The 141624-nt window shown below is 36.3% G+C and overlaps 13 protein-coding genes and 1 long non-coding RNA gene across 22 annotated transcripts; 6 read left to right on the forward strand and 8 right to left on the reverse strand.

The window, feature by feature from the left end:
• The first annotated feature begins 217 nt into the window (after positions 1-217).
• On the forward strand, positions 218-3119 carry LOC143445181 (uncharacterized). Its single transcript, XM_076944094.1, has 2 exons — positions 218-429; positions 962-3119. The coding sequence occupies exons 1-2, from the start codon at positions 364-366 to the stop codon at positions 2087-2089; spliced, it is 1194 nt and encodes a 397-aa protein (XP_076800209.1). The 5' UTR covers positions 218-363; the 3' UTR covers positions 2090-3119.
• A 20245-nt stretch (positions 3120-23364) lies between these two features.
• LOC143445646 (tRNA (32-2'-O)-methyltransferase regulator THADA-like) lies at positions 23365-42956 on the reverse strand. 4 transcript variants are annotated; one of them, XM_076944896.1, is made up of 39 exons: positions 42800-42956; positions 42468-42583; positions 41846-41964; positions 41564-41748; positions 41192-41440; positions 40926-41017; positions 40497-40768; positions 40353-40418; positions 40093-40259; positions 39702-39857; positions 38772-38938; positions 38442-38627; positions 38196-38279; positions 37675-37830; positions 37521-37598; positions 37313-37436; positions 37015-37157; positions 36731-36876; positions 36512-36649; positions 36131-36309; positions 35583-35734; positions 35233-35342; positions 34993-35125; positions 34728-34856; positions 34179-34278; positions 33977-34094; positions 33806-33897; positions 33511-33637; positions 33155-33311; positions 32735-32847; positions 32481-32563; positions 31804-31960; positions 31453-31574; positions 31249-31334; positions 30943-31098; positions 29973-30132; positions 24808-24933; positions 24008-24144; positions 23365-23662 (listed from the first exon to the last, which is right to left on the reverse strand). In XM_076944896.1, the coding sequence occupies exons 1-39, from the start codon at positions 42864-42866 to the stop codon at positions 23537-23539; spliced, it is 5274 nt and encodes a 1757-aa protein (XP_076801011.1). In that variant the 5' UTR covers positions 42867-42956; the 3' UTR covers positions 23365-23536. The 4 variants fall into 4 exon arrangements, with proteins under 4 accessions (XP_076801011.1, XP_076801010.1, XP_076801012.1 ...); XM_076944895.1 differs by having other exon boundaries at positions 37506-37598; XM_076944897.1 differs by having other exon boundaries at positions 37506-37598; positions 42468-42663; positions 42800-42933.
• Positions 42936-46562, reverse strand: LOC143445647 (uncharacterized). The gene is made up of 2 exons (XM_076944899.1): positions 46384-46562; positions 42936-44113 (listed from the first exon to the last, which is right to left on the reverse strand). The coding sequence occupies exons 1-2, from the start codon at positions 46470-46472 to the stop codon at positions 43420-43422; spliced, it is 783 nt and encodes a 260-aa protein (XP_076801014.1). The 5' UTR covers positions 46473-46562; the 3' UTR covers positions 42936-43419.
• Positions 46563-50907: 4345 nt separating this feature from the next.
• On the forward strand, positions 50908-72536 carry LOC143447128 (histone-lysine N-methyltransferase 2A-like). 2 transcript variants are annotated; one of them, XM_076947069.1, is made up of 49 exons: positions 50908-51143; positions 52291-52430; positions 52632-52759; positions 52957-53051; positions 53148-53375; positions 53461-53607; positions 53696-53805; positions 54039-54213; positions 54395-54506; positions 54816-54958; positions 55200-55355; positions 55528-55701; positions 55876-56031; positions 56802-56844; positions 56988-57050; positions 57157-57260; positions 57464-57637; positions 57791-57899; positions 58003-58116; positions 58648-58812; positions 58980-59244; positions 59364-59479; positions 59603-59777; positions 59863-60002; positions 60362-60495; positions 60635-60751; positions 60926-61167; positions 61312-61416; positions 61495-61662; positions 61728-61816; positions 61955-62090; positions 62256-62409; positions 62972-63252; positions 63452-63677; positions 63826-63963; positions 64100-64258; positions 64417-64613; positions 64687-64838; positions 64944-67457; positions 67630-68933; positions 69008-69217; positions 69432-69558; positions 69683-69789; positions 70301-70469; positions 70823-71037; positions 71113-71270; positions 71375-71540; positions 71695-71875; positions 71963-72536. In XM_076947069.1, exons 1-49 carry the CDS (start codon positions 50964-50966, stop codon positions 72106-72108), a joined length of 11007 nt encoding a protein of 3668 aa, XP_076803184.1. In that variant the 5' UTR covers positions 50908-50963; the 3' UTR covers positions 72109-72536. The 2 variants fall into 2 exon arrangements, with proteins under 2 accessions (XP_076803184.1, XP_076803185.1); XM_076947070.1 differs by having other exon boundaries at positions 53160-53375.
• A 110-nt stretch (positions 72537-72646) lies between these two features.
• LOC143447130 (microfibril-associated glycoprotein 4-like) lies at positions 72647-75685 on the reverse strand. Of its 2 annotated transcripts, XM_076947073.1 has the most exons (7): positions 75603-75685; positions 75147-75319; positions 74365-74507; positions 73531-73627; positions 73366-73462; positions 73241-73305; positions 72647-73060 (listed from the first exon to the last, which is right to left on the reverse strand). In XM_076947073.1, exons 2-7 carry the CDS (start codon positions 75316-75318, stop codon positions 72810-72812), a joined length of 825 nt encoding a protein of 274 aa, XP_076803188.1. In that variant the 5' UTR covers position 75319; positions 75603-75685; the 3' UTR covers positions 72647-72809. The 2 variants fall into 2 exon arrangements, with proteins under 2 accessions (XP_076803188.1, XP_076803187.1); XM_076947072.1 differs by lacking the exon at positions 75603-75685 and having other exon boundaries at positions 75147-75509.
• Positions 75686-76122: 437 nt separating this feature from the next.
• LOC143447132 (uncharacterized) lies at positions 76123-85345 on the forward strand. The gene is made up of 3 exons (XR_013114031.1): positions 76123-76365; positions 82731-82913; positions 83026-85345. It is a non-coding gene; the product is annotated as an uncharacterized LOC143447132 (long non-coding RNA).
• Positions 78082-80814, reverse strand: LOC143447205 (F-box only protein 39-like). Its single transcript, XM_076947183.1, has 4 exons — positions 79545-80814; positions 79119-79224; positions 78675-78838; positions 78082-78559 (listed from the first exon to the last, which is right to left on the reverse strand). The coding sequence occupies exons 1-4, from the start codon at positions 80586-80588 to the stop codon at positions 78428-78430; spliced, it is 1446 nt and encodes a 481-aa protein (XP_076803298.1). The 5' UTR covers positions 80589-80814; the 3' UTR covers positions 78082-78427.
• On the reverse strand, positions 82228-95546 carry LOC143447129 (uncharacterized). The gene is made up of 34 exons (XM_076947071.1): positions 95523-95546; positions 95268-95408; positions 94984-95144; positions 94578-94642; positions 94348-94447; positions 93929-94087; positions 91825-91952; positions 91110-91183; positions 90992-91027; positions 90511-90671; positions 90171-90235; positions 89247-89343; positions 88907-89065; positions 88686-88816; positions 88474-88547; positions 87574-87636; positions 87335-87459; positions 87022-87117; positions 86805-86928; positions 86619-86660; positions 86127-86168; positions 85882-86042; positions 85692-85750; positions 85333-85435; positions 84937-85092; positions 84555-84682; positions 84227-84300; positions 83957-84016; positions 83688-83812; positions 83499-83588; positions 83280-83403; positions 83007-83145; positions 82714-82850; positions 82228-82581 (listed from the first exon to the last, which is right to left on the reverse strand). The coding sequence occupies exons 2-34, from the start codon at positions 95326-95328 to the stop codon at positions 82472-82474; spliced, it is 3429 nt and encodes a 1142-aa protein (XP_076803186.1). The 5' UTR covers positions 95329-95408; positions 95523-95546; the 3' UTR covers positions 82228-82471.
• Positions 95547-104425: 8879 nt separating this feature from the next.
• LOC143445909 (uncharacterized) lies at positions 104426-108501 on the forward strand. 2 transcript variants are annotated; one of them, XM_076945303.1, is made up of 6 exons: positions 104426-104776; positions 106280-106567; positions 106687-106826; positions 106956-107154; positions 107480-107579; positions 107694-108501. In XM_076945303.1, the coding sequence occupies exons 1-6, from the start codon at positions 104710-104712 to the stop codon at positions 107815-107817; spliced, it is 918 nt and encodes a 305-aa protein (XP_076801418.1). In that variant the 5' UTR covers positions 104426-104709; the 3' UTR covers positions 107818-108501. The 2 variants fall into 2 exon arrangements, with proteins under 2 accessions (XP_076801418.1, XP_076801419.1); XM_076945304.1 differs by having other exon boundaries at positions 104430-105435.
• Positions 108502-109251: 750 nt separating this feature from the next.
• Positions 109252-111949, reverse strand: LOC143446654 (uncharacterized). The gene is made up of 5 exons (XM_076946396.1): positions 111161-111949; positions 110917-111053; positions 110596-110770; positions 109970-110069; positions 109252-109793 (listed from the first exon to the last, which is right to left on the reverse strand). The coding sequence occupies exons 1-5, from the start codon at positions 111414-111416 to the stop codon at positions 109676-109678; spliced, it is 786 nt and encodes a 261-aa protein (XP_076802511.1). The 5' UTR covers positions 111417-111949; the 3' UTR covers positions 109252-109675.
• A 3588-nt stretch (positions 111950-115537) lies between these two features.
• On the forward strand, positions 115538-125285 carry LOC143445474 (rabphilin-3A-like). Its single transcript, XM_076944594.1, has 16 exons — positions 115538-115746; positions 115950-116087; positions 116216-116348; positions 116499-116671; positions 117324-117487; positions 117569-117643; positions 117793-117909; positions 118964-119128; positions 119932-120060; positions 120299-120378; positions 120461-120535; positions 123067-123200; positions 123456-123558; positions 123835-123992; positions 124645-124844; positions 125035-125285. The coding sequence occupies exons 1-16, from the start codon at positions 115670-115672 to the stop codon at positions 125226-125228; spliced, it is 2115 nt and encodes a 704-aa protein (XP_076800709.1). The 5' UTR covers positions 115538-115669; the 3' UTR covers positions 125229-125285.
• An 877-nt stretch (positions 125286-126162) lies between these two features.
• Positions 126163-132076, reverse strand: LOC143445475 (adhesion G protein-coupled receptor B2-like). 2 transcript variants are annotated; one of them, XM_076944595.1, is made up of 2 exons: positions 130800-132076; positions 126163-128205 (listed from the first exon to the last, which is right to left on the reverse strand). In XM_076944595.1, the coding sequence occupies exons 1-2, from the start codon at positions 130894-130896 to the stop codon at positions 126308-126310; spliced, it is 1995 nt and encodes a 664-aa protein (XP_076800710.1). In that variant the 5' UTR covers positions 130897-132076; the 3' UTR covers positions 126163-126307. The 2 variants fall into 2 exon arrangements, with proteins under 2 accessions (XP_076800710.1, XP_076800711.1); XM_076944596.1 differs by lacking the exon at positions 130800-132076 and adding an exon at positions 128337-130781.
• A 1679-nt stretch (positions 132077-133755) lies between these two features.
• On the forward strand, positions 133756-136458 carry LOC143445892 (RIIa domain-containing protein 1-like). The gene is made up of 3 exons (XM_076945277.1): positions 133756-134279; positions 135358-135434; positions 136107-136458. The coding sequence occupies exons 1-3, from the start codon at positions 134172-134174 to the stop codon at positions 136219-136221; spliced, it is 300 nt and encodes a 99-aa protein (XP_076801392.1). The 5' UTR covers positions 133756-134171; the 3' UTR covers positions 136222-136458.
• Positions 135710-139326, reverse strand: LOC143445891 (uncharacterized). Of its 2 annotated transcripts, none has more exons than XM_076945275.1 (4): positions 139186-139326; positions 138420-138849; positions 137476-137660; positions 135710-136676 (listed from the first exon to the last, which is right to left on the reverse strand). In XM_076945275.1, the coding sequence occupies exons 2-4, from the start codon at positions 138840-138842 to the stop codon at positions 136283-136285; spliced, it is 1002 nt and encodes a 333-aa protein (XP_076801390.1). In that variant the 5' UTR covers positions 138843-138849; positions 139186-139326; the 3' UTR covers positions 135710-136282. The 2 variants fall into 2 exon arrangements, with proteins under 2 accessions (XP_076801390.1, XP_076801391.1); XM_076945276.1 differs by having other exon boundaries at positions 138420-138845; positions 139186-139324.
• Between the last annotated feature and the right edge of the window lie 2298 nt (positions 139327-141624).

Raw genomic sequence — 141624 nt, forward strand, 5'->3', positions numbered from 1 at the left:
TATCACCATCTCTTAGGAAAAAAAAAACTTTTATTTAACTAAGTTTCCAAGACCCAGACCTACATTTAATCTTCGTTGAAGTAAACAAAGCTATTCTGTTTTTCGTTTGACATGATCGTCTGCTCTCTCGCTAGTTCTTTTTTCTCAAGCGTATTTTTGAAAAAAGCGATTTGGCTGACTCTCGCATTCGCATCAGATATAAAGCTTGACGCTTGCAGACCATGCAGTCAGAAATCTGTTGATACAAAGAAATTGATTCACTTTCTAACGACAGTGTGTTTCACTAAGATATTGGTGAAAATTTGATTGGCATCGGTACGATAATACTGAGGAATCCAGTACTTGCGAAAGATATTGGAAGTCATGTCGTCTACAATGGTGTCAAACTACTTGGAATTTAGTGAACGATTTTCACACAGAGATATAACCGTAAGTTTCATGTTATTGCTTTGTGTAATATACTTGGTGTCGCGGTTATGGCCAGTGCGATATCGCGTAATTACTTTATTACTTCAGTGTAATGGTTCGTCGCTTGATGTTTCTGACCACTGTTGATTTCATGAGACCAACTTTGCATTTACAAATTTTTTGAATTAAAGTTCCAAAATTAAATTAGCGTATTAGTTTTATGCACACCTCAATATCAGTCTTATAGCAGAGCGTTGGTTAAGTGTGTTGCGTTTGTTAATGTACAGGTAAAAATGCGCAGATTAACTAAGGCTACACTTACTAGTCAAAGTATGTCTGCATTGAATAAAACAGTCTTGTGTTAAATTGCGCAGTGTTCAGTCATATGTTTGACCACTTTGTTGCGTCATAAAGCGCAGTGTGTCAAGCTAGTTGATTTCTAGAATTGTTATTGTGATTCATAAACATTGTTTGTCCAAAGTAATAAGCATGATGAGGATCTATGTCTGCCAATAAGTTAATACCTATTGTTAATAAATCTTTTGCTTTGCAGAATCCAACTTATCAAAGCTTCGTTGACATGGTGGCGCCCAAAATATCAACATTCGATAGCGATCTGCCGACATCGGGTGCCTTCTCTCCCGCAAACCTGATCCAAAGACCCCCGGTCTCCCGCCGGCATTCTTCATCTGTATTTAACACTGCTGTGTCTTCCAAGCCAATTCCCCAACCGCATACTACTTTTTCTGACAGCAACGGCTTCTTAAGCAAGGCTCTCGCGGGTACACTAGAAGCTGTTGCAGAAGAACGTTTTCGAAGCAGGGCCTTCAGCGAAGGTTCTTCTATGTCAAGTAGCGATTCACTGCATGAACAACAGCAGCCTCAGTCAGCAACCAGTCGGTATAAGACGGAACTATGCAGGCCTTTCGAAGAAAATGGTAAATGCAAGTATGGTGACAAATGCCAGTTTGCACATGGTAAGCACGAGCTGCGGCACATGGTGAGGCACCCTAAGTACAAAACCGAACTCTGTCGCACTTATCACACTAGCGGGCTTTGTCCATATGGTCCCCGATGTCATTTCATCCATAATCAAGATGAGCCAAATGTGGGAGTACAGCGACAAAACTCAATCAATGCCATTGGGGTCCAAAACAACGTTCCTGCATCGCTTTCTATCACGAATCAAAGTCAGCTCACTCATGCTGTGAATAGGCCAAACAACTTGCAGTTGATGTCTCGTCAACGGCCGGTTAATCGTCTTAGCAGCTTTTCTTCGCCCCCAAATCTCAACAGTCCACTGGAAGCTCAGTCTCCGTTCTTTGGGGTTAACGAACCACCTGTTCTTTCCCCCATTTCTCCAATAACAAGCACAAATGGACACTTTTTTGGCCAGGGCAAGATGCCAGTTTCGCCCATTGAAATGCCTCGAACCAATAGTTTTAGCATTCCAGATCAACGTCAAGCCACGCCACCGCTTTCGCAGTTCGACGTTTTTCCGCACATTGGTGGCGCATTGGACTTCCCGGCGACTGACGACGGGGTGTTTGAGCCCATGACTCCCCCGACCCCACCAGACTCGGATCGCGAATCGGCTACCGGCACACCGCCCGGAATTATGTCGGCAAGTCCGTGTCCGCAGCGGCTCCCAATTTTCAGGTGTCTGTCCCAATCGGAGTAAAAGGTGTATGACGGAGTATTCGTTTGTTTAACAGAGCAAAGAACTATGTATTATTTAATATCAGTGGAACTTGAAAGGGCTGAGCTAATTTTAAACTGTAAATTGTATTTATGTAAAACGAAAGGATAGAGCGCATTGCCTTGATGGTAGAAAACGCCAGCCTTCAAATAGCTAGTAAGTGCCTTTTAATTGTATTATGTCAGTTTATACATAAAGCTAGCTTAGCTCTCGTCGTAAAATTGCTGATGGTTTAAATTACATTGCCTCAAAATATTTGTAATCATGATTTAAAAAATGCATACTGTAACTTTACTTTGTTAGTATAGTGACATTTGTGGTACAATTTGTAACCAGTCTGTGTGCTAAAGTACTGTTTCCAATATTCGTTAACTTATTCCGGATTACGTCACACGTAGCCGTGTGTTATTACTTATTAGCTAGCACATCTTTACTTTCATTTTCGTTTTTCCCATTTCTCCAACGAGCTTATTTGTGCGTGAAAGCTATTGTTAGCATTGTTTATTACCCAACAAATCATGCTAAGTTCGCAGTCACCACGAAACGAAGCGACATTTCGTTCTTTGGTTCGATATTATATCGTTCATTTGCTTTGTTAACCACGCCATCTTAATCACTGCTAGAGCCCCACCCCTACTGTACGTCGCCTTTGCTGCTTTCTATTTTTATTATTCAATTTTAAATTATTGTTAACGACTGTTATGTGCACGCTGGGTTTTGTGTCCTCATACACAAGGCACCCGGCAGATATTCGCTCTGTGTTGCAACGTATATTGTTTAGGGGCGGGGCAATAATGTTTAGGTAAACCAGGTGTCACTTGTTACTTTACTTTTCTTTGACTGGCTCGGTTGTAACCACGGCCATGCCTTTCTCAGGCATATTTTACAATAATTTATTCTTTGTTTATTCTATTTTTATTTGTGACGAAACCTTGCATTTTATCTTTACCGTTTTTTTTTGCTTTTTAATATTCTTATTACTATTCATAAAATATAAACAAAGCGACAACAATGCTGTATGTTTCTCTGTTGCTTGGAAGTTACGAGCCGGTGTCAATCGCTACAAAATACGCGAAAAAATTATAAATAAAGAATATTACAACGAAACTAAAGTGCAGCAACGTGGAAAGCTTTCTTAAACAGCCGTGCAGTTTACGCAACGCCAGCATCTTACAAACCTTCATAATATGACGCGTCCATGAATGAAGTCAGCCGTTTGTTAATAAAGCTAGGTGATTAATCGCATCATAAGCGAGGTGTAGGATTGTACAGTTCTGCCTTTGCTAACTCAGGTCGTGCTTTAAAAAGCAGCATCCTCAAATCATTAACGTATGACAGGTAACATGCCCATCGGCACAGTTATCTGCTTTGACAGCGGCGCCACACATCGCTACACTGAAAGCCTCTCCTTGTGAAAGGGTTTCAAGCTTTATTAAATATTTGCTATGGCGTGTGTGTCTTCGACCAACCATGGTTGAGAAAAAGCGCTTTTTTGTTTGAATTCAACCATGCACCATGATAACATCGTTGTCCGCCATTGGCCGGAGCCAAAGTACACCACTAAGCTGACTTTCGTAATTTAATATGATTGCGATAAAGCCGTATTCGATAAATTTCGAAAAATTTCCTATAGGGCAAACCGCGTGCACCGCGTTTTCGAACTGTGCTTACAGAAAGCTGAAGATCTCGTAAAACAATCTATGCCGCAAACCAAACCGCCTAAATTGATCAAAAATTATACACTGCTCATTATCTTTACGGATGTAAGACAGGTGAAAATGATATGATGGATTTAAATTCGTTGTACGCGGGTACGTCACTTACGCACCTAGAGGCTGTGGTGCCTAGAAAACAAAATTTTTAGGATTAAAGATGATCACAAACTCATTCGTCAATCGTGGTACTAAAGGCTAATCTCAATAGCAAATACGATTGTGAATCAACCCATAACAACAGCCTTTGACAGCGGCGCATCGCAGCAATTGTTTGTTACGCTTAAACTTAGCCAGAGGGCGAATTGCAAACGTCTTACTCGCGTACCAGTTGTTTTTGTGTGAATGACACCTGCTATAGCACATAGTCAACTGCCGCCCGCGTTTTTAAACGCTCATCACCACGTGTTGTGTGTATTATTTCAATCGTGTGACTTCGTAGTTTGAAGTAGTGCATTATTATGTCATGTGACTTCATGCTAAGAAACAGTATTTTCCATGGCTGTTTATTCACTGCCTTTTTACAACACCATTCGTTTGCATATGAAAAAAGAATGCGTTTATATTTATATTTTTTACACCGTGAGTAGATATCTGTAGTAATATTGTATGATATAATTCCAAGCGATTGCTGGTCACGTGGTGCAGAGGTGTTGCGTTGTTGCTTCCATTTTGCTGTCTATATTTATCGAGGACTCCACACATTTATTTAAAATCGACTGTGAATTTTACGTTGTATCTACAACTAAACGACTTGGCCAGTTGCGGGTCTTGTTTTCATATTGTGGACGTATTTGAGCAGTTTGCAACCAAAAACTACCAATGAATGTATCAATGGTACGAAAAACCTCTTCACTTGAAATGTGTAGGTTGTGACGCATTGAAAATGCAATCGCAGCAAAATTTCCTGGCAGTGACACAAGCTTTCCTGCGAAGTCTGGCTGCGTTCATTATGGCGTTTCCTACTTGTTGTCCCTCAAAGACCGTTACAGTAAAATGAATTTGGAAACTGTAATACTATAACCTGTAACCAGGATCCTTTGCTATGCCTATTGAACTGTTCCAAAGTAATTGCATTGCGCCACAAGCTTACAACTTTACTTTGGGTGGGCCATAGAAATTAGGCAAACTTTGTCAGTCCTGTGATACCGATGGCTAATATGTGAACGTCAAACGTAATAAGTCCCGTTAAATATCAACTTCAGCAAAAGCAATATCAAGCTGACGAACAATCAGATGACCTAGAGCAAGCTTGATCAATTCGGAACGCCAAGGAAAAGGGAAAGTCTGCACAGCAATATTCTAGTTGTACAGGAAACAATATGGGTAAAACGTGACCTTATTTGCCCCACCCATTTGGTTCTGGGTTAAAATATCGCGTTAAGGGCATCCGGCTGTCGCGTAAAAGCGTCATTAGTGCGATTGCATTGTCGTGGTAACTTCAAAAAGAAACACTACGTTGAAATTTATAGCTCATAATTACACGATTAGGCAACCGTATTGTCACATTTTGCGAGTTTAACGAGTCATCTCATAGCTTTCAACATAATTTTCTCGACATATAATTCTCCTTCCTTATTTCGTAATTTTGTGATGATTTATTTTAACTGTATTTATTGAAAGCTCTCGCATACAAACCACTGTATTGTTATTGAGCTATCATGAACTTGATTTCCAATTGTTTTGGTAAGTGCGAGCGCCAGTAATCAAATACCGAAAAATTTGTTAGTTATAACATGTAAGCGTATTTATTGCTCAGCAGGAGAGTAATAACTCTTTTTTACAAAGTGACTATTTTGAAAAACATGGTGCATTTACTATTCGTTTCTTCTTACGCTTTTGCACATTGCTTGGCTGTTGTCACCGCAGCAGCTTTAACGCTGTTAATTTATTAATACGACTGCCTACTTGCTGTTTTTTTTGTTGTGCTGTACTTTTTTGTTTCACACGCACTGCTATTTCGTCTTTACCGTGGGTTTGTTATTTTTTGTTTGAAATGCACTCTACACTTTTTATTTATTGTGTTCCTTTATAAGTTGTAACAAACAAAGAAAAAACTTCAATAAACACAAAAGTAGTTACTCATTGTGAGCAAAGTAATTAGGTAGTCACTGGCGACCAGTGCTGGTTTCTAGTCACATTAACGCTGCTAAATGTTTTTGGGAAGCACTTGCTGGAAGGACCTAGAGTCCTAGACATATGCGTGGGTAATGCGAAGATCAACCACAGAACCCGAGTTATAAACACGATAGCCACATTTCCCGTTCATACACGAAAATCATACGTTCTAATTTGACCATGTGGTTATAGTCCTGCTTAACATATGTCGTTTGCGTGAAAGGTTGTGCATGCAATTACAAGGTCAGAGATAAGCACTATGGGAATAAATTAAAAAATATCCCCAACTGTTCGTCCGTCCAACAGAGTAGCAAGGCGGGAACGTAACAACAAACACCCCGCTTCATCACGCCACATGGTTTTAAAGTGCAAGGACCAAACTGAGAGAACATGTGCGCGTGTATGGGCGTACGCTGTTGTGCATGTTGTCGAATGCTGATCACGTGTGTTCGGGCGCGTTTCCTGCCCTCTGACAAACATGCCCATTCTCCGCCACTTGCCGAATGAGAATGTAGTAAACAAGCAAGTCGGCCGCTTGCGAAGTGGATTAAATTACGTTTTGTATTCACTGCTTAACGTTTGCGGAAGCCCAACTGCTCAGTATAAGTGATAGACGGGTGTTGCATATCTAACCAAAGCCTATAATTACAGTTCAATCTCTGCTGTGGAACTTTAGGACTGCATTGTATAACTTGACAAACCAACATGAGGCGGAAATGAATAAAAACATAGCATTAATACAAAGGCAATGATAGTTTAAACCTTGTCCCTAAAATATACCGATGCACAATCACTTTACTACTCGTGTCGACTTGATCTGTGTCAATGACTCCAGTCACATTTTCAAATGAGTTGACTTGATTCGAGTCACGTTATGATAAATGTGTCAACAAAAATGAAGCTTTAGGAGTTTAGGTAATAGAAGCAGACATATTCTTAAAATATTGTACTTCTATGAAAAAATATCATCCATCTAAATTTCAAACAACCATAACGCATACAACATAACCGACTTAACGTAACGGTATTGTAACGTTATAAAAGTTTAACGCATTATTTTGATTTCTCTTGAGTTGCGACTTAACTTTACTCGACTCGGTTCAAATAAATATTTACCTAAAAAATTGCTGATAACTGTCGTGAGACGCAAAGCAGTAAGACTCCATTACTTTAATTAACATCGTGCCAATGACATGCAACCCGACCAAATATTGTAGGTCGCTGCAATATGGCTTAGCAGTAACAGATCAAACAAGCAAAGGAAATTGCCAGTGAGCTCGCACGTGTAACTTGAATGGCAAACAAGTGGTTTAACACTGACATATATCTTAAGATAAGTTGTAAAAATTTTCAGAGTTTGACCATTGTTTTATCCGTTTAGTGTTATTTGAAATAAAACAAAATGGTAAAAATAACACAAGGATATAATTCTTGCTAACAGTTTCAATGTTTTTGGGTAACGATTGGAGTTTAAGCATATACAGTAGTACTGAATTACAGTATATTGAAAACAGTGCCAGAAATAATAATTAGGGACTATATTATTACAAAGTGTAGGTTATTCCGGCGTTAGAATTGAGATAAAGACCCCAAGTTTTATGCACATGCACATGTTCTAAAGTTAACCTGCGCCACTGTTGTAATAAAAAGATGCAGCCCGAAATGCATTGATTTGATTGGATATAGCGCGGCCACCGCCCACGTTAGTGTGACGCTCCAGTTAATTTATTTCGTATGTGTGAAGAAGATGTATGATAAATAGTATTTGAACAAAGACACGGACGACATTACCTGAATGGATTACATTCTGAGTTGCTATTTACCAGGCGAACTTTCCTTGGCAACAAATCTCCTTTCTGGAATAGGTACGGATTAAATAAATACAAGACGTTATTATGCGACAAAAAGCAAACAAAGTTGGCTTGTCTCTTTTCTATAATTTCGACATTGTGCGGCTCTTTGAGAAATCCGATTTCAGGCGTAAGTTTAACTTTTTAGAAAATCAAACTCAGCATGCTATAGTATTACCTGGTGAAAAAAGTCAATTAGCCTCAAAATGCAATTCAACCGTGCAAAAATTGACTGGCGTGTTCTCCGGTAAGCATATACCTTTGGTTCATGTGCACCATGTAAAAAATGGCTCTTATGTTTAATAGCAGTTTTACATTACGGTACCAATCACGAGCATCGATGGGAATAATTTCTTCGCCTAACCGCGTGTGTGTTTAGTTCGGTCTAGAATACCAAGTCAAACAAAGAAATTCTGGTGAAGATCATTAAAAAGTGACCGGGAAAACTAAAATACTTTCTGGTGCGCCTATAGCTTCTTTCTTTTAAAAGGCAAGTTATTTGCTCTGAAATCTTCCCAAGATAAGCTAAGATAAAGCAGAGTGCGCGTGTGACGTCATGTGGTTTAAGTAACCTCCGCCAGGCGGTTAAAAGCCTTTTTCAAGCACAAACCTCAGAAGAAAAAAGATATAATAAAGGCATGTTGGTATTAAGGTTTAAACCAGAGCCAATGAACCATATTCGGAGTTCAGCAAAACCCTAATCCATTTGTGTAGAAGCAATCAGTTATTACTTTGTCTATCTCTACAGCTAATTTGTCATCTTGTTTATTATGCAAGCGTTAAAATCACGAAATGTATAGTAAAAATAACCGCTTGGTGAACAGGCAACGAACGAATTGGACATTAAGGACAAAAATTCAACATTAAGTGCCGGATGACCTAACCGTATAATGTTCGCCATCGCTTGCTTTGGCCTGATGTGAGTTGGAAGCGCGAAAATCAGCGCAATAACCTTTCCAAAAAACTTTTTTAGCTTTCAACAACTGCGAAGAAAACCAAGTGCTTCCAGCGCTACCAAAGGAAATTAATTAAATTAGCTAAGCTTGCAGTTACAAGTGCCGCGCAAAGAACAACTCCACCGAAACCTCAAGTGCACTGAAGCCCTCGGGCTGAAGCCGCAGAAGACATGGTCACGTGACGCGCACAAAGCTCGCACAAAGTTAAAATTTCAAAATGCGTTTGCTCTGAAGAAGTCATTCATTACACTACAACACCGGCTGTCACGTGATACCGGGAAACAGTTGGTGAATCAAGGAGTCCTGTGACAATTACAATTTCAATCACGCGACTTGATCGCATTACTCAATCGCAGCGCAACAATTGGCGTAAATATTTGTAAATTTACTCATGATTCAATACAGGTCTGACTGTTTACAATGATATGTCAAAGTTACCACAACATGGCGTAATTAGTACTTTATATAATAAGCCGCATCTCAGAGACAAGAATTTCAAAGAACATCTGGTATCTGGGCAAAACGAAATTTACTGTCGTACCGGCTGATTAAATACGGCAAACCCATGTCGGGTATCACGTCGTCTTCGTTCCTAAACGTTTCTCTTTGTCGTGAAACAACGCTCAAATGGTTATAAACACATTGTCGAACAAACCCATTTGTTTTACTAGAGAGCACTCGTCGTGCACGGAAAAGTGTTGTACATGGCGGTCCATCACATTATGAAGCATCTCAATTTCAGCCATTATGTATATATACATTATGCAACTTTAAAAGTGTTACAATAACAATGGCTCTCAACATACACTTGACAATGACGTCGATTACCAATGCAGTCACTCATCCCTTTGTCTCAAGGATGTTTAATGGCGTTTATTGACGTAACTAATATTGTGTTTATTAGAACGCAAAACAAACTTCATCGAGCGCATCTCGACTGCCGGCGTTGCCACGAAAATTCTGTAGACTTACGCAGGCAGACTCTATGGTTTTCGTATGAAAGACTGACAAATTACTAATAAGGCAGGAGGCGTTTTGGTAAGTGCTGATTCGTAACCTGCTAGCTGATGTCAATGTCGAAAAACGAGACATTGATTAATACCGCTAAGACAAATCTGGCCACAAATAACAGCAAAAGGCGCTTTTCTATAGTACTTTTCTTGGAAGCGTGTGTGAAAAATTTCTTTGAAACGCAAAATGACGTTTTCTTAATCTCAAAAGATCAACAACGCTCGAAATAAACACGAACGATTAATTTTCTATAGCCTGGCCCGCAGCGCGACCAGCGACGAACGTTATTATCAATTGGCCCGCTTTCGCGTATAAACTTGGTTGAAAACAATTTTTCTTGACATAATTATCCAGCTCTGTGGTCGCACGACACAAGAGATTAACGTAACCAATCACGACATTGTTAAAGTCATTGTACACAAATTTTTGTACAACAAATAGCAGAAAAATAGCTTAACATTTTGTAAAGCTTATAAATACAGTAGTTTAATTATTACTCCTTTCGCTGAAATACCACCGGAAGACCTTGAAAAGATTTATATATACTACCGGTATTTTACATTTCGATGGTTGCAAGCACTTTGTGCACTCGTTTGATTTTCCAGGATTTGCCCAGAAGCTCCCAAATGTGTTTGGAACCCTTGGCAGCAAGCGACAAAAGTCAAGCATTTCTAAGAACATTGCTACAATAAAATCATTTGACCAAACACAAAAAATAGAACAGAAAGAGGACACCAAGCACCAGTCTGTTCTTTCATACAGCACAAACACGCCAAACTGTGTTGCGTTGTGAAACGCGTCGCTGCTTCCTTTAGCAGTGTGTACTTACTTAACCCGCAATTTTCCGCACTCGCAATGGCAACCGTCATTGCAACGCGTTGCAACCTGTTTTCTCACAACAATTAGGTAATTGACGTTATTACCCCTTTCCCCTGATTTAGAACACGTTGTTAGAGGATTGCCGACGTTACGTATATGGGTCATTAGCGTTTTGTTGGTCAAATAGGTGTTACGATTGATATCTGTTGCACTCGGTCATATATAGAAAGATTAAAACCCAGAACACAAAGGTGTTCGTTTTTCTTTTGGCATGTATTTGCAATTGCAGGCCACTGCGTAAGAGTTTCATTCTTTCAAACGTAACTTTCACTTCCGTCTTCCTGTGACGTGACTCATGTAAGATTAACGGTGTACTTTACAAGCCAGCTTATCAGCTACAACAAGAACTCGGATCAAATATGGGTTTATTAGCCTCGGACATAATTTCGGCTTAACTTTTGCCTGTTACTGGCCGAATGGATTTTTTTCAGCTTTAGCGTTCACGACTCAAATCCAGTATATATAATTTGGGTTAGTGGAATTAATGTTTCCAGAGAATGCCAACAAGAACTAATATGGTCACAGCTAAATTCTTCATTTGCACGAAAATACGAATATAACAGATCATTAGATTACGCTAAAAGTCACGAATGTTGAGTTATGGTGAAAATTTCTGGCATCTGCGGTGAAAACCCACAAGTTACTAGGTATTTAAATGCAAGTTGTTTGTGTTCAACATATCATGCAAAATAAAAAAAGCCTATATGGAGGTCAGAGTCAATTGGTTGTTTCCAATTGGAATTTTTTTTCCTAATTAGTGTAAGATAACAGCCGTGCAAATGTAGTTTTATAGCACACTTGGCAACAAAATAAATACAGGTCAAGCGATTGAGTCATGTTTATTATAAAGCTACTTCCAGCTATTGAAAACAGATATTTTTACTTTAGGCAAACAAATTATGATTTAACAAAATTAGCCTGCTTTGTTTTTACAGTAAACATCGTTAAACCAATGCTCCACCGCACGTAAACAATAGTTGTAAACAGCCTAAACGCCAAGCCCGTCAGCAAAAGTAATTTCCTTCATTCTTGAAAGCCGCTTCCTTTGTGCTTTGCAAGAAGGTTTAAGATTACGAAATCGGTAACCAACAAGCGCAGCGGGTCACAACCAAACAACATGTGTTTTCTCAATTGACGTGCAATTTTTCGTTGCTATATTAAACTCTGACAGTTATTTTGCAATCACTTTAGAAACCTTGCTTGCTTGGAACTGGTTGTGGCGCGAGGATTGCCAACGCTCGAAGTTCAGAGCAGATTTACAGACATGGTGTCAAACTATACGGATTTGAAAACGACCGATTTCTGCTATTGTTATACAGCTACGTGATACGTTAATGATAAATACACCACTTAAGTGATCATATATCTTGGTTTTGTAGACAAACTAACTCTTGTGAAATGGTTTAGAAAGTTGAACTTAATTTGACGACATCTAGCCGCACATTCTTGGAAACGAATTAATGTCAAGTCTAACGGTGTAACCTAAACTACAAAGCATTTTGGCAATGGTAGCCCATATTGCCAGGTGGTTGAAGTATTGCCCTAATTGGTTTCGCGACTTTGTGCACACTAGTTCTGAAAGTTGTAATATTCCACAAGTACACTTACATAACGCAAAACTGAACTGTGTTTGCATATTCCCTTGGAGAGTTACATTTTTATTACGATATGTGCAACAACTTTTGCTGTTTGAATTTCTATGCAAGGCGTTTGTATGAATTTTCTTATCTTCGTTAATTAGGGCTCATAATTACAGGCTTATGAACCAATTTTATGACGGAATGGTTATACGACTTGTGATGTTCAAATTATGTCTTTGTGCTAAGCAATATCAATCGTGCACAATCATAGAGAAAGCTCAATTTACTGCATCCTTTGTGTAGATGCTGTATATAGTAACCTATATACTTTATGAAATGATGAACCGAACAAAGCATGTCAACGTTTAAAGCAAACTAGACTGAAGTTTTATTATTGCGGCCTAAAAAGGAAACGACTGTAGAAATTATCTTCTACATAATTAAGATTTAAAAAGAATCGTGACGAATTGAAACCGGATGCGGAGTTTTTCATTCTTCTTCCACCGCATTTCACCATTACTGCCAGATGCAAGTCATTCTTACTCGGAACGGAGCAGATAAACATAGCGATTTGGTCATATAAATATTCCAGTAGGTGGATGAGAACTTATTTATAGGTTCATTCCATCAGCATCCTCGATACGCAGTTGCTGAGGACAAATTTAGGCTTTCTGCTCCTTTACAGCAGGGCTACTCAACTGGCGGACCGCGGTCCGAATGCGGACCTTTTCAGTGCTGAATCCGGACTTTATCGGTCTCAGTATTTACGCAAATGAAATTGTTCATCATTAGCTTTATTATTCCTGCTTATTCATTTAATCAGTGAGTATTTAAGTGGTAAATTAATACCCATTCAGAGAATTATTATATTATATACCGTATTTTAATACATTTGTATGACTGTAAGTTATTTCATGAGAGTTATAACGGACCTCAGCAAATTTTGAATTTTTTTAACTGAACCTTTGCTAAGAATAGTTGAGTACCCCTGCTTTACAGGTTTTATGTCACTCGATCATTCGGTTTATTTGCTTCATTGTTATCATCAAGGGTGTTTATATGAAACGTTTTTGGTGTTGGAAATACCTTTAGCGCGTTGTTTAGCTAGTTTCTTCCATTAATTGTTGCAATGCAACGTTGCACAGGTGCTTAAATGAGTCACGTGACTTAGATTTACACGATAGCAATTGTCATGCGACCTGGTCAATCGCATCCACGCAGCTTCACCCTACAAACTTCCCTCCCTATAGTGCAATACGTTGCACTTGGTGTGCGTCAGCCTGGTCAAAGTCTATAACTGAGTGTAAAGAGTTGTTGCTATAAACAAGCCTAAGCCTTTTCTTCTTGAAAGAGGAAGTTTTCAGATAGGGACCAATTAATTATTAATAGCGATACCAAACAATAATTGTGGGTGGAGAAAATATAGACTTGACGACATTTATTATTTACGGTGAAAAGAAAATTGTCTGATAAAAATAACTACAAATGATGCGGTTTGTGAAGAAAACAAATTATAAATAAAGCATCTTGGCACAAAAATATATTTTAAGCTTGTGGGCCGGAGGCAGACAACGAAATAAATGACTATGTTTTGGCGAAAACCCACATCCATTTTACTGAATACTTATAGTCAGTAACAGTACTTGTCTTCGACAAGCAGTATGTTTGCATTATTCAGTCTCCGTTATCAAGTTTTGATTGTACAATAAACTTGGAAGCATTTACCATCTGTTTGGTGTGTTTTTAAAAAGCGCAGTAGAATATCGTGAAATGAATAAAGGCACCTCTTTACTTTTAATACTTCTATGGCTAGTTAATCGTTTTTATCATGGATGCAAAATGTTTTTCTCGCTTTGCAAGTAACACCAGCGCCAACTGCTCATTACAGGTTCTTACCGTTCTTACCGTTCCAAGTTTTGATCCAACTTTCGCAATTGCAAGGTCATCGTTACTAGTTCTTGATGCGGTAAAAACATTGCTCATTCGCCGTTGTAAGCATCCTGCTTTCAGAGAAAAGGTTAACTCATTCTCCTCATGATGTAATGTTGTCTAGTAAATGTGAGAGGCGAAGGAAAAAGAGATGTTTTGTAAATTGAGTGGGACTAACTTGGAAACAAAAAGTAGACTCAAAAAATCACCTTCCTCGTCTACGAAATTCTGTTAGCCAAATAAGTGTTATTTTGTTTTAACGAGCTGGATTTAGACCGCGCCGTGTCTTGCACTGGTAGCACCAATTCAATGACCGTTTGAGAAAGACCTGTATTTGTGGCTTCCCAAACCTTTTATAATTGCTGGCTTGAAAGAAAACCTGAATGTGACCGAAAAAGCAACCCATACATTTCGCGCCCGCGTAAAAGTTTTATGAAACAATTTTTTCTTTTTATAGTCGTTAAAATGCATTCACATGGATATGATGAGCTATGTTGGGTAATTACAGTCTGCCATATAGACACGTGCTTGCGGTAGGAAAAACAACGTTCAGCCTTCCTTCGAAAAGCCTTGCCAACAGATCACAACCCGAAATAAACAGTCAATTAAAACTAATTAATTCTGGAACTTTCTCAAAGGCTTGCCAGAAAATATTCTCGTCAATGGAAAAACCATATTCATTTGTTTGGCGAGTCTCAAAGAAGGATGTTCGATACAAACTAACACCTACGGCTTAAACGCAAAAATTTACTTCATTTAAATTGCATAGATGTATATCCTTTCTTCACAATGGTATCACAAAGAAATCTTCAAAGTTGTTTTTCAGTGTCATTGTAACTAATTTGCTTGTTACAGACAGCTATACTCTCCAATTCTAGGAATTTCGCGATTAATCGTCGGATTTCAGTAAGACAAACAGTATCAGCTATATCATTGAACAAAACACAAATGTTGATCTGAATACGTATATACAGTACCTCAACAAAAAAGAGCTTCAAAATATCATTTGGCTTAAACAAAAAGTTGAAAAACGCCGCAAATAATGCATGTGATTATGATAACGCAAGTCATTTATTGTGTTCCGTTTCAGAAATATGTTTTTAATGTTTTGACCGATATGTTCAAATCAACATATATACGCAAGCCAGGCTATTCTGGTTTAAACAACATAAACTGTTTCAATACAAGTTTTACGAAAGTATGTTCCACGTTTCCAAGTTTTGCATAACCTACAACTACACGCTTTAGCATGCTGATAGCTTTGACTCACCTGCAGCATGGTCCCAAAAACCAGCAAGTTTTGTTATCAAAAAAATGGGGCAATCATTGTAACCCCACCGAGCAACCTTAAAGTTTTGAAGGTTGATAAGCGCAAGTTCGGTGAATGGTATGGAGGTCGAGTCTACTGTCCAGTGGAATACGCAGACTAGTTTTGGAAGTGAAAAAAGTCATCACGACACAATGTAAGAGGCAGCAAGCACGACAGAAGAAATAATTAGAACGAAACTATATCACGCTCAATCTTTTATGTCATAAATCAAAATTTATTTCTGTCATTTTTTGCTTCGAGAAACGTGCACTGCAGCGCGTGCTGCTAGTCAGCTTTTGTGACGTGTTCAATGACGCAGTATAGTTGCAGGTCTAACTTCTGTCGGGTATTATTTAAATATGGTTTAATAAGTTGCATCCCCCAAAAACAATAAGCCCGATGCTGTTTCGTGCCCTGAACGCTACGGCGTTGCTATTATTAGACACAGCACGAAGTCTTACCTCGGGTGTATCAATCACGTAATTAACTATATGAGTAACATTTGAAGATGTAACAGCACGTTTATTTATGTTTGTGTAATTTTCTAGCTTACTACGCTTTTTAACTGGCAAATAGTATAAAAATGTTGACTGAGTCAGATGCGCACAGCTTGGAACCGACTTAGGGGAAATCTTGCTGGCTTTGTGAGCAAACAAGTAAGGTTTTTTGTGTCACTCGCACTGATACCAAAATCCAAAACTCATTAAATTTTCATTAGAGTTAAAGTTTCAGATCACACATAAGTCATATTGGAAAAGTAGTTCAAAGGCTGTTCGCAAATTATTGCAAAAACCGACGCACTGCTAACCTAAATTGTATTAACCTTAACCTTAATTATATTAACCTTAATTATATTAATCTAACCTATACTCCTAAAAAAAGAAGTGAGGTTCACCGTCAAGCAGGTATGGTATCCAAATGTATATAAAAATGGGGACAAAATGACACAAAGCAAGAAAAACTAAGGGATCGCGATCCCTCGTCAAGAAAAAGTGGGGGGACGGGGATCCCCCTCCAATACACCACTGCTGCTATAACGGATCACAACATTTTACGAAGATTAACTTCTGCAAAAACAAGCTTTTCAAAACGGGAAGTGGTAAAGTCTACTAAAACCACAGAACACTTAACAGAATTTTTCAAATTGTTAAGGCTAAAGTGCTACTTCATAACGCATCAAGGCCGAGCTTAATAATAGGTGAAAACATTAAAATCAAAATTGCTGCATAAGCAGTTAAGTATACTCACATAGGCTGTTTTGAATGAAAACAAATTAGATTCAAAGAAAAGCATATTTCGTTATGACCGCCTGTGCTTTTAATCAGAGGATTTAGTGGAACTGAACCAAGTGGAAATTATTAGTCATAGCACATTGTGCATTTGCGCAACTAAACGTCTGGCCTGGCTGGCCATGTTTAGGCATATATTCATTATCAACTACTAATTAATTTCAAAATCTTTGTAGTATTGGCTTATCAGCTTCATTGCAAAGTTGACCCACTGGAATGCGAAACCCAAACGTAAAAGGGTTCAGTTAATCCAGTTAAAACAGCAAGTGTTATACAATGCACAAAAGGTAGCCTGTTTTGAAAGAAAGCGAATTAACATTTTCTCTGATGTGTTATTTTTTCGTGTCTGACCTTTAACCTTTTATGAACTTTGTTGGACCGGACAATATCAGGGACATTATCTGCTAGCTTGGATATACGCTCATTGGACAGGGGCACATTGATAAACAAGGCTTAAAACTGAAATTCAACACGAACAAACCTACAAATGTTGTTCTGATAGAGACTAGATTGTAGATTGTAAAAGTTGTTTCGTTAACGGAAGTTTGATTAACCTGTAAGCTTCATCGAAATTGTGATAAACAAATGAGTCATTCCGGGAAGCACTGCAGTAAAATCCCAGTATCAAGATGATATTCATTCTACTCATTGTATTGCAAGTTCCTGGTAATCACGCTATGACACCATTGCAGTTGATCACGTGACAAAACTTATTCCTCGGCAAACTTCACTTCCATTGTTACCGTGACCAGGTGACCGATGACCTTTTGGCCTGGGGTCACTGGAAAGGGTATATCCGCAACTACAGGAAAAATTTGCAATGGACAAGGCGTATTTCAAAAGGTCCATTGAAACTACCAGATTCCGGCTACACTATACGCATTGCTGCTGACGCGAATGCGTAAAAGGGTTAAAAATATGACGGGTATTTCTCGACAATGTTTATGCGAGAAGAGTTTGGATGCCAAACTTTAAGTTGCCAAACAATGCCAAACTTAAAGTTCGAAATCGATGTGTGACGTTTTGGGATAATTGCATTACACAATCTCTGACATAATGGAATCTTCGCCTCACCTCTAAGGACTCGGAAATTTTGAAATTCGACTTATTTCCAACTGAAGTCGACGCGGGACTGTGAACAGTTTGGGCATACTTACACTTTAGATTTATATAGAATTATGTCACCACATTTGTACCACCACAAACGTCTGTATACAGCGCTAGCAATTTCGGTTCCATATTGCAAGTCATCTATCACATTTGGTTCTGTGCCTATAGCTGTCGCACAATCGTTATTTTTAGCAACAAACTAGCATAATAAATTGTTGCAGTACATACGTGTAGATCTTTATTGATTACGTGCAGAATAGCAACCACGAAAACAGGAAATGTGCGCTGGTAGGTGATGTTCAAATTCTACCAAGCGGCTTATGATAAATAATTTAATTAATCAAATTCATTTAAGTTCTCTGGTTTTTCTTTGTCGGCGCGTTGCAGAGTTTCTCGTTTTTGGCAAGATCTGCTGTAGATTGCGATCACGATGGGAAAAATTCTCTGAAACTTGTGACGTTTGCAAAGATAGGTAAGTCCATGCGGAAACGTGTTATGACGTAACGGAAATCCAAAAATCCCCGTAAAAAGTCACATAGCAGAAGATAAACGTGTATTTTTTAAAGCTATTTATTTGTCGTGTTATGGTGGCATATTTTCAGCGAACGATGCAATCAACGACTTTGCGCGGGACTTGCGTATATTTAGAATGATTGCTCGGAGAGGGAGAAACGCCTGAAGACGTGCAGACAATTATAAGTATTTCTTTAGTGTGACTTTTAATTAAAACCGACGGTATTTGTGGTACTCATGCTGCATATACTTTACCTAGGCACGAAGGCTATGCTTACACGCGAAGAAATTCAAAGAAATAGCTGAATTGGTTTATTTCTGTCATGGAGCTTTTGTCACAGCTTTAGAACCGCACTCGTACGGAGAAAATCGAAAAAAAAAATTAATTGAATACATCAGTGAAGTTGTCAGTTATCGGGGTCTTACTATAATTTCTGTAGGAAACATATAAAAGAAACGTCTATACAGTATAAGCTCACTGGCAACATTATACTTTGATGGGTCAACGGTAGTTCACTTTTACAGTTGTCGTGTTAAATTAAATCGGGCCTTTTTACGTATAATATGTCATCGGTATATAGGCTATTAACCCTAACTTATAGTAGTTTATAATTAAATCTAACTATACTTCTGTTTACCTTTTAACAAACATGGCTTTGGATCTTCAGCAACGTACTCAGTCAATGGAATAATAATTATAATATCTTTGAAAATAAAAATAAGGTTTGTGGGTAAATATTACTTACAAAAAATCGGGTTTACTATGAAATAAAACTTGGTAAAACCTTACGAATACTGCATCAAAAATTTTACGAAAAAACACCAAAAATACACCTTAAATGAAGATTGATGTAATGAGTATTCAAACATATAAAAACGGACGAGTTTAGTTTTAATTAATATTGTTTACGAGTTGCGAAAGTTTCCAACACAATTTAAAAATTTCCATAATACCGAACATCATTACTCAGCGTATCATTATAGCTTTAGGTAATTTTGATTTTGTATTCTTTCAGTATTTTGCAAACTTTTCGTGATTTTTTTTCCACTAAAACTATTTTACCTGTTTCTGATGCAGGTAATAGTTACCTGAGAATAATGACGTAACATTTAAGACTTTTAATTGATTGAATTGTCATGATTACATTTCAACCTCTCCATATATTTAAAGAAAAACACATTTACCTTTTGATCAACAAGCAATCGTTAAATATGGAAGTTAATTCAACAAAAAAAAGATTTAAAAAGAAAAACTATGGGTTTGCGACAGAAATAGCCAATGGATACATTTGTCAGTTCAAAATTTTGAGTATAAACCAAAAAACGTTTTAGGCCGAAAGTATAACGTTGGATGTGGATCTTTTTTGGAAACCAGCACTGTCAACATGTGGTGCTTTATGCCATCAAAACCACTTTATCTCTGTTCGTCCGCTTTTATTGATATCATGTTGACGAAGCAAACATAGGAACCGGCGCCAAGTTATTTTAACATTTTAGAAGCAAACTTGTTCCATGTCCAGGTTTTGGAAAAGCAGTCAACTACCGCATGTGCAGGTGAAGACGACAGAAAAATCCCACGGTAACACACTATACAATTGCACAAACTAACATGAATGAGTAAGAAGTATTGACCATAAGTGTACATATTGCACGGTAATCACCCGAAAGAAGCAGTAATTCGAAGCGGCAAACACCGTTCGATGGCAAGGAGAAAAGTACTATTAAAAGGAGAAAGGTGTCGGGCAAAACCAAGATGTAGACATTGATCTCCGCGTTAAATTGAAACTTCAGCCTACAGTGCCGTGAGAACCAACAACGTGTGCTACTACGTAGTTAAAGTAGGCTGTAAGAGAAAATAAGTTTAATGAAACAACTTAAAGAAATTAAAAGTTTAAAAATATCACCTTTTACGGATTGTTGTTTATCCACCGATTGAAAACATAAGTCTATTAACGTGTTCGCTGTGTCACAAGTAAGATATACCATAAGTCTACATATATTGCAAAACATTGTTATTGAAGAATGTTTGTTTCCATCACGAATTAAAAGTAACCCCAGAAGTGAAACATGGAAAAGATCAAAAATGTACAACAAAGTTGCAGTGTAACATCACTTCAAACAACCTAAAAACAAATTATCTTGAATAAAATAGTTTTTGTTTCATTTTCCGATAAGTGAAACATTGGAAGGAAAGGGATGAATTAGCCTACTCTTTTTAAAGACAGACAAATCCTAGCGATTATAGTCGGAAATAAAAATTACAAAGGTTTTGCGTTTACTTATGTAAGTTTTATATTTTGAAATTCTTCATTCGCACATTATTTTACATAGATTCATTTGATTTAGAAATTTTAATGAAATAAGCCCTCAAATAAACCACTATATAAGTTAGGCTTTTAATAAGCCTTATAGATAATGCAATTACGGCAAGCTATATTAAAAGCTTTGAAGCAATTCAATAATTATGTTGTAATTACTCCAAATAACTGTTAAACGCAAATCATTTGATTTATGACAACAGAATTTACTGAGGCAACCATCATTAGGCTATAAAACATGAATTAGAAAATCTTGATAGGCTATATACATAAATATCCGATCGGTCTATAAGTTACTACAATTCCCGTAATATTTTACAACTTTTTTGCGATTAATTAAAAAAATATTTTGCAAGTTTATTTTAAGCCCAACTGCCATTTCGTCTATCGCCATCGTGACAAAAGTTGTCATAACAAGCAGTCAAGCTAATCGTCTTTTCACGACTTTTATGCAAGCTTAAAGTGGGCTGTGTGGGAGAAAGTCATGATTTTCTACTCGGATTACAAGGTCACAACATGGATTAACGATAGGGCAAAACAAGATAACACCCTATTTTTAAATTCTTGGGAACTATGCTGTCCAGAAAAGCATGCACTCCTACAGCGAAGCAATGTTACATTTTGTCTATGCCTGAGCCAACGGCAGAAGGTAAGCAGCATAGATCGACACTTGTTTATTGCCACACAAACGGCTGACGGCCGTTTTTCCTCAAGCTTCTTCCCAGCTGGTAAATCTATCGATCGTTAGCCGCAAATAAGCATTGAGTTCTGTAACCGTTGACCTGTCTGGGTTCAGAGTAGATCAAATTAAAAATTTGATTTCAGTGGGTTCACTTGGCGTTTCAATTGACTGAGTGACGCCATTTATGACATCACAATATCTTGCTAAGTCGTCGTCTGCAGCCGCTCAAAAGGGAATATGAGAACGTGCTGAAGAAAGAAAACGAAACCGTTCTGCCAAATTAAATGTCGGTGACAGTTTTAGAGCGTCAAAAACGGCCATTAAATACGGAAATTGACTTGGTCATCAATGGACACTTTACAGATTTATCGACACTTTTTGTGTGAGGTTTAAATCGCTACGTTTGCCACAATGATTCCTTGTACATTTATTCAGTCTGCTAACTCTGTATACAAACCTTAAAAATTGCAGCTTTTACATTGTTGTCAACTGTAATATTACGCACATAAGAATTCGGCGTTATTTATATTTTAAATCAACAAACACGTAGTAGATGTTCTTTTAATCATATAAATTGAAAAAAACCCAGCTTCTTTATTAAATGTCAGCTACTGGCCCAAGAACGAAGCAATATAGCAAGGGAAGCAACAGCCCAAACTCAAATTATCTTTCTTTCAAATTAGATAAAGAAAGGCGCAGTCATCTTCATGACAAAGACCTGTTGCAGTAAGGAAACGCCACTCATGCAAGCATTCACCAAAAGCACTGAAGCATGACCGTAATTGATCCCTGATTGGATTAAACTTTTCAAACCGCAGACTGCCGTTGGCTTGGTAACCAATTTAAATTTGTATACCCACATCAACCACCAATATTAGGGGTATTTTGTGTCTAAAGATAATAATTTGACGTCTGAAAACGTTTTGGCTGTAGATTATCCGCATTTCGTGACATTAGCAAGGCCTATTACGTCACCACAACTTGTTCTTTTATATTTTAAGTCTTCTTAAACGTTTAAATTGTTCACGGGAGTCAGTCTTGCGGCTAACTTCGCACGTAACATCCAAATTTAGTTGCTAATAGTAGCAACAAAACAACGATACCTGTAGTAGTACATTAACCCGAAATATTATCGCTACAGATTTGCATCACAAAATTTTCAGAAAGCTATTCAAGGAAAAGACATATTTTAAAGTGTTTCAACCCCAGTTCCGAGAACTGGATACTTTCCTCGAAAAATTACGTTCCATAAACCCATAGGAAAAAGTACGACGAGTAACCTTTTCTATCGCAGCCCAGGTTATTTTAAAGGACTTGTTGTCGGACATTTTGGTTTTATTTTGGCCAACTGATGTTCCAATCATCGACATCAAATTACCTTCACGGCTGTGCTAATGACCTTTCCACAGGTAAGGTAATTAAGATCCGCCTACGCTATTTTTTTTCAAATTTGCGGTTTCAAGGAGGCACACTTCGGCTTTCAAAACGCCTAATTAGAATTTTAGTTGAGGTAAGAAGTTCAAATGATGTAGCCGAATAGCAGGGAGCACGCAACGTTAGTGTCAAACCAAATGCTAAATCAGGAGTCAAGTCATCGTACTGAAAAAGCCGGTAACACACAACGCAATTCTACTGTAAGTCTTTCAAATAACTCGATTTATACAGGAATAGTAAAGTTCAGTACATTTTCCGTATTTCACATTTGATACCTGTTGCCCCTGCAGACAACCACAGGTTGAAACCATCAAAACCAAGGCCGACCTTCGACCAGCAATGATGAAGCGATCTGGCGATAAATGCACTTCACCGTTTTTTTTGTAGAATTGAAAAAATGTCATAAATATAACCATAAACAGTTCACGATTGCACATAAGATTATCTCAAAAAAATCAGAAACAGTTGTTAGCTACAATCACACAGCACTTTATAAGGATGTTGCTGTTTTTCATTCTGTATTTAGTGCCTACGTCGTCAAACATTCTTTAGCCTAAATGAGGAAAATAACATGGTGTTGGTGTTTATTTTCAGCTTGGAATAATCGAATATCAAAGCCCAATTTCGCTCAAAAATGACTTGTCTAAAAGCTGCATCTACCACTTTGGCAAAATTTTGAAATACGGTATTTCTTTAGTTGCAAATGCGAAATCATGTTTGACGCAGACTAGGTTTCGGTCTAAGCAGACATGATACTGCGTCGTGCCTTGGCAATAACTTGTTTCAGCAACGGGTTCTCCACGTAAGTATTCCATGATCCCGATTCAAATAGCTGCGTGGAATTAGAAAGATTGTTGGCCTCTGCCTGTAAGTACATAGACGAATTACAAAAACATCGAAAACAAAGAACTTTTAAGGTGCGGCGGGAACAAATGCCAGCCTGGTTCAAGTAAAACAAACAGCGTTGATGACAACAAACTATGCTACGGGAATGAGTTTTGCTACAAACTGACATTTTGCCGGCTGTGATTTTAGCATGATGTTTGGCATTTACTACCTGGCTGATCTTTAACGGATGGCGTAAACGGCTTCAGACGCATATGCAGTATTAAACGCACTATAGCCTATGATGAATGCCAATGATTTACTGTCTACTAGCAGCATGGCGCCTCAGAGGTTTATGCTCAATGCATGAAAGCACGTGACTTACTGTTTTAAGATCAGAGTGGCTGAAACTTATCACTTGATCCAGTGTTGCTTGACAGCGTTGCGCGTCACAGTCACTGTACATGGTGACATATACATCCAATGCTATTTCCATTGCGAGGCAGTCTACCAGTTGGTGCCCTGTAATGCAAACGTGACTTTTCAGAACCATTTTAAGTCGTAATTCAATATCAATTAAGGTCACCGTCATCTAAAAGTTCAAGTGTTGGGTATTTAAACCTTTTGAAATTAAGAGTATGTGTGTTATTGCAACAAAAATAGCACAACAACACAGTACCGCATTAGGCACTCGATCATTTAACCAAAATTAAAGCAATAAAAACCCCAAAAAATCCGAAAGACAAGTCAAAATATCACTAGTAGTTTGTGACGAAGAAGAAAGGGCTTGCGATAAAGATGGGAAAGGCAAAACCTTCAAATTACATTTAATGGATAAAATTTGCCGTGATATTTATCTTTTTACGAGGAGTTTGGAGCAAAAGCAACGATAAGGTCTTCGTCGCTCACGTTTTACTGCACCGCCGGCGCCAGGGATCTAAATGTTTCGATAATAAATGAAAATGTATGGGACAATAGCAAAATCGGGTTACTTAGGAAAAAAACCTTCGATCCGTGCGATAAATTGAGGTGGAAAATGTTAGGGCGCGTAATAAACTGTAAATGTACGAAAGCCTCCAAGCTGCTGATGCTTGGGACTGCAAACTTTTACGAAAGAACTTAAACGCCGATATTAGGCTTTGCCCTATACCTTCCTACATCTTGTAAGATAAAAGGGTTGGTCACCTGTCATATCTTGACCTTTTGCTCTCGCCACCACGTGGACAATATCGCAAGCAATTTCTCTGACGTCAGCGTTTTCATCATACAGAAGAATGAGAAGAAGTTTCCAGGCTTCGTGACAAACTTCAACTGGAAATAAAATATTGCGCAAGTTATGCGTTTTTCTGAAAGTCGGGGTTAGCGGTACAGGGTATTTAAAGATGGTAACATGAACTTTTGGTTTGGCAACAGAACTGGCCGGTTTCTGGTCCAAAATGTCGAAAGGCAATGTTATATATGAAGATAATCTAATTGTAAAATTCCCTCTCGTCGTGACTGATCAACGTGTCATGTTTTGTCTGCGTCGTGTGCCCTTGTCAAAGCGGAAATAACGCCAATATCCTCAATGGCACTGTTCCAAGCCAATACTAACGACTTCCGGCTCGTATTAATAAACCACAGTAGACAGAAACGTATCTTTGTAATGGGCAACTTAGCAACGAAAGCGGGACAATCCTTTTCAGGAAAGACGTCTTAAAATCCACGCTCGTACGAGTACAAAAACGTTTTAAACGCCAGCGCATCTTTCCAAAAGTTGAACTCGCAAATAAAATCCTGAGACTGCGCGCTCCCCCGAGGTCGTAAAATCGGCTCAAACGAGAAATAAATGGTCCGCTCATCTCATTGAAGTATGAGCTGGTTGAGCGGTATTGTCAGTGTGGTGCAGTTTCTAATCTTGAAATTGGACTCCCGATAGCCATACCATGACAGCGCAATGGCGCTTTTTCGAGTGAGTGACACATCAGCTCCGCTTCCTCAATAAAACCCACGGATAATTGAGTTATGTGAGGCAGGGGAGTTATCTGCACAGACTTCGATAGCCTTGTGCAGGCGGAAATTTGCAGCCAGCGCGACACAATTTCAGCTTCGGCCAGATTGCATTGTTCATCTGCACTTCGATTGCTCGAGAAAAATAACAAAAATGCGGGATTGGAGTTTCCTATATGGGTCGCTATTTCCAAGTCTGAGGCGATTCGATTACAATACGCACCAGAACACTTCACTTTTGAATGAGTTGCTTGTGTAACTATTGTAACCGTCAATGCAGTGGTTGGTTCTAAGCAGGAAGGGCCACATTCCACAGACAATTCAATGCGTGTTGGTGCGTTTTGAAGTGCTGTGACGTTTTTGTCATTCTTTGATGCTTTTCACGAAGTGAAAAATTACCCAACCGGCTTGCCGCTTAAAGAACGCTTTGCTTTCATCAAACGGAAACGACGACCTGTCTTGTTAAAGTAGTTTTTGACTTGATGTTTGCCAAGTTATATTTTAAGAACGAGATTCGGTTCGGAGAGGGTCGTGCCGGCACGAGAATTCCGAACTGGATGACAAGGCCTTCCCACACGCACGCAAACCATCTAGCTATGCCATACAATTCGTTTAATACCGGACAGATGTACAAATCATACGAGTGTGTGTTTTGGCCGGCGAAGAGTTCATCTCGATGACGACACAGATTCTTTCGTGCGAAGGTCACGTGACTTAGTACAACGACGAAAATCATCATTTTCAGTGGTTTAAGATATTTGTTCAATTTCTCCAAGATTTCGAGGGTCGTGAGAAAACGACATCCAATTTATAATCAATAAAAAGAATGACACAGCAAATAAAGGCGTCATCATTGGTGACAGAGCTTTGATACGTCGGGTTTTGCAGCCTCATGTTGATAAAACATTAGCTCTTTATTTTATTTTTAGCCTTTCTTGCTCGGTTGTGAAACCCTTGTTTTAAGTGAAGAAGGAATGATAAATCGTTTACTGAAAAAATGTATTAGGCAAGTGAAAGTTGATAAATTTTTGTGTTATGTATCCAGTTAGCTATAACTGCTTATGTAACGGTGGGCAAAGAAATACAACATGAGTCCTTTATAAAATTACAGATGGTATAAAAATATACTGACAGCAGAATAAATATTTTATACTAATGTCCTGATAGTAATTAAGCAATAAGCATAGATAGATAAATATTTTATTTAACATGCGTGATACACCATCGCCCTTTGATACTGTTTTACCTTAGCCAAAGGTCAGCATTGAATGCTACAACATGTCGTTTCACCCAAAAAACGTGCACACGGCGCAGACTGCTATTGCCCTAAGCTAATGACAGAAAGATTAACTGTAAATTTTGTTCAAGATTCTGTCTTTATACATGAGTCGTGTGGTTTAACGAAAAGTAAAAATGTTGCACAAAACACTTAAAATCCTCAACTTTTTTTCGGAACTGTACCAAGTAGGATGACGGTAATTATATGGGCATAGGGTATAATTTGACACGCTTATGTGACACTGGCACCTGAGTTCCATAAAGTGCCGCAGCATTAAGCCAACAACGCTCAATTTTCCCGGAAAACATGTTGCGCTAATTGTACAGGACTTTGATCCGATCAACATACGACATATCAGATGACAATCAACCGCAGCACAGGTTGAACGCTTGCAGGAGGAAACAAGCCAGCGCATCTTTCTCCGACTACACATATTTGACAAGATATGCAACTCCGATAAATCTGGCGGAATTTGGAATGTTTGTTGTTTTGTAGAAGACCGAGATTGTCGTAACGTTTGGAGACAAATTAGGCATGACCTTTCAGCTTTCTGGTACGTTTGCATAGCACGCATGCCCCGCTAAACTCCAAGTGAACTAAACATGATGGATATTGGATATAGGCTGGCGTTACTAGCAATAGGGTGATGCATAGAGTGACCTTACGCGCGATTTTGTTTACGAGCAAAACCATCTTTAACGGTTGTATTATGTTTATGACATAATTGTGACACAGGCCTAATGATGCAGCTTTAAACGCAAAGTATACAAAAGTGTTTGGAAAAGACGAATTTGAAATCGGCGTGCTGTTTCTGTTGTGAAAGGTGGAAAACGTTGAATAGAGTTGAAAAAAGTTGATTTCATTGTTTCTTGGTATCACGCTTCATTTAGATGACATTTTTTTCTGGGTATTATGCTTCGTTTAGATAACATTTATCACGTAAATTCATTCTCCTTTGCAAAAATGTTAAAGCTACTTCTTCAGTCGGTGACTTTTGTTAAATCGTGCAAGCATTGATTTGTACGCGTTGTGCGCCACCGGGTGGCACTCAAATTCTGCAGAAATAAGTCAGGAAAGCTTTCACCAATTTCGTGAGTAAGTACAAGAGTTTTTTTCAGCAAATGCTAATGTAACGGTATTATACAACAATCATCTAACGAATAATAATTGAATATACCCAACATATCGAAATTAAGTTACGAACTTTGTACTTTTAAGTACATGTTAGTTATGTAACTTTACCGCATGAGTTTTGCTTATAGTTGTTAGGGACACATGCTCAGGCCTAGGTGCGTGCCAAAAAACGCTACATGTTATTAGTAGAAAAATCATTAGGTTTAAGCCGCATTTTGAAAATAATCTCAGGATATCACAAAATTATCGATAAAAAATAGGTCATTCTGCGACGAAAATACAAATTATAGGAACATAATTGACGGATGATCTTACAAACTTTAGCAGGAAAACTGTGATTCTTCGGCAAAAATCTCAAACTTGGTAATTACTGACTGTCAAAATAGTAAAATACTGCTTTTGATTTCGGGAACCACAAGAAATGGGGACGTTGAGGTTTTGTCAAAATGCTTTTTCGTTACCTTTGGACTTTTTTCAACTTATTAGGTCATAATTAACACACGAAAAAGTTAATTTAATATTGCAAGAAGTAACCTTGAATTTTTTAAGCCAGCGATATTTTCCGGTGAGACTATTGCGTTGAACAAAGGAAACTCCTTTCGGTTACATAAGCTAGCATTGCTAGCATTATAACGATTATTATGAGAACCCAAGTATCCTGATCAAAGGAACAAGATCGTAGAGGGAGCTAAACCATAAACGTTGGAATAATACCAGCTGCAGGTAGAATAACAACACCCACGTAACATATTGAGTTTGCTTTAGAACAGATACGTGCATTTGGTCCTTCGATAAAATCATTCAGGCCATTTTGAACTTATTGCTGATTTCCGGTAAAAAAAATATTATGTTATAATTGTTATGGCAGCCAATTATGCTGTTTATGAGTCAAATTTAAACTTATCAGCACTACTACTGCAGTAAAACGTTGCCCATAGATGTACAGTTCGTAACGCACGCACTGACAGCTTCATACGACATCCCATTGTTAACCCACCGTCTACGTGAGCAAAGTAACGCAGTGTGTACGTGTGAACATACAGTCAATAAAATTCTGAACTAATGATGCGTCTGTATAATTATAGCAAACGAATTTGAAATGAGGTAAATATATGCTAAACAAACTTGTAAACATGACATGCACCAATAACAATTCTAAATGGCAAGTTCCAAGGAAATGTTAAATTCATTTTGGGATTTATCTTTCGCCTTCTGTCAATGTTTCAAAACGATTGACGCAACTAGTGGTCACGAATAGAAGAGTTAAACAAGCAAAATAACGTTAAAAAAATCCATTTTACTGAAACAATTAAAATCATTGCAAAGAGTTTTTGGGGAGGAGAATTTACTTAAGTGCTTGAAGCCTATTATGATTGTTTTCAACTTCTCATACACTTGAAATTTGTCGGCCGATAGGAAAGTTTTACCGCCGTTTTTTAGGCAGGGTGGTAAACGCTTTATTGTCGATTTATGGCCATGGGTGCTGATCAATGTACTAAGAAATGCCTAAACTCGCGATACACTTGACCGAGAAAGCGCTAACAAAAGTGCAAGGCAAGGACTTCAGCCATCTCGCAGTCTACAGTTTGCCTTGGAATCAAGGCGCAAGCAACAACGTAGCATGCCTGTGGTTTCCGCTGTGCAAGGGAAATGTTCAAGTGATGGAAGACGACCGCACACGAACCCATTGTTAAGTCACAATAGCATGCGAAATCGAGTGGTACAACCCTGTGCAAAGCTTCCACTTTTTACCCGACCGTGTTTGTCTCGACTAGTACAAGACAGGGAAATAAAGGTAACCTTAAACGTCTGAGCACTCTAGCTCAAACTTCAAGAGATTTGAAACGCAAGTGACGACAGCGCCTAATTAACGGCATAGTTTCAGTGTCCCAGCTACTTCCGGGCGAGTTTTTTCATTAACCCTGACGTCACAGACACACCCACTTACCCAAGTGACTTTTTCCATCTTTCAGCAATAAGCCAGTCACTGTGCGTAGTGCTTTGGCCACGGATACTCTGACGCAGACGTCGTTACGCACAAGTGAAGATGCTTGCGTCAAAAGCTCTAACCAACGTCGGAGCCACTTCAGCATCGGAGCGTCAACGTCCTGGTAAAAATAAGATAATAGCAATGGAAAGGTTAACATCGGGTAAACAACTAGTACAAAAGTAGCGGTAAAAAGTCCAGCACGTAATGGTACGTCAAGAGACGTCTCCAAGCGCTCACATTCCGCCATAAAAAGATAGTAATAGACTGTAGGAGTGTAGGTGTTTTTCGAAGAGAAATTACATTTCAACCCACGACCTTTTAAAAACAAGACCATTTTGGTCAAGCCTTTCTCGGTGTGACGTGAGCTGCGTAAAGTTCAATCCTGTTTGGCGCAAAACGTAGCATTAGTAAAAGCACACTTCCTACCAGGCCGATAATTTGGAGACTTTTAAACAAGTTCTGACCTTTTGCAAATTAAGTTTAGAAAACACAACACGTCCAAAAATGCTCTCTACGTCGCAAGCCATATTTGGATACAAGAAAGCCGAGAAAAAACTTATAATTTAAAAAGTTGCTATTTCACGTTTTTCCTTTTGAGTTTATTTTGCAATTACAGTATTTCATGATTTCGCAATCATCATCATTAATTACGTCAGTTACAGAATGACCAAAGCATCCAAAAATTAAAGGTCACAGACTAACATTTTCCTTAATATGTAGAGCAACAAATCATATATGATTTTCTAATGGCCTGATGACCACCAGAATCAAATCATTACTTGCATGTCCAACAATGTACAGTTGTTTTGTGCCGCTGCTGCCTTATTTAGTTGTTTGATTGCACACGATGTAAATAACTGTAAAATAGTGTCACAGCACCCAGCCCTTTCGTAAAATTTTAACTATAAGGTGAAGATCGAAAACTTACGCAGTCTATCAACCTACGAAGAGAAACAGCTTGACATAGCACCACAGCGCCAAATAGCTTCTGGTTAGTCAAAAGATGATCTTCCGCTAGAAGACGGGACAAGGCCAATACCTGACTTGTCCGACTGGCTGAGACAAGGGTGAGAAGTTTGTATATCTGCAGCAAACAATTGAAAAATAGACTGCAATTTCCCACAAGTTTAACACTAAGGTATATCTCTGAAGTACACGGGCATTTCAAATGAACATAAAAAGACAACTTTACAGTCTAATATCGGACTTTCAGGCATATTCGTTCATGATTCACCTGGGCAAGACATTCATGATTGCTCACTGATTTAGAAAGTTGAACAAGGAAATTTTGAATGTCTTCTGGAATTTTATTTCCAACACCTTACGATAAGGAAAAAAAAATTCTTGAAAACATCAATTACGACAAGTGTTTGGATTACCTTAAATCTGTTATTGAGAGTAGGATGTAATTAAATAAAACCATATTAACTGACCAAACCTTCTAACTTTAAGTGTACAGTTGATATAAGAGGTTTGTATTCCTGCTTTAAAACCTTCAGGGCGGCAAATATGAGGTCTAAGTTATTGGCAGAAATAGAAGTAAGATCAGATGACAGACCCCTAAGAAATACAAGAATAAATAATTAATCATACAAGTTCATACAAAAAATCAAACTTAAACCACAGTATTTTGCTTACATTTAAATAGGCATTTTGTGCTTCCTTCTATGGTTATTTGTCATACTCCAAATTAGTGGCACCATGATCCATTACCAGTAGCTTTCATTTTCACTGACTGAACTAATGGTTGCTAGTTTTGTTAATCATAACGCGACTATTAATAACTTACCATCCATAAGCAGCAGCTAACAACTTTCCTTGGCTGTGATAAAGAAAAGCACAACCTGGCAGTATTGTTGAAGATTTCTGTTTCAAGTTTACTTCTTTAATCAACTTGGTAATCAAGCTTTTTGTAGCAAAGTCGACATTAGCTGTTCCAGGGTGATCTAAGGGCAAACCTTACACATTCATGTTTAAGTTCAGCACAATTTTATCACAATAATAGGCAATGGGTTATATGGATCACTTGTGCATTTATGTGCAACTTGGCTAGGGATGAACAATACAGAATACTTGACTATTCTAGAATAGCTTATTTAAATTTTGGAATTTTAAATCCTATTCTAGAATAGTTTAAAAGCTAAAAAATTCAAGCCCCAACACAAATGCAGTTCTTACACTTATAAAAAGTTTTTAGTGGTTGAACTACGATGACAGTTGTCAAATTGACACGGCGTGGTTTAATTCATGACTACTAACATATGCAGAAGCTGGTTCTGTGGAAATGACGTGAGTGCAATGTACATGTGCCATGAAAACATTTAATAATAAAAGAACAGCAAGGTTCCCAATGATTTGGAAAATATACAAAAATTTGATTCAAGTCTTTTGAAACCTAGTTCTTAAGGATTCGTTATTCTAGAATGTACATCCCTAGCCTTAGCTATAGCAAATAGTAAAACTTACCTTTCATGAAGTTTTTACACAATCCAGTGACCTCCAAACATAAATCGATAAAAGCTGAGCGATTAACAACACAGTAAACACCCCTAAATATCAAATATATGTGATGGTGATGTTTCCCAGATATTTCTATACAGTTAAATACTGTAATATCACTTTAAACTGACCAAAATAAGGAGTTTTATGAAACGTTATTTTTTAAGTACTGTATCAAATCTCTGAAAACTGAAACAAAAACTTTTAAACTTATTGCTAACCTTCTTCGATCATCACACTGATTCAGGGTGTGTGTGAGATAAACAACAGCATCCGTCATGTCTGATGACTCATTTATGTTATTTCGAAACTTCACTCTCAGTAACTTCGTTAACTGCAAAACATCACAATAAATACGTCAATCAAATTAAAAACATGTTAGAAGGAAAAACTACATTGATGCTAAAACCAACTAACTAAATGCAGAAAAAACTTTCCAAATCTGCGGTAACGCAAACAAAAACTTGTAAAATAAAATATTAGCGATAAAAACCAACACTTCAGCATAGAGTGATTATTAGGCAGTACTACTTACATAACCAGTCGAACAGCAAAATACGTAAATAAAAAATACAACTAAATTAAGCTGCTTATACAAATCACCATATGTTTTGACCATTCAAACATAAGTTGATACTCACCAGCAGCAAAATACCATGAGTTTCATTATGAGATGAAGATACGATAAGTGCGTTTGCTAACTGAAGTAGAACTGATGAAGAACAATCCTTTGATACAATGCTCGATAAAGCAGTGGCTGCCATCACGCGGCATTTGAAAATAGAGCTACAAGCGCATCTAAAACAAATGTTTCAACCGGTTGCATGATATACAAATTAATCTTCTTTTGAAAGGCATGCTGTTTATACAGGGCTAAGATTGCAACAATACTTCAGGTACAAATTATGATTAATGACCTAATAAATCCGAATAACAGTTTCAAGATGTTAGTAATGGAGTATGATGTTTCAAATGTAGAAGCGTTACACAGTCTCACTTTATCACTAATGGGACAAAAGCGTTAAGAAGATCGCTTGATGGATCATGGCGAGTCAACGATGGGTAAATTCTAGATAGCAAAAGCAAAACTGGAAAAAGACTTGACTGTTTTTCAATGTTTACATCTGAAACATAGAAATAAGCATGACGTTAACGTTGGCAAACGTACCTCAGCACATTAATGGACTGGTGTAAAGTTAATGCGAGGGGTCAAATAAGATTATGTCTTTATTCTGAGGTATAGTTTCATGTTAAAACACAGCAGTTATTGTTCAAACACTGCTATCTTGTACCTTTAAAGATGGATTTGACATTTCTATGGAGATGTTGTAAGATAAATTCATGCAAATCTGGCATCCGCGTGAAAAATTCATGACTCGATAACCTGTGAGTTTGACCTTAGTTACACACTAAAACTGTACACAGATTTAAATAAACAATGAGATGGATATGAAATAATTCACCTATTCTTTCCAGAAGTTTCAAGGTCTTTCTCTCTTTTAACCCCAAACATTCTGGTAACAAGTGAAGAAAAGAGAAGGGTGGAAGAATTTCGAACAGACCAAACTTGACAATCAAAACCTTTTGGAAACAAGAGACAGATAAATTCCTGTCAGCTTGCATTAGCGGCTTGTAAAACACAAACAAAAAGTAAAGTTTTCTAACCTGTAAGTGAAACCATCAAGCAGCGAGAAATATACGGCAGCATATCTTCACCCAGCGAGGCATCCTTTACCAAACCACGTAGTATGTTTAAGGAATGGACCTGCAATACATGGAAACAAATGAAATTAGTTACACGTCAAAATGGTAGTGAAGCTAGATCAGTGCTCCCCAGCCTGGAGAATTTTTTTGGGGGAATTGCCCAACACCATCCACAACAAAGAACTTACGCAAACAAAATGGCATAAGTGGTGATAGTTAATACCAGTAGCAAGTATTTGAAGACAGGTTAAGCTTTCTTAACATGTAATAAAACTATTTTGAAAAGAAAAACCTTTGAGCAGATGCTTGCCAAATGTTTACAAACCACAAAAAGGTTGGAAAAAATTAAGTTACATTACGTGAATTTACATAATATACATAACTTTCCGCGTTCCCTAAAATAGTAAGTGCAGTGCAAATTACTGCATGCATAATAAACATGCATGCACAAATGTATTACTTTTTATTAAATTGAACGAATCATTATATTAACTTCTGAGTATTCTACACCTGAATTTTAAGGTCAGTTTCCATTGTAATGCTTTTAATGATTTCACAATCAACAATAGAAAGCAATCTGGACATCACAGAATGAAGACAATCACGAGACCTTTTGCCCTTGTCACTTCCTAGCACTGCCTACAAATAAAAGTCCAACATTCAGATAAACCATAAACATTCCAAGCAAGATATTTTTTATAGTATTAAAACTTTTGCAATTCTAATTAGAAGTTGCTTATTAGTTGTCCAGAAAAAGTAAAAAAAATTATAATACCTGTAAGAAGAAAGGTAAGCCAGCACTTCTGCGTGTCGCACACAAAGAATCAGTATTCGCTGGATTGCAAATAGTGTTCATTGCCTCCTCAACCCATCGCTTTGGAATGGTGTTTAACTTTGCGTTGTTGCTTCTTCACACAGAAAATATAATTATTGCATAAATGGAAATAATATACAACAAATAGAATTTCATGAATGCAAAATCAACCGACAGCAGCTGGTTGTTATCTCAATTTACCTCCATAATATCGGGCAGAAGTCTTTTAAAGCAGCGTACGCCACTTCAAACGCTCCTCTATGTCTTGTCTCCATTATTTGCATGCGAAGATGATCACCAATTTGTAACAGCTACAAAATAAAAAATCTATGTTGCTTATCTGCAAAATGACTGCCAACAGCAAAACCTCTATCGTATTTCTATTTATCATCGATTCCGGTGGATCATATTGCAGAAACTGCATCACATAATATTAAGACCTTGCTAAACTTTGCGAACTGTACCCATCCTATGCTTGACATCTGTGTCATTTATAGCCTCTGTGTCACTCTAGTCTCTACCTGCCACAAATGATTTTTTTGAGAGAATACCTGTTTCCATGATAGAACACAATCTTCATCATCGACTGATGAATCAACAAGAGCATGAGAAGCAATGAGTTGCAAAAGAAGAGATGACTCCTTGGCACTTCTCCATGATGCAACTAACACCTTCTGTGCAACAGAACGTTCATCTTCCAAATCTGCAGCAATAACATGATTGTTCAAAGAAATGCCACAAAGCAACATTTGAATGTAGTATTTATCTAAAACATGGAGAATGGAGTGACTGTTTTCCTGATAGATTTTATCATTTGAAAGTAAGAGTTAGGCGGGATATACATAAGAGCTAAGTTGTGGCATGACCCTAGGGTAGTATAATATTAATTTCTTACGAAGTTAATGTGTGACCAAACTATATGTCTAGCATGTATAATTTGTAAAAATTTCAAATGATTAGTGTGGTAAAATAGACATTGCCTATGAGAAATTATAATTATTATTATATTATAATTATTATATAATATAATTATATTATTATTAAAAGTATTCAACAAAATTCTTTCACAATCACCATCCAGCATTCTAAAAAGTTATACCTGTACAAAGCATTCCAATCTCATCACAGATTTTTCTCAGCTCAGCTTCTTCTATTTTTGGAATAAACCCTTCAGGTGAATCATTTCCTACAACTGGAAAAACGGCAGAATAAACTTGGAAACAACAAGAAACAATTTCTTCCTCCAGCTTTCTCCATTCTTGTCGATACTGTGTGTTTCTGAAACAAAAATGATTTTTGATTTCAACTAAACATTTGTAATATGGAAATATTAAAACTGGTGATAGATTACTTGCAGAGATAGGAACAGTGCACAAACATTTGACCATTCAGACAATCAAATAACCAACTAAACAGGTACAAATGATAGAATGTTTATTGTAAACAATATATTAACAGCATTACAATACCAATTCATCACCTCACATCAGCTTCTGGCAGCAAAAGTCTTAAACAATACAAAACTCCATGCATTGGAGTGGTGTAGGCAGACATCACTAGGTTTTCATTAGCACTTTGAACATCTTTGACTAAAAAGGACATGAGATGCCGGCAAGTTCTGCATGAGAGTAAGCTGCAGGGTATTTTTTGGAAAACACCAAAAAACAATTGTATATTTAAGTAGCCTTGATAAAGTTACTTTATTATGCTTAAATCCACGTTGTCACTAAGCCTTGCATTAAATCGAAGGTTGTATGCAGCATTTCTGCTTGCATCAGACTTGTAGCTTCGTCGACACTGATTGTAAGATGAAGTTTGTAGGTTTTCAAAAAATTCACTTCCCAACTGACGAAAAAACGTTGAAGTACAGATTAGTATACTAGTTATAAACATGGAGTGAAGGTATCTTTGTTGGGGTATGTATTTATTGTAGAACAAACTGAACATTATCAGGATTAGTGCTATATGTTGATAAATGCGTACCATTGCCTTAACATGTCCTTTTAAATCTGACAATGTTAATATATTGAGTGCAAGAAGTCTGTTATCTTCAAATGTATCTTGCAGAAGATTCACCAACACTTTAATGTACTCAAGTGTAAAAAGCTCCACCGGTACAGGGGAGCCTGAAAAACAGGAAAATTTTGATAGTCATGAGAAAAATCTAATCTTTATTTTATACACGAGTATGTGTTACGAATAATTAAAACCTAAATTGCAAAATAATGGCTAAAAGGGGTTCAGTGAAGACTGCAGTAATATACAAAACATACAGTCATACCTTCCTTTGTTTTAAATATACTGAGCATAAAGTACAAAATGCTTAAAGATAGACTTCTTCTAGGATAGCTGTTGCCAATGAATAATTGTTTCAGGCAAAACTGAACTAACCACTTCAAGAAGTCCTGCAAAATCACAAGTTATATTAGTTACATGCAAATCAAGTAAAAAAACAGGAAAAACAAAACATATACTTTGTAAAGATTCACTGTTATCTGATTTTGTTCATTTTTCTTCCGAGTTGGTTTTTGTATATATTGAAGGTTTATCAGCAAACGATGAAGAAACTAAATGAAAAATAAATTATAATAAAAAATATTGTATGCAAATGTTTCTTTTTTATTTGTTGTAAATGAAACCAACCTTCTTTATTGTGTTAAGAAACTGTTGGCGGTGTGCTGGACACTGGTTTGTCATATTATATGGGAACGCAAACTTGAGTAACAATAGATCACTTTCTGTGATTAAAACAGATGGTTTCCAGCTGTCACAGATGAGAAAAAATGTATCCAGACGAATCTGCAACAAGACAAAACTTGAGTTGAATTTAAACACATATTTTATGAAAGTTTTACATGTCACACAAGATGGTAGCAATGTACTTAGAGTACCTCAACAATACAAATTTTGTTACCAATTGCTCCTATACTGGGCTTTAATTTATCATTCTAACTAATTAACTAACAAACAGTGCATTATTATAATAATAAAAAGCAAGGTATGAAATCATTGTTCATGACAAATCTGCCTTAAAAGACAGTGAAGTAACCTCGAAGTTATGCTGTAATCACACTGAACGTGATCATAGATCAATCATACTTAGCTGACAAGCGATGTTTAGTACTGCTAAATCATCATCACTAGAGAAAAAAATATAAACAAACCTGATCATTTTGATGAACGAGGGCAAATTTAACTGTTTCTTTATCAATGCTTTTCTGGTCTGGATTTGTTTTATTTAATTCTGCCTAGAAAAGTAACAAAAAAATAATGTGAAGAGTAAACTAATGATGATTCGATGAAGCGATAAAACTGAGAAACATTAATTCAACTGGGCAACACTTTTAACCATTTTTTATCCTCTCTTCTATCTATACGGATTGCTACAGTAGATCAAAGCTCTCACATACATTAATTTGCAAACCAAATTGTTGCGCAGCTCTAAGGAACATGATCAGTACTCTAAGTTTATTGGCTGATGATGAGACCGAGGATATCTTAACGTTGGATACGTTTTCTTGACTGTTATGGAGATAATGGAGGGCAAAAGGCACAGCAGCCTGACCATACAATTTGAGTAGCTTGCTGAAGCAATACTAAAAAAGAAATTTAATTTTGGGTATATGATAAAAGGAAACAAAAAGCAAACAAAATAAAAATAAACCTAAACTGTAGAAAGATAGCAACAGCCTAACAAGAAAAACTACTCTGAGGATCTAATGTCAAACAACCATTCTCACATCAAGTAGGATTCGAGCCTGACTGACGTCACATTCTAGCAACGCTATTAATGCAGGTTTCAACCAAATATGAAGTTGCTCAGTGATGTCAATTGTTTCAGATTGCCTCAGAGCAAGTTGATGATACAAATGTGAAGCATAGGGAGCCAGGGATTGACTAAAACATGCTGCAAAAAATTATTATGTAAAAACCAAGAGACGCCCATCTAGTTCATATTTACTTACAGTTAATCACAGTGATAATTTCTTTTTTCAAACACGCGTGTATGTGTGCTATGCATATAGTGTGCACTACAGTAGACCTTGTAAATAATAGAAAAGTTGGGACTATCGATGTTTATATATCTGTTATACGCGTAATCCATTATGTTGGAGTACAACTCCATGTACATGCATGATGAGCATTATATATGTGATTTTAGTACAGTAGTCTCCATTTATACGATCCACGGATATTGGATTCAGCCGCTTATAGGAGCCAAATCCCGTGGAATGGAATTTCTACATCCTAACATAGTGCAAAATACTTCGCTTAGTGGATCCACTCCCAACGTCTGGCCACATAGTAAAATGTTAAATTGTAGTGAAAAACCTAGTAAAATGCTTTCCCCAAGCTGTTGTAACGTCTCTTTTCACCTTGTACGGGAGCAACTGTCGTAAGACTTTCCCTCCGCAACAAGCAACTCTAGATAGATTTTTTAAATGCTTTTTTGTGTTTTTTGAGCGATTTATGTGTTATTTTCAAAGTTCATATACATTACATGATTAACAACCATGCACACTGAGCTTGTTTGAGTCATATTGAGACCTAAAGTAGATCCGCCCCTTATAGGATCTATTTCTCCTGGAACAGAGGTGGATATTATAAGCGGAGACTACTGTATTGAGTATTACAAGGTAGTTGTAATACTGGGGAGAAGCAAGTCAAACCTTTTAATAACTTTACATGAAGCTGGGGTTCATTTTCATAAAGGTAATGAACAGGAACAAAATCAAGCAAACATTGGAGGGCAACATATAGAGAACGTTTGTGCCAATCCCAATTCAAGATTTTAAATGCTTGGTCAATAGCAAAACCATTATTACCTGAATTAAAAGAAGAGAAGAGACAGTAAAACTATACAGTCAACAATAGGTTTACTACAATATGCAAAATACACATTCAGTATTTGAAAAAGATTGGAAGCAAATGTTTAACATTGCTTCATGCAAGCATTTTTTAGGTGTATTGAATCAGATGTGAGATTATGAAATACTAATTTTTATTTTATAAATTTCACTCAACAGTGTACAAATAAAATATAAGGTTGTTCAGACCTACCGGACGATATGTTTTCAGCCTTTAAAATTTCAACATATATATCTTTTACTTGATGTCGTATCACATCTACAGGATTGTCTAAATTCAAAGCAACATACGCTGCCAGACACTCTGTGGCTTGATGGGTTTCTTTTCGGTAATCTTCTTTATTGAAGTTCGCCAACAACCTGTAAAGCAATTACCTCCAATATCAGCTACCATGAAGAAAAGGGCTTACATTAATAAGGCCTGATGTATAACAATACAAACATGACTCTCACCTTGCAGTTCGTGACCACTGGGCCAAACTTTTTGCCAAAGCAACCTGGCCAGCAACACTTGTAATCCTACAGCAACATGACATTGAACATTAAATATGTTTTGCTTCGAGGGCGAATGAACTGATAAAAACATGGAAGACTGACCTTTTATGTATGGTAAACAGTGCGGTAAATATAAGTGCAAGAATTTCACGATGCAATGAGGTTTGTACAGAAGAGCTATGACTAGTGCTTTTGTCTTCAGTGTTTGATAAATTTTCATCTAAACAGTCAGTATCAACAACCATTTCAATTCTATTGCTCTCATTTACCAGCAAACCACCACAAAGAGAGAGCAGTGCGCCGTCACTAAGAATTATTTTCCATAAGTTTTTATTAGTGGAAGGTTCTGAAAATTCTTCTAGTTGCATCATCACCTTTCAAAAGTAGCTGCTGGTCAGTGAAGTTCATTTTATTCATTCAATGCAACCGACCAAGTCATAGAAAAAGCATTAATATTAGGTTATAAACTATATAAAACACATTAACAGAACAGTTTTTGTGTAAATATGAAGGTGGTGACAGCACAGTTACCTCTTTGTAATATTCAGCACTACCTTTAAGTGCATGAAGCAAGCAAGGTAGAACCAAACTTGTGATATACCAACAATCACCTTCAAGGCTATCTAAAAGATGTAAAACAATTGCAATTAATCAAGCCCAGGAATAAACATTGAAAAGATCTGTGCACAAAACTAGTTTAGAATTAAATTTTGCAAAACAACAATGATGTGATATAATCAGTGAATCAATACAAAATATTTTATCTAAATGCAGCCACCGCTTACCTTTACACTTACCTTGTTGTAAAATTAGAAGACTTTCATCATAGAGGCCTACGATGGTTTCCTTTAAACGAGCATTTACTATTTCATGCTCATAATTAATGCAAAAACTTTGAATAAACTTTTTTCTAAAAATTATCACAATGCACTGCATTGACTCAACAACTGAGGAAGTAATTTTTTCCAGCATTTCAGCAGACACATTCAGCAATTCTTGCAACATTTCTCTATGCATTTTAACATTGTTCAGAACATTTTCAAAAACTGCAAAAAAAGCACAGCACAGTTGAAATTTTAAGTCATTTCTGCAAACAAAGATCTATGTTACCAAACTACATTTGTCTTATGAAGTTAAAAACTGAACTATGTATAACACTTATTGCCTACCTTTTGTTACGGCAGCTGTAATACATGGACCTTGCAATGAAAAGTTGGTCTGACACAACTCGACTGTTTTTATTACGTCACAACTTGAGATGTATAAATAACTCAGGTTAGATGTCATCCAATGTAATCCTTCCTGCAAATGTACTGCCACCAGGCTGGCAGTAAATGTGTCGATCTGTAGGAGACTAAAAATTAATGGTCTGTTAAACGTTTATTAAAATTATAGGTTTATTTTGCTCTAAACTGACAAAAACATTAAAAAAGTTGATTTAAACGTAGTACTTAGCCCATAATTCCTTGCAGGGGTGTTTTGGAGAGCAAAGAAGGAAAGAAAAACAAGAAATTGAAATGATTATCTCCGAACATGTTGTTGCATCAAGTAATTTAAATTCTGCAGTTATCTGGATATCAACAGGTTATTTAAAGCTTTCATATGTATTAACTACAGTAAGATCCGGTTATCCGAAACATTTTGTCCTCAGGTATTGGATAGGTGGGGGATTCCAGGATAACAAAACAGGATAGAGTTAAATAAAATAGATAAACAGTAAGTAGGAATTGCATTACTTGGTAATTTGTGTTGAAAAGTGAAATATTTGGATTAATGAACTCTGGAATAACAGGATCCCACTGTATGCTCTTTCAACACAACTCATATCGAATTTATGTAATTGGTAATTCTTAGGCAAACATTTAAATGGTGTAACTTTCAGCAAAAACAAAGTCAAATAATAGAAAGCATGTTTAGTACTATTTATCATCTTGGCTTTTTTATTCATTTTGAATTGTAACTCCCAGCACTTTCTTTGTAAATCGATTGTATAACATAGCCTATGCACTGCAGCATGTAGTAAAATGCTTATTAAACAATGTTTCGTTAAACAATATTCTTTAGTATCGTCACCTTTTTTAACATTTTCACTTCATCGCCAATATTTTCAAGAGTACCTTCAACCAGAGTAATCAAGGTATCCAAGAATTTATCCACGATATGGAAATTGTCCGGACCTCGAAGTAAATCTGAATGTCAAAGTTCAAGTGCCTGTCTTAGCAAAAGACTTGTTTCGCAAGGGTGGTGGTTTATACACATCACACATGTACTGCATATAGCATAATATATTTTAGTCCATGGTACATTTTTCTCTTGCAAAAGTAGTTAATCGTGCACTTTTCAGCATGACAGTACAAAAAAATTGATGCAAGTTTGAAATTTTATTAATGGTGCAACAAACTTACCAATCCTTTGACATAAAACCTTCGCAACCGGCTCAGTGAACTGAGAAACTTGTAATATTTTTTTCATTGCAAAGCAAACAGAAGAATTTAGAAACAAACAACCACAGAAATCGATAACATATTACCTATTATAGTACTAAAAACAAGCAAAATTACAAAAACACAATAACAACAAATTTTAATGACTTTAACAAAAGAACAACTACATGTAACAAAAACCATGAAGTCTGTGAATGGAACATTAATCCTACCGTCAGGGTGAAACTTCTATTTGGATAAACTTTTACATTCTAAAACATCACAAAATAAACTCCCAATACCATGCATGAAAGAGTACAAAAAGTACAAGGCATGATTAAAACAAGTCAATATTATAGCTTTATTTACATATAAATTTAAATATTAATACAGTTAAATACGCTGTAATTAATCTTGTTAAAACCAAATAAACTGACAGTCAATGAGGAGCTTGTAATTATTATACAAGTGATGATATTATATATTATTATATATATAATGACGAGTGATCTGTAAAAGCATAAATGTCTGTTAAGAGAGAAATTTGTACCTATTGCTAATAACCATCATCCATTATATGCTTAATGTGAGCCAAGGAAACTTTAATCTATTGTACATTGTGGCAACTGCTCAGAAATAATACTGCCTGCTGTGTCCTGACTAGCATTTTCGGCTGACACAAAACCTAAGTCAATGCTGTTGGGCGAAGGAGACCTGCTAAATGAAGACACTTCAACAATCATAGGATCAACAGGAATATCGTTCAGTGCTTGCATTTTAACAGGAGCAAAAGTATGGCAAGTATCTGCATTAGAAACTGTGACATTTGAAGTGCTTTGTCCCTGAGCAATGATATTTTTGCCATAAAGCGTTTGATTAATCTGGTTAATGACGTGCTTTAAAAGGATTGCATTCGGTTCTGGGCTTGGCTGACATTCAAAATCATATTCAGATATTGGTTTACAAACTTCAAAATTTCTTTTGAAATTCCTCTGAACGTCCAAAAGTGATTCAAAATCCTGGTTTGAGCTAGATGTTGACCTTGCATAAGATGAAGGAAGACAACTTTTTTGGTTTATAAATTGTACCTGCTTCTCTGCTATCAGCATTTCGACCACTGACTCTAAATGAAGTACATAGTCTCTTGCTCGCTTCAAAGTGGTTGTTTTGTTGCATCTGACTCCTGAAAATGCATGCTGCAAGATATCTGGCTTCCTTCGAAACTGCTGCATATTTTCTGGATGACCATCTGGTAGCACTGATCGAAGATTTTTGAAACAAGCTGCAATGTTCTGTCTAAAAACAAAACAGGAAAACAATTGATTGAACAGTATAACCAAAAAAGGAATGATTCTCGGAAACTTTCAGCCTTTATAGTTTGCTTATGCGTAGGGACGTGCAAAGTAGAATAATTAATTTGCTATTCTAGAATTTTTTTTTCGAATCTTGTTTCCGAATAGTTCTAAACCATTAACAAATACACTTAATTTTCAGAAATGCCTGGTATGAGAGACTATGAGACGTTATTTTATGAAATTGTCACTGTTAGTTGTCCATTTTGTTGACCAATAATTGCTAATTTGGGCCATTTTAAAGAAATTTACGCTACATGATCAGATTAAATTTATCTAAACAAAACATGTAAGAATGAATGCACGGAGATTTTAAAAAAAATTTTAGGTTTGTGTAACTTAAACAGTTCCTTCTCTCGCTGGCTTAATTAAGTTAAGCAAGCGTAACAAGCGCCCAAGTGAAATCTCTGTGGGGTTCCTTTGCACAAAGTCGCCATTTGCATGCTCATTTTTTTTTACTTTAGTTATTTGGCACCGTTTGCAATAAATAATGTCAACCTTTGGCCTGAAATTACATGGGGTTTTTCAAAACTACACGCGATTAACAGCAATAATAAATTAATTATACAAAAAGTAATAAATTGCGAGCATTAATATTGGAGACTTAATCTTTATTTGCAACGTCTGCTCAACATCGTATACGTTGTTGTTTTATCTCTAGTATCTTTGTCCGCAATCTTATTAGGTGACTTCCAGAAAGGTTGATTTCTAATATCATAACTGCATTCCAATATCGCCTGATGTGATACAAAGACGGCTTTGTAGTATTGGTAATTAGTTTTGCTTTGCTGGCTAAGGCGGAATTTCTTACAAGTTTGTCATATCAATTTGAGTAGTTTTGTAACTGAAAGTCAAGCTGCATTGACTTTTAATTTTTCCTATCGTAACATTGCAGTGAATCATGCATCACTGTGCAAATGCAAAAAAAATAAAGCATTTAGAGATATTGAAATCTTCCTTGATTGCCTTTTTCAACAATGAACTTGTGTTTGCACTCATTACTCTTATCACAAACTTATTGAAACGCATGTACCGTCACACATACACTTGTCGCCTTTTTCCCTTCGCTGCGATTCGATGCATTAATCGCCATCGCGATTAAATACTTTTAAATTAATAATAATTTAAGTGTTTGTGTAGAGAAATAACCATCGCGTTGAGTGAAATCAAGTATGATAATCATCTTTGAAAAGATTACATGAGGTAAATCAAAACCAATGCGGGCAATGATTGTAATTAAATTGGTTCCAAAAATAAGAACCGAATACTTTTGGATTTACCATGGCACTAGTTATTGGAAAACAGCAATTTTGGTTACAACCCTGGCTCCGATTTTCGATGAGAATCGATGAAAAGTTAACAGACCCACAGGATGTTTTGGTAAGGTTTCATGTTAGGATAGATAAATTTATGACAGCGTCTTTTTCATCGGCAGCCATTTAACGAATTTGGAAAAAGCTATCTTGGTAAACGGATAGTCGGTTTTGCAATTGGTATATTCCTACTTCAGTAAATGGCGGCCGGTGAAGTATACACTCTTTTTACCGGCACTGTTTACCACAGTAGGAAAATACAAATACGTTAAAGAGCAACTATGCTAGTCAGTGAATTGAAAGGTATGCTAATTTCAACTTAAAACGACGTATACTTTTTCCAAAGTGTAAAATAACCTAAAATTAATCCTTCTTGACCCAGACTCTCATTTCACTTGATTAAATTACTAAGCTATAGCCAGCAAATTGAGGTGTACACTATTTTTCACATTTCTTCCAAACTTTAACTTAGTTTAAAACTAATCCCTCTCACCTCTCATGACTAAATTAATTTAAAAATAAATTTGAACCAAAAAAAGAAATAAAACAATGGCAAGAATTGAACACGAGGTCTCTAGCATACAATCCCCAACGTCAACCAACTATGCCATCGCAATGCCTTCTTTTCGCTGCATAAAACGAGACTAAAAATCCCATAATAGAAAATCTGCTGGTCACGGAATTGTGATTCTGCAACTTTGGTGACGCCGGTGAAATAGTCACTTCATAAATTTATAGTTACAATTACAAGCTTTAGTCTGGATATAACAGAAGAAAGATTCAATAGGTGGACACTTGGCTAGCCATTGTACGCTTGAGTTGCCGGGTCTGCATACCCGACATCTCGGTGAATCCTGCCATCAATCACAGACCGGTCAACAGAACAATTTCTGAAATTTACCTATGTTTTGCTTGGGAGGCTCTTCTCTTCTGACGACCAATGTTACATTCTGCTGAAGTTGAAACAAAACAAGACTTCCCTTTCAGCATTTTAAATTTTCCTATATAAAAATCAACCTCGTTTTAAACTAGCACAAGCTTACAAAACAGCTTCACAGTTACTTGCAACCAAATTAAACTTTGCACACAACCAAACACAACTAAAAGTTTATCTCATTTACATGTGCTGTAAGGGTATTCCCCAGTAGAAAACCTTTAAGTGTAGCGGTAGAAGAAAAGCCAAATAAATAAAAAAATTGAGCAATTACGAGAGATTTAAAGTCGTGCCTGTCTTGTAATTATATGGATTGCAAAATGCAACATTGTTAAAGCAACATCACAGCAGTTTATCTTTACTTGCAAATTATTCCTAGCCAATTTGCTCACGCGCACATTCACAATCACATGTCCATGTTCATTTGCATTATATCATACCTTAAGACACATCTTTCAAAAATATATTCTAAATACCTACAATCACTATATTTTTAATTTAATTTGTCATCGGCTATTCTGCTCGTATGCAATAAGCTGTCTTATCGAAAACGACCACTTGGGTGCAAAATAATTGCAGCCGTTCAATATTTATTGGCACAACCAGCCGTTCTCAGTTTGCCGCCATTAGACTACCACATGATGAAGAAGATTAAAATTACGTTAGTTTGACTACAAAGTCTAAATTCATAGTGGACAGTATCGTGGTTATTAATTAGTACTCCGACTAAGGCTAGACGGGTATGATAAACATTTTTGCTTGTACGAAACCAAGCGAAAATGGTTAGTTCTCACCAGTCCTATGGGCTAGAGAGTTTGAAATGAAGCAGATTTACACTCATTTCGTTTATCGTCATTTCGCTGCATGGCTAGTGGGCACGAAAAACAGTGAAACTTGTTATGTTATTATGTATACAAAAATTGTAACATACCATACCATGCGCTGTATTGAATGGAAAGAAATTGATAAAGCCTTAAAACGTGCATAAGGCATATCATGACTAGATGCGGTTTTGAATAGACCCTTTTCGAGTTACCGCCGCCATTTTTTGGGTAACCAAATTTTTTTGATTGCCTTTACCATGTTGGTCCAAGACTGCCAGAAAATTAAAAAAGAGTTTGCGTGTTATCTGTGGCCCATGCTGCAGAGAATGGAACGAGCACACCTGAGATTTTTTTTCAAAACCGGTATTGCACACCAGGGCAAACCAGTGTAATCAAAAAAACGAAACACACTGAATTTTTCCCCGATTTGTATCACAAGGGCCGCATTTTGCCTGCACAAGCGCTGGGTCATAAGTTGCAGTGCACACCGGAATTTTGCATCTGCATATCCAAGAACTCGACAAAAACTGCTATACTCTGCAGACGTGTTTGTGGGACGATACGTAGAGACGATCTCATTTTACGCAAGTTTTGTTTTTAACCACTTTGCTCCGCTTGGATTCGACTTGTGTGTCGGAGCCAGTGTATGAAAATGATCCGCCATGGTGAAATGTATTGTTATCGATAGCAAGTTAGGTTTCATGATGTCTATGGAGAAGTAGGCTACTGTATAGAAAACGTTGGATAAGATGTTTATATGCCGATTTTAATCGCATATTTTGAAATAAAATATTTAACAAGCAAGTCTCCCTCCCTACTGTTATTTACCTAAAGTTGCATCGGAATATTATTGAGGCGATCTGAACATGACGTGATGACAATGTTTTCCGTGTCAAAAAAATCCTTATCAGTAACAGAAACAAGCAGAGAAAGCATGCTCGGCTAGTCACCTCGCACGTCTCATTGGTTCTTAATTACTTAATAATGAAATTTAGCGTAGATACAATTTTTTTAGCTTGTTAAAAGTAACAGGCAAGTTCCTGGCATGCCGTTCGTTTTTGTGTATGCTATGCTTTCGCAGACCGAGTCTTATTTAACTTCTTATTCAACAACTTATTTAACTTCACGTGACATATTCCAGTTATGTTTGAACATAGCTTTGCACAATAAAACTAAATTTACTAACGAAAATTGTCCAAAATGTTAATACTAAAAAATATTTGATATGCATGTTAAAAACCCACCAGTCAGAAAATGGCAGAATCAATACGAGTGTGTGTGAAATTGAAAAATTTTGTTATTGGAGACTGGTGGAGATTACGTAGACTGGCTTCATTTGAAAAAAAAACGAGTTGACTAAAAAAAAATTACAATTACTTGTAAAATTATTGGATAAATGGCACAGCCTAAAGATAAAATTCTACACTTGGTGATATTAATTTTGTTGTTGTACGTTAAGTGTAACTTTTTTTAGGTTTGCATTAGCAAAATAGAGTGTTTTTTTCAGACACTGGCTACCTGACCCTACATGATAAAGAAAAAATATTGAAAAAAAGATTGCGTAGTTCTTATTTTACAGCGGTTTGAATCTTATATGCATTGGACTTGTTTCAATATCCCTACTGGAAAACATACCAGTCTTTGGTGAGAAATCGTGCTCGCAAAGCAGCAAATTCTGTTGTGATGGCGTTCTCGTTCTTGCAGTTTCTACACTTTTAAGGTTCAATATGACATCTAAATATGTGGTTAGTGAAGCATGCGATTTAAAACTTGTAAAAGTTTGCGGGGCAGTTCTCATCCTAAAACAGAAAACTTTCCAACCTGGCTGCTAATCTATAATTTCATTTCTCGTCACATGCTTCGATCACTATGTGACGTGGCCTTGTATCGAATAAAAGCAATTGTGCTTAGGGTCATATGTGATGTGATGCAAAATAAAAAAACTGAACATCGTTTTTTCAATATTTTTTTGTAACTATGCTACCTATCTGAGCAAAATTTTTGCAATTCATTGTTTGATTTGAACGCATACAATTTAAAAAGGAATCAGAATTGGCAAAAAAAAATTTAAACAAACATTGCTGGCCGCAAATGAAGAAACTCTAATGTTAGCAAAGAGCGAAGTTATTATGATCGACTTAATGCTTTGCTGCACGGCTAATAACTCACTCATTGATACTTTCTACTTGTTTGTGACTTGCTTGCAAGGAAAAGCTAAAATCATCCCATGTGTGTGTTGTCACACAATACTGCCACGTTGGTTGTAAAAAGGCATTTCCCCCCCATTACCATCACATATTGACTTGCCCTTCAATGACGTGTGACTCATCTTGGGCTGTGGATAATGTAACCCATTTAAATAAAAACGCAAGTGTATTTTAACAACTACTTTTTTCACTGCAAAATACAGTGTACTAAAACTCCGAGAGTATCTGCAGGTCGCACAAAATCTGTCTGTGGGCCACATGTAGCCTGCGTGCCAGTGGACCGGCACAAAAAGAAAATGTAAACACATAAGCGGCACATACTAAAGCACAATTCCTTCATATCTGGATGAATGGATGTGGTGCAGAAAGCACGCTCACCAACATTATTTCAATGGCCATTGCAAATAAAAGACAGTGAAATAGATAAATTGAAAAAATATTCAATAGATAAAGTTAAGTTAAGGCTCTGTTAAGTTTTATGTGTTATACTACTTATCTATAGGTGCCCTGAGGACCTTCGCAAATAATTTGATTGTACATCGTAAATTGTTAGAGCCATGAAACTCCGGGAACTTGTTGGCAGAGGCCAAATTCAAAATTATAACGCATCCGCGTGTCGATGTACCACCAGGTGGCGTATGTTTAAAATGGGGGCCATCATTATAATTATCAAAAAGCAAATTTTCTACCCTGGCTGTCGATGTATAACTTGCTGTCTTCCAATCAGCAGTTACATTGGTATATCGCTCTAAGTGTAACCTACTATACATCGTGCGAAACTTTACAAAGATTCTCCTTATGTAAATGCATGTTGCCGGGCTGAGCAGAAATTTCCCTGGGGATCTTTGCAAATAATTTGATTGTACAAAAACGTAAACCAATAAAGCCATGAAACTACGGGAACTGGTTAACATGAGACGGATGCATGATCAAAAAGCATCACTGTGACGATGTATCCACAAGGTGCCGTTCTAGGTTTCCCTGATGTTTTGGCTACCATCAGGAGTTGTCCGTATAAAATAGGGACAGGTATATAACTAACGGGTTTCAATGGGAAATTTCCCTCCTTACCTGACAACTTTTAATTTGTTGCCTTACAATCAGCGGTTGATTAGTTATATCACCCTAAGCGCCACAACTATACCTCCTGCATATCTTTAGAATGGTATCTTATATTTCAAAGCGTGGCTAGATATTAATTAAACTGGTAAGTACTGCGTAATTAACGCATATAACAAAGTAAACAAACTGACAGAAAAATTTGTAAATTACTGCAAGTTTGCGGTTGCTTTATTTGATTTCCATGAAACCATTCATTTGTCAAGTTTCAACTCAATAAGAAATGGGTTTATCTGCACACTACTAGGAGGATTTTAGGATCCTTCTACAATTATGCAATAGAAGGTATAGGCTATTTTTGCTTAGTAATAATTTAGTTTTATCTTTTCATTTACAGCAGTTTTCATAAAATTCTCAAAATTATAAAATGAAGTTTGCATAAAATAAGCGATTGGAAATGAGTGCAACCGCCAGGGGGGCATTTCCTGGTCGGCCGAAAAAGAAAATCCAGAAACGAAAAGTAAAATTCCAGAGATGTCTGCATAAACATGACCTGGGTGATCTTAAGCATACTTGCTCTTTCATAAAACACAGTTCTCAACATTTCAAGCTAATTTTTAACGAGGAAAATGAACAGGTAATTTTATGCTGTTGTGTTTTTATTCCTTCTTAGCGGATATTGTTAAGCCTGTGGATGTAGATTTTCTAACTCTCATTTTATGTCTCATCTCTAACTCTTGCGGGACATATTTTAGATAAAATTGTTTTAATAAATTTAAACTGTGCTGTGTTGTGTGTTGTGTTGTTCAAAAAAGGGTTAATTTCTTTGCTTATTTCTTTGTTTATTAAAATTACTACACTAGACTTACAAAGACTACCTCATACTGGAATGTGGCAAAAATCACATATCTCTACTTCCCGTTACATAGGTCCAAAGTTAAAAGTGGATTTTTATATTTAAAAACACACATTTCCCTCTTTTTTATGCCAATTTCTCTCTAATTTTTGTTCACAACCTGAATCTTTTAAACTGCTATGGGAATTCCCGGTATAATAAAACCACCAACCATGCTGCCCTCAGACTTGTCTATGCAGGTTTTTTAAAGCCTTACATAAGAGTCAAACAAAATCAGAGAAATCTTATTTTGTCAGGCATACACTTCTTTAATTCACATGTTAAATATTTGTAAAAAAACTGCCAAGGGCATGTCCAACAGGACAGTTATTTCAAAGAAGACTTAGTCAGCATGTTGAACAAGGAATTTGTTTGATATAATAATTACTATTAATTAGTAAAACGGTTTCATTTACATTTCAATTTGTTGCATTGTGATTTCTTGATGTGAGATCTTTTTACGGCCTTTGCATTTAATTATGTTTTTAATGTACATATATGCCTGCCATATTAGCAACCAGGTATTTTTTAACAAAAATCTTGTGACATGGACAAGAACAAGACGGTCGATTGTTGATGATTCGATCGACGCTCAATTCTTCATCCTGATCCAAATTTTGTATGTTGAAGTTTGCACTTATTAGCACTGCTAGAAATTTATACAGGACAACAAAACGCTCAAGACAAGACTTACTGTATTTATTGGGACCTCGCACCCTCAGTTTGCATTCTGTTACGACCTATTCTTTTTGCGTGTCGCTTTTTTGTGACAATACTGATATTTGCATAACAACTAAAGAACATTGAAAGTTCTTGGCTTGGTATGCTTTAGCAAACTCCTCACATTAAAATTTAACAAATTATCCCTTGAATGCGTTGAACTTTGCAGGATATTGACTTTGTTGGATTCAGCTCTGAAGAATGCGGTCTTCGAGCATACAAAAGAATATCGAAGAAAGTCTCCTCTTCATCGAGCAGAGATATCTTGGGGTCGAAAACCCACTATGACAAAGATAAAGTTACCACACGGTAAGGCATGCTTGAAGTAGAAATCTATATTTTAACATCCGGTATGATCATGCCGTTATGATGTGCGTGTTTTCTTCATAGCCAATATGTTATGAAGAAAATATATCATAACCAATTCTTCATAACATTTATTGTAATGTTATGCACTAATAGGTGTCATAAGGTGATTATATTTTTCAAGTCGATTAACTTTCGTTTCAGAGGTTCACATGCTCGAGATGCTTCTTTGAGTCCTTCTGCGAAACAACACAATTGCAGCAGTTCTCCTGGTTCAGTTTTGTCTAATACTTCTCAGTCGTCACAGAGCAGCTCTTTCAACTACTCCAGAGGTTACTATCATTGTTACGTTCTTTTAATATTAGCATGTTGTTGTTTTCTCAAGCATGGTGTTATTATATTTTATACGAAACTTGTTGTATTATGTTTGTAATGTTTCAGTTTAATGAATAAATAATAAGCAGTAAACTTACTAGCAATTGCCAATTGCCATGCTTTGTTTCAAACTAACGATTCAGTCTTTTTGCAGATGCTGACACTAGCAGCTCGTCTGATTCAGCTTTCATCAAATATAAGGATTCTAAATTGGATTTTCATCGTCTTTCTAAAAAAGCCAAAAACAAGGTAAGAAAGAACACCTTGAAGCGGTATTTTGTTGCAACACCTGATTCGTGTCCTGTTAAACTTCCTGCGCCCATAATCATAAGATGACACGAGTAGTTGTATCTTCAGGATACGTATGAGCAATGCAGCGCCGAAGAGCAAGCCAAGCGTAAACACACAAGTGTTGCATCTTTAAAATATGCATCTGAGATTTATCTTGCAAAAAATCAATCTTTGCAAGGCATTCCAAAATCTCCCATCAAACCAGCAACCTTCATCCCTCCACCTCGTAGAAAGCATTTGCATGTATTGCCCACTGGTGAAACTTCTATAAAGATCAGACGGGTAACCAGAATTTCCACTGTGTTTAAAGTTTTTTTATAGAAATATTTTGAAGGGCTATGCTAAATTTTGTCATATTTTGTTAAAGGGAATAAAAAGGAAGGATGAAGGTCAAGATCAAAGAAAAGGTGCCGGTCATCCCGAGGTTCTAGCAAAATCTCTTCTTGCTCGCGCAAACAGACAAAATAGAAAAGCAGAATCAAATAACCAAGAAAAGAAGCATAAAAACAATAAGGTCAAGAAATAAAACATTACCTACCCTTTTATTCTGAATTTTTTCTCTCATACTTTTCATCTTGGAATCAACCTCATACTTTTTATAGGTTAAGGGTTTTACTCTTCCCGCAAAGAGTGTGAGATCTTCACGCATAATAAAAGTCAACAGAAAATACATTGATGGTGACACTTTAGTCTACAAAGAAAGTTCGGATGTGTAAGTACCTGTTTTAAAAATCAGCTTTGTATTCATGTTTTCATATGGCTTTTCATGTGTTTATTACTTGATTATGCCAGAGAGTTATGGATAAAACCTAAGCCTAGAGTTTCCAAAATATAACTTGTTGTCAGTGTTTAAACATGCAATCTTCAAGAGGAATGATTTGAAAAACGTTTACTTAAGCATAACTCGTTAAACGTTAAAAGGAATGAATTCATATTTTTTAACAGTGATGACAAGGCATCAGTCTCATCTCAGAGCACTGATATCTCACAAACAACTGATGCTAGTGTTGGCACAACTCCACCATTGTCAGCAAAATGCTCTGTCTCAATTTCTCGCATTCCGGACTTGCAAAACATTGTTTCATCTCACAAGCACAAAACCAGTGAAAAGAATACAGTGGTAAAAATGACAATCATTTTTTTGCTGCTCACTTACTTTTATATTCAACTCAATTCCAATCACAATGATATTGCTTATTTTGTAATATGCACATTTGCAATCAATTGATTTTGTCCTTGCTTCATGTCATTTGGAGAAACCTCAATTAGTGTTTGATGTTCAAGTTATCTCCTGGTTTTAGGTTTCCAAGGAGAAATCGTACAGGAGGCCGTTGATAAAACAACCGACCTTTTTAAATAACAATAAAGCTTGTGAAGAAGACATCCCGGCCAAGCCAACACGACAACAAAAAGGTGGTATGTGTGGCTGAAAGTTTTCTTGAAATTGTATTCATATGGATTTTACGTACATACTTCATCGAAAAACTTTTTATTTTGTTAACAAGTTGAGATTGGTCTTTTAAGATAATAATGACAACCGTATTACAAGTTAAAAAGGACTGTCACATTATGCCCATGGGTGCAACACAGTACTTACCAAGATGATTACCACATCAAACACTTCAGCATTTCAGTCTAACGTTTTACATGCTTTATAACTATGTAATGTTTCTGATGTCCCATTTTATATTCAATTGACATAACATGTGTTGGTTTCTGCAGGAGCACATGGACGTCGTTTGATAAAGCGGGCAAGGTTCAAGCATCCAACGTCATCCGATGCTCTTGTTCTGGGGAAAGATTATGCAATTACTTCTGAACTGGCTAATCAGAAAAATCTGATTCGTGAGGCGACCTTCACACCGGTAAGTATTACTCAACTTGTCCATTAATATAACCAGTGCTATCTGTGGCTTGTTAATGTACAGACTAATAAAATTTGTTTCCTTGTCATTTATTGACAGTTTATATACCTGGGTCTGGTTTATATTGTATACCTTGAAACAGCATTTTGTATGCATAAATATCACTAGTATTGCCTGTGCAGTATTTATCAAGCAGTTTCTATATTTGGATTTACTGTACAAATGCATTTATGGTATTTAGCCAAGTTCAAAAAAAGGAGGAAAACCATCAAAATGTCACAAACCAGGTTGTAGATCACTTGCACAAGACTTCAATTTATCACCAGAACTGTGGGAAAGTTTGCTGAAGCCACTGACTGAGAAATGGAAAGTGGGAGACATTGAAAAATCAGTTCCAGTAAGTGGCTTCCGCTGAATACTCTTTAAACGTCACAGAATTAGATTAAAACTAGTTTTATGTAACTCTATCGATAACTGTGTTATTGTAAAAATGGTTTCCTTCACTATGAGCAAATTTCTTCATAGACACCTCATACTTGCTCTTAGAATGTGTAAATTTTGTTTTGAAGTCCTGGTCAAATCAAGAAGTTCACAACCTTCTACATGGAGTGCATAATTTTGGTGTGGCCTGGTCCACTGTTGCTCGTCGTTATGAATTCCATGAGCTACATAGGGATTGGCTAAATGTTCGACAAAAGGCGCTTCGATGTAAACAGTTGGGATTATTAAGCCACGGTTACAAAGTATGCACATTCTTTTGTACGATTTAAATTTTACTTGTTTATAGACTTACATTTTTCTAACTGGTAAAATTTTGTCATTTTTAATTTTAATTATAAAAAAGATTCGTAGCAATTTTTTTTTATTTCTTGATTGAATTGTTTTCGAGCATTTACAATTCTTCGTCACTTTTTTAGGTCAAGAGCTCGGTCTTGTTGCAACTGCAACCACAGTTAAGTACAATTTCAAACATAACCGTCTTCACCGCCCAAGAACTCCATGTACGTGGTCTCACCAGCAACATTCCATGTAACTTTGGTGTAACTCAGAAGCGCGGTCGTGGGCAAATGCCGGTAATTTAATTTAACTGAACTTGCATGAAAGTATTGGCAGAGACAAGTGGATTTGTCTGCCAGGAAATCGTTATTGAATACCTTTAATTACCATTAATGTGTTCAAATGGTTAATAACAGCAACAAGCGGTGATTAGATTGAGTCTGCTGACGTTTGTTAATGCGAAGTAACTTTGCCCTATGAAAAACTTTGTGACATTGCAGTTAGTCAAAAGAAAACAAATTGTTAGAGTTAATACAGTAAGGTGTGATTGTGAACTTGTGAAAGGAAAATCATACTGATACGGGATGGTCACAGAAGTATTCTTTTCATAACGCTTTACTCTAAACCAGGCATGCACAACATACGGCCCGCGGGCCGCGAAACCTTTTCGTGCGGCCCACGAGATATTTCGTGACTTCGCTCATTCCGGCATTTTCTCCACGGTTACAGTTACATAATCAACGAATCCGATGCTTTACCGCCGATAAGCGTTAAAAACAAATACATACTGTAGTGCGAGAGGCAACCGTCTCTTGACAGTAACCATCTTCTCAATAATATCTCTTATTCGACGGTTAATCGGTCACATTATATAAAGTAGGCTACACGTTAGTTACAACAATGTTAGCACGCGGCCCGCGAAAATTTTTTTCCCCTAAAACGGCCCGTGTACTGTTTTGAGTTGTGCATGCCTGCTCTAAACTATAACTCTCAAACAGTAGGTTATATAGAAAATTGATTTGTATGCTCTGGTGTGCTTGAGTGATTAAAATTTGATGTTTGACAGGGGAAAGATAAGAAGTTTAACCAAGTTGATCAGACAGCTGCTAGTAAGTTACTTTTAAACCTTTTAAAATCTCTTTTTGCTATATCTTTTGATTTCATGTGTCATAAATTTATAGATTACAGAAAAATTTAACTAGTATGTTTAATTAGACTTTGCTGTAAAATTTGATCGTTTTCGTGTTTGCAGGTTCAAAGAACATTGTTGTTGAACAAGGTGCAAAGAGCAGAATATTTGGCACCCAGCTAACTAGTAGGTTGATGTTGAAGCCTTAACATTCTTAAATGTTTTACCAAATGGATTAAATGTCACATGTACAGTAGTTGTTACTTTTTTGATACAAAACCGTTTTTACTAGTACAACAATGCATTCCCTACCAAAGCATACCTGGCGAAGAATTATATTTGGGTGTACCTGAGGTCAAATTTCAGACGATGTTACAGCCCAGAAATACGAACACAGTGAGTAATGGCGCAAAATCCATGTATTCTCTATGTTTGTATTTCTTTAGGCCTTTTTAGGCTAAGTGACACTTAAATTTAAGTTAATATCAGAAACATGTTACATGTATTATATCGTTAAACGTAAAGCTGGTCAAATTATTTGAAATAAAAGTGAAGCACATAAAGCCAAGCCTTTGATTTGCCTGCTTCTCCTTTTCTAGGTACCTTGGAAACCATGGGAAATTCATAATGTTCTTCACGGCGTCCATTACTTTGGAGTAGGAGCTTGGTCCCAAATTAGCATTATGTATAGATTTCGAATTGGTCACAATAATCTGGCTATAAGAGCAAGGTTTAGGTCTGTCTGTTACAGAGGACTGATAGTTGCCGGTGATGTAAGTGGATCTAGAATAACCCTGCTGTTGTCGTAACTTACCTTTGACAACTTTTGTTATGTCATGTTTTTTTTACATGTTAAATTGCAATGCTGTATATAGCAGTAATATCCAGTGTCGCGCCTTTGTTAAGTTTATTAATTTGGTTTTTAGGTGAGACCTGATGTTTTGCCAAAGCTCTACGTTGTTCTCAGCAATGAAGGCAAGAAATATTTCAGCAAGCACGGAATTCCAGTCAAGCTTTGTTCTCTTTCAGCATGTCGTAAGAACTACCATGTTCCTTTTTGTATTCCTGCTTGCAAAACATTTGCATTTGGCCATTGGTCAGTAACATTTCATGTTCAGTAAGATTTTTCAATCTTTAGAGTTGTCATCATTTGAACATAAAGAAAATTGTGAGCTGTCGAGAACAAAAAAAGGTACACAAAATAAGAAACATAAATACAATGCAAGGCTGAAACAACCGACTTTGGTTGATGGTAAGTATTTTATGTGCGTTTTCACCATTAATTCAGTAGATGGATTGTGAATGTAAAAGTTTTTTAAAATAACTTAAAGTGCTTAATAGGGAATATGGCAAAACAAAAATATATCAGGTTTATATGAACACAATTGTCAAGCACGAAACCATTTTTATCAACCTTTGCATAAACCAAATACAGAGTTGGGCAAATTTCTGTTACATGAATAAAATGCAAAAATGTTACAAAATTTTGATGTAATTTGTCAGGAGCCGTGGTAGTTTCTTTCTTTGTAAATTTAAAATTAGTGCTCCAATTAAACATTAAACCATTCATTTTTTGCTGCAATATGATCGTTTACACTTGGTAATATAGCAGATGTTTTCTCGGCTTACAAGTGCTAGCCAATGAATGTTTGAGTTAATGACATGCATATTGGGAAAAATACTTTTTATGAACGACAATTCAAGTTAATGAGCTTGCACAGATTGCAAATCCATGATACTAGTATAATTCGAGCAATATATTATTGCAAACGTTCTATTGCAGATAGTGAAACTGATGATGGCGGCAAAATAAGTAACGACAGCGAAGATGACGAAATGACCATAAGTCCACCTCGCAGACAAGCTTACCACTTGTTTGGGGCCAACCCTGTGTGGGATGAAGCTGCTCAGATGGATCTAATTGAACTTCATTCTGACTCAGAAACTAGTACGTGTTTTCCTTATGTTTTGTAACCTTTCTCAATTGATAGTGTTGTCAAAAATAGAGGTTACAGCTTAGCCTACCAGCCGATTACTACTTAATGCTCAGTTATTTCTAATTTATGATTGGTGATAGACTTTTATGATAATTATGAAAAAAAATATTATTTTTAGCACCAGTGCTGCAAGCATTAGAAGATGGACTTCGAAGAAATGCAACTTCTCCAGAAAATAAGAATAAGACTACCAAAAAGAAAAGTTCTCCTACGTTACTGTATTCCAAGAATCAAATTTTTTCATCGAAGCCTGGAGATGTGGCTGAAAATGTTACTATAGGGACAAGCAGGAATAATAAGGGGATTTTCTTGACTAAAGAAAAATTTTCACCACCAACAAAAGGCAAAGGAAAAGGACCCAGAATTAAACACGTTTGTCGAAGGTAACATGTCATGCTCTTAATTAAAGCGATCCTCTATGGCGAATATAATGAATAAACGAATGTTTACAAAAGCGCGAATATAAACAAGAATTGTAAAACAAAATGATTATAATTATCAGAGCATCTCTGGTGACTGGCCTTGTAAAAGCAACAAAAGAAGACGCCTTTCCTCATCTCACTGCTTTACCAAAGACTGAAAGAGAAAGGATTGCGGCTGAAGCAGAAAAGTTAAAAGGTATCGTCAGCATTAAAGCAGTATTATTGTTGCACTTGCACTTGCAATCGCACATCATTTCTTATTAACATCTTTTTTGAAAGACTTCATCATTAGACTGCCAACTGTTATCTTTTTCCACAGAAAACATTCCAGAATTTACTTCCTCTGATAGCGAAGTTGAAAAGATATCTGGTAAAGCGATCTGTCACACCGCCAGGAAGGAGAAGACGACTTTAAGAAAGAGATCGGTTAGCAATCGATGTGGAGCCTGCGAAACCTGCACTGCGCCTCCATGCCAAGAATGTGATGTGTGCAGGTACATTTTATACGAGCCGTTGATTTCTCAGTGAACTTAAACTTGCCATTGAATTAGAATTTTGAGCCATTTGTTTTTTTTCAAGGGACTCTAAAAACCTACGTAACATGTCATCTATGAAATCCATGGTGTGTCTTCGGCAGAAGCCTTGTCTCAAACCCATTGTTGCTGAAATCCCTGCTCAGTCGAAAAGAAACAAAAGAACATTGCCTGAGGAACAACCTGGTAACTTTCTGTTTTGACAATATCTGACTTTTTCTTTGTTAAGTATAGTCCCAATAGTGAGCAAATTATCAGTATCAACTGAACGTTGCTGAATACCTTTGCGGTAGAATCCCTTTAAAGAGCTGTCAATCACCTGAAAATGGCATAGAATCTTTGTTCTACTGTGTTGTGTAGCAAAAGTACTAAAGCCTAAAAATTTTTAATTAATTTTTTTAATTTTATTTAAAAAAAATTATACATGCCAATTTTTAATAATGCGTTAAAGTTTGACATGCACCCGTCGTATTGTGTTACTGATTTTACATACCCGATATATCGTCAAAATGATATTTAAAAAATGTCTGGTTCTTTACAATTAGCATCAAGAAAGTCTTCAAGGCTTCAGCAGCAAAAAGCTCCACTCAGGTCTGCTCCAACAAACGATGCAAGCACATCCGGAAGCAATATTCAACTTCCAAACCCCTCCACTCACTCTGAACAGACCATCCTAAACGTGAGTTCTTTTCAAATTCTGCGTCAGCATTCACACAGCTATGGGCTTATTAACCTTACCTTGTTTAGTAGTGTGTTAATGAGAAGTATTATTACCTCTGCATGCAAAACTTATGAGAAAATCATGATACTAATTTTAGAGGGCCTCCTCAACAACAGACAGCACTGCTGTACTCTCACCTTCAAGTCATTATAGCGTCTTTGACAATCTTAATGAAGAGTTTATCAGGGCAACAATAAAAATTGATAACTGGAAGGTAAATTTAATTTCATTCGAAAGTATAATTACATTCCTTTGTTGTAACTTGGACTTGGTTATTAATTATTATTTCCAGTTTCGAATCTTATTTACCTTGTTTTTTTTATGGTCTTTATGTCTTATTGTTATTTGTTCTCATACCACAACCTAGTCATGATTGATTTCTGATTAGGAAACTTACGATCTTGACATGCTGTGGAAATCTGGAGGTCATGCTCTCATTACCTCTAATCCTTCACCTCCTCGTACCGTATGCCTCTTGTGTGGGTCTCGGGGCTTGGCTGAAAAGGACTCACATGCTCTGATTTACTGCGCATCTTGCTGTGAGCCATTTCATCGTTATTGTGCTGACGAGCATTTTGAACGACCCAATATTGCCTTTGCAATGAACAAAGGAACATGGTTGTGCAGAAGGTATGTCAAGCATTTTGTACGTTGTGCCCATTAACGTATATTTTAATGTTGTGCATGTACCTTTTTGTATGTGTTGTTATTGCTACGTTCTATTTTGCATTGGTTTATAAATCAACGGCATCTCAACATTTGTTCATTTGGCAGGTGTCAATATTGTCGTGTTTGTGGCCACTCAAAGAATTTATTAGAATGTCGCCGGTGTTGTCGCACTTATCACAAAGAATGCCTCGGCCCATCTTATCCCACAAAGTATAAACTTTCAATTTAATGACAAAATGTTTTCACGCAAAATATATTACGTTCATTTTCATTGCATCTTTATTCCAGACCATCTTCAAACAAGGTCTGGATTTGCATGCAATGCGTCCGATGCAAGAGTTGTGGGACGTCCAAGCCGGGTTCCCTGCCCGGTTCAGTGTGGACCCACGACTACACGATGTGTGAGCGCTGTGGGGGACTCTATGACAAAGGAAATTTTTGCCCAATTTGTCAAAAGTAAGTTAAGAACGATGTGTTAACCTGTATGTTCATTGCTTAGTATTTTCAAATGTATTTTCCAGATGTTATAATGACGAAGATTACGACACAAGAATGATTCAATGCGCTAAATGCAAACGTTGGATTCACTCTAAATGTGAAAACTTATCAGGTTGATAAAATCTACTTACTCCGGACTATCATTTCTTGTATAAGTTGTTTGTTACATTTTCTATAACTATGGTTGAATGTTAAAAATCACAGCTTCAACATACTGCCTTTTACTAATCGTCTAATGTATTTTTCACAGTGGAAATGTATACCCTTCTATCACATCTGCCCGACAGTGTCCAGTATAAATGTCCAGACTGTGACGGACGGGCAAAACAACTAGAAGAACTGGGAAGAAAAGAGGAATCTGAGAACACTGCTGCTAACACCGCAAGGTAATTTTTAGACAGTTCATAGCTAAAGAATTTATCTTATTTAATGATCTGGCAACATACAGCAAATCTGATAAAGTAAATTATAGATGTGCATGTGCTTAAGAAAGCAGTTGTATATTCCCATGATCATCATTCATAATAATAACTAAGATCTGTTGCATTTAGCAAACCACCAGGTGCTGAGAAAATTCGTGAAATGCTCTCTCATCTTCCTTCGCCTTTTTGGAGAAAAACAATGCAGAAGGATGTTCAATCCGGTTTGGAAGCCGTTGTCATGGCATTATTCCACAACCGTGCCACATATTGTGTTTTAAAGAAAGTAGGTTGAAATTCTATAACAATATGCTGCTTTCATTTTATGATTAGATTCTGTCTCGGATAGGTAAATCCAAATATGGAAGTCATTTGAAGATTTATGTTTATGGCCCTAGGGTTGAATATTTTTAGTCGGTGTTTGTAATGTTAGCCACTTGGCTTGAGCCATTAGCTGGTTGCTTTGGATGCTAAACCTTTATTGCCAGCCACTGCACTTAATTCTCACCAGCCGAAATGACATTACTGGTATAACTAATTTAGTGCATGCCAGACTTTAATACTGGCAGCAGACATAAAGTTAACATAAACCTACTTTCAACTAAAAGTGAACCATTACAGCAACTTTTTGCCATAAATTTCTTTATGCTGTATCACTGTATGCATAAGTTTTCAGCTAATGGTGAGGTCTATTCTTTGTCAATAATTTAAGCTGAAGTTGATAAGACAGATTTTTTCAGCTTTAAATGGCATCCAACACACTTCCACCTTTTCATGTTGAGTGTCATGTTTGATGCTACATACTACAATTAAGACCCTTCGGTTCAGTTTCTGTCTCTTAACACTAGAATGAAGGAAAAACGGAGGCTCTTCATGAAAGTGATGTTGCAATGGATGAAGATGACCAGTCCAAGCCACATGACCTTTTCACGGTTCGATTTGCCGTTCATAACAAGCGCTATCAGTCTGTTAGCTCATTTTGGTCTGACGTACATCGCATCATTAGCTCTGTGCTGGACGTAGCAAATCGAGCTGCCTTGGAAAAGGCTTTCAAAGAAGAAGCAGGAAGTGTCTTTCCGTGGTTCAACTTTGAAACTGGCCGGGTTCGAGATGTCCATGATATACCAGAGTATGTTCAAACCGGTGACATGCCATATCATTTTTATGTTAAATTTTACCTTGGCTGTATCTGTTTCCCTGCAATTTTTTAAGTTGATTTTAAGTATGCAAAGAGTTGAAATTTGCTCGTTGGGCTTAACTCATGTATTTACACACTGAGGATTGGTGCGATAACATAAACTCATAAGACTTCTCGTTGAATTTTTCAGAGATCTGCTTCCAAATGCTACGCTACCTCCTTCATCAGAACATAACTATGCACAGTGGCAAGACAAAGACATTCTTGTTGAGCCTGGAACACCAAATCCCTCTCCAATGAAATCCTTAACATGCAGCACTCCCTCCACCGTTAGCACGTTGGACTCCCCCTTGAAAAGTGCTGAAGATTTGAGGCAGTGTTCATTTTGTGGAAAATATGGAGACCACAAATCAACAGTAAACTATTTCTACAATTTTTTTAACCAGCTTGCAACTATACGACTATGCACAAATTGCGGTTTGATTTTATAGAATTTTCTTCTCAAAATCCTTTGCCTTTTACAAGTTCTGACGCAAAAGTCATCTTAATTCTATTTTTGCACAGGAATGTGGAAGATTATTATTCTGCGGACAGGATGAATGGTGCCATGTAAACTGTGCACTCTGGTCAGCTGAAGTTTACGAACAGCATGACGGATCTCTTGCAAACGTGCATTCAGCAGTTTCAAGAGGAAAAATGCTGGTATTGTATGGATATTTGTTACAAAAGCATATTATTACTTTTAGGTTTATGCTCAAGAGTAGTACTGTGGTTAATACTGTATGACATGTCTTTGACTGTTACAATAAATATCTTTTTTATGCTTATTTTAATAAAGAAATGTGACTTCTGCCGACTTCCTGGAGCTACTGTTGGCTGCAACACCAGAGATTGTCCTAAGAATTATCACTTCATGTGTGCACGCTCGGCTGATTGTTATTTTCAAGATGATAAAAAGGTGTTTTGTGTCAGACACCATAATCACACCAATAAGGAGGTACTGAAAGTTTCGGGAAATTTTAACAGATATGCAATATACACAAGATCTCGAGGCGACTTTGATAAGGAATGCTTAATATTTAAATTGAAAACTAAAGTTAAATTTACAGTTAATTGAACATTTTACAACGCTTTACATTCTCCTATTGTATAAAGATTTTGGGCAACGAAGATTTTGATGTTGAACGTTTGGTTTGTGTTGATAATGACGAGATGAGGCCAAATCGTCGCTGGCAACGTGGGATGCTAATTAGCAATATTACAATTACAATCGGGGCGTTAACTGTTCACCAGCTTGGACGAATCGGGGCTGCTTCGGATTCAAAACATTGCTTAATTCCACGTGGATTTCGGTGCGTGTAGCCAGACATGCATTTTGTTTGCAAGTAATAATATGGTTGCAGTTAATTTAATACAAACATTTAGAATGACGCGAGTGTTTTGGAGTACCACGTCATCATCAAAGAAAACAGTCTACACGATCACTGTCACAGAAAAGAAGCCGTCTATGGAGGGTGATATGACTGACATAATAGACCCACATGACCAAAGCAACATGACTATATCACACAATGATGGTAGTGTAGTTTTCTTCTTTAAACAACTTTTTTAACATACTTGTTGCTTTGTATTCTGTTTAAACTTTGTGATTAGACACACTTGCTGTTAATTTTTAATTGCAGACAATTTTCATACTTTGCCTCAAAAAATGGATGAAAAATCTCACCAAAGTCGAAAGTCATTGCCTTGTCGGAAAAGGTTGATTGAAACACTGGACGACAATGCTACAGTGTCTGTGACACAAGCTGGGCTTGCGACACCTGGCCCACTGGTCTCAGCTGTAACATCAAGACAATCAACAGGCACATACACCTTGATGTCATCTCTCAACACATCCTTACCTCAAGCTGTTACTCCTCTAACCTCTACAACTCTGTCTTTGACTAGCAGCCCACCAAAGTGTGCAGAGGTAGTCACGTCCAATTCTACAAATTCAAATTTTTCACCAACAGTTGCAATAAGAAATAACCCGTTTTTAAACGGTCCCTGTATAACTTCAAATGTCATTATTCCCGTTGCATCTAATGTTGATACAAAATCCACTGATTCAAAACTGATCCAGTCATCCTGGTTTACTCCCTGCGCTCAGTCTAGTAAAATCGGGTTCGGTGCAAAAACCAGCCTGACTGATGTCAAGCCCCCATCTTCTCAGGCGGTTGGCTTGTGCCCAGGAATGTCTGGAACTTTCCTGCAGTTCGGTGGAAAGATGAATGAAAAAGATTTCACTCAACTAACAAGCAATGATGTGGCGCCTGAAGTCTCGCTAAATGTTTCAGGAGAAAAGAAAGAAGTTTGCAGCCCTCAAACGGTGGTCGAAAATGTAAAAGATGGGGTAAAACCAGACACAAAGCAACTTGCAATGAAAGCTAACACTCGTTTCGATAATGAAAAGGTCATTTCTAACGAACTGTCAGCTTTACAACAAGATATGCAGGTTGACGCCATCAAAGCTGCATTACCCACATCAACTGTTTCATTGCTGGTTGAAGCTAAGATGGCTGCTGAGGTTGAAAGACAGGATCTGCCACAAGAGAAGTGTATGAAGCATGTTCCATCACTATGGTGGAAGAAGTCAAATGATCATGAAGTTGGTAAAATCCATTTTATAAAATCCCTCTCTGGTGATGAGAGGGTGACCCCGAAGAGAAGACCAAGGTTGCGATCGGCTGATAATGATCCCACCTTCCAGCTAAAACACTCCGAAGCACCATACTGGAAGAGGAAGAATCAGTTGCTTCCGAGATTTGTGTCCAAACGAAGCCCAGAGACTAAGCATCGAAGCTGCAAAGATCCAGCAATGAATTACAATGAAATTGCAGCCAACAATGATGGAGATTTGGAAAAGAAATTCAACAAGTGTGATCCAAGTGATGGTGGAAGTGAATTAAAATCTCATCCAGCTAACTTCAACATTGAAAACAACCCGACTGACAAGCTTGTGATAAAGCAGATAAGTCCAACCAAGGTGATAACAAGACTGATTGATACAAAATCAGAAAGAATCGAGCCGAATGAGGATAATGTTGAGAACAATTTGAACAGTGTACATGAGTTCAACTCTTCATCCGGCCAATGTTGTGATACCATTGATGATAAATCTAGTAGTAACTTAATGCCTTCTGAAACTGAAGGGTCATCTATGCTGGAGCAAAGTAAGAGGAAAACAAAGGTTAACACAAAAACTGTCAAAAAGAAAGAGAATTCTCCTGACTGTCACTTTGTTGATAATGAACCTTCCATAAATCTTCCATTACAGTCACTGTCATCCACATCTTCATTTGAAAACAATATGGACAGTGATGAGGAGAATGATGGAATATCATCATCACCCAAGCGCAATTTACGCAAGTTCGCTTTAAAGAGTTCTGATGATGATGCAGGTGATTTAGGGACACGAGAAGCAAGACAACGCATCCAATCAGGAAAGAGGCATTCACTGACAAGACAGAGGAGTAAGTCCCAAGATCCCAATTTCACCATGGCGACAAAAACACGGAATTCCACTGATGCGAACATTGTGGCAAGAGGCGACACAGATGGAAAAATGTCCGACAGTTATCCCGGACCACCTTCATCTTCTACGAGAGCAAGACATCGAAGCTTTGGCAGCACATCCTCATCACCACAGGATCAAGTCCCGGCATCCTTTTCCTTATCGTCTGATATTGACTCACCACGGAGGTACCCAAGAAGAAACACGTACACTTGCTTGAAGTCTTTTTCCGGCCTCTCTCCCAACTATGCATTGGCATCGTACTCAAGGACTGATAGAAAATTACCTAAAGTTGATAGAAAACAAAATGCCAGGAAACAAAAGAAGTCAAGATCGGAAAGTATTTTTCAAGATAAAAGAAAAAGAAGCAATAAACATGACAGTCTTAAAGTTAGCCTAACATTGCTTTCGGAAAATTCTGTTGTTTCTCTTATTGGGGTAGATGATTTTTCAGAAACAGACAAAATGCAACAAAAATCACCCATTTATTTTAATGAAATGCCTGTTGATAATGAGACACTTGATGTGAAATCTTCCACTTCTTGTAAAAAATCTGAAAGCAATGTTGAAAAAGCATCGGAGCGCAGTGTGGGTAATAGCATCGATGAAAGAGTAAATGAGCATACAACAGTTGCATCGACTGGTAAGTGGAAAGATTTTGACTTTTTGCTCTTACGCTTTACTCTTTTTCGACTACTTATTAGGAGTTTTTACGAAAATTATAATGTACAACTAATGTAGTTAATAGTTATAGCCTAGGCCCAACCTACAGTTATCGGCAAGATATGTTTTTAAAAGTGTTTCTGCCTTTTCAGAGATAATTACTAACATCATTACTACTCCAGAAAGTGATGAAATTCTTGAAAAGAGTTCAGCTAGCTTATCCGATGGCACAGATGAGAATATTAACATCGTTAAATCAGTTCTTGGTACAGTATTGAACAATGTTGAGAAAGCGTTTGCTTGTCTGGATACCAACACAGAACTAAACTGGAGACAAGATGCCACAGAGCTGACTCTTGATGATGAGCAGTCATTTTTGAATGAATCTCTTGAGGTTGTAAGAGGAGGAGGAGATGACATTATGCAATTTACCGCTATGGATACTGCATTATCTCCAGTTCCAACCAGCCCTGATCAGCTTGCGATTCACCAGACAAAAATTTCAACTGAAGACAGCATCCTGTTATCTCACCCCAACCTTTCTGCCCCAAAGAACATGTCTTCCACTGTTGGCTGTGATAAAGACATGTTGAATGAAAACTCCTTTTTCGTTCCTGAAGTATCTCCATCGCGGAGCATTAATATTGATGAGAGCTTAGTGCAGAATCCTAACAACAGTCTCTTTGCAAGTGAATGCCCGGTGTTGAATGTAGATGAAGTTCAAACACTTCTGGAGAATCCAGAACCACCTCTAGCTCAACCTGTGCTCAACACACCGCAGTTACAACCAGTCGCTTTTTCTAATGATGTAGCAGTGAGAGTTCAAATGCCTTTGGTTGTTTCACCTCAAGTGAACTTGATAAATCAGGCTATGCCACAACACACTGTTTTGCCGATTCATACACAAACTGTAGCAATGAGGGATATAGGTTTGTCTGCAATGCCAATTGGTAGAGCAGCCATTCCCAGGATCAACTCATTGAATCGACCATCACAACATCAATTTTATTCAGGTGCACAAATTACAACAGGCGTTCGATACCAATCCCCAACAACGCCTTTCATAGTTCAAAAAGGTGGGGTCATGCCTCCGCATGCTGTCGCTGCACCATCGAGAAACATGGTTATATCTGGGCATCTTGCAAGCTCACACAATATTATACCTCACAATCCAACTGGTGCTGTGCCATATTCAATGCGAGTAACTATGGCGATGGCAGGTGCTATCAATTGTCAGCCACTTTCTACACAGGCGTTTAGTCCACTGCTTGTACCAAGTCAGCAACAAAAAGTCAGTTCATTTTGTGAAAAACGTCCTCATACGTGTAACGAAAACACGATTCCAAAGCAGTTCAGTCCTGGTGCTGGTTACATCAACTCCACTTATCCAAAAGTATCTATTCAAGATGACGAAAGTTGTCAGAAGTCACTGCAAAGGCAAGATAACCTCAATCCGGTGAGTTGTTTTGAAAACTTTTACGATTCTTATTTCTTTGGATCACCCTAAATTATCATCTTTATTATCTGCAGCCTGCACAGTCACCGCAGAGTACATCGAGCAAAGAAGATGCCTTGGAGAATTTGATAGAATTTTACAGCGCGAAAAACAACCTTACACCTGAGGAAAAGGCAATTGTGAGGTCTATAATAAAAAGCCAGATAAAAAACAACCAGATGCCTTCACCCAGCAAATGCGACACTCCACCGACAATTAAACAGGAGTCAAATAATATCAGAAAGGTTTGCCTTTACTAATGATTAGATTTAATTTTTCGGTTAAATCACTATCTCATAAGAGCCTCTTCAACCAGGCAAAGTTGAGTTTGGAAATATAATTGTGTAAAAGTTCGATCGTTGTCATGGTTGAACAGGAAAGTTTTCGGGATTTTGTTTCACCGAAATGTCTTCAAATTCACTCTGATTTTTACACTTTGCATTGTTGCGGGTGTTTCAGGATTCAGCAAAAGGCAACAACAACAGTTCAGTAAATTCCAGTCAGAGAATACCTTCTCAACATGAAGGAATTCACCAGCAGGAACGAAAGAAAAAGAGTTCCGTGACTTTACAAGAAAGCAATGCTGGTACATGTACAATTGTACATAGTATTATCCCAGCCTCGTTGTGATGCGACTAATTTCCATAATAATGTAATAGAAGACGAACTTTTGGGTGATTTTTTTACACCATTTTCCGTTTCTGTTCCAGAATATTTTGAAAATGCTCATAAAACCAATAACGACTTGTCTTGCTTAGCTGAAATTTATGCCAAACGTCGAAACTGCTATAAACATGGATCTCGGCCATTGACAAAGGTAAACTTTGAAAGTTATTTAAAACTTTCTATTTTCAGCCTGCTATCTCTTGCTTGGTAGGATTATTCTGGTCTAGGTGCATTGCTGGGTTCTCACAATTTTGTCAATCTTGTAAATCATGTATAACAACATGTGCAATATGTAAATATATCAACTCAGCGTGGTCCAACTGCAGGCCCGCGGGCCAAAGTTGGCCCGCGAGCACCGATTTTTTGGCCCGCGAACTGATAGTCAGCTTTGATTCAATCTGGCAACATAACTTCAATTTTTGTTTCTGTGTTATTGTAATTAACAAAAAACTTTGTGAATAATCCTTTGTAATGCGTGTGACAATTTTTTCAGTTCTAATATCAGTGTCACATTGTTCTTCAGTTCTAATTTAAAAACATTGGCCCGCAAGATAAAAAAAAATTCTGATTTTGGCCTGCGATGAAAAGAAGTTGGACCACGCTGTATCAACTTATCGCCCATGTTGAATACATTTAATGATAAAAGTTAAATTTTGGTTTAGGTTCTTTCATCGTACAATATCTTCCTTGGTGACAAACATGGCACAGGAAAAGAAAACAAACTTCCTCCTCCTCCGAAAGTGTCCTTACAAGGCATGAGGAGTCGCCCACATCTCGTGTATGAGATAAAGAGTGATGACGGTTATTATACGAAAGGCACAGACCTACAAGGTTGTTTTACGTGGTTTTAAATTTATTGTTTAATGAAAGTTGACCTTGCTACACACAGCATGCTTATTGATATGCGTAGAACTTTACACTTTTCATCACTTTCTCGTGGCAGCGTTTTTTTTGTATGAACTGTTGACTTCTGTAGTTCAGTGTGATATTCAATTCCTTATCACCTGAGCAAAGTCCTTGCACATTCTAAAATTGACGACCACTTCTCGCTGTTACAGCCTTACTTACTAAGCGTTTCGTTTCCCTGGTCTTCGAAGTCTTGTTATGAAAGCATATGCAATTATGCATAGAAGAAACGTTGCTGTGATTGGAGATTAATTCTCTGTTCTAATTTCCAATGCTAGAGCTTGTAAATCAATTACTGACGTCTGTGCAAGAGTGCAGAGCCACTGCAAAAGGTTTCAATCCAACAATAGCCCTACACTCTGTGATGACGCCGCATGCTTTCCTTGGTGTCTCACATGATGCTGTGAGATTTCTGGTTGAGCAGCTTCCTGCCGCAAAATATTGTCATCGGTATCGAGCAAAGTATCACAAGCACAAGAAGGCAAAAGAAGAGGTGACCAAATGGAAAATAACGTAGCTCTTCATCCTTTCGACATCTCAATTTATTCTTCCTGTTTTTCATATGAAGATCACGCACATCAATCCTCATGGATGCTGCCGAGCAGAACAGTACAAGGGAAGGTCGAAGCCGGACATGTTCAGTTTTCTCGCCTCCAAACATCGTTATCCTCCTGAATTCCAACCAGACAAACACCAGGACGACGACATGCTACAGCTGAGTAACAGGTTGCGAAATGATGCATTACTCATCACTGTTTAGCTGGGATAATATTTCCATAAACATCTTACATTGAAATCAGATTTCGTTTTCATCAGTTTTTATGTTTCAGACGAGTTACGAGCATGGAAGACCTCCCTATGGCGATGAGATTTCGTCACCTTCGAACGTTCTCCAAAGAAGCCGTTGGAGTGTATCGCTCCTCAATTCACGGAAGAGGTTTGTACTGCAAAAGAGACCTAGAAGCTGGAGAGATGATCATGGAATACACTGGTCAGGTAAGGACTAGAACAAGCTGAGATATGGAAGCTTTAATGAAAGTTCAATACGGTTTGACTCGTTTACTGTAGAAATGTATCATTGTGTGCAAAGTCCTTATCATGTTTATGCCACGCGTGACTCTACTGATGACTCTGCTCTTTGTCTTGTCAGATGATCCGCAAAGACCTGACAGACAAGCGTGAAAAGCACTATGAAAGCAAAAGCATCGGGTGTTACATGTTCCGCATGGATGATCTCTACGTTGTGGATGCCACCATATTGGGCTCTGCGGCACGCTTTATCAATCATTCGTGCGAGCCGAGCTGCTATTCTCGTATTGTTCACGTTGATGGTAAATTTTAAAGCCGCTTTGTGTTTAACATTCTGTACCCTGCTACCTTAAACTTGTTTTTAAACTTGCTCTACTGTTGTTCTCCAGGAAAGAAACACATCGTCATCTTCGCGCTCCGCAAGATCTATCGTGGTGAAGAACTCACTTACGATTACAAGTTTCCAATCGAGGATGAGACGCACAAAATTACATGCAACTGCGGCGCTCGCAGTTGCCGCAAATACTTGAACTAATAAAATACCCACTGAAACTTCACTTTGGAAATTGAAGTGGAGAAGCCGCTCATGTGACGGATTCGTTGAAGTTTGCCCTCGAAATGAAAGCGTTCTGAATCTTCTTTACCCTGATCCTCCATTCAACTTATCAGTTTTTATGCAAACCCGGCAGCATTTCAAAACGAAAAGGTGTTTTTCTGTTTCGAACACCCAACTTACCTGATTGTTCTTTGAGATGACATCGGGTGCGAATCGTCCGCACTTTCCCTACAAACTGCCAGACGATTTCTTCACGTGCGAACCTTCTTTTACTCTCTTTTTACTGTGTCTGCATTCCACTGCCATAGTTCAGGCGCAATTATGTTGATATATTTTGTATATGTTGCCTACAAAAATTATTTTTTGTACAAGTATGGGGTACCAACATTAAAATCAAAAACATATTTCTTTCATTGCCTCTTATCATTTTTCGTTCATTGACTAAGTCGATCGAAGGATTTCGCTCACAAAAAAAAGTTTGTTTCTAAACCAGTGCGCTGCAAACAAGGACAAATACTTAATACTTAAGTTTATTGCATTTGGGTGAGACTTGTAGTATTTGCTTTATTACGTCCGGCGGAAACTACACAAATTCACTCAAAAAGAAAAATTATTAGCATGTTGTATGATCTGCACCATTGGTTTCTAAGGGTTGTTTGTGTGTTGTAGCCTATTATAGTTCATTTCTTTCTCAGTTTCATCTCAACTTTCTTCAGTGAGTAGTTGTAACCGAGCCACGTTTTCCAGTTCACTCCATCAGCATAAGAATCGTGATTTCCTCCCAAGTAGAGCCCGTTAAGGTTAGCAGAGTGACAGCTAGAATACCACCAACCGCCTTTGTACAGCAAAGCACAGCTGTCTGAGCTACTGGTATCTTGATCTAAATCCTTTGCGCTAAATTTTTGTCCAGAATAACTAGAGAAAGAATCCCCTAAAATATTAAAAAAAATTTTTTTTTGAGAATTAAACAACACAAGCAGATTGAATGTGTTTGTGGAATGAACATGGCTAAATAGGCGCAATGTTTGCGTTTAGTAGAAAAAAAAGTTCAAAACAATTTCTCGAAGAATGCTTTTGCAGTCGTCAAGAAAGTGTATGACAAAGTACTCACCAGCATCTCCGCTGTATCCACCCACAGTCAGCTCGTAATCCGTTCCCGCGCCGACCAAAAAATTGCTGATAAATGTTTTGTTAATAATTTTGCTTCACATTTAGTCCGTGTTTAGTTATTTTTACCTGTAGAAAGCGTATCGCATGTTTCCATCAAAGTCTTCCATGTCTATTCGCAATTCATATTCACCGTCCTTGGTCAACTTATGTAGAGAATCAAGTCCTGTTGTTTGGATAGATTAAAATCACACTCCAATATAAAAAAGTCAATGACTTTTTCTACCCACTTACCTAACCAAAACTCTCCTTTTGGATTTCCGAAACCAGTCACATAATCGCTGAAGTTTCTAAAAAAGTTTTCTGTTCCATCCACTCGTCTTTGGAACACCTAAGTTTGAAAGAATATTGTTGTACAAATAAATACTAAACAGATTATTAGTTCTTACGAACTTAGGGTTAATGTCTTTTATGCTACGGAACTTCATAAATTGATAATGTACGTTTCCAACAGCTGGCTCGTCAAGATTGTGTTTAAGGGCTGCTTTAGATATTTTGCGCAAAAGCAACCATAGCTGTTGTGGTAGCAATAAAATGTTGTCACTTTGAAGGGCACAAACATCGTCTCAAACTGTTTTACTAACGATTTAGGGTCGCGAAACGCTGGAGTTGAGTCTATTCGTTGATTACCTTCCTATTTAAATTTTTGCGTTTTTAATCACATGTCATTACGTTAAGATTATTAATTAATTATCAATTCGATTAGACGTGCTTTTGTTTATTTCTGCTAATTAAGTCTTATCTTTTTTATGTGTTGGCCGTTCAGCTGAGCAAGTGCAATACCAAGATGTACACGCAGCCTTCAGCATTATGTGGAGTCAGATGTACGAAATTTCAGACATCTCATTTCATAACAGATCTCGCAACCATCGCAGACGCAACTTGATTACAACTATTTAATCAATGGAGCTAGATTTGAAAATAGCTTTCGGTTCTCAATTTCCCTCTAGCTTTTCATAAATATTTAAATTAGCATTAAGTAAGAAATCACATCTGTTTCGGTCATTCAAATATTTTTGTTGAAAGACTGAACAATATTAGACAGGCATTTTGCAATCATAGACTCACCAACCACACACCTCCGTCCGTCTCAAAATCACAAAAGACCTCCAAACCCGCTGACTTATTTTTGAACGGGAATATTGTGTAAATGCCACTGGCGGCTGATTGGCTAATGATAGTTGTGTCTTCACACGTTTTCAGCAGAGCTCCTAAAGAATGCATGATTTTTAATAAATAAATGAATAAACATTAAGTTCAACGATTTTTGTCAAATAAATACAAAAATAATCCATCAATGACACATATTGTAATTCATTGGTTTTCAACTCTCTTTGATTCGTGGCACCTCTTTCTGTAAACAACATTTCGCGGCAGCCTGAATTGTTTAGTTATTTTTGTATTTTCGGTGACCTAATTATCGGCATATGGCATATATATAATGTCAAAATAATATTGCTTTCAAACTAAGAAGCAAAAAGTTTTTGAGTTGATTCTTGAAAATTCCGGATAGGTAGGCTAAAATCCTCTTCCTGTCACTACAAGCTGTTCACTCAGATTACCATTCAACTTAAATGGGATAACCCTTCACAGCGGTTGGATATCACTGATGTAAATGGCCTTATACTCCATATAGGCTACGAAATCGTTTGTGTGATAATGATAACCTTTGTGAGTTTACGAAATAGCTTTTGTCACTAAATGTTGTAATTCTTTTATGGTGGAATGCTGCGCGAGCCTTCTGTCGTACTTTAAGAATATACAGACACATTGCTTGAAGTAAGCTATGTAGGTCTAACATTTATGTCATCAGGTATTAAGCTAGTGTAGGCCCATATGCAAAAACATACTTTGGAGAAGCGAAACTTTTTGAGCAAGCTCTGCTACATCATTACACTCGCATTGTTCCGCATTGGTTCCTTTTTCACCCTTTTCACCTTTGGGTCCCTGTTTCCCGATGCGAAAGGTTGATGAATGAGAATTTGATGCTGCATTTCCTAAAGTTGATGCTCCACATTGCATACTACAAGATTCAAAACTAACTTGACATTGTACAAGTGTGAGGCAGGCAACCGCACCAACCACTGATAGGATTGTAAATTGGTCCATATCAACACAAACCTATTCAGTGTTATTGTTGATTGTAGTCCTCAAAACACATATAATGACCTTTTAAATATATTTAGATTTTAAGATACATTGACTGCTATAAAATTCTTATAGATAACTCAACTTCTTTTTTAGTATCGATTTGAATAAAAGTACAACAAGTAGAGTCAAACAGCCTCCTGCAGAAAATAACTCACTTTGGTTTACCACTTTTTGCGGATACTGTACATTAACTAAATATAAATACAGACTCTCAAAATGAAATGCTCTATGCGCTATTAGGGCAAACATGTTTTTAAAAGCATATTTTGCGAAAAAAATTTGCGCCTGGAGCTACATACATTTTCGTATCTAACTATAACGGATGACAGACTAAATAAAGTATTTCTTGTGCGTTATCTATCACTGCGTTATTTATCACTGAAACTAAAAATAAACAGTAAGTAAACGTGTAAGTGTCTGTTAGTATCTGATTTGTTGCAAGAATCAGATTTAACAAACGTTCATAAAATTCAATGAACATATGTGAGTTTGCCATGCGTCGAATGAGCAGCTTCTTTCTTCGAAGCTCATGTAACAGCGGCACGCAGCGATTGAGATCTGACTTTGTTTTATAGTAAATGCCTGACAGAGCTTAATTCAGACAGCTCTGTGTACAGCAAATACAATGTCTTCATTAATAAGAACTGCTTATAACGTATAGTTCTTGCTAGTTTCTCAGCTGATAGCAAAAACTGAAAAAACACCATAGTTATGTACAAGTAAGCTATATATACCAGCGCTATATATATATGACGACATTTGTCAAGCAATTGCCACGCATTACAGGATGCAAGTCATACAAATACGTCAAACAACAACTATATTGCCAAAGTTACGTCAAAGTTACTAGACAAATTTGGTACCAACTTGCTGGGAACGATTGGTGAAAATATGCTGTGTGTAACGACATTGCTAGAGGTAATTTTAGACTTTAAATCGAACAATTGCATGGTTGTTGATGATACTGATATTTGTAAAACCTGTTGTGAAAGCCATGATTTAAAATAAAATCATAAAAATTAATTTAAATTCAATTAATTTCACTCCAATTTATTTGGATTCATTTAGCTCCATGTTAATTGAGATAAAATTATAAAAAATCAAAACAAACTTTTAAAAATTTAGATAAATTCTGATAAATTTAAATTATGTTACATCAGTGAAAGTAATATTTGTAAAAATTGAAATATTTTTAAATTACTCACATGTAAGCTTATGAAAATAAATTTAAATAAATTTGCATTAGTTTATTAAAATTTTATATAATTTATGTAAACTAAGCTTGCACCAAATAAACGGCGATTGGCTTTAGACGGTATTTTACCGGTTAACTGACGTCGATTTTTAATAGGTTTAAAAATCTGTATCTGCTAAAATTGTCATTACATGTAATTTTTTTTCAATATTTTTATAAAAAACTGACTTTATTAGATGACAACCAATTAATCAGCATTGGGCAATTTCGAATGACTGATTCGCTTTTGAATAATTGGTCATTACTGAAATTGACTTTCAACGGTAGTGTAGCAAAAGTTGACATGTGGACAACTAATTACACAAAATAAGCTTATACATGCCGATTTAACTGTCCTTATCCTTATAAAAAAAGAAGGAAATAAAATGAGAACATGCGTCGAACCACCTTACGCGTCTGAAAGGCTCTCAAAAACTTTCATTATGTTTTAATATAATTCGTTTAAAACTTGAAAACCAATACCCAACGACCAAAACTTTAACGCTGTATTTAGAAAGCTTTGTTGCTATTGGACATGTTTGATGAAAAATTACTATTGAGGAACTAGCTAAATGCACTTCTCAACTGACATAATATATGTAACATAAACTTTTATTTTATGTTTGTTATAATTTCTACTAAAATCTGTCTACCACTTTTTTAGCTTTTATAGCCTTTTTAAATAACGTAATTAATACCGTGTGAAAAACTGAAAAGCTTGGGAGATGAGACAAGAATAAAACAAATGTACCAAATCTACAATTAGTCGAATGCATAGTATTCACTATAATTATTATTGCATTTTCTTAGTTATGTTGGAAATCAAAATTCTGAAACACAACATTCAAAATAGTGTTGAATATTAAACTCAAGATTAATTGTTGCTAAATTTCCAGCTTCTAGTTCAATTTCAACGATTTAACAGGAACATGTTGTCTTATCATATAAAACGCTGAACTGCAGTGTCCTGCTTGAAGTGTTCATACATGATTGACATACCACTGGCACGTCATAGAAACAAACGTTTTCAACTTCTCATATTTCTTTTCGCTCATACCTAAAAGTTTTTAAGTTTTTAGTGAAGCCTTCTTATACAAAGATATAACTTTGCTGTAATTATAGCGTGGAATCCGCAAATTGAACAATATGTCAATCATTTCCATATAAAAATAACCTATAAATTAAGTGTTTACGAAAACCTATAAGGCAGCACAAGAGTTTCAAGTTTTTCAAAGTATGAGAAATATTTTCAACATCCTATAGCGTTTAGTGCGGATGAAAAGCCACTTTTTTCCGCCTCTTAATGGTTTTTCATATCCGCTGCATCCAGGTGTAAATGTTGATTCAAGAAAATTTAAGTGGGAAATCAATTGCTCAAGCTGAAGCAACAAGTATAGGCTATATAGTTTATAAAACTTTGTAAGACTTGTCTCAAAACCAAAAATCGTTTCTCATAATTTCTTTTGATTTCCTTTCGTTGGGAAAATTGTTGTTATTATTGTTTGGTTTGAAGAAAGCCCAAGCATACGCAATTGCACATCACACAAGGATTTTGAAATTTTCTTCTTGAAACATTACAAGTGTAATGTCTGTCAGCCTGAGCACTCTTATTTCAATATACATACTGTCAAAAATGCGTCATATTTCGTAAATAGGGAATTTAACTGAAACATAAATACAGAAAATTAGTCACGTGGTGCCGCGCCATGTTTGTATTTGAAGGTGTGCAAATGATCATGCCTTGATTTACATAGAAACGCCGCATGTTACGTAATAATCTTCCATTTCATCAGTAATTATATCTCTGTATTTGTTGAAGATTTGTTCTAGGTCTCGTTCTTCGGCTGCTGTGTCATAATCTCGTACGAACAGCCGAGCCTGATAAACATAAAAAGGACAATTTTGAATTTTCTGATATGGACTGATCATACAAATATACAGGACGGTGTCATGCAGTAACGTAAAATGTTTATCGTGACTTGGTTGCGATTACCCTAAGTATTGTAATGTTGCATTTCTTCTCTTGTTTCATTTCCAGCAACTTGCTGACAAACCTTGTGCTGACGAATGCGTTCAGCTTGAGAAGGGTCAGATTTGGACAACTTTGCACCAGGTACAGCAGTTCATTATCAAACACCTCATTGGTGTCTGGAAGGTCTATAAAGTTAGGTTATTCTTTTAAAATCAGACACGTTATTTGGTTACCATTAGTGTTTTTAAGGTGCTTTTAGGGACCGAAACGGTCTTATAAATTTCTCTCTAACGGCCTCTCAAAATTTTTACTTTTGCGACTACAGCAGAAGTTAGCAGTTAATTAGCCTTTAAAAGGCGTGGTCTCTTAAAAATTTTTTACTGATCGCCAAAGTCAAACATTAAAAAAAGCTGGTTACCAGTCTTACGACACATGAAGAATCTTACAAAAACGTGCTTTGCTTACCTATGCACAACTTCGTAAGTTTTTCTTTGAAGTGAGGCAATATGCTGGCTAACGTTGGTTGAATTTGCCAGTCTCGATCAGCAATGTAGCAACCATCGAAAATTACCTGATAGGTGTGAAAAAACAACAATAGGTCAATACAAGGTATAGTGCAGTAAACATGCACAAATTTTGTGCAATTTTGGGATTTTTTTGGTATCACTCGAGTCATCGTGCTTTACCTTTCCAAATTTACGTGAGTGACCTAACTGACATTTCACTTTCAAAGATGCAAAATTAACATTTTGAGCTGAAACTTTGAGCTGCAAATTAATTTTTTATTGTCTGGCTCGTTTTTTTTCTCCTCACTTTTCATTCTATCATAATTCTATTTAATTTACAAAGTTACCAATTTCATAATATTTCATACTATGCAATAATTTTTACCTCTGTGAGTGGAACTTGGGGACAGAGTATTCGAAAGTGTTCTCCAAAGGTCATTACTCGTTGGAAAAGCATTTCTACGGTTAAGTTCGGGCAACGGTTAGTCAACGAAGTCCACGCCTGTCCCCAAATGACTTGGTTATGTGGATCGTGTGCGTAAACTTTTATAAACATCCTTTGCAAAGCATTCGGTTCCAGATTTTTTGCAAGGACTTGCAGTATTTCTTCGGACACACAGCCGTAATTTAAGTCTAACTCTTCCAGCCGAGTAAAGTATTTCATGCAGTCAATAAACTGAGGCAAGTCAAACACCGGTAGTCTACCATCAAAGAAGTCCTCCATATCTAAAACCGTGACCGTTGAACCCGTGTTATAGCCGAGAGCATAAAGGACTTTGTACCCATCTGCAAAGGGTGCCCGTGCGCCTCTAAAATATACTTCCTCTACCATGTGCTGTCCTTTGCAGAAGAAATTTGCCAAAGCTGCGCACATATCTTCTCGGTAGAGCATCCATTGCGAGCGATCCAGATGCAACAGAGGCAGAGAAAGCTCTTTTAATTTTGCTTTCTGCTTTATCAAGTGACTGAGGCAAACTTTGATGGATTTCTGAAATTTCTTGCAAACTCCTGACGACACCGGGCTATAAAGCCTAAAGTGAAGGTAGTGCAAATATTTACCAAAAGTTCTAACATAATGCGTTGCATAACGGTAAGGGATGTGTGTTAAATCTCTCGAATCTCTGCCTGAAAATCGAAAGGATTTGGCACGCCAAAGACATGGGCTGTGTCTTATAATGCTGTACCACCTTTTGCACACAAACTGTACTTGGAGTTTGTCGGACTCTTCCAGGCAAGAAAACACCTTTACCAGAGCAACATGAGGTAACCGGGACCAATTCTCATCTTCCTCCTCGCTACAGACTTCTTCAGACGCAGGTGAGCTTGTCTCGTGGTTATGCAGTTGGGTATAGACGTCGAAATGCTTCTCTGTTTTCAAAATCTTAGTTGGTTTTTCTCCTATTTCGCTGTGTCTTGGTGAAAGGCTCATTTTCTTGTTACAAATTCAGAACCGTTGTAGTAGCATTGAACATAATTTCCTTTATTACGTAAAACTGGGTTTCTGTTGCACAAAAATGGTCTCAGTTGTCAATGATGATAATAATAATAAATTTATCTAACCTCGAACTGTCTTAACTTCTGAAGATGTGTACACCAATACTTGTTAAAGTTATAAGTGGATGTTATTTCTTAATTTCAAATAAGCGTCTTTCAATCAAAACAAACCAACTACCCTGGCTTTGGAACAGCTGCAATGTACGATCACCGACATCTTTCGGGAGCACAGTTAAACTTATAATCACACACTGGTACTATGATTATAAGAACTACGTAGACCGCTGTAAACTTTAGCAAACTTTATACATTTGCGTTTCAAAAACCAATGTATATAGTAAATTTTTTTATCGTTCCAAGCATGCTTGGTTGAATGATGAAAACTATTTACTGATCTAAGTTATGACATATTAATGTAGATCTTTTTGTTACCTTTTATCCAGTTTATTATTTTACCAACTTACTCAGTTCATTGCATGAGCTGTAGAAAAATTTGTACGCTGAAACTAAGTTTAAAGAATATTACTTGACCATCTGCCTGTAAGATGATTTTATCATCGAAATTACATGCACAGCCTAACCTGTAACGCATGAGATAACGTCAGTCGTGACGACGACCAATATGAGTACGTCAATATAAAACAAATTGTTACGTTTTTCACGTCATTTCCACTTGTGGTACCTGTTACATAGCACTTGCGTCATATGACTTATGGCGTTATGCTGCCAAAAGTCGGGTTTCAAATTTCCTCAACTATGAGCGAAAGTTTCGGGATAGGGAGAGTTTTTTTTTCATCATGCAACAACTCTGAGCTGTGTGACTTACTTACTGTGAAATAAGAAGTCACTTTCTTATAAAATTGCATTTGAGAAAATAAAATCGTGACGATTGCCTTAACTTGAAAGAGAAATCAGATCAAGCCCTTATGAGGAGATGACAACAAAGTGAGTTTGTATTTGCAATACGCTCATCTTTTTTAAAGAAAAAAAAACAACGTTGTGAAATTTTACTTAAAAACTCTGTTAACCTTTCTCCGTAAAGCTAAGAAAATTTACGCCATATACTACAGTAACAACACTACTACAGTATAGAAGTCACGAAAAGGTTTAAGAATTTTGTTTTCCAATGAGACGACTTTAAATGCGAAATGCAAAAACTTAGCACTTTTGCAACTTTTATTAATTTTATTTTATTGAGTGGAAGCCGACACTTTGACCATTTCTCAATTAACTTTGTTGGTTAAAACTAATTTATAAATTTAAAGGGAAACCTGTAAATACGTATCTTACCTACAAAGGAATAACTCCACGGACACACAAAATACACTGCAAAAATTAAAGCTTGTTGACAATTCCCAAATGTTTAAATAGTTTTAAGAGTTTGTGTTAATGTTAATATATAAAATACAAAAATCTGCCTCAATTGTGTTATTAGGATGATTACCTTCAGCGTAGATGATGGCTGTACTTCAGAATACTTTCTGAAGCCAACTTTTAAAATTGTCTTTGAGACACCTAACTATCACACATCATTGGTAAATTATTCGACAGTGATAAAAAGCATATTTTCTGAATCTTGTCTTCCAAGCATTCCTTTATTTACACGAAAACAAGATGACATTTGACATTTTGTGAATCAACGTGATAAATGATGATATACACTACACAATTGCTGTGATTCTTTGTCTGGATATGAGATGAAAATAGTGCACAAAACAATAGATATATGTAGCTAATGACAGGATTATAATGTGGATACATAAAGTGTAAATAAGAGCAAGCCGAGCTGCTGATTAATTATAACAAGTTGTCTTTTCCTCAACCTTCGCATATCCCTTCGTATGAGACAGATTCTTGCCACAGATTTTGAAACAGTTCCCATCTGTCCATATCTCTCACCCAGTCCCCTATGCCAGGTCCTCCAGAGTCTGTAATATAAAATATAAAGTCAAACTACGAATGGCAAAGGTAAGGGGCATGAGCCGTAATCGTTAAACCTATTTCACAGCAAGCCTTCTATACTGTGTATCGGCGGTAAGGCTAAGTTGTCAACAACTCACAATAACCATCTTGGCAGAACGGGATTGTGCAGCCGTAGTCGTCTTGATACGACCGGAATTGATTCGAGTTTCTGCAGACCACGTTCAAATTGAGACATTGGTTGAATGGAATCGTGCCAGGTATACGCACTTTCTCCCTATGAAGAAACAAAAACTAACCTTTGTGACTTGGACTTTATAGTCGCATAATTGAAATTACTGTGAGTGTTTGAATTATTTAAGTAAAATACGTACCGATGTATCTGCAACATATCGTAGTTATTGTAGCTAATGGAAAAGTTTAATGGTGTTACCTCCATGTTTTGTAAGCAGGCTGCCATTTAGTCATGAACTCAATTCTCCAACGTATGTAGCGACATAACCAGTCCGACTGTCTCTCGGATGCTTTCGTGCGGTTAAAGTAGGGGCAACTAAGAGGAAGTGAGTCTTGGTCTAAAACAGTGAAAATATTTTGATATGTCAATTTGCCTTCGCAAAATATAATGACTAGCTTTTTTAGAAAGTATTTAAATAATTTTGGACAAGAAAACGAGGTGTAAGTTATACTGTAATCTTATTTCTTATACCTTGTGAAAAAAATTCCAGCAGAAATCCTCGATTCACAACCGAGCCATCGGTGTTAAACTGAATGAAGATTGTGTTGCCTTGTGATATGAAGGATTCTTGTTTAGCATCTCCACAATATGTTCTCTATGTTATAAAGAAGTATATGTTAAATTTATTTTCTCGCAGACTAGGCCTACTTTATTTGATTAAACTCTTAAAATCTTAAGATCGATGCTCACTTGCTCAGACCCGTCAAATATGACTAAATTGTCGTAACTGCAGTTGGAATGGTGTTCCAAGGCAAATTCAAGGAAAGTAACGTTCCATACCTGCGTATACGGTAAAAGCAGCCATTTAATGAAAACCAGTTTTTCATATATCATAAAGAACTAACTTGTATACAAATCTTTATTGGTTTAAAAATCTACCTTTCCCGGTGAAGTGGAGATTGTCCAGTTGCAACTTATCCCGTCAGAATAATTTCCTGGATAACCAGGTGAGAATAACTGCCCCGATGATAAACTCAACAAAGTAGGTTCACCGCATGAGGGCGCTATTAAAATAAGTGGAATTAAAACGGAATCGGAGAAAATGTGAATTGGTTTTATTAAACGGCAATGAAATAAAAGGTTTCACAAAAAATTACAATGTTTTTTAATATTACAATGTACCAAAACATCGTCTTTTTCGTACTTACGTTGCGGAGTAGTCGGTTGTGGCGTTGTGGAGTCGTACGGACAATCATAAAGGGGGTGAACTATAAAACAAACCAAATATCATATAAAATGACGGAAATTTAATGATAAGCATAAGCCTATACATGTCAAAATGTAAAACCAAGCCAACGCACAGCTGTTACTGGTTAAAGACAACGCGGATAAACGCAGTATGCATTTTAAGTTAATTTAAAGCAAAAACTATTATTGTACAACGATTGTTCTAGTAAAGAAAGTAAGTTGTCACTTACCGTTGAGTAAACTTTGCACAACTGTCCGCATGAGCATTGATATCTCTAGCTCAGTAAATCGTCTGCCTGAAGTTCTGTTAATTACAGCAATACAATTATAACAACATCGAAGGTATGAGCATGTCATCTCATGTCACGCGCGTCTAAGCTTGAATTACTAAGTTTGATGTTTGTAAGTTTTAGGATTAAAACGGGGTTAGTTAGGCTATGTTACTTTATTATTTAGATAAACCATAATTCTATTTAAAGAATTACCATTTTTTAAATACAATAAAAATAAAAACATATCTGTGTTTATTGCATTATAAAACGTGACTTAATTACTGACTTTGATAGAAGTGTGTAGCCCAAAAGCACTCTTCTTGGTCGGCCAGAAATGGTCACTGAATTGTTTAAGTGATTGGTTTCTGACCCGAAACTTGCCGTGAAATTATCTGGTTTGATCGAATTCCAATTCTAAGAAAAATATGAAGCAAACGTGAACTTACGACAAAAATGGAGATTGATAAAAGAGTGACAATCCACTGTTGTATTATCGTCATGAATCGTTACCAGAACCATTTCAAGATTACAAGTATTATTAGTATGCTAGTTATAGCAGTAAAAGTGCTTGTCCTACAAAGTATGGCGAGCAGTGAAATACGAAACAATTTTACAATCGAATTCACAGAAAAACAGAAGTTTGATTTTATATACACTCTGGTACTTACGTAGTTTGAAAGAAGGAAATAAACCTCACAGATTGTTGGATCCTCGGTATCTGCCACTTGGAAGACTTTGTACTCCATTGTGAAATTAACATTCTCAAAACGATCAGAAAAGTTTAGTGCTGATCCTCTACCATCTGCTCCTGCATCGCCCTCAACCTTCAATGAACGAAGAATTTATGCACGCTTTGTATCACTTAAAGTATGTTTTTGAAATCATCAGTTTGTTATAAAATATTAGTGTCTCGGGACAATGTCTTTAAAGCTAGAAACGAAACTTTGTAGCGAAATTAATGAATTTCTATTTTGTGATTTTCAAAAGATCTTTATTATTTTAACCTTTCGTCATCAAAGCGTAGAAGCTCAAAACAAATTTTCTGCAAATTTAATTAAAATCACCTGTATAGTATAATTGATTCGTTCGTAGTATGGGTTCTTCACCCAGAGCAGAGCGAAAAATGGATGTCCCTTCTTGTCCGAAACAAACTCGAAATCTTTAGCCCTATAGAAGCATCTCATCATATAAAGTGGTGTAATGTGTTTTGAAAAACTTAAAAGTAATGATAAAGTGCAGTCATGCAAACAGAACAACCATAGCACTTCAGACGTAATTCGTTAAACAAATACTTGCATACCGTAAAGATTGAAAATTAATCGAATCGCCTACAAAAAAACGTATATGCAAAAATAATAGCTATGAATATAGTTAGTATAGTTGAACTAATTATTGCAAAATTGCCTTTGACGAACTTGAATACCTGTATAATTCATCGTAGACAACTGGCACAACTGCAAGACCGTTCTTATACAATGTTATCTGAAAAAAGATTTCTGTAAGCATTTTAGTTAAAAACTTTGGCTGCTACAAAAAAAACGACAGGAAAGCAGGTCTAATAATAAACTGACAAAAACATGTGATACAGATTTTTAGAAAACACAAAAACTAACCCGATTTCCATGATCATACATATCTAGGCCACCATCCAAAATCACACTTGGCTTGGCGCTGGGTAAACCGTCGTAATCATAGGAATACCAGTAAGGAAGTGACGTGATTAAAGGTCGATAGGAATGAAAGTAGCTGGCTCCGCTCAATACAAAGCAGGTACCTTACAAACGCCAGTTGAAAAGTTATCGAGATTACGTAGACTTTTGTTGCTACAGTAGTAGCACAAAAAGAAATTCTAGCTCACCTGATGTGTTAGTTCCTGATGGCGTAGTCGGTGTGTATGGGTCTGAGAAATAATATTTAAATGAAGTCAAAAAATCTAACTATAGAGTTAATTTTTTGCACATGATCTAAATTCAGAAATGATTCCTTATGTCTTGAGCCTGGATCACTAAACTTTTTTGAATGCACTGACCGATAATTACATTTTTATTTTGTATTTCTTGAAGCTATGCATACTGTATAGTAAGCTTTTACACTTGGACTATTGGAACTATGATGCACAAAACCAAAAAACTAAATGTCAAAAGTTTCCAAAAAACAAGATTTCTGAAAACTTAGATCCCAGTTAAAAATTTTAAATAATGTAAGTTAAAATAGAAATTGTAAAGCTAACAGTTATCCGATGAGTAAACAATGGCTTTTCATAAAGTTTAAATTAGTTCAGACAAAAAGGTAATCAGAAGCTTGGTTGCTAAATTAGTTATTTGTCCGCACAAAATAAAATTTTGGTCACCTGAAGTGGGAATTGCTGGCGGTGTAGTCGGTGTGGATGGGACTAAAATTATAAATTTAACAAAACAAAGAGAACCATTTGGTAGCAGAAAAAAGCAGCGTTAAGGTCTAAGCTGAGCTAAAACCAGTTACAAAAGCATTTCATGAACAAGGTTTCAGTCTAACATATTCTGTCATTTATTCCTACCTTGTGAACTCCATTTCAGCCGAAATCCTCGATCCACAATCGAGCCATCGGTGATAAACTGAATCAAGATTGTGTTGTTTTGTGATATGAAGGTTTCTGGTTTGTCATCTCCACAATAAGTTTCCTGTGTTACATGAAAATTGTAATGTGCTAAATGCATTCCAATGATTTGAAGTTGGGAAGTCAGAGAAACGTGTTTCACTACGATGATGCTCACCTGTCTGGATCCGTCAAATATAGTTAACTTGTCATAAATGCAAACGTTACCGTCACCGTTCTCCAAAGCAAAAACACGGAAAGTAACGTTCAGTATCTGAGAATAAAGTAGAATATCCAAATTAAAACATATGTTTGTTATTCAAAGTTAGCGCGAGGGGTTCGGACACAAACATAAAATCAATGAAAATGTAATTTTGTTCATTCATAAATGTGAAGACAGAAAAAATCAAGTGCATACAACACTTAGAAGCAAAATCGCAAAATTGTTGACAAAGGATACCAGCTGTGCCATTTTAAATCTTTAAACCTACCTGCCCGGGATAAGTGGAAATGGTCCAGCTGCAATTTGCCCGATTAAAGTAATCTCCTGGATAGCCGGGTGAAGTTAATTGCCCAGATGTTGAAGTAAATATAGTTGACACACCGCATGATGACGCTTTTGAAAATAAATTAAATGTGTGCATAACCAGAGACAGATACAACAAATGTCTCAAAATATACCCATGCAATTTGATATATACGAGTAATAACATAAATTCCCTTTACTTACGATGTGGAGTCGTAGACGGTGGTGTTGTGGATTCGTACAGACAATTATAAAGGTCGTAAGAAACTGTAAAAATAACTCACATTTGTCATGAATAGCCATGATACCATGAAAGCAGGTCACATGTTCAAATATATTTCCAGCGACGTTTAAAAGATATAATTTGAATAAAAACAAATTTTCTGAAAAAGCAACTTACAAAAAGATGAACACAAAGCCATAAATGATACTTTGTTGGCAAGGAACAATTTAAATGTCGACAGTGGTAGTGATAACTTTGCTGCTTCCAAAGGAACGTTCAGACAAAACTAACGAATTGTAATGCGGAGGGCGACTATTTAAACTTAAAGGCATTGACTTGACTTAACTCGAGTCAAAGGAAATCTACTTGGTTGTCACTTAGTGAATTTAAATAGTAAATATAAATAAGATCTTGAAAATCTTAGCCCATATCGAGAGCTTTACATTATTTTCTAGAATAGTTTGAGAATTAAAAAATACAAGTCCGAGTAGTGCTTTTCCATCCCCTTACGCGAGTAATAGCCTAAGTGCATGACAGTTGCCAAACTGACATGATGCGGTTTAACTCATGATGACTAACATAAGCATTGCTTGATGCTTGGTTATGTAAAGTAACATTAAAAACAATTTAATGAAACCAACTGCACGTCTCAATGAAAGCAAATCTATTTCAAGGATTCGTTATTCTAAAATAGCGTTTCTATAACTTTTACATTTCTCGTCCCAGTTTCATCATTAGAGATGGAATTGCGACTTATCTCGATAACAAAGATTCATTGCATGTAAAAAAATGGATATAGCCTGTATATTTGTCCTTTTGATATTCAAATTCGTCGCATTCTAATGGAACGAATAGGCTTGTTCAAATGCTATTTTACTCACCATTTTGCAAAATTCCAGAAACACGAGTCAATGCACTTCTGATCTCATTTTCAGGTATTTTACGCCCCCTTTGGCTGTGAGATTAATAAGTGGAAACTTTTATCATAAATGTAATCCTAAAGTGCTTTAGAGATGCTATATTTTAAGAAAAATATAATTTAAGGGTGCACGCATTTACTATATAAACTTTTGCAAACATATTTGTGTAATACCTTGAAAAAAGCATGTATCCCATTAAAATGCTGCCTGTTACATTACTAACATAGACCCGATTATCTGTTGCATATGTAGTGCTTGCTGAAAAATCTGCAGTAAAGATTTTTGGTGGAATGGATTCCCATGCCTGAATACAAACATGTAAGTAATTAATGTGCTTGAAGACGTGCTGATACCAGCTTGTAACAACTTTGCATTTCAATATGAAATATGTTACCGCGTCACTCGACAGAACAAAATAAACTTCACAGATGCTGGGATCAGTGGCATTGCTAATTTGGAATACTTCGTATTGCAAGACAAAAGATCCAGTAGTAAAGTTACCCGAGTAAGTTGAAACAAAACCATAACCATCACTGCCAGCATTTCCTGACACCTAGTTTAATGACATTTATTAAAAAAAATACACACATGCACTTTTATATGTAACATGTTTTACATATAAAAACAGAAGTACAATGCAATCTTATAATGTATGTTTAAGTGCAGAACTAATTTTAATATTTATATCAGTGCATTTCATCTGCTAAATTTTGAGAGTATCAACCTCACGCTACCTTAAGCCCATATGTTTTTGACATTCTGCTGTTCTTTATCCACATCAAAGCCGTGAATGGATATCCCGTAAAAGAGTTAAACTCAATATCTTCGAACCTATGGAAAATTGTTAGTGAAAATCCATGTCATGTCACTAGTCCAAGATTTATTGTTGTTATTCTTTCAGCAGAACTGTTTTAAAGGGAGTTCCTAGAACTGCTGTTCCACGACCTTCTTACTTAAAGATACAGTGGATTAAAAAAGAAGGTTAGTTTTTTCATTTTATAAATTCTTTTCATATGGTCATTATTATCTGATCATATCTGATTCCTATTAAAAAAGATTGAAAAAGAAAGTTACTGATTTTTAAAGTTACTCTGATCATATGCATGTAAATTTCAATATTTAATAGAGTTCCGGATACTAATGCGGTAAACTTAAAAATACTGAACAATATAGCCTATGCTACACCAAATTTATTTGTACGTAATGGGCGTACATGTTAGAAAAATCAAGTGAAAAATGCCAGAGAAGACAAAAAGAAGTTCAGAAAAGGCCAAAAATAAACACCATCATCACAATGTGGAGTGTTGGATGAGTATAAAGGAGTTTGAAACAAACACCAAGAGTGGATAAAAATGAAAAATGATGATGAAATGGCTAGCTCCAAGACAATGAAGTTGCCTATACTGACTGACAGTGTTATTTAATATCAGACTCACACATAATATCATTCAAGCAATATATATAAATACTTAATCACAGTATACCAGCATATATATCCCCTTGTACAACACCATTCGTACTAACAACTACACAACATTATTATAGGATTGTATTTTACTTGTATATATTGCCACGCACTTATGTAAAATGTTTAGGCGAAAAATGATGTTTTCTAAGGTATTATATTAGAAAAAAATAGGCTTTTTAACATTATTAACCTGTACAGTTGATTGTAAGCAACGTTTCCGTCAAAAGTTCCATTTGCATCATGGATAATGGATAACTATAAAAAATGGAATAAAAATTGAAAACTGATGTCATTATACCAGCGAAATTTATAGCACAGAGTGCAAAACATTGTCTTTGGCGAAAAATTTAGGAACAACATACCAAATTATTCAATAACAGCAATAATTGGAAAAGATAATTAGAATTTTCTACACAAATTTCACCATAAACAAAAGGCTATTTGAGTAAAAACCATAAAATTTATTTTGTTGCATAACTACTTTTAATTATTATTATTAATAATTCTCATATGCCAAGTTGTCAACAAACCTTATTCCCACCATCAAAAACGTCCTTATTTCCATCTCTTATGAAACCTTCCGGAGAAATTTCACCATCATACGCGTAGTAGTGCCAATCTTGTATGGATGACACAATGGCAGAACTATTTTGAGCAAGCATGTTAAGTCCATCCGTTACATAACAAGACCCTTGGTTCAAAGTATAAATTGCTGGTCAGCAAACCATAAAATTGGAGTAAATAACACTCTTGGTGTGCTAAGTTGAGTTTTTATTTCATGCAAAACCCTTTGACCTTTGAATTGTCTTCAAGAGCAGTTATTTTGGTATGACAACAAAGCTCGGAGTAGTTAAGGAAAAATTGGAAAATGTTGCGACAATGGAGTCCATGCACTGAATGCGATTAATCTTGCTCGCATTTGGAGCATTTAATACACTCTTGACAAACTTCGTTAAACCCATTGGCGTTTTATGCAATTATTATTAACGTTGCATAGTTAATATCGATTACCTCTTTGTTGTTCTTGACACGAAGGACGAATTCCAACTACAACACAAGGTGTTAGTATTTTAAATGTTTTACGATTTAAGTTTTAAATACGTGAAGTCACTGCCTAAGTGTTACTAACCGTTGCGTAAAGCCATCAAGACAGGGATTGACGCATTTCTAATTTCCGATTCCGAAATTAAGCTTCCATTTAATCTGCAAAGCAAATAACTGTTATAAATAAAGGTGCAACATATGTGGCAAATATATAGGCAAAAACATAAAATATGTTTGGTTTCGCGTTAAATACGTTGGTATTGATTTGGTTGTGAAAGATTCGTAACTCATACTTAAATCGTTATTTTTATCACAATTTTTTATCATACCTTTTTCACTTTTGCAATTACGAAAAATAAAAACTTCTTGTAGACGAAGACGTTTTTTTATACTAAAATTTAACCTTATTTCAACAAATCAGAAAGATTAAGAAAAGGATTTTGAAATCAAGCAATGAAGAAATTGCAAAGACGTCTCCATTTTGTTTTTCAGACAAACAAATGAAATTCCGTCGCATTTTCATTTATCCATTTTCTTGTTATTATATTTTAATGCATTATAAATTGTACAACCACTGTACAAAGAGGTCAATGTCCGCCCTTTTATACAACATTGCAAAGTGGTTAAAAATTTATTTGAATTAAGTCCAATCCTATTTTATGATTTAACAATAACAAAATTTCAGCAACCTATATTTCTAATTCTAACTTAGAATTTAGCAAGTCTTTCTTCAGACTACCACTTGTTTATTTATAACAAAGAACTACGATACGGATGTAGTTGGCTATTCCAGAGCTTACCGTGAAAGTAAGGTGTATCCCAAGAGGACATTGCGAGGAGTGCCCGTTATGAAAACAGAATTTTCCAACTCATCTGTACTTGATCCAAAAGATGGTTCAAATGTAAGAGGAGCCGTAGAATTCCAGTTCTATACGAAAATATTTAATTTCACATAGACAGACAACCTTGGTTATTTGGTGTTGTTACAAAGCACAAAACAATTATCGATAAGTCGATAGCAAAATTGGTCGATTGCAAAATATAAAACATATCAGCTGATTGCTTTGCTTTTGTGAATAGTTAACTGATAAGAATAAGCTTACCTATATGCTGGAAGTAGCCTATTTTTTCCATATATAAACAGAAGAAATAATCTTCCAAATAAATCATACATAGTTGTAGCTTTCGTTTATGCGCATATGATGTGATTAACCAAGCTTATTGTAGGCCAGTGGTTCCCAAATAAATTTTATTGCAACGCCCTTTACAACAAGTTGAAGCCATAATCGCGGCAAGCTAAAGTCCACAATATCGGGTGGTGGCATTGAAAAAGTCTTTCCAATCGAAAGTTGGAATCATTACGAAGCCGGGGCAGGTTGCATTGCAAGAACCACGAATGCAGTCGAATGTTGGCATTTTGGTCTCCAATGCAAAGCGCTTTTTCAATGCCACCACCCGACATTGTGGACTCTCATACAGGGAATTGAAAAAGACCTTCAAATGCAACGTGCAACGTTTCTGCAAGGAATTGCTGGTACTCAACCTTCTATTCCAAAGCGGTACAATGCACTGAAACTGCACGTGCAAAACACAGTTAACCATGATCTGTCAAGCGAGATTTTAGTTTATCTTCGTTCAGTTGCTCACATTTCCCATGTGTAGACTTGCAATTTTCGATGCTGTAAATGTGTGATTGAATGTCGCGTGATTAACTGTCCAAGTGATTATGTGTCGCGTGATTAAGTGTCGCGTGATTAAGTGTCACTAAACCTTAAGAATTGAAAAACTGAACATCTTGGTGAAGGTTTTCTTACTTCATGCCGGAAAGCAAATGACTTGGCCGAGTCTGCTTGAAAAATTCGCATTCCAGAAAAGCGTGAAAACAAAACTGGTCGATATAAGTTGGCAAATTTCCAATTAATTTTAAATAAAATTGTAAATTTTGATTTTTGACCGATATTTTTTCTTTGTATGTGGTTGTTAGCAGCCATATCGTAAAACCCGACGTTGCAACATATATAGTAGGTTATTATAAGTGGGAGCATATGAAAGCAAGACGTGAAGCGCCTTATTCCGCTTATTGCGGCTTACTTTTGGAAATTTATTCGGACCATTTATAGACATATATGTTCCGAACTTAGCTAACTTAAACTCAACATCTCTAACTTAACTTAACTTATCAGCAAGGCTGCTGATAAAAGAATTTTTACGTTTCAAACTGAAACTCACTGCTAAATTTTATATCACAATTGTCACTCAAAAATGAATGAATAAATCTTTGTGAAGCAAACAATGATTCAGGGAAGGCGTGGCTTCAACTGTTCTTTTTTACAAAAGGTTTGACGTATAGTTTTTCTACGAAAACTGTAATAAGTTTAATAAAAAACAGATTTCAAAAAAAAATTTTCACGGCGCTAATACCATCTTGTTGAGGCACACCATTTTGGCACTGCTGTAAGGCTTTTGTAGTTGCTGGCGCTAACATGCGCTAATTTTTTGATTTAGTTAGAAGCTTCAGCACTTTCGAGATTTATTTTTCTAAATATATACAATAATTGCTATTCCACAGTGTGGAATCCACACGAAAGACAGAAAGTCAACTAAAAACAACTTAGCACTATAATGTACATATAGGTTTACTGTGCATCTTTTCATTAATTAATTTATTTATAATTTTCGGCATTGGCTTTTTTGTTATTCTGTAGAGATCTCTTAATGCATCGAATGAAAACGTGTTGTTATAGGCCACACGTTATAGTTTAATTGTGTTGGTATACAAGTTTAAACTTTAAAGCAAGCAAATATGTTGCAAACGATAGTCTATATGGATTCCTTGAGCTAGACTGCTAGACTCTTAGGACGCTTGCTTTTATTGAAAATTAGCCTGTAATGAAGTTACTGTACCTGCTCACTTGTCACGAGAAAGTAAACCTCGCAAATGCTAGGATCGCCGGCACCAGAGATTTGGAAAACCTCGTATTGCAGAGAGTAGAGCCCCAAAGTGATGTTGCCCGAAAATGTTGTGATAGAACCCGATGCATCGCTCCCCGCATTGCCTGAAACCTTAAAAAAGAAAGTGTATTGCTCCAAATTTGCGATTTCGTAATAATTGGTTAACCAGTGCGGAATTCACTTTTTTGAATTTAATTTGATACATTAAATAAGTGGTTAATTTGTTAATTCTGTTATTTTACGTAACTTGACTTTTATAAATTTGTGATTGAAACAGGAAAAATGGTCTCAAAGTGTATTAACGATCGGCAAATTAAATGCGTGAAGACAAAACACTGGAGTCTTCTATTTCTGTCTTAATAACTTCTTACTTCTAATCGGTAGCTGCGACGCTGAAGATTTTCATTTTTCACCCACAGCAAAGCAACGAAAGGGTGATTGACGATGGAATTGAATTCGAAGCTCTCAAAGCTGCAACAATGTTATACGTCGGTCAAAAATCTAGTTTCTTATTTTGATTTGAATCTTTATATATTATCTATAAACAAATCTTTATAAGGTTATCTTGAATAAAAAAATAATGTTTATTAACGAAAAATACCTGTACAATCTGTTGTACTCTAAATCGGTTTCAACAGTTGCAGTATGATTTTCAAATATGGAAATCTGTAGAGAAAAGTGTATTTAACTCTTTAACTTTATTGGTTTGGTAACTGTAAACAAAATATAAGTTAATCCTATAGATCAAACGTAAGAATATCGAAATGAGGCGAGTTCATCATTGCAGGAGATGGTGGTAGTTTACTTATTCTATATAGCCTATACGTGCCAACAACTCCTGAAAGTACATAATACGGCACTTCAAACGTAAAACCGCCACCACCACAACGCATATCACTAGATTCTTAATAGCGTACATTTCAATGTAATTAACTTTAAAATGTGAATTATTTTGTGAACAGCTTGTTCTTACTGGCATTAAACACGTTTCATATTACAAGACTTACTGTATTTCCTCGATCAAACATGTCATTTCCGCCATCTTGTATATAACCGACTGGTGAGGTGCGCCCATCATAGATATATTCATACCAATTTTCGATGCGGTTGACTATCGACGAGCTTTCCCTGGCAATGTTGCTTAGCCCGTCGTCAACAAAACAGGAATCTTAAAAAAGACAAACTTAAAATCTGGTAATTTGTAAGTTAACATGAACTTATACTTGCCACTATTAAAATACGTTAATTTTCCTTCGTTTCCATATGAATATAATTTAAATATATATATCACCTTCCGCTTGAACAGTAGATGTTAGTACCACGCAAAGCAAAATCGCGGTCTTCCGCCACATAATGTATGCAAACACCAAGACAAACAACTTTTCAGGTACGATTTACAAAATCTATGAGGATCTAAAGCTTTAAGCAATGTCTATATAAACAAAGTACCAACATTTGCTTTGTCGTTTGTCCAATAAATAGGTTTACGTTTATATTACGGCACACAGCAAAGCACAGTTTTAACAAACAAATACGCATCGGTTACCTAAACTAAAGTTTCAATTGTCTTTCGTGTTAACGGTATTTTGTTCAGCGGAAAACAACCCATCTCGCTTTAACAACCTTTCAGGCTGCTGAAATGGTAACAAAGAGCGGACACTCTCTTTATACTGAATCCCGCTGTCGTTCAAAGACAAAGAAGAAAACATTGTTCATCTTGGTGGAACGTAAATAGGTATGTACAGCACCCTATTTATTTTCTATATTTACTTCATGAGACTGGTATTTTTCAGCGCCAGGATAACTTTTTGGCCGCCTTTATTTCACCGAACAAATTTGTGCGTTCAAAGCTGATTTTTACAGTTTGTTGTTAACCTAACTTAAATGTTATAAAAAAGAAACATAAACATAACCTAAATCTATGTTCTACTCTATCTAATTCCAATAAAATCTAAAATGTCTAAAACTAACTTTGTACATACCTATTCTCCAAACCTAACCGCCTATCTTTAATAACGGTCTGCGTGATCTATTTGCGCTAAACGTCACTCTCAAAATTATTATCTTGGACTGGTTTCCATTCAAACTGTATCAACAAACGAAATTGCAAGAAATATCTGAAGTATTGTTACACTGAATCTGATTTTATGTTCATGGCATATTTTGAGTGTTGGATAAAAGCTCATTAGCAACTTTTCGATGAGCATTACGATATATTTCTATGATGTTGCAAAAGTGAAAATCTTAAAATGATTTACAGAAAGCAATAAGTGAGTTAGCCTATAAACTCTTTTGTAAACCTGTTAACCTGATACGTTTAAAACGTTTGTGAACAAAAAGTGCATATCCTTGATCAATTTTATTTCCTATATGCCGAAAGAAATGCCGCATAACAAAGAGTATAATTTATTTTCATCTGCATTCTTGGTAAGTTTGATATTTAATCATGAGTTTCGGACTCTCAAACTTGGGCTTTAAAACGATATGTCGATACTAGCAAAGCGTTGCGGTACAAAACGTTATTTGTCTTATATCAAAGGGCACTGTATTGATCGAATAAACGGCACGAAGAATTTTGAAAAAACTTCCACGACGCGAAAATCATCGCCAAAAGTATGATTCAGACTTGACGGTGATCGTGACATGTCCCCATAAGATAAACAGTGCGTGAAAATAATGCTTCGTTGAAGTATACGGAGTGTTTTGCTCAATTTTACAGTTAATGAGAAATTATGCACAGGTATATAAAATGCAAATAACGAAAAATCAATAAGCTAAATAAGAATAGGTTACCGTTAAATGCCTAAATAGTATAGCGTTGGCGTAGCTGTCACTATTTCTCCAGATAAAAAGTCACCACCTAAGATAAAAGTCACCAGATAAAAATTCTTTACAAAGTTTTTCTTCCAGATATCTTGATAACTTTACTTGACTGCTATAACCTAGTAACCTAACATAAATATAGCTTCTAATCTAAATATAATTAAAATAGAAAGTAAACATTTCACCGAAGGTATTAGAGAGGTCACGCAGCCCGTGGTAGAAGCAGGTGGTTAGACGAAGAGAATGTGCAATTGTGCATGCAATTGTTATCTACGCCCTATAGTCAGTTGATTTTTCAGTAGTTTTATTTTAATTATTTAAGGTTTAATTGAAATCAGACTTAGATTAGAAGGTAGGTTTAGGTTAGGTTGAGGCTATTATGTTATAATTATAACATGTATAGGCTGAGTAACACTAACATTAAACTGTGAAAAACTCTGAATGTGGATTCTAGCTTCGAACGTAGGTTTTGTCGGTGAAACGGTGACAGCCTTAAATATAATTTCAATAACACTTCGAACAGGGCAGCACAGGAATGTTAGCATTTGCAAGGCTTTGAAGTTGTCGGTACCATAACATTTCTGGTGGAGCGTTACTCTTCCAAATGAACTTAAGGCTGCACTGTAATTACATTTTCAAAAAACTAACTTATCGCTTTTATCTCTCCATTACGTTTTTAAACAGACATAAGTTGCTCAACATGTTGCTTTGCCAAAATTTCCTTACCACCTGGAACCTAATGCTTTTTAGGATTGATGACAAAACTACTTATTCGATACGAAACCGTCAGTTACCTTTTTCTCCAAGCAAGCGTCTTGTCACGCACTTTTACATTGGTCCATGACGTCACACATTTCCCCCAAAATGTTTAAGAATGGCCGTTAAATTTGCAACCTGCTTTTCGTGATAAGTTATAGTGTACGCAATCACTGAAAATGTTTTTGAAACTCCTTTGCTCGATAATTTTTGTGCTCTTTGATGAGATCAACTTGTTTTTGCGCTATTGCCTTCATTAACCGCATAGTCTATCTTGTATTTTTACTGATACAGAAGACTGTAAATCTTGGTCATCGCCAACATGAAAAAACTGAAATCAATCTTGAAACCACACAACTCAGATATGTTGATTGTTTGCTTGCGCAATAGAAAATTGCTAATCACTACAAATAGTAATGCGTGTACCCGTTATTAGCAAACAAAGTGCCCCGTGGATCAAACTCAATTTACGAAAATACAATACGGTTGAAAAACAACAATCGTATCAGTCTAAATGCCGTAAATTCACATTTTTTGCGCCATCAATAGTTGCACATTTTATGTAAAAGATATTTCGTTACTTGCAAAAGCTTGAAGTTGCAGCTGAAATACAATACGTAGAATCCTAGACAGTCATAATCAAGGAACCGAAACCAATCAAACTTCGAAACAATTGCGAAGGTTTTGTGTAATTTGTGCACTTTTTCGATAGCTGTAAAAGTACCCCTGTAAACTACATCTCTATATATCACAAGCAACGCATTTTGACTTGTGTGTTTATGAAGTGTGAACACAATACATACATTACAAAACAGTTGTCGCAATTGAATATAAGTTGTCAAAATTTGACTTGAAATGATTTCAAAGCTTATTTTCGTCGTTTGTTTGAAAATATTTAACGTATTCCCTTTTGCTAGGCCTCATTAGACAACAGCAAAAATTTCTATTTACCATATATCGCTTTACGGAAGGGAAACTGACTAGATACGCCTGAACTGGCTTGTTTTAACAAGAGATGTGTTTGAACTTTCAACAATGAGGCAAAGGGTTTATTGCAATCTTGCCAACTACCTTAAAAAAAGTCTCACACTTATCTCATTACATTATAGTTTCAAGTGCAAAGAACCACATTAGAATTGACCCGCATAAAAAATGGATAACGAGCAGTAATATATCTACACCGGAAAATCCCACTACGCAAGACATAACAGACTAATCTAATTTTAGGAGGTTGAAGTAGTTTGGGCGTTAATTTCGAATAGAATAGAATATTTTTCTAACTAGTTTTAGTTGTAGGGTTGTTAATTAAATTATTAAAGATTTTGAGTTATTCAAGTGTTGAGAATAAGGTATAGAGACCGTAAAAAGTATCATACCGGCATGTCAAAAACTTGATCAGGCCAATCTAAATTCTTTTGATTTCACAAATTTCACCCCCTTCTGCAAAAGTGCATTATCTTAGTATTGTCAAATGTTCACTACCGTAGCGTTAAATCCACAAAATAATTCGCTTGGTTAACGTTGGAATCCGGCTAATACAATGAGTTATTCTGATTGTTTTCTGGTTTACTTTGCCAGCTACGCTTCAGTACCGAACAAAAACGAACTCATCAAAAGCAGTAAACCCAACAAGGCAAAACTCCACCATGCAATAATGTACAAATTATTCCATTAAAATAATACCGTGCGTTATATTATAGCCGTGGGAACTTGGAGGCCATGATATCTTATACCATCCTATATGCCATTAAACAAGAAAAGCGTCTCGTAATTACGACATCTTGCTGTTCTGGTCTTATTAAAACTTGTTTTGCACCCATGAGCGTATCTTGCATGCAAAACTGTCGTCGAAGCTCACCGCCATGGTTAAATTCACGGAAGTTATTCACGCCAAAATGTCTCGATTCTTGAAAGTAGCACGCACAGCAACTATTTTATTTAACTGTTTTTGCAGGTGAAATTCTAAGAAATTAACTAAGATTTGTTTTTATTTTGTTGCCTTGAGTAACTGGCAAGCTTACCAGCCATCTAAGTGTGCAATGTGGGTAACTCTGTTATCGCTAAGTTTATTCAACCCGTATTTGGCCGTTCGATAAAGGGTGTGTTCATGACAATATACTACCCTTTACTTTCAGCTACATCGGTTAACACAGTTCTATTTTCACATCCAAACACCGTTCTCGGTTCCAATGTACTATCGAATTGCATTAAAAGTGTATGCAAAATTTGCAAGTACATCGAAGAAACAGGTAACCAGCATTCGTAAGTGATCAGATACAACAGCTAAGAATTGTAGCTCATGCATGCCCAAAGTAAAGGATTGCATGAAACGCATGCAAATACGTTTGTTTTCAAAGATTCAGAAAAGAATTAAAGATTTAATGTTATTCTTGGATCAGAGTTTTTACCCTACTCGCACCACCTTCGCAAGCAAACTTGTTTTTAAAAATGTACGACGACATCCCAAACACAACAGTAAACGTTTGCACTAAATGTGCGATAAACTTTTTGGTGGATACAAAATGTTTTAGGAAAGACAAAAAGCGACAATATTTTACAGAAGTTATGCAAATAACTATCTGCGTGTTTGACAGTGTCTAAAAAATGTTTAGTCATGGGAAACAATCTTTGCATCCACTTCTTCAGCCACAGGCAACACCAACGCATATTGGATGCTGCTTATGGTATGTTGCCATACGTCATTAGCCAACCGAAGATCGACCTTAAAATAAATTGACGAAACGAAACTGGGCGTTTGCCAAACAAAACCCGACTATAGAGTTATAAACCTGAACTGGCCCATTTTAACAGCTATAGGTTATAATTAGGGCAAGTTTTTGTTGCACTAAAAAAGTGAGAAAGTTGCACTTAATTTTAACAAAAGTTGCAGTAAAAAGTTGCATTGATGCACAAGTTTTTAAAAGCATTAGGGTATGAGATACTCGAAAGGATCCGTTGTATAACCCAACAGTTTAAGATTTGCAGGGTGTCTGCTTGTTCCGTTTCTTTCTTCGCCATACAATCGATCATGCATACATTTTTATGTTCTTTAGGTTTGAGACCTACATGACAGCATTTCGCTGTCAGCTCCTGTAGAGCTGTCAAATTTGGTACTTTCCCATTTCACGGACGGCCTGGCGAGACCGCCGAAAATAACATTTTTTGCCGGTACGCAGCAAGAAAATAACGCAATGCGGAAATAATTTTCCGCAAAAAGCCAAACAGCAAAGCGTTAACCACCCCTCCCCCCCCCCCAAAACAAGTCAAATACCATACCCCAAACCCCCTAGGTATGCAACTAACTAAGCTATCTCAACAAAAATTGACCTCGAAAGACTAGACACAACCTGTTTCCGTTTGTGCGGGCTTGGCCAAAAGCCAAGTCATACTTCCACTTCTAATTTAGTTCGGGCACTCTCGTGCTTGGCTGGGGTTATTGAACTTCTAGCTTGCAAGCCAAGTGTTGCGTCATAGATAACATTGAGATGCAGCTAATCCATCACATAGCTCTTTGTTATGCAAACGAAAGAGAATAGAACCATACTAGAAATACAGTAGTTTTATAGCATATTTTTTAAATCACTCCTTTACATTTCTCGCAATACTTGATAAAAGTTGCAGTAAAAAGTTGCATGTAAAATAGAAAAAAGTTGCAAAAAGTTGCAATATGAAATTCCTACAAACAGCTTAAAACATCATTCTACATAAATTCTGAGTATTTAGGAAGCTGCCGGAAGCTGTAAAAAAAAGTTGCAAAAGTTGCAAAAACTTGCCCTAGTTATAATGTATTCTGATCATGACGGTAAGACTTTTTGCATTCTTGCTGCTAATCCTAAAAACGTTTTGCATTCTTGCTTAAACGATATTTTCCCGCAATTATCATTTCGAATAAGCCTACCAACACTTTGCGCCCGAAAACGTGTGAGATTACAATCGTAAGATTTGGAAGCTAGCATTAAAACGTTTATTTGGATCAAGCCAACTGTTACTGCTTTTTAAACTCCGATTTAATGAACAGAACTTGGACACGTTGGCTCAGTCGTTGGGCCACACAACAAATCGATCTGTTAAGTAACGTTGAGATAAGGCGAGAATAAATATTTTCCTGTGAGTTGCCTGTTTATCTTATATGGTGCGCTTCACTGCCTTTGTAAAACCTGATAATTTGTCAGAAATCCAAATCTAGTGAAGTTATACAATGGTAGTGCCGTGGGAGTTTATCCAAATTTTGAGCTATCACATCTTACAGAGGTGTCTGCCATAAAATTTACAAACCCGTTTCGAAATTTCGCCATCAGGATATTTTGCGCTTTTTGCAACTTGCGACTAAGCACACAATTTTCGTTTGTAAACAGATCTCTTTTAGTGTTGTTTTTAAAAAAGCGTTGGCAGTTCAATTTTGTAAATGCTGTGGTCTCAAATATTGAGCACTTAAAGCCTCCCACATGGCTTTATCATATAGTATAGGGAATATAGCGATTACGCCCATTCGTAATAAAAAGCAGAATAATATCAATGACAAGTTACCTTAGTGATGGATAGAGCACGTGTTAAATAGAAATTTGGTTTATTTTTATAGTCCAAGCCCCATCTAGATGCTCTCCATCATTTGGGAGACAGATGAAAGTCTTTGTCTCTTTTCGTGCCCAGAAATTGAGACAAGATTAATATCATTTAGCTTTGAATTTTGAGGAATATGTATAAACTTTCGCGGGTCTATTCGTAGATACAGTCTACGGTTTTCGACTGACAGTTCGCGATCAAAAACATTTTTGCCAAACTGGGTATAGAAAAGTATAAAAGTTGCTGACAAACGAGAACTATTTGACGTAATTCTCGCAAATACTTACGTCAACGTAAATTTGCTAGACCTTGTGCAAATAGTTTAACTGGACCCTAAAATATTTTTGAAGAGCTGTCAGTGTTTAGTTTTCGGCTTCTGAGTTTTGCAATCGATATAATTTTGGTTTACGTATCTCAGATTATCGAACTGATAGAACACGGCAAAACAAGTGAAAGCACGATTTGAGCTTTTCCGACAAAGCGATTTTTGAAACACAAGGAGAAATATAATATCTCCGAGCTAATCGCAAGTAAACAAACTCACAGTTGCATGAAGAACGGCGTGCGCGTAAAAGGACAATCCACCAACTCAAAAAATGATTTAAAAAACGAAAATATTTACAATCTTTAACTTGATTTATTCCAAATGTTTTATACTTTGGGCTTTTGAGATTTCTAAAATTCTGGTTTGATTGTGAATTTAGTAGCTGTTGGTAGAAGACCCTACTTTGTTTGACACGCACAGACAGCTTTGGACATTTTTAGGGTAGGTAACCACATGTATTTCACCACAAGCTTTTGATTGACCTTCTAACGACCATATACGTTATAAACGTTATATACGACTATTTGGCAACGGTCCCGTGGATGGTGCAAGGGACAAGTCCCCTCAACTTTGAACAAATATTTATTATAGTTTATCACAATGGTTACCGTATTCTGTAACTACCAATGCATATCCCTCCATTTTGGTCCCCTCCAAACTTTCCAGCAAAGTAGATGTATGGATGGTGGACTTAATGGGATTCTCCTTCAACCATTTGTTGCCTGGCAACTTATTTGTAGTAATCCATTTCCAACTTGACCTTTCATGTCAAAATATTATACAGTATTTCAGTTGCAGCTGAGCAATCCTTTATGTTACGTCATTGGAAAAAAGGTACATCCTGGTACCGTTGACAAAAATGAAACTCGAATGTGTCTTTTCTGTGACAGGTCAGCTTTTCACAAGCTTCGTGTGGGCGTAAACATAAGTATCCCTGAACGCAATAAAATGTCCAATCGATTTCAGCAAACACTTTCAACTTTTAAGCATTAAATCGGTGCCGTGGTGTTATTGTTGATACACGATTAGGCTAAAGTATTTTGTTGCATTTGTGTTAGTTGTTTGCAGGCTTCCTGTGACAGTATATGAGCAAATACAAAAATGTCTTTGAAACTACAGTACATTATCTTACTTTTGAACACGAAAACTGCATACGATTTGTGTGCGTGCGAACGCTACAAAAATTGTAATGCGAAACTACGTAAAAAAACAAAACAAAGACTCTGGTAAAACAAGAACTATTTGATGTAAAGTACATTTCGAAACTAGGTCTACGTAAAGTGGTTAGATCCTGTGCATATGATAAGTAGTTCAACTGAACCCGAACGTCTTTTAATAATAGAACTTTTTAATTAAAGGTTTCCCAGTTCTGCACTCGATAGGGTTGAAATACTCGATTTTCCTTTTTCAGAGTTTGGTCAAGCTACGTAAAGTAGTTAAACGCACAATCTAAAGTTTGAAGGTAAAATATTAGGTAACATTGTTTTAAACATTGTTATATCACTCACGTGTAAGTTATCAAGTTATCCAAGTGTGCTTTTGTCAGGGATTGTTGCCTGAGTCATGCTTGAAATAAATCGATTAATAATAAAATCGATTGTGTGCGTTTTAGTGCATTGCTGTTGTTGTAGCAATTTTATTGTATCCCCTCCGTTTCTTCTACTTAGCATGTTGCCGCGGTGTTATGTGCGAGCGTTGATTGCTTCATTTGAGTACATGGAATTACTATTATTACTACACAATGGTTTAGAATCACGTCATGCGGGTTTTAGTTTTCTTGATAACAAAGTTGTCCAAACATTGGCAGCGAATCTGAATCTTCTGTGACAAGGAGAAATAGTTCACTGGTAACGTAGGGCCTAGCCCTATAGGAATAAACAAAACTATATCGCGTGACTTTTTTCAGTTCCAGTTTTATCCGGTTTCCCGCATACCATCCGAAGTTTAGGAATCAATGGCGCAACGAAATGCCTGAGATAGAAAGATTTAATTACAACGAGCAATTCATGGTTCCTTCTTGGCTTACAGATCATCACTGGAGTGTGCAGACTGCAGACGGTCGCTTGACAGGGAATGTGAAAGGAGCTGTATGGTTAAACCTTCGCCTTTTGAAAAGGTTTTAATTACGTTACAGGGTATTTGAGTTTTTAGCTTATTGTAAATGTGTTCAAGAGATAAAGTTTAAATCACCAAGAACAAAGACAACTTGCGTAAACCGACGTATAAGGCACAGGATGATACACTGGAAAACTCAAAAAATCAAAAAATGATTCTGCTTATATCATACCATCACTTTCCAAAAGTGACAATATCCACATTTCATAAACAGATACGTGAGTATTGTACTGAATGAATGATGTGCATAGAAGTTTATATGTACAACGTATGTGGAGAAAAACAACAGGTTTATTTTGAACGCAACAGGACCGGTATACCGTATATTTTCGTGAACGTAATATTTTGTTAGCCCATTTTGCAATGATCCATTAAATGTATTGTCATGTTGCCCCAATAATTATCAAGTTTCGGTTGAGGTCAATGTAACCCCAACTTACAGTTGAGAATATGTAACAATGCTGCTTAGCCAGGTTGATTGACTGGAGTGGAACGATGACAGCAAGTCTAGTAAGTGCTTTGAATCCTCCGATTAGCCTTAGCGAGTGAAAATGTAACAGGCTACGTGCGCCAATATGCGGAAAATATATTTTTCTTAACCGCCGCTAGACGATACGTGATTGCACATATGTCTATAAGACAACTGAAAGAAATCTGTTTAGCAAAATTCTTTATCTTGATGAGCACCAGCTGTTTATCATTAACGCATAACCTCTTATTCATTCTAAATCTGTGCAAAACAATTCTATTAGTTGTGTTTTAGTTATTTCCATTAGTTGGGTTCAACACCTCAATTACTAAAAAGAAGACTTCTGCCAAAGAACAAGATTTTGTTTTTGTTAGCCATTTTCTTCAATGACGTCACACTGTTCACATGGTAATAAACGTTAAAATTGCACCATGTTTTTTGCCGTAATTATAATTCCATGACAGACAGAAATTTATTACAATTCTTATACTGTATTTGTAACCACTGAAATGTCATTAATATTTATTCACCGGTTTAGGCAGTTGAAAGAACCTGATACTTTACATAAAATAAACTTGTTTTTAAAATATCCCTAACAATAACGCTTTTACGATGAGTATAGAAAGAACACAATAATGCGAGATATTTCTCGCACCTACATGCAAACCATATACGGTGTGCCAAATCAAAAAAGATAATATTGTACTCATATAATAGATTCTGCTTTTTGTAGGCTACGAATCCGAATCTGATAACTTTGGTCGTAAACTGAACAGCTAGAGACTTCAACTTTTTTCCTTTGGTTTTAGTTACTAAAACGTAGCAAATACCGGAATAATGCACAGTTTTTTAACGTTCGGGTAAAACCAAAAGTAAAGTTCGGGTCCATGAGCACACTAAAAATGATGACGTTCGTGCTTAGATTCGGACTCGGGTACGGCACACCCCTATTGCATACATTACTAGGATAAGGTAATACTGACGCTTGGTCCTGGTGGTCCCAGTCAAGAAAGTCGCATTTATCGGAATATGCACTCATTTGCTGCAGGGGATCGAGTTATGGGAAGAAATCATCGCCGAATCAATGCATGCAAAGACTATTTTTAGTCCAGTGGGAAATATTTTCATGTCTTATATTATTTACCACTTGGCATCACCGTCAATAATTTCCACTACTAACCAGAAAAATGTTTTGCAACACATAAAGTATATACATATGTTATTAAGCTAATTTTAAATACGTCATTTTTAGGTGTGGGTTTATGGGTGATAGATATTCCAAACGTCATATGGAGCCTCCGTCAGACCCCAGTCTCTATTGGTCTTTATATTAACCAGTCGATAAGTTCGCCGTTTGCTATGGGGTCTGCTGCCTGGTTCACATTCCTCTACTCGTCATCTGTATATCATTTGCTGTATATGTCCATACAACGGTTGATAGGAGTCCGTTGCCCAATGCGCTACCGAAATCTATCATACAAGAAAGTGTATCTGCATTTATTCTTTGTGTGGTGCTTTTCAACACTAGGAAGTATGCCAGGTAATAAATTAATATACCATTTTAAGAGATTACCTACACGGAACGATAGATTGATGCTTTTCTAAACTTTGCAGTATAGATATTTATATATACCAATGAGTACATTTTTATTTGCAAAGTATTGCCGGGCTTGGCTGTAGAAGTCATCTATCGTCCAGATCTCTTTTCATTTCTACCAGTGCTTCAAAAAACGGACCTTTCTAAAACGGGAAGTGTCTTGTTTGTTCTTATTTTTATCTCGGTACCTTTCGTGATCATGGTAAGCAACAATGATGTTTGTTTTCTTTATTAGACAAGGATGAACGTTGTTTTTGTGCGCTGATAAACGCTAAGTGAATACACCATCATTTCAATACTTATTTAATTTACGTTTTCATTTGATATTTAGACTGTTTTGACCGTAATAACTGGAGTCACCTTGAAACGTCGAAAAAGGTTTACGAATGACACCCTAACCCACAATTCTAGAAATCAAACAGTTGCTGTTGGTGACCCAGAGTCGAGGTCAAATTTGAAGAATAAGTTAAAAGAAAATCAGGGTTTAATTACGCTTGTCTTTCTTCAAATTGGATTCACAGGCTTAGTAGGTAAGATGCAGGAAATAGAGATAGTTTTTTAGGTGAAAATGCATAACCTATAACAATAAAAAAATCCAAAAACCCCTATATAAGCTATGTCGCTAAGCGGTCAACCTCTTATTCATTAATATCACTGATATCCATCAGGCTATATTAAAAAAAAATTCCAATCTATTTTACTGAAGTTAACGAAAATATTGTAGGCCTATATCAATAGTTGGCCTGGAACATATTTGGTTGTCAGATTGAGCTTTGTAGCTCAATTTTAACCGTTGTAGGCTACAATAGCGTACTCTGAAACGAGAATAAATGTTATTATGTTTTCTGTATGCAGTTCCAACCTTCTTTGCTGTTGTGTTAGACCTCGCAGATGTTATTGATTGCACGCAGAGTGCACTTAACTTCACCCTTTTGTATTTTTCTGTTCCAAGCAGGTAAGGCAGTTAGTGCTACTCACGATCAGTGATCAATGACATAACAATCTTATATCAGAAATGATATGATATACGGTTTAGAATTAAGTTGATACGGTTTGTCTTCTCACACAGCTTTGTCAACGTTTTCATTTACATTTGGAGGGACAAAAATTTTCGCCTTTTTATGAAAAGAATCGTCAAAATTGGAACGACAAGCAACGAAAAGACATCGATCATGCTTTCCACACGACAGTGAATTCATTCGGTAGACAAGCGAGCTTATGCATGAAAATGCCATAAAGCATGCCTTGAAGGACATATAACGTAATCCTCAAAGATTATTACTTATAAGGTTCAAGAAGGGCCAAGTCGTTGGTTAGTTGGTGGTGGAGTTGCCTGAAACGTAATTGGTCTACACTCTACAAAGTTAAAGATTTGTCTGCTAACGCTTAAGCAGATACATTTAAACTTTAAAGTTTAAAGTGAATAAAAAATTCATATGATCGGTGCTGGAACCATTAACCGCCAGTTTTAACTTTACTGCTGAAAAGCGATATGCAAACGCCGGAGAGATTTTAAAGTTATTCTAAAGATGTTTTTGACTGCAATTATCGCAGTATACGCAGTATTTTTTAATTTGTAAAATGAAAAAATTGGACGACTTTTCAGCAAATGCTTCTCCAAATGACAGTGTTTTATAGGAAAATTAAGGACGGGGTCAAGCTTAAAAAAATAACTTTTTCGCTTCAAAAGTTCATCTCATGCAAGGCTTTCTTTAGATTTTAGCAAGTAAAGCTGCGCACAAATTTGACCTCAAAATTTAAAGGCTTGATAAAGCTCAAAAACTTTCTTAGTTACTTTCAGTGTATGGACGTCACAATCGCGTGAAAGAATTTTTACACTTTCTTTATGATTTTGTCCGAATCAACTACAAGGGATGTCCCGAGCGTTTGATGTCATAATTAAACAAAGAAAGAAATTTAAATCTAAACAAAATACCTTTACACGGTGTTATCTGCTATAAGTTCGGAGCATATACGTACATTTAATTGGATGAATAGAATGAAAGTATTTGACAAATACAAACCGAAATTTCCATACTTGTAAATTATCATCTGCTACAACTGTACTATATCTGTTACTTGATACATCTCTATGATAATGGTGCTGATACGGTTTTTCACATTTTTTACATTTTCACATTTAATTTTCTTATTTACCACAGGAGAATAACTAACTGTTAGGGACGTTAAGTGTTAAAGGTTAGTTAGTTAGTTACGCCAGCGCGTTGTACAATAATTGTGGACATAAACAAGGCTACAAATCTTGTAATGGGTGACAGAAAATTTTGAAAAGTTGTTTAAATTATTAAGTTGTTTTGAAAAGAAACCTCTAGCTACAATACAGAGTACTTCTGGTTTATTTGCACAAAAAGTTAACGTTCGGTTAAATTTGGGAATCAAGTGAGTTTGTGAGAACATCTAAAAATGATGAAGCTCGTGCTAAGCTCATAGGCTCGGGTTCGGCTCGAGTACTCATTAACTCTAAACAGTCTAAAGTGTCACGGTTTTTACGAGTCCGAGCTTTTAGCATTTTTCCACCTGAAATAATTTTTTGCGGCTTAATTGAAAGAAAGAAAAAATTATTTGAAAATATGATGTCACCTCTTTGAGGCACATATTTTATTTAACATTAAAAAAGCATCATTAGGATGTAAACCTTTACAGGAAATAGTGTACAGGGCTAGAACTAAAGCCAAACTTGATAAAATCGTTTGAAAGCATAATAGATTTTGAGTAATAACTAGCTGTAAGCATATATACGTCATCATACACTCATTTTCATTGCTAATATTCAAATTCAACTAATGCATCTTAATCGACCTAATTCTAATCCAATTACTTTATATTTTTTAAATTTAAGCAAGTAGAACTTCAGTTTTGATTAAAATACTTCAATACATATACGTGTCGAAGTTCATAAAGTTTTTTGCAAAATATATTTGAGCAAAACATTTGATGGAATCACTAATTTTGATTCCATTACATCAACGTTTACACATAATGTATGTATTCATGATTCAACACATAACCTTTTTCATTTATAACATCTGTTTACATTACTACGTTGTATATTGGATGTTTTATTTTCCATAACATCTTCATTGCCAGTCCTTTTGCATTGGCGCGGAAATTTTTATCTCTTATGCTGTAGATGATGACGTTGGATAGGCTGTGACAAAAGTACAACGGTATTATCTGCAAAAGCGGAATTTAAAAGTATGTACACCCAACTTCGATATAGACATAAATTAGCAACTCTTTGTGCTGTTGTGAAAATGCGGGAATACAGAATTCGTAAATTCGTAAGAATTTTAATCACTTAATAATAACAAAACAAGCAATTACCTGCCCATACACCTCAAAAAATTTAAGACAAAATCAGTGGTTGAAGACAGGTTTGGACAAACATTACTACCGTTGCAGATAACAAAAATCGACATGGGAACTGCAAAAAACTATGTTGTTTATTTTTGATAACAGTCTCTTGTTATAACAAACAACTGACTTATATCCTGCATGTACAAGAACAACATATTTATATTTAAGGCCCAAAATTGATACCTTCCTGTTAATGAAACGGACAGCAGTATTGTTAGTTAGATATTAGTACATATACAGAGATCATAATATTCAATTTTAATAACAGGCAAAAGTCAACCTTTTATGTAAAAAACGCTGTTTTAACATAACCTTAACTGCAAGTTATTAAAACCGATGAAAGTTTGGGACAGTTCTCGCAAATGGTAATTAACTGGACAAAACGTGACGAATGACATAAGTTAGGGTAATGAATTGAACAGTGCTGATTTGACTTGACTCAACTATAGTCGCATGTTTGCTTAACTCGTGTTGAGTCTGTGGGCCTTGCGGCTTGAATCAAATCAAAAACAGGCTTTGTTACAACTCTGTTTAGTAAATAACCCTTGAATATAGATCGATATTACAAACAAAAGTTAAATTTTGATTTTTACCAACAGCAAGTAAAAATCCAATTTGTATTAGCAGTATTGTGATAAACGTCCGTATATCCCGTTTGATGTCGCTCTGATTTACTTCATGCGACGTTTCTTGGCCTCCAGATTGCAGACGCTCAGACTTTTGGTTTCGAGCATAAAGAATTGTTCCAGTTATGCCCGTCAACAAAGCCTGCAGAAGATTGAACGAAAACGCTAAGAAAATTGACGAAATCATGTAGCTTTGGAAAAGGTTTCGTAATTAGTTTTCGTACGTATTTTAGCGTTGATAGACCATAACTGATCAATATCAGAATGTTCATTAGGTTTATCACTTACCATAGCGAAATAAAGAACAACAACGGAAACAACAAATAAAATCACATATTTGCTTTTAAAGTTGCTGGGTTTGAAATCAGGCGCAAAAGTGAAAATGGATGGATGATACCTGTAACTTGCATCTTTGGGAAATACAACTGCAAGCAAATAGTGATTTGTTGTGACATTTAGAATGATGACGACACATCAATTCGTAGACTATATATGACACTAGATATTATACGCATCAAAACAAAACTTTTACCTGCTGCATTCGCACTAAGCGCAAAGAACCAGACAATCGCCAAATGACAAAAAACATGCTTTACAGGTTGTCTTCGATACAAGATTGGAAATCGTATGGCAAGAAATCTTTGAATGGACATATATAGAAGATGGTATACTGATGCGCCGTATGACATCATCGTTAGAGTAGCAGTTATTTTAGCAGTAACAGTGTTTTCAAAAATGCATTGGTATCTCAAGATTTTACCGGGAGACTGTGTAAACGACCACGTCATATGTGGAATCACAACAAAAAGGATACCACATCCTGCAATGCATAGGATTTTTTAAGCAATCATTATTACTATGCAATTTTAAAGTTAGAAAGGCTATCATAGAGCGCATATTAAAGCCCACTTCTATACGTATACGTACGTACGCCCTATAGGGCCCACAGCAAGAGGGTTTGTCCCGTAGTTGTTTGTGTCGTATTTTTGTACAGCTCAGAATAATAATCGGGCCGTTTCCTTTTAATCTGAATCCGAACCCAGCCCTAACCTAAAAATTTATTTGAAGCCCGAATTAGCCCGCAAGTTAGAAAGAGCAACACATTTCCACGTGAGCTCTCCTCTTCTAATATTTAACCTTTTCACCATTCAACAATTTGAATAGTAGCAGTTTGTGTCATAACAAGAATTTGTATCTGTAAAAGGAGTAAACATATGTCATTCTTTTCTAAGTTACGCTTTGCTCTCTGCAGAAGGTTTTTAACAGCCTACGCGAATGCTAATTCGTGTAAAGACAGTCAAATTATACAAGGCAAATTTGGTAGAGTACGGGTATTAATTCGGACTCCAATTTGGCCCGACAGATGGACAGAGAGACAAGCGTTAAAGAAAACACAACTTCTCTGTGATGCAACCATTGTATCCTATAGGCAGGGTTGCCATCAGTCTCAACTCAAAAATAAGGACGACTAGAAAATGAAAGACGAATACCACCTTAAACAGTGTACAACAGGAGAAAGCAACCAATGTTCCTAAAAAAAAACAAAAAAAAACAAGACACTATCTGCATGTTCATAATTTTGGTATCTCTTTGGTACAAAATGGTATACTAAAGGTGACAAAATGCCCAAAATACGAACCTCCTCCCTAAAAATAAGGACGAAAGTGAAAATAAGGACATTTCTTAGAAAAAAGGACAAACATATTTTCTAAGACACGGACCTTTAAAATAAGGACAAATCTTAGAAATAAGGACGGTATGGCAACCCTGCCTATAGGCCTAGTTGTCAGTCGGCCTTGGTGTAAACCTATCACGAGTGTACATATAAAAGCTAAATATCAAAGCTAATAATCTATATCTTTCAGCAAATAAACATAAAACAGCACAAACAGTAGGCATGTAGCCTTTGTTTAACTGCCACCTACGAAACCTGAATTTGCAAAGTGACTGGCTACACATCAAAATAATTCACGTTGCATATATAGGCCTACCTGCTTCTATGTCAGCAATGGCAAGAGATGCTTTTACGTAATCATTTTTCGTTCGTGAATCGTTTGGACTGAAGATCAAAGATAAGACTACCAACAAGTTTGCGAAGAAGATGAGGATACCCATTATACTTACGCAAACTGCGATCAGAATGGCGATGTTCTGGCTATATCAACACAAATGACGCATAAAATAATTTCATTGTAAATTAGATTTCACGAAATTGTAACTTATAGAAATGGATATTTTGTAGTGCTAAGTTAGTAAAGTATTAAACTCTGTTCTAAACAAAAACTGAATCAACAAAAACATCTCCTGAGTAACTTTTGGGGTTAGTTGAAAGTTTTTGAAGCTATTTGCGTTAAATCATATATATCTTTTTCATAAAGTACGAATATTTCGAAATTACCTGCAAGCGGCTGTGCACATGTACGTGCTAGTGTTATTGCATAAATGGATATTGCTCGGTTTGCAATATGGCACAAACTTTCTGATGGTATAATTTTGATGTTCAATGTCACACTGCATACTAGCATCTTTGGCGATGTAATTAGGTTCCATAACGAAATTATTTCGATTCTGTAATTTTTTCAACCCTTTTGTTTCTCCTCATGCTACCCAGCTAAGCTGTAATTTATGAATAAGCTAGGTTGAGAAAATATTTTCAGACATTTATTTTTGTGTGCAGGGTGTTTTTTCTTTCTTTGATATCTTATCTTACAATCGGTCTTTGGCAAGACGAAACAGGTGTCTGTTTAATATTTATGTCTAAATATGAGGTATGCAACACAAGGACAATCTAAACAGTTTTTCTATTACGGTAACTTTGGCACTTACTAATGTCTGACCTAACCAAATTTGAGCAACTGCTATTTAGTTGATGGTGAGTGGTGACCGCACCGTATTTATCTCAATAGCATAATAATAATATAATATAAAGCGGAAAAGATAGCCCAACAAAGGTCAACTTTAATTGATTTATGTCAGTCTACTTATTTTTGTCTATTTAGTTATGCGATGTCTATAAAATTGTAAATACGTCATCATTTTTGTTACGGTGTATGATTTTGACTCGTGTTGCTTTGGTTCCAAAAGATGCTTTTTTCATTTTCATCAGAATGTTATTGTTTTGATTTCGGCAGCTGGGTTCGCTCGCTCAGTCGCAGCGAGGTCAGAGGTGTAGCCTAGGCCTTAGACTGTAGTAGTAGAGGACTGTCGATTTGCACAATAAGCAATTTAGTAAGTGTCTTTTTGCATGACACCTGCAGTTGATGACGAGGACATTTAGTTTTTGCTAAGTGATCTTTTAATGTTGTAATATTAGCATATGTAATAGGCTTATGGCTGCATGGCATGCTGATCATGAATTGGATGGCAGGACGGTTATGGCTGGATAAAGTATTGCTGCAGGTTGTCAATGCTGATACTGGTATAAACTATAGGCCACCGGGACCCCACCGGTGTGTAAAACAATGTGTAACTTTGAACTTTCAGCCAAACTGCTGTCAGACCCTATACTGTAGGCTTAAATACTGATAAAGTAGACTTGCCTACGTCAGTATGTAGTTGCCTTAAACAATTTCGGGTCTTGTCTATAGGGCTCTACCCACTGGTCTGAAGCCGAGTTTGGCAACCAATCAGATGTCAGACAAGTAATACCTTTGCACATAGCACATCTCGCCAAAACTTTTGTATTTTGCAGATCAGGCCGCTATCGGGCCCTAGTACTGTAGTGTTGTTAGCTTAGCTGATATTTAGTTCAAGAACCCATTAACTTCTGGACCTGACTTTTAGCTTAGAAACGAGACTTGGTATGGTATGATAGGCTATCATAATTTTTTCAATGAGACTGAGAAAAGTTGACTTAAACTCGGTGATGATTTCTCATCACATTATCGTTTGAGCCCAGGCTACTGAGCTAACCTTTGTGCAAGTTTCACTGGGCACATACAATTTTTTTTGAATTTTTGCTCGTAGGCCTATTGTCTGAATTTTTAACTGTTCAGACCACTAAACAAACCAAGCGATGGTCATACCTTACCCAAGGGCATTACAATGGCAGCGCCCGTGGGAATCAAACTAAGGCCACATTATTGTGAGCTGGCATGTGATGAGTTAGAGATATAATTATAGAGAAGGAGATAATATGAAATACCAGTAAAAGTCATAATGTAACATGCAAACTCTGAAGACTTAAGGAAAAATATAGTCAAATAAGATCAAATTAAATGGCATATAATGCTGAAATAAGATTTTATGTTGTTATGTTAAAAAATTTTGTAAATGCTGTTTTTATTGCAGTTTTAATTTTTTGTTGTTTGCTCTTTAGCTTTGTTTATAGGAGTCTTGGTGCTGTTACTGAGTAGGTTATGAAAATATTTGTAAATACGAATAAAAACAAAATGAAAAATAAATTTATAAAACACGCGTTTCATTTTCACGATATTATATTAGATGATGGTTCAAATATATACTGCACCTTATAGTAGGTGTTAAATACTTTGTTAAATCTTTAATACTATACTAAAATGGTAGAAAAAAGCAAATTAGTAAGTCCTATGTTTTATACAGTATCTAGTAAGTCACTTTTTGGGCAGTTGCAGATGGAGATTAGCATTGTGTAACAAACTAAACAGTGTTTTGCTTGCAAATATACATATTTAACAGTTCTAGTTTATATGAATGGGAATACAGTAGCATTCGTAAAATGTTATTTTGGCCTGTATCCTGAAATTGTCCTTTTACGAAAACCTCTTCTGATCCACCTTTCAATACATTTAATTGGATGCGGATCTAGCCTATGGACTATTCAAATTAAATTAGTCCATTTGATGGACATAGAACTTATCATATTACCAAAAAAATTGTCAAGCTATCATAATTTTAATATCAATAAAAGCTGAATGTATCTCTTGCTTAAAGGTAAAATCCTAACCATGAAACCTTGTTAAATTACAGTTTAATAAAGGAGTACAAAGTTGTAGATGTATAATTCGGGCTAAGAAAATAACCTATTAGTGAAATAAATCACTAGTTTTGTTCCATTGTGATAATGCTTTCTCAAAATGGTCAAAATAATTTGTGGGTATGCCCTTCAGATCGTCATCTTATGCTTCGTTCCAAGCTAGAGTAAGTCTCAAGTCAATATTTAGTTTGATTTTTATAAGGTTCTTAAGTGTTGCAAGGATTTATTATTTTTAATAAATCATATTTAAAATATTATTTTTAATAAATCGCCTCATTGCAAAAACATAGTTTTAAAGACATAATTAGCAAATATAATAGTTTATTACATTAGTTGTTATTGATTATTATAATTGCATTTCACATAGTGCTGGATGGTCTGTGCGTGGCATTCAGCCTGATAAGAAACAACATTCTCACTCTGTCAGCCCAGAAGAAATGGTTCATATAAAACGTGTCATAGCTCGTGCTGAAAATATAGATGTCAGTGAACAAAAAAGAATAGGGTAAGGTGGTTATTGAAGTCAAGTAAAACTTAACTATAAACTATAATTTAACAATTTGCTCAATTGAATTAATTTGCTAATTTTTGCTTGCTTTTGATTAATTGCTTATGTGAAAATTAAAAATGTAGATCAATGGTTCAACAATTGGAGAGCATGAGGAAAATAGCAAGAGGAGATGGTGTCACAAGATGCATTTTATGTTCAGAAGAGTTTAGAAAATTTGTTGGTGCTTCTCCCCTGATATGCATGGATTGCAAAAAGGTGATTCATTAAAATTTAATGAAATTGTCTCTTGATAATATTTTTAAACTGAATCATTGTGCAAATATATCTGGTTTTGTGACATTTGTTTCATCTTTTTTCTGCTTATGCAACAATACGTTTTCTCAAAACCTTTGATGTCTTAATTAGAAAATGTGCCAGAAGTGTTGTGTTGATTTCTCCACTGTATCAACGCTTCAAAATGTGCAACGAAAGCACTCCAACAAGGCATCCAAGTCCACCACATGGTTATGCAAAATTTGCTGTGAAAGTCGTGAAGTGTGGAAAAGATCAGGTGCTTGGTTCTTTCGGGGTTTGCCAAAGTAGGTACTACCATAAAGTGATTGTGGTAAATCATTTTTTTGCGTATGATCAAAATTATTCAGCAAACTAAAACCTTAAAGTTAAATTTGAAGTAAACATGAAAGCCAGCCGATACTTTTGCAAATGATCCCGTTCAGTGGGACAATTCAGATACAATTTTCAATATATGTGCTGTAATTATGTTTACTGGACTGGATATTTCTTCAGTTAATTTAAATGCAGTAACAACTTTAAGGACTACCTGTTCTTTTCACACTTGATAATGCTTCGTTCTTTATTAAGACTTTAATTTCCAAGAATGTGACTGTGCTCGTTAATATGCATGAGTTAAAGCTACTGAACAGTCTTGATTTTTCCATGCAAATTCCCTTTACGTCCGGTCACAAGCATTAATTTTAAATGAGTTTACATGCTATGTGTGATCTATGTGTTGTTGGACATACCTTGCGGTATACTGACGTATTCAACAGCCGTTTTAATTTAAAAATAACAATTCAAATAAGGTAGAAACGAGTTGTAAACGAGTTAGAAAACCGTAACGTTAGTGGCGTTTTGTATTGTTTTTCCCATGCCCAGTTGACTAGGTTTCTTGATCAGTTCATTTAAAACAAACTTGTCTCGTTCTAGTAGCATAACTACCATATTTTACAGGTATATTTTACCTGAACAAAATCCAGTCATAGTAGCAAGTCGCTATGACGTTAGGCCCAGCAACAACGTGTACGTCTACCCACCTTCCGAAGATGCTAACCCTCACAAACCAGCTTTTGGACAGCAATCATCAAGCAGGACGTACAGTCACTACAAGAGTATCGGTGAGTATTTGTATACAAATCGATGTACCTAGTTCTAATTAAGTGAAACATACGCGAAACTGATAATATTTCTGTGCGTAGGCCGTCGACGTTCGTCGAGCAGTGAAAGTTCAGATAATGACGGATCGGTCATCGAAAGACGGCGAAGCCGAAATGGTCTGTACACCGCTCATAGTTAACCAAGTTCCTTTGTAACTCGTTCGACCGAGTTTCTATCTGGGACTTGCACAAATTTTATTGAATCTGGATGAATAAAAAGTGATCATAAACCTTATGACTAAATAAGTTGCGCTGTTCATTCGCAGCCAGCAGTTCTTCAAGTGCAATATCAAATGCATCTAGCCCGAGTCTCGCCGTCAGTTATGGAGCAATGTCTCTATCGTCATCGACAAATTTCGGCGAGGATTATCGGTTAACATCAGGTGAGCACAACCATGTATTGATTAGCATATATAGATCTGCGGATTATGGCAATGAGGCCCTTTTTAATTTTGCTATATGCACGGTGCTTGTGGTTTTTCATAATAAACGCGATTCAATACACGGAAGTATAGATAGGATCATTATCTTTTGTATTGGGTCCTACGATGGGACAGTTCCGTGCACGTATGAACGTATAGCATGCTCATACTATGCTAGCTCGATCAATATTTTTCTCTTTAATAATAAGATTTTCGTCGATTTTTATGAGAAATTTTATAACGTCCATGATAATGCTGATGTTTAATGCCTTTATTTGCTTACAATTACAATATTTAAATGTTCTGTTTTTTTTTACGATTCAGCGATAAATTTCTCTGCACTAAAGCGCGCGGTCGTAATTTCGAAACCGAAACCCTTGGTCTTTAAGTAACACGAAGTCGACTGCATTATTTTTAGTGACCATTTTTAACTAGAAAAATTGATGCCTGTTTTCATAACGAGGCGGCTATGTTGTGTAGTCTATCATATAACCCCTGAAAAGTTTTGCCAAATTTCTGTTGAAAGCGATGCATTCGCCTGTGAAGTAAGTTTGCTCGAGAAATACGACATATTTAGGGGAAGTATTATTATAGTATCACCGTTTCTGTGTTGATATGTGAAGCATTAATTAGGCTGCAAATCGGTCATGTGATTGACTTACACCAAAGCTTTTTAACTCCTTTTATACCTTAATTCAAACCGCTATGTCGCATATCATCTTTCATATCAAATTATGGCTATAACAGGGTAGCCTATACAACCTACATACACAGTACATTATTTTTGCCTAAACAGTCAACCAGATCATGTACTTTGTTATATGACGTTGCTGTTTTTGTCGCGTCGGCGGATCTGATGCGTGACATAGACCCTTTTTAGAAACACAAGTTTTACGTTGGCAGCTGTTTCACTCCTTTTTCTAAATGGTGACAATTTTTTTTGTTATAACAAGTTTTTGTAGACATTTTTCCTTTTAGACAACCTTATTGCATTTCGTTCATTTTCCTTTTTCAGCCTTCTCAAGGCATGGGTCAAACAATTCAAATCCAAGCCTCGGGGTGTCTCCTCAAAGAAGAAGAGTTTCTGGAAGACGAAAAAAATTAAAGAAAACAGCTATGGAGGAAGAAAACCTCCCAAAAAATGATGTCACAGAAGAAAGCTCATCAACAATACCACCAAGTAAATCGCTTTTCATGGTAACTCGTTTTCAGAGAGCATTAATAACCAATAATAAATTGATCGGTTAGATCAGTTTCAATTGTTTAGCTGATTGCATATCATTTACAGCGCCATTACAATATTTGAATTACTGAAACCTGGTATTTCAGTTTGCATCGAAATGCCTTCACTTGCTGTTTAAAGTGGTTCTTTGTTTTTGCGTTTTGCAATGAATATTTTATTTAGTTTAAGCCATCCTTGGCATTTCTTTATCTAAAATATTGTTTTGTTGATGTGACGCGTGCTGGAAGCTTCCAAACGCAATGAATATTTAAGAACCATTATTATCTCAATCAGTTATCGCTATTATCTAGAAACATTTATTATTCATTAAGTGTGGCTTGTTTGTCCAAAGCAAATCTTAAATGTGGGGTTTGAGCGCTGATCAATAAACAAATCCGGCCAAGCACTGTAAAGGCAATTACCGCCGATTTAATGGTTTTATAGCTTAGCACCTTCGATTTCAGTAAGCTTGGTAACAAGCTATACAACATACGATGGCCTCTGCAAAGTACTAAATAGGCTGCCACTATATTTCATCAGAAAAATTCGTGTATTCAAAGCTCTTGTTCACAGTTTCTTGTTAACCTAACATAAATGTTTTACCATAGTAACCTAATTCTACCTTCTAATCTAAATGTAACTTCAATAAAACCCTAAATTGCTTAATTCACTTTTTTCACACCCATTTTCCTAACCTAACCGCCTTATCAACCTATCACTTCGTACCAAATAACGTTAAATTACGCTTCTGTACTTCACAGCGAAGGATAGTCTCGATATGTCCAGTCTTCATTCTAGTGGTGTGAAACAAACAAATGATGATTCAGCGTCCAGCCCGCACATCGGTGGTAGTTACATTGAAAGAGTTTATACGGATGTGGATAATGCAGGTATGTTGACAAGCCTTACACTGCTACGCAGAAACTTGCCCCAAAAAGATTATTATATTTTGCTATAACCTATACTGTTATGTTTTAAACAATAAGCCTGTCATGATCCAACATTTTTTGTAAACAAACCTGTCGAATTTATTTTCTAACAGCTCTTTTGAGGCATAAGTAAACTTGTATAATTATTTTTAATGCTTTAATAAGTGTTTTGTCAAAAATTTCTTCAAACTTTGTTCAGGGCCGCTCGGTTCGGTGGAATTCACTGTGCTCCACGATCCAACCAAGTTAGCTTTGCACGTCACTGTCATTAGGGCGAGGGTGAGCAGAAATCGATTTGACTAATTTCAGATGCCATTGTTGTAATTTCTATATAAAACTGAACTGGCATTGTGATTTATAGAATCTGAAAGCAATGGATCTGAACGGGTTTTCAGATCCTTACGTCAAACTACATTTGTTGCCAGGATCGAAAAAGGTAAAACTGCAGCGCTGCATTTGAGTTAGCATCTTAAGTCGTCCAGTTGTTCTAAGTTGCCAGTACACGCATTGCAATCTTATTATTGCTCTTTGAGTCAGGTTTTAAAGAGACGAATAAGTCGTAATGTGCGATCGTTTTACTTTAAATTGAGCTTAATTGGATCTTGTTCATCCCTTAATTACATCTTCATTCTCCAGACAAATAAGGTATAACCAGATCGCTGACGGGTAACATTATCTGGAGTTTAGTCCATTTTTGTTTTAGCATTACATCGTTTAGTTTTCTGTTGACATTCATGAAATTGTCTGATATTACAGCATGACAAAGCCTGAAACATTTGGCTGGCATTGTTCTCTGTTCTTAATATCCATTCATTTGCAAGATATTATAGTCTGTTGGCATGCACTTTTTCTACTTTGTTTGTTCAGCGTTTCTAGTTTAACTTAAGCATGTGTCTGTGTATATGTGAAATGGTATCAGGAAACGCCGATATTGAACAAGGGTCTGTATAATTCTGGCCGATGAAAGGCTTATAAGCCCTATATAATATGTATCAGCCTTTCACGGGCATCGTAAATTCTTATTACCGCTCAGAAATTTTGTTAGCATTGATGACAAGTTTGATTGAAACTGGGTTTGGAAACCACGCACTTAACGACAGTTTTTACTGCACTCGCGACGGAATGACTTTGTTCCGATCCAAAAGTATAGAGTAGCCTTGCTATTATGGATGGTATGTGTAAGCAAACAAATGCTGAGGCGTTTTCGGCAAAACACAAGAGTATATGAAACGGACCCCTATCTCAATGTTTACCCTGGAATAATCCATACCACGCGCGAAGAACCCTAATCACTTGATTACAGTCGTTCCCTAAATATATATTAGTCAATACTATTGCTTGCCCCTAACCTCTCTGAATAACTATAAACTCCCACTTTACATAAATCAGAAAGTCGCAGTAGCAAATAAGACGTTGTATGCAACACATGAGGCATCCCGTCATTAAAGAAACGTATCATTTGGAGTTAAACAAGTAAAAGATGGACGTTGTATGAAATTCTATTTGAGAAAATTGTGGTCATTTTAAACTACTGCCATGGGATTGCCGAGAGCGAAAACGAGGCAGACTTTTAACAATGCAAAATATCTTATATTCATGTTTGCCAAATTAATACCTTTGTCTGGTTGGTTGGCTGGCGACGTCACAGCTGGCTGTTGTTTTATATAAATGATTTTATGGACTGTGTACTTTGTTCAGCGCAGATACGACATGGTAAAATATGTACTAAGGGTGGTTCATGTGTGTGTAAATGTCAGTCTTTTCGGGATACCTTGACGTCATTTACTTCGACATTCTTGTGTTGAAACTAACTTCAAAATGTAAGTATTGTCAAATTCAAGATGATCTCTCGATCGATGTTAATCCTTTCAAAAACCGCAGCGAGCTTGTACGGATTTGCCGTTTCGTATTAATTACGAAAGGTCTATCTTAACATTTCATTGTATTGTGTGGATATGTTAATGTTTGAAGCTTATTTTTTGTTAGCGCTGTGTACATACCCATTTACATGGCTACTCTGTATGCTTCTAAGGACATATTCGAAAAACGTAAAGCACAACGTTTATATAGATTGTCCTTGAAGTACAGTACATCAGACCAATATTGACAAGGAACCCTTGTTTGTTAGCTAACAGTTTACTCAACATTTTACTAGAAATCTCACACTTTGGGTAATTTTACTAACACTTTACTGCCAATTGTCACATACAAACCAAATATCTGGCGTTATTGTTTTAGAAGACGCAGTACACTTGTGCAATTGCCTATGTCCCCGCATTTCTGCAAATTGGTGGTTACATGACTGATATATAGTACTATGCCATATTTCATGTTGACATATGTTTACAATCCAATTACTATGAGGTGGATAGTGGATGCCAAGACTTTCTGTGTCTAAACAATTATTTTCGTTTCTACTTTGTTTGCCTTAATTTGTCCTCAGAATGTCTGTTTGGTTGCATGTAAAGTTAACACTTTAACAATTTTTTGTTGTATTTTCACACATTTTTAATTTGAATCATCGTTTAGCTTTTCAGTTGTATTCATTCGATTGCAGAGAAAAGATCTGAAGCTGCTGTTTTTTTATTGGTCTTAAGTTGCAGCTTTCAAGCAGCTAATTTTTGTTGACTTTGAAGTAACACTGAGACTATTTGTTTGCCCAGTCTTCTTGTGTTAGATTAAATGTGCCAAATTTTGTTTTAAACAATTTATAAGCCCGTCAAGTTGTAACCGATATTTAATTTAGTTGTTTGTGTTCGCTAATTTTGTTTTTGTTCCCCTAGTCTAAGTGGAATGCTTTTATTAGCCTTCGTGCGGGTATCGTCGTTATATGTCATACTATCTTCGTTCTGTACCCACTCAAGTGGTCGTCGTTTTCAATCGCTTGGTCATTCATGTATCCCGAAATTGCTCATTTCAAGGACACTTTTAAAATCTTCGAACCGTGACCTTTTAATTTAATTGCAGTCAAGCAAAATGAGAACGAGAACTAAATTCAAAACCCTGAACCCAAACTTTGACGAAACTTTAACGTACTGGGGTATCACTGAAAGCGACATGTCTAAGAGAAAGCTTCGGCTGATGGTTCTTGATGAAGACAGGTTTGTAGGATTTGTTCTTCATACGGCTAAACAAGGCCGTACTAAAAATAGATGTTAACATAATGCATAACGGTTGGCTGCAGGCGGAAGTAGTAGCCTTGTTGTTAGTAGATGCTGAGTTTACAATTTTCTTTGGTTCACCCGCGGTCAGGTTAAGCATCAGCATTTCTTTATGTCTCTTTAAATATTTCAGGCATTAGTTATCGAGTACATTAACTGTTGTACATGCCAACAATTATCGTTTTTAACTTGCAGGTTCGGCCATAATGACTTCATCGGTGAGGTCACTGTCACGCTTCGTCACCTCACTCCACTCGAAACTAAAACTTTTAACATGGCCCTCGACTACCACCATACGGTAAGCATAGTTCCCACCTGCCAAAAAAGTTAATCTGAGGCAAGTAGTAAATATCATCTACCCGTTTAGTATTTGAAGCAAAAAAATGTATCAAAAACGATTTGGATTTTTCGAATGTCGGTTCGGGTTGTTTCAAAGGCTTTGATGACTATTTTGCCATTACCTTTGCTGACATGAAAAGTCATGAAGTAATAACTGAATTAGCTGGTTTAGTAGGTTACATCTGATCATCTGACTTTCTGTACGTAAATTCCAAAAAAGATAGTTTCTTTGCAGCTGAAGAAGTCGGACGAAGAAGACGATAACGAGAGAGGGCGCCTTCTTTTTTCTCTTCAATTTCAAGAAGACGATTCGACTTTGCTTGTGAACATTGCCAGATGTGCCGGCTTAGTGCCAGTTGCCCGTAACAACGCTATCGATCCCCAAGTAAAAGTGTAAGTAGTCAATAAATGGTAAACAATTAGCAATTTTTACTATGCCATCTTGGTGAATAACAGTCGATTTTACCCATGCCGCTATGAGGCGCTGCTCCCGCGTGCTCGTGTTACCTAATAATATCACGTTTTCCGTATTTACATTGTTACATACACCAGGGCTTCCCAAACTTTTTTGCTCGCGACCCCTTTCAAACTTCTGAAGTTTTCCGCGACCCTTCACGTTTAAATTGATTAGCAGTGCGAAATATACCTTTGTCATTAGTGACATTTATTGAGATGCAAAGACTGAATTCAAGCAACCAGTACTCAAAGCCTACTTACTACTTTACACATATGTAGGCCACTGGAAACAAAAAAAGCACACACATTTATTCAGTGTGATTGGTGCGACTGCTTTCTGCTACAAAGCAAGTCCAGCCGTGGCTCAACATCTGCTAATGCTGGTCTCAAGGCGGTTTTAATGTTGATTAGGCTGGAACGATATTTTGTTTTGATTGTATTTTGTACTTCGTGTAAAATTGGTATACGCTCTGCGACCCCTGACGTTCGTTACGCGACCCCTTGCGGGGTCGCGACCCCCAGTTTGGGAAGCCCTGACATACACATATCTCTTTGGTCGATCACCTTGTGTATGTATATCCTTGTCTAGGTGTCTTCAGCTCGATGAACCCGGGTCAAATGAGGTCATGTGCGAGAAAACCGAGCGAAAGAAGTCAACGCGAAACACAAATCCCGCTTTTCAAACCTCCGTGAAATTACCTATCATCGGTGGTGGCAAAAATCTGGTGAAGTGCAGGCTTGATATCAGCGTCTGGGACAAGGACAGCTTTGGAAGGGAGCATTTCGTAGGTAAGTACTTCGATCACAAACGGTAATTTGTTGTATATTGAGCTTGGTTTCGTCAACCGAAACTGAATCTTTCTTAAACTGAAATTGGAAACCAAATTTAGTTGACTAACAAGGTTTTGGCATTTATTCCATGATAAATTTTCGCCTTCGTTTTATCTTTGTATTTATACATTCATTACCCCGCTTTCAGGTGCTCTTGAGCTTGGCATAAAGAGCAAAGGCAATGAACTGCGCCACTGGTTTGACTGCGTTAAGCATCCTGGGAACATCGTGGAGATGTGGCATAACCTCACCTTTCCGCCTGACCCCGAAAGGATTTCAGCCCTGGCCTCCGCAGGAAAACGACGCCGAACCCCGCGTTTACCCAGAAAATTTGTCAGTTAAGAAAAATGACGTTAGTCAATATGTGCAATATAATTTCTCGCAATACATAATTTGTATGCCTACGTTGGTTTATCGTAGTATTAACTTCTTCCTTAACTTTTTAGTACAAGCAGGTGGTCTTTCTATATTTTGTGTGTCTGTATGTTTGGTTCATTTGCACCGCAGTCTGTTGTACCCGAAGCAAAATCGTATATGCTCACTTTACTTGTGTATACGTTAGTATCCGAATCTTCATGCCCAAGATAATGCAACCGCCTCGTTAACACAAAATATGTTTCAAACAATGTGTCTGATAGGTTCCAGTTTCTTCTTAGTTGTATGCGTATTGGCGTAATTGAAGATTGTGTTTATTCTATCTTTTAATTATCAAATCCCTGCTTAATGTGCATTTTCCTGCTGGCATTTTTGGTCTTACAAATACCGAATTGCTCCGTAGTGTTGATGCAATTGTAGCTCCTCTCATTAGACTTATTTTGCTCATAGACTGCCGTATAAAGAATAAATTAGCACTTGCTGAAACTTTTAAAAGGTTTTGATAATGGGTGCATTGTCTTTTAATTAATTTTTATTTATGATTGGTTTTCAATTAGTTTCCGGCTTAGGTTGTTCTTGTAGAATTTTATGGTGTTGGGTGTCCTGTTTGAACTCTGAGTTTATGCAGCAGGAATATTGAATAACCATCGACCAACTTAATAACCTGAACTAAGTAGTAAATTAATTATTAATTTAGTTTTAAAGGACTTTAGTGCTGAATAATTATGTTCATTCCGGTGATATTATGGATAAAGTGTTCTTTCTTGAATTCAAATAAATAGCCTACTAAGCTTTTAAACAAGCTAAAAATTCCCATTTGGTCAGTTTCATAAATTTATTCTATAAGAGTATGATTTGTACGAAAAGAAATTCACAGTAATTAGCCTTCAATCACAGTTAAAGACAGACAGAAAATAGATGCCCAATTGGCAACTAAGGTTGAAGTTCTTCGCACGTGAATATATCGTGACTGAAGAAGAAGCAATTAGGTTTATTTCAGCTTCCTTTGATGCGTTAGTCACGAACAAATTAAAAAACAACAGTTACTACGTCGTTGATGACATCGCGTGGCTTCTGTGGGAACCAAAGTTTTGAAGTTTCGAACGCAACCTACGTCGTAACACCCCGCGCACGTATCGATTTAAAAAGCACACGGTTATTGCCACCAGTAGTCCTTGAAGACTGCTAGCCAGCAGATGCAAGGCAGTTACTGTGGTTTCGGCCTCAGGAACAACCCCAACAAATGTTGCTATCCATGGCACTCCGAGTACCGGTAAGAGGATGATAAACGCCCGAATTGAGGCCACAAGTGGTTTGGACCTGTTCACACTGGTTGACAAAGTTGATGCGTTTGATGATACGGTGGCCACCACCCGCTTTGGCTCGCTTTCTCGATGAATTCTTTGTGCAGAGAGTTTGGTGCTTTCAAGTTTTTTAATACGCGCCACTCGAACGCAAACAAGCACAGCAATCACAATGTTAGGAATGAGTAATACTGTAACTGGCACCGCTGCAGCATAAGTCATTACGGGATTAAGCCAGCATATCGAATATTGCGGGTATTGTGGTATTTCATTGTCAGTTAGCTCGCTTTTTGAAGGGTTTAACATACTTTGCAACTGCATCGTTAAACGGTGCCCACCGGACTTGTCCATGTAGTTGCCAAAAGCTATACCAAATCCAGCAGTAAAACCAACAATAACAGCAGGCACCAACCACGAAGATAATGACAACACAGTAAACTGCTGTCTTTTGACATTTTTGTAAACACTGTCACCGCAAGTCAGGCGATAGAGGGTCAATCCTTCGACTAACATCCAAGCTGCCGATACCAGAAGAAAGTAATGGGTCAAAATTGTCACTGCCTTGCATGAGTTTGAACGAAGCAAGGCGACCGGTCGGAGCAGGACAACAATATGTAGCAAAACTAAAGCCAGGCACAAGTGGATGTGGATTGTGGTTGTGTATGACCTATAATTTTCCATTGTTGCGCGTATTGAATTCCGTAAAGTTAACAGAATTACCAGAGCAACTAATAAGCTTATTATCGATAGGGCTTCAAAGGCAATGCACAATGCTAGCATACTTCTGCTCAGATTGAAGCGTCTTCCGATGCCCAACAGCAGAGCAAAAGTACTAGTTTGTTGCCCATTGCTTGTTGAACATGCACACGTCATAGAGCCATTCAACGAGTCTTTTGAGAGCAACCTGCAATTTTCCGTATTCCAGTTTCTTGTCCTTACGTCCCATACTCCGCATGTCCATCGCCAGCTTTCTACACTCCCGGGTTGTGAAGCTACCGCTTTCATGACCGAAACGTATTGCCCAGACAACTCAGTCGTAAACGTTACGTTGCCGCGATATACATCCAATGAATTCATTTTGTGGACCCAATTGCCGTTATGCGTTAAATCGTTCATAGCTTGAAAGGTGTGCAGAGTAATGACGCTTACGTTTCCCGTAATAAAATACGTATAATCTACGTCAACCGACGGTGGGAAATTATGAATTCCAACGTTTGTTTCGTCCACGTGCGTGTCAACTTTGACGTTCCCAAATAGAGGAGAAGCTGTGGAAAAAAGTTGACTCACGGCCACAAAGATGTTCGTCTTATTTTCACCGGCAATTTTAAGTAAATGACTATACTTGAAAGAAACAGGGATGCGGCTTCCAGTTTGTATGCTGTCTAATGAGGACATATTCATCTCTTTTAAAGTATTTACTAAATTGACGACGGTTACGTCGACTATGAAATCAACTTCTGCGCCCGACATGGGGTAAGTGACGTTGTGATACGTCACTCTGGACAAATTCAGTGGATTGCTTGATTTTTCTATGGCTGCGACCACAAAATTTCCTCGATTCATGACGTCAACAACATCAAGTCCGGTATGATCTATTTCGGCGCCAGAAGCCTTGTCTTCTGGTTCGGGTATAGGTTCACCTTAACATGCGAAAATAATTTCGTTTTAAAATTTGAAATCTCAATCTAAAACTTATTTCATACTGGTAAAACATTATCAATTTATTAAAACCATGGACATTAAACATTGTTTCTAAATGCTTACGTTTTACCTAAATGCCTGGACCATTAAACGTGCAGATGAACAACAAATGTTCAAAACTAGACGACTAAGCGTGTTTAGTTATATATGAAAAAGTGTTTCAAAAAGAAAACTTTCAAGTTTTTCAACTTCAAGTCTCAACACTTAGCTAACAGTGTAGGTTTGAAAGGTAACGTCCATGCAGAACAGCAAAACTACAAAAAGCAAAATTAGAATGTTATGTTAAGTATTATGTGAAAACGTAACACTATTATCTCTGTACTGTCTATTGATTATTATTAAAACCCGATTTTCAAAACCCAACGAGATAAAAAGGTATGTGCCAGCATATTCAAGTAGCAAAATCTCACTATTTAATATTATTCTAATACATGTTGTATTGTTTTGTTCGATGTAATTATTTGCATTGAAACTTCTACAATTACTAAGTTGAACCAAAATGATAATTAATTAATTAATTGATGATAATTAAGCCCACTAAGCAAGAGAAAGCAGCGCAAAAAGAAAAATTTGTCAATAGTTCCGAAAGTTTCTAATAGTTTTGAGAGTTTGCATGATCATTATTAGTATTGAATACAAGTTTGAGGAAATTGAAAAATATGTAAGAAGTTTATCATGCAATTAGTATAACTCTGGCTTTAGAAGATTGGCAACCATTTGCATCGAAAGAGAGTTGACACACGTTTTGCCAAACCACAAAACCTTCTTAGATGTCCTATTTAGCCTGTTTCAAAAAAGCCGCCGACACCAACACCGAAATGTATGGTTTTCCCTTTTCAATCTGATACTGTGCTAATATGCGCTTATACGCTAATTAGTGGCGGTTAGTATGTGAGAATTACGTGACGTCTGTGCGCGGTTTACAACGTTTATTTCCGACCGTTAATTTGAATAACTTCTCAGAAGTATATTTTAGACTGTCGATTATAAAAACATTTTTCAAGAGTTTTAAATACATGTATTTATCTAGCACAGTTTCCGTGAAATAACTCTGTTTACAGCGAAGGGCAGTCTTAATCTATGCAGTTGACAAAACAGCGGTATGATAACGCCAAAAAATGCTGCCTTTTAGATGCATTAGCGAGTTTTGCTGCATGACTATCACGTAAATTTATATGTAAAATAGTTATCCGCATTAACAGAAAAAATTATATACTGGTATTAGTTAGAATAAGATAGTTTCTAATTATGCAATTTTTACGCACTTTTTCTTGATTCAACTATAATTTCGAACAAAATTTTATAACAATTAAGACCGAGGGTACGAAAAACGTCTTGTGCTTAATCCATTTCCTTTTCACATAGAATAATTTGTTTTAAAACATATATCTAGATGATTTTTGTTATAACAGATTTAAACCCATGTAAACAAATGAAAAATTTTATATAAACGTAATATGCATTGTGTAATATGTTATAACTTTATTCATTAAAACATCAGAATAAACGTCATTTGCATTACATTTATTCAACACTTGTGATAAAATGAAGTAAAAATATTCCCATGGCAAAACGTGACGGTACCCTATATGTGCAAAACAGGACATCCATATAAATTATTTGCAACACGTTTGTAAAACAGCGCGTCGAGATAAGCCATAAATTAAAATTGCAAAAAATTTCTGACAGGTTTTCTGACGCATATCCTGTTTTGCCAATGTTATTTGTGTGTTATTGTATATGAAAAATTACAATGTTCAAACCAAGCAGGGATACGCTAATTTATTGGGCATCTGCCTATGGGCAAGACGAAGTCGTCATCAAATAGGAAAGTAGTGATTATACTCCAGATCATTATGGGGCAATGTTTGAAAATAATCGCTAATTGGCCACTCTAAACTCATTTAAACTCTAAACTCATTTATTGTTTTATTTTGTAATTGTTTTAGTATGGTTTTCGGTTTAATTTTGTGCTAGATGGGGTGCGGCAAGAAAACATTAACAATTTAAAATCGTTGAATAAATTAATAACGGCGAAAAACACACCTTAAAGTACATAGCACTGTTTAGAAAACAGTCTGTCAACTTAGTTATAAGCATAGAGTTTAAGTTTTACAGCGAGGAAGAATAACGGTAAATGTCCGAAATTTTAATCGATTTCTAAGTCGTGTATACTCCTAAATACCTTTGCAAAAACTAATGTACGTAATGGTAATTGTATAGTCGGCGTATACGTATAGTATAGACGTATACATCCAGTCAAGACAGCAATAAGTCTCGTAACGCAAGAGCGGTAGAGATCGCTAAGTTAAACAAATGTTTGAAAAGGTCGCAGCCTATATAATAACATTCCAAAACTTGCACCTCCGTGATTTTAAAGTATAATAACATTGGTACCGACAAGTTCGTCATTTCCCATAAGATTGGTTAATTTTCTTTATGCGATCTCAAAATAGTTTTGGGAGCATCGGCAAATTATTTGGTAAACCCGTTACAATTAAATTCATCATACTTTCAACGTTGTCATGCTTACCAATAACAAATTGTGTAGATCCCGTAGGAAGACCGGAAGAGAACACAAGCATCACTATAACGCAAATCGTCTTGCAAATTGTCAACATTCTAAACATAATACTGATTCCTTCTTGCTAAAAATTGACTCACACAATGAATCATTCCAAAAGTTATCGAACAGTTTATAGGTCTGCATTAACTTCGATTACTCAAAATAGTTCACGGTAATTCTGCCCTCGGTTTAACAGCGTACCTGAAACGAATAGAGGATGAGCATGAATAGACCTAATCAGGTATAGAATCATTTTGGCGACACTTTTCTTATATTTAGAACCGTGACTCTGATATATTGTTATAGCCAATTTGATGCATAAGCAAAGCAAGAAAATAGACCACCACAAAAGATTACTCTTTTGTTGTTTCCCCAGGCTCTATGTGTAATTTTCACTTCTTCTTCTTCTGCTGGCTTCGCAACTTCACAGTCAGTCTTGGCTATAAACAATAAATCAACTTCACACTTTGGCAAAACGTGATCAAGTATCTTTTCTCTCCTGTCTTTGGCAAAATTAGCACCGAAAAGCTTTGCTCGTCGTGGTCTGGACTTTTTAATGAACTATAAAATCATACGCCAAAAATTGCCAATGGGTAAACTTGCTGAAATTATAACGACAAACCATGGGATTTATGGTCCTTGTACTGAGGGCTTATATGAAAAATATTGCATATAATCTTTCATATATACGGAAGAATAACGCACTTCGTAACCCAAGTAGACCTATATAGCTTACTGCAAAGCCTATATGCGTAAAGTCTATAACAAAAATCTATACTAAACATAAGCATATAATAGCACAAATAATTATATTTATCATTAAGTATTTGACTTTACTCTGTTCGTTCAATGATAATTAATCAAATTAATTTTATAGATCAGTGTCTGCTGCTGTCAGATACAAAAATGTCTCTTTGCACCATGTCAACAATCATCAAACTGTCTGTAGACTTGTGGCGGCCGGGCCACCTTATTGGACAATTTTACTTTAACCTGTCGTTTTCTCCTTTCATTTAAATTGTTTTGCTGATTACCTTCCTTTATAAGCGTTAGGTTTTTTACCCACATTACTTTTCGATTATGATTTCAGATGAGTTGACGTTGTTTAGTTCTGCTAATAAAATTTTATTAAGTTAGTTTTTTTCATCTGTTGGCCGTTCTGCTGAGCATCTGCACTGCCGAGATGTACTTGCAACCTTTAACCACAAGTGGAGTCAGATATAGCCTTCGTTATTTCGGGCATCTTCGTCTCGCAACAACGCAGACGGCCACAGACTTGTTAATATGGGTGGTAAAAAACCTTTGACGCGTATGACGTCAGGATAAAACATGCCAATGATATAAACTCCACCGTATCAAACGGTAGTTTTGTCATTTCCTGCTTCACACGCTACAGTATAGTCTAGGTGCCCGTTTAAAAGGCGCAAAAAATTTTTTCGTTGGCTTGGCATGCAAACGTCGCAAATGCAGTAGCATTTAGTCTGCTTTGGCTGTTAATGTTTATCGTTTTCTCTGGGCAGTAATATTTGGAAAAAGCGATGTCGCTCGAACAAGTGTCTACATCAGGGGCGGGCAACTTCTTCGGTCGGCGGGCCTTATATGAGAAAATGAAGTACTTGGCGGGCCGGATTGCTGAATAGATTGGAACGCAGCTTTGTCTTATTAATGTTCATGGTCAAAAATGTTTGCTCATAAATGTATGTAAACCCGAACAGAACAAGTAGATTCATGGCCATCTTTCTCAGGTCGGCAAACTTGGACTTATTCAGTGACGCAATACAGGGATTGCGGCAGAATGTGGCCGCAGGCCACATTATCATGTAAGACCGGAAACTGTCTGCGGGCCGCTCAAAATCCCGTCGCGGGCCGGATCCGGCCCGCGGGCCGTATGTTGCCCACCCCTGGTCTACATACTGTGTGAGCTCCAAGTGCATCACGCTTGCAAACGTTGAACAAACTCCTAAACAATAGAATTGTGAATTCATTCAAAAACTCTAACACTATTTTATGTTTCAGAAGTGATTTGAAGAAAAACAAGAAAAAAATTATTAAGAAGACGTTTTCCAGTAAATGCTTTAGAGATATTGAAAAGAACTATACTTTGCAGAGCCTACCAGTTTGGACTTAGGCATACGCTAATATAAGTGGCGTGGGCATAATAGGCTTACTATTATTCGTAAACAGGGTCGTGTAGGCTATTTTCTTGACCACATGTGTTATCAAATATTCCTTTATCTGATTAGAAAGTAGAAGTAGCCTATTATTTCCAAATTCCCATAATTTTGGTAAACCATAAACCATCTCCAGGAACTAAGTATGAACTTTACGTAAAGTACATATTTGTGTTGGTAACCTACATACTTTACAAGATAATTTAATCGCAAAAAGAATTAGGCCTACATTTGTTACACTGGTTGGCTACTACCAACTTCAATAAAGTTTCAAAATCGGATAAAATTAAACAGAAAAAGGTTTTAAAAACGGTGTTTAGTAATAATTAACCAAAAATTCAGGTAAACCCTTTTCTAAGTTCTGTGTTGAATCAGAGATATTACATTACAATGCCGTAATCAACGTAATGCAGTCGTAATACATAATTTCCATTATTTTGCCATCTCTTAGTAACCCACATTTGATGAAGCTTGTGTAGAAAAATTAAAAATAAAAGTTAACCCTAGAACGCCATCCTATATCCTGCTTTTTATTTAACTATATAAGTTAGTGGTTATACTGGGTAAACACGGTTCAGCCACCATCAGCCTTGTAGACGTAATTGTAATATGAAGTCGTGATTAATATTCACGGTTGAATTTCAATAAACAACAGCGACATCTAAGAAACAAAATAAGTTGCTAGGCAACTGCAGGCATTATGGTTTAGGGTTTAGGCATTAGGTTGAGGGTTAGCTTGCAGTACGTACGCAGTTATACAATGAAGAAAGAGAACTTTTTCAAAACATTTTAGGAAGCTGGTGCGTTTTGACTGCCTTAGAAATATTCGTAATCTGAAAAATCTAGGCCGGTATGACTACAAGTAGTCTATTTTTGATTTCTGATTACTTTTCAGGCCTCGGCTAGCGGCTAGGCCTAGCCCACCCATCCTTTTTGCTTGGAATAGCATAAAGACTGTTTAAAGCCAGTTTTTATTGAATTTCACTATTACCATCCCTCGAGAGCAACGTGAGCGGGTCCTTAGTAGGCTAGTAGCTCATAGGCGTAGTTCAAGTTGTTCATGCTTTTTACGAAATAGGCTACATGTTCGTGGAATCGATGGTTTAGTTTAGCAAACAATTACATTTTGTTACATCTCTCCTGTAACCTTCAGCGTACTATTTATTTAATGTTTGCAAAAATGGCCCGTCCAACAAAAAATCCTCCTCATGGTATGGAAGATTATGATTTAGGTGCTCTATCGGATGAACAGCAAGCTGCTCTTACTAGTTTCAAGGTAGGCTATTAAGAGAGGCTTAAATTATGACTCAGGTGATTTTACAAATTATGCTTTCATCACAGTGACATTGCTTAAACCAAAATCCAGCAGCTAGGCTATTATTGCAGGATCGTATTAACAACAACAATTAACTGCCAACCAGTGTAAAACAAGGGAAATAGAAATTTACGGACTATCTAAAACAAAGCATTTACTGAATATGTAACTTTAGCCTTTGTTATGCTTGATTGAATGTGACAGTGATTTGTTTGAGAAAAATGTAAATATCTTACCATACTTAACAAAGATAGAACATAATACAAAGATTACAAAAAGCATCTTATTTTGAAATCTGTCACTATTTTACAGGAAAATTTGGATATTTCAACGTTTTTCTGGTTTCTTGTTACCATAACCTAAATGCAACTTTTAAGTTATAACAAAAAGCCTAAATCCATTTTCCGATCTAAATCTGACTTCAGTTTAACCCTGGATAACTAAATTTGCCTTTTGCCTACTTTTTCTGCTAACTTAAGCGTCTATTGCTCACAACGAAAGGCATGATGTATTGTAGTCTACTTGTATATATGGGGAATATGTCAATTTCATCTGAGAAAAAATAGCAAATTTTAGCCATGTTGTAAAAACAATACAAAGTTCTTAAAATAAAATTTGGTCCTAGTGTATACTTATACCAGTTTTATGCCTACTATCACAAAATTTGTCTCTAAAAACAAGAAAGTTGTATTTAATTTTTTGTGATTGTGGGTGGGAAACGAAAAATACAAAGTGAACCATAATAGCGTGTCAAAAAAACAACTCCTCCCAACAAACATTCAGTAGGAAAAGGCAACAAAGCTCTGGTCCTATTAAAATGTGCAAGAATAATGTAACCGTACAATAAAAATAATTGTTTAGCACGGCCACGATTACTTTCGCATTCCTTGCACTTCAGCATTCCATGACTCACTACTGTTCGTAAAATGACAATTCTTCGCAACACTAGCCTAGTATAGCAAATGTGATTTTTTATAAAATCAACATTGGCGACTTAACAACCAATCATGTCGTTTTAATCTTACTTTTCAAACAACAGATTAAAACCAGGATGCACAATGAAGACTATCTTCGTACACACCCTCAAGTTGAAGTGTTAATATCTGGATTTTTAAGGTCAGTTTCATCATTTCTAATGTGATAAAAGCCTTTAAATTCAATTAAAACAATTTTTCTAATCATCAATCTATGCACTTTACAGTATTGTAGTAACTCTTCAACGATGCCATGTATATAATTAGCAGCGACAGCCATCTGCCAATTTTTTTTGCAGATTTTTTTGCTGCTAGTTTGAAACGACGTAATATTTAGACAACTTTTTTGACATGTGCCATAAAAAACAAATATATGGTTTCCTTGGTATTGCATCCGTGTAAATTTTACAAATATAATTACTTGATAAACCTTTAATTTTGATAGCAATTGATAATCCGCCTGTAAAATAACATTTACAACTAACCATTTAAAAAGAGTAAACTCACAACAAATTATGCCCAAGGGTGCAAATACACGTTAGTGCAATAATATGGTTTCATATTTTAAGATCTGGGTTCGGACAATTGATCTTTAGTGAACTAAACCCTTTTGAAAGTCAGGTTGCAAAAATTTTGAATAGGTTAAGTTGGCTATAGTTAAATTGCAATGAAATTATTAAATTGTTGATACTGCCCTTTTAAACCAAAGCTTTTACTATGTAGGGTGTACAGTACACTATCTTTTAAAACTACAGTATTTATATGACAACTTTCCACATTATTCCGTTGACATGCTTTACAATATACATTGCAGGGAACTACTTCTCAGAAGACCAAATAATGTTCGGGAATTTGCTGCTGCGTACTTCACACATCCTGACCTTACAGGCGCAGTGAAGCAAAAAGTTTTAGAAAAGCAGAAATCTTGAAATAACACTTTGCATTAATTATTTGCGCAAAATATCTTCTTTCAAAAACAATTTCTGATAACTATGAAGTTGAAGCCCAAGTTCTTCTATTTGTCAATTCATAAGCTTTTCTGCCTTTGCTGTCAATTATTTCACAGCTAGCACCAAGCCTTTTTAAAACATCCACTGCGTCTATGTTGTTTTCTTTGTGAGCAAAATGCAGTGGTGTTTGCCCTTTAAATATATTTCCAACATTGATTTGGCAATTTACGTTCATTGCACATTTGTTGACCAGAAACATTATTGATTGAACTTGACCAGCCTCAGCAGCAATATGCATGCAAGTATAACCCATAGTGTTGCAATCTTGGTAACACTGTGGGTAGTTGTCTAGTATAATCTGAATGGCGGTTTCATTGCCACTTCTAATGGCATCCATAAAAGGAGTGCTTCCACACGAGTCTCTCATGTCAGTTCTACAAATATTCAAAAAAAAACAATGAAAACGAGATAAATTTGATTTTCCAAGAACAGTAACTTTAGTTGCTTATTGTTTATGGTGAAAGCGGAGTCTACAAAATAGTATGATGGTATGGTATTGAAATCTTTATTATCAGACTGAGTATTGAGTATCAAGTTTTTGCATGACTTGAACTTAATGACGATTCTTCGCCGTCAAAGCATAAGTTACCGTACATTATCTATCCACTATAGTTTTTATTTGTTTTTTACTTTTTTTGCCTTGCCTGGTTTTGGATCTGTTCACTATGACTGCTAAACAGGACTAACCACCATTAGTGCCTTGCACAAGGCTAATACAACATTAGTTCCACCAGATATCCAAACACGGGATCAGATCACTGCGAACCCGGCTCTGTAACGACTTTACAACCAAGCCCGAATCAAAACGTGATGTCACAGAAAACATTGTTTTCATATCTACCAAGTTCTCAAGCACAAAATCACTAAATTACAGTTTGTGATTGGTATTAATGTCTTTAAGATGTCAGTTAATGAAGCCATGTTTGACAAAAAACAACTGCTATTAAGGATCCTGTACTAATACAAAGTTTATAAAGGGTGTGTTCAAGAAACCCTCAAGTTCTTACAAATTACTCAGGACTGAAATAGTGTGACATTTAATCAATCATCTGTATTTACTTTACACAATCTTGGTAATGCACTCAAGGCTTAAGATATTGCAACTAAAATATGTAAAAGTTTTGCAAAAGTAAAAATGTTAAAAAATTACCTAGCAATAGCAACACTGATTACCTCGATTTAAGGTCGTTAATTAAAAATTCAACAACATGGGATCGTCCATGCAATGCTGCAGTATGTAATGGGGTTCTCCCATTCTTACTGATAGTATCAGTGAGTTGACCACCATATCCCGCCAAAAACTTTATCATAGCAAGATCAGCATTGCGACAGGCAATGTGAAAACAATTCCAACCATCCTAAAAATACACAAACACACTGTAAAAATATATCATGAAGACTGCTTTAACATAAGTAGTAGCTGTTTGATTGTAGAGACGGAAAAACGACCAAAATAACCAAGTTAAAATTATAACAGTAGGTTTAAGGGCTAAGTTTTAAATGTTAAGCAGAGATAACTTCTTGAAAATTTCAATTTATTAACTCTATTCTATTACAAACAATGACTTATGTAATGACCCCAGTGTATATTTAAAACCTCCAAATCAATGTAAAAATCTTATTCTTTACATGTGAAAATCCTTGGGAAACTGAATTTGTTTTCAAAAAGCTTGGAACAGTTTGTTATATATTTATCAACTAGTCTGTAAAAAGACTGAGTTGTCAATTGACAATGAGCCGTGTTGCATCACTCTGTTCATGGTAAGTCTTGTGATATAACATTGCCAAATGCCAACCATGCTTTGGTAAGGAGCAACTATTATTAAGCAATGCAACCCGCACAGACTGCTGCAGTGCAAGAAATATATTGTGAAATAAGGGACATATGTATTTGGGTTTTTCAGAAATAGTCATGGCAATTATTTTATTTATTGCCGTAGATGTGGACTAGGCTGCTTTATTTCTTCATTCCCTGGCTAGTTCAGTTTGCTAATGTGCCCCTGGTTACACATTTATAACTGATATGTAATTTCTAATAAATCTTACAAGTGTAATATTTTATGCTAAATAATTCAACTTGCTATAGTGGGACACAACATCACTGGTTTATTACTAACCTTATTCAGCCGGTGTAGATTACTGCCTGAATTAGCTAAAAGAGTGATTAGTTTCAGGTTTTTTGGTTTCGTGCATGCCATCATCAGTGGTGTCCAGCCTGAACGTTTCAGAGGATCAATCTGAACACCTTGTGATAATAAGTATTCTACAATTTGGACATGCCCAGCAGCCGCAGCCTCATGTAATGGCAACTTCCCTTCTAGATTTACTGATTCCAGTTGGACGTGCCATTCTTCATGCACCCATTTCAGCATGTCTAGTTTACCATGACGTGCAAGTACATGGGTAATGCTATCACCAGATTTGGTGTGTGTAAGGTTGAGCAATGATTTGCTTTGGGGCACTTCAAAACTTGAGACATAATTTTTGAAATCGCTGCTTTCTTTGTGTTGCGCAACTTTCCATAGCTCTTGTTGAAGCATGACCTACCTATAAAAATTTCATAGTCAGCTACATAATGCAACACTGCCAGTTAGGATAGTAGGCTTCGCTCATGTATGCACACCAAGATGAAGGCCTGAATAAAGAGCTATGACAGATTTATGGTGACACCCACAACCTGCTGATACTCGATCCAGATGTTGTCGTGCATATACGAACTAGACTAACATACTTTTTACAAAAGAAAAGGTGATTTTCATAATGTATTGTTTCTATTTTTGTGAAAAAGAAGTAAGACAGTACTTAGAAAATGCAGAAGACAATGTTTACACTAAGAAAATGTAAAATAACATAACCTAAGATGGAATTAGTTTGACTTATAACCTGAATGTGATCAGCTCCTATTTTTTTCAAATGCTTGCAAAGCTCTTTCAAGTAAAATCAAGTCAGCTTTGTGCCACATTAAAAAATCCCCTTCAAAATGAAAGACTGGAATATCGAATTTATATTTGGACCACCACTGTTTGTTTTTGTCTTCTGTTATGTCAACAGTAACCAATTTAAACTGCAACAGAAACAGAGCATGAAAATAAAATACTACCAGGAGATCGGTAATACAAAAACATCGTGTATGCAACATAGATATCTGTAAAACTCAAGTCATGTCCGCAGTTGTTACAAAATCTTGGCAATTATTAATGAGCTACAAGGCATCAATGTACAAAGTACAATTAATGAATCGATTATACATTAACTATAAATTTGTTGAAAATTTCCACTAAATATTAACCAAAGTGTCGTTACCCGATCCTGGTAGACAGATATTTCTTCTTTTGCTACATCACATAAAGAGCATGGGTTTTTGGTATACAGTGTTAAAACTGGCAGCTTCTTATAACCTCTTACAGAGTGTACACCTAACTTAAAACAGGCAGGCACAATACTTCTAATGAACAACATTCCTTTCACATCATCTACATACAATTGTTAAGTTACTTAATGGTTAAATTTCATTCTAGGGTTAACAGAATTAAACTTGTTGACAAATTAGAAGTTGTCTTAAAAACTGATGTCACGTCATTCAATAAAGGGAAGCTCATATGGCTGCTTTATTAAAGGTTGAACATAAAATTACAAGTCTGCAAGGCAAGTCACAAGTGTTGTGTTACAATTTACAGGTCTGCAAGTAAATAAATTCAAAGCAACATAGATTAAATTTATCATAAGTCGAAAACAATGAGCCAAAAGTGCAACACCTTAAATTCTTAAAGTGTCATAAAGACTACAAAATTGCTTACTGAATCACAAACGCTGTTTTAACCAAATATTTACAGGTTGTTGGTAAGTATAGTATAATAAAAAGTTTCATACAGCAATTCAGCCTGAATTTAGTGCATAGTTTTAGTTTTCAATAACAGCAATTATTTTGATAAATGACAATGGCATTCAATTCATTTAATAGTATATTATTCAAACATATTTCTTGCTAGTTTTCTTGCATAGTATCTATGAATTTAAATCTCTGAAACTTTTATATTAAAAAGCTACTACGTGGCAAACATATCAGAAACTTTAAGTTCACAATTGTTAAAATTTTATTGCATAAAAAAATTTTATACATCCTCTTACAGATGTAAAGCTTTCCAAAGAATTGAATGTAAAAATTTATTGAGCAGCACAATTAAACATGTAAAGAAGTTGGTGTAAATTAAATTCTATGAAGGTCTAAAATCGCTATTTGATTTATTTTCCTTGAAGTTCGTTGACCTTTGCAATATACTGTCCTTCAGCATCTTCTGAGGACATGCCTTTTTTGCCATTCCAAGCATCCCATTTTGCTTTGCCCTTCAGATCAAACATACCTGGTCGGTCAGTGTTGCAGTCACCAACTGTTGCTTGCTTGAAAAGTCCATACAGTTCAAGTAAATCAGCATCACTTGGTTTTGTTGGCAACTGTTTTGCTTGCTCAGCAGCATCAGTAAATGCTTTTGAATTTGTCATTATCTTTTCTTAAAACACTTTCCGTTCTGCAGCAACAACTATGGTATAACCTAAGCCTGTCGTAATTTTTGAAGTACATACATATTAAACTATAGTTTAATTTGATCGCAAATATCCACAGAAGCAGCATTCATTAATTATCTTGTTTTGTTAGTTAAGGTACAGTATGATAACCACTACTGGAAAGTTTACATTCAGTGCGCCAGATAAATGCATCAATGAATGTAATACCAAAATTTGCACCATACGGTAATGTAATATTTGGTTATAACATAAATTATACAGATAGAATATACAGCAAAACGGCAATTGTGCATCAGAAAACTGGCGTAGAAGCTAACTTTGAACTGAGGAAAGTCTTTGTACAATTTAAACCTGTCAATGATTCCCCATCGCTCGAGATCCGGTTGCCAAGCTAGCCTTTATGCAAGTTCTGATTGTCACACATTTTTTGTTTTGTTTTTTTTTATGTCTCTTTTACTTTTGCACCCCCGTAACAGTTTTGAGTGCACAACTCTGGTTCACAAAATGGGTCAAAAAACTACTTTCTAAGGTAATAAATTCCCATACGAGGACAATTGGTGCATAACGGTACACACTTTTTGTTGTTTAATGGTGCACACCAGTCTTTCAAAATTACGCTGTCTGGTGCACAAAAAACTTACATTTCATACAGGCCTTCAACTTGGAGTGTCTAAAGTATGAGAACCATTTTTATATAGTATTGCCCGGATTTATAAACAGTCCACTAGGTCCACTGAACAGAAGCAAGTGTCTCTTATGCCTGGGCCAATGTCATTGCATCGAGCGGTTACGGCAATA

Source organism: Clavelina lepadiformis, chromosome 2 (genome assembly GCF_947623445.1).
Source record: "Clavelina lepadiformis chromosome 2, kaClaLepa1.1, whole genome shotgun sequence".
In the NCBI taxonomy this organism is placed as follows: domain Eukaryota; kingdom Metazoa; phylum Chordata; class Ascidiacea; order Aplousobranchia; family Clavelinidae; genus Clavelina; species Clavelina lepadiformis.

Coding starts and splice junctions, on each gene's coding strand:
- LOC143445474 (XM_076944594.1), top strand. CDS start 115,670: ATGCTTTCTCAAAATGGTCAAAATAATTTGTGGGTATGCCCTTCAGAT. Junction 115,747..115,949: donor ATGCTTCGTTCCAAGCTAGA/GTAAGTCTCAAG, acceptor CATTTCACATAG/TGCTGGATGGTCTGTGCGTG. Junction 123,993..124,644: donor ATCGATCCCCAAGTAAAAGT/GTAAGTAGTCAA, acceptor ATCCTTGTCTAG/GTGTCTTCAGCTCGATGAAC.
- LOC143447205 (XM_076947183.1), bottom strand. CDS start 80,588: ATGAGCCTTTCACCAAGACACAGCGAAATAGGAGAAAAACCAACTAAG. Junction 78,839..79,118: donor ACTTACGAAGTTGTGCATAG/GTAAGCAAAGCA, acceptor CTAACTTTATAG/ACCTTCCAGACACCAATGAG. Junction 78,560..78,674: donor GCAACATTACAATACTTAGG/GTAATCGCAACC, acceptor TATGTTTATCAG/GCTCGGCTGTTCGTACGAGA.
- LOC143447130 (XM_076947072.1), bottom strand. CDS start 75,405: ATGGACCAATTTACAATCCTATCAGTGGTTGGTGCGGTTGCCTGCCTC. Junction 73,628..74,364: donor CGGACGGAGGTGTGTGGTTG/GTGAGTCTATGA, acceptor TTTCAAACTTAG/GTGTTCCAAAGACGAGTGGA. Junction 73,061..73,240: donor TGGATACAGCGGAGATGCTG/GTGAGTACTTTG, acceptor TTAATATTTTAG/GGGATTCTTTCTCTAGTTAT.
- LOC143445909 (XM_076945303.1), top strand. CDS start 104,710: ATGATTCTGCTTATATCATACCATCACTTTCCAAAAGTGACAATATCC. Junction 104,777..106,279: donor CACATTTCATAAACAGATAC/GTGAGTATTGTA, acceptor CGTCATTTTTAG/GTGTGGGTTTATGGGTGATA. Junction 106,827..106,955: donor CGGTACCTTTCGTGATCATG/GTAAGCAACAAT, acceptor TTTGATATTTAG/ACTGTTTTGACCGTAATAAC.
- LOC143447129 (XM_076947071.1), bottom strand. CDS start 95,328: ATGTGGCGGAAGACCGCGATTTTGCTTTGCGTGGTACTAACATCTACT. Junction 89,344..90,170: donor GCTTACAATCAACTGTACAG/GTTAATAATGTT, acceptor AATTTTCCATAG/GTTCGAAGATATTGAGTTTA. Junction 87,637..88,473: donor TTCTGGAATTTTGCAAAATG/GTGAGTAAAATA, acceptor TTATTTTTACAG/TTTCTTACGACCTTTATAAT.
- LOC143445646 (XM_076944895.1), bottom strand. CDS start 42,866: ATGAAAAAAATATTACAAGTTTCTCAGTTCACTGAGCCGGTTGCGAAG. Junction 35,126..35,232: donor TTCTGCCCGATATTATGGAG/GTAAATTGAGAT, acceptor TTCTGTGTGAAG/AAGCAACAACGCAAAGTTAA. Junction 33,312..33,510: donor TTTGTCCCATTAGTGATAAA/GTGAGACTGTGT, acceptor CATTTGTTTTAG/ATGCGCTTGTAGCTCTATTT.
- LOC143447128 (XM_076947069.1), top strand. CDS start 50,964: ATGAGTGCAACCGCCAGGGGGGCATTTCCTGGTCGGCCGAAAAAGAAA. Junction 59,778..59,862: donor CAAGAATGTGATGTGTGCAG/GTACATTTTATA, acceptor TTTTTTTTCAAG/GGACTCTAAAAACCTACGTA. Junction 71,876..71,962: donor TCGTATTGTTCACGTTGATG/GTAAATTTTAAA, acceptor GTTGTTCTCCAG/GAAAGAAACACATCGTCATC.
- LOC143445475 (XM_076944595.1), bottom strand. CDS start 130,896: ATGTTTAGAATGTTGACAATTTGCAAGACGATTTGCGTTATAGTGATG. Junction 128,206..130,799: donor ATCTACACAATTTGTTATTG/GTAAGCATGACA, acceptor TCGCATGTTAAG/GTGAACCTATACCCGAACCA.
- LOC143445892 (XM_076945277.1), top strand. CDS start 134,172: ATGTTTGCAAAAATGGCCCGTCCAACAAAAAATCCTCCTCATGGTATG. Junction 134,280..135,357: donor CTGCTCTTACTAGTTTCAAG/GTAGGCTATTAA, acceptor TTCAAACAACAG/ATTAAAACCAGGATGCACAA. Junction 135,435..136,106: donor TTAATATCTGGATTTTTAAG/GTCAGTTTCATC, acceptor TATACATTGCAG/GGAACTACTTCTCAGAAGAC.
- LOC143445891 (XM_076945275.1), bottom strand. CDS start 138,842: ATGCTTCAACAAGAGCTATGGAAAGTTGCGCAACACAAAGAAAGCAGC. Junction 137,661..138,419: donor ATCTACACCGGCTGAATAAG/GTTAGTAATAAA, acceptor GTGTATTTTTAG/GATGGTTGGAATTGTTTTCA. Junction 136,677..137,475: donor ATTAACGACCTTAAATCGAG/GTAATCAGTGTT, acceptor GAATATTTGTAG/AACTGACATGAGAGACTCGT.
- LOC143445181 (XM_076944094.1), top strand. CDS start 364: ATGTCGTCTACAATGGTGTCAAACTACTTGGAATTTAGTGAACGATTT. Junction 430..961: donor TTTCACACAGAGATATAACC/GTAAGTTTCATG, acceptor TTTGCTTTGCAG/AATCCAACTTATCAAAGCTT.
- LOC143446654 (XM_076946396.1), bottom strand. CDS start 111,416: ATGACGTGGTCGTTTACACAGTCTCCCGGTAAAATCTTGAGATACCAA. Junction 110,771..110,916: donor TTGTTCTTTATTTCGCTATG/GTAAGTGATAAA, acceptor AATCTTCTGCAG/GCTTTGTTGACGGGCATAAC. Junction 109,794..109,969: donor TTTTTGAGGTGTATGGGCAG/GTAATTGCTTGT, acceptor CTTTTGTCACAG/CCTATCCAACGTCATCATCT.
- LOC143445647 (XM_076944899.1), bottom strand. CDS start 46,472: ATGCTGAAAGGGAAGTCTTGTTTTGTTTCAACTTCAGCAGAATGTAAC. Junction 44,114..46,383: donor GCCTCCCAAGCAAAACATAG/GTAAATTTCAGA, acceptor TTTTGTTTTTAG/ACAGAACATTGCAGCTTGTT.